This window comes from Diadema antillarum, unplaced genomic scaffold (genome assembly GCF_040938485.1).
Source record: "Diadema antillarum isolate AM-2024a unplaced genomic scaffold, OU_Dant_1.0 seq00000032_RagTag, whole genome shotgun sequence".
Classification (NCBI taxonomy): domain Eukaryota; kingdom Metazoa; phylum Echinodermata; class Echinoidea; order Diadematoida; family Diadematidae; genus Diadema; species Diadema antillarum.
Genome location: NW_027271148.1, coordinates 240,776 through 384,954, shown reverse-complemented (window position 1 = coordinate 384,954; position 144,179 = coordinate 240,776). Strand labels below are relative to the sequence as shown.

General features: G+C 38.2%; 4 protein-coding genes across 4 annotated transcripts; 3 read left to right on the top strand and 1 right to left on the bottom strand.

The window, feature by feature from the left end:
- Positions 1-38,006: 38,006 nt before the first annotated feature.
- Positions 38,007-43,032, top strand: LOC139725311 (monocarboxylate transporter 3-like). The gene is made up of 3 exons (XM_071636401.1): positions 38,007-38,181; positions 41,447-42,340; positions 42,899-43,032. The coding sequence occupies exons 1-3, from the start codon at positions 38,007-38,009 to the stop codon at positions 43,030-43,032; spliced, it is 1,203 nt and encodes a 400-aa protein (XP_071492502.1).
- An 8,744-nt stretch (positions 43,033-51,776) lies between these two features.
- LOC139725310 (uncharacterized) lies at positions 51,777-60,573 on the bottom strand. The gene is made up of 10 exons (XM_071636400.1): positions 60,249-60,573; positions 59,339-59,480; positions 58,728-58,846; positions 57,387-57,524; positions 56,367-56,641; positions 55,461-55,720; positions 54,430-54,634; positions 53,938-54,011; positions 53,421-53,537; positions 51,777-51,976 (listed from the first exon to the last, which is right to left on the bottom strand). Exons 1-10 carry the CDS (start codon positions 60,375-60,377, stop codon positions 51,777-51,779), a joined length of 1,659 nt encoding a protein of 552 aa, XP_071492501.1. The 5' UTR covers positions 60,378-60,573.
- A 5,102-nt stretch (positions 60,574-65,675) lies between these two features.
- LOC139725309 (uncharacterized) lies at positions 65,676-124,739 on the top strand. Its single transcript, XM_071636399.1, has 19 exons — positions 65,676-65,992; positions 72,083-72,212; positions 74,784-74,855; positions 76,320-76,392; positions 81,360-81,468; positions 83,084-83,339; positions 84,901-85,230; positions 85,661-85,724; positions 87,694-87,845; positions 89,123-89,274; positions 95,139-95,237; positions 99,741-99,843; positions 107,293-107,371; positions 113,264-113,859; positions 114,914-115,023; positions 118,368-118,505; positions 120,604-120,684; positions 121,735-121,868; positions 124,559-124,739. Exons 1-19 carry the CDS (start codon positions 65,840-65,842, stop codon positions 124,737-124,739), a joined length of 3,012 nt encoding a protein of 1,003 aa, XP_071492500.1. The 5' UTR covers positions 65,676-65,839.
- Positions 124,740-136,768: 12,029 nt separating this feature from the next.
- On the top strand, positions 136,769-141,716 carry LOC139725308 (dehydrogenase/reductase SDR family member 11-like). Its single transcript, XM_071636397.1, has 7 exons — positions 136,769-136,900; positions 138,307-138,510; positions 139,152-139,246; positions 139,796-139,928; positions 140,380-140,472; positions 141,004-141,069; positions 141,675-141,716. The coding sequence occupies exons 1-7, from the start codon at positions 136,769-136,771 to the stop codon at positions 141,714-141,716; spliced, it is 765 nt and encodes a 254-aa protein (XP_071492498.1).
- Positions 141,717-144,179: the final 2,463 nt, after the last annotated feature.

Below are 144,179 nucleotides of genomic sequence, written 5' to 3'. Positions count from 1 at the left end.
CTGAACTTGACTGCGCATGGAAATAAATCCTCATTGATGATGGTTTCCCCTCCTCTCATTTACCCTCTTGCAAACCATTGGTCCTTCTTATTGCGCATGCCCAGTAAACCAAATGCAAGGAAACGACCTTGTTCGATCGCCGTCGATGATCTATCACAGTGTAAGGTGCTGCAGTGAATTGCCGCTGCTTTTATACTCGCAAATAACAACGCATATGTTCCATGCGATAAGACCAATGTTATTTGCTTTACCTCAACCGGGCAACCCAAAGGATATTCCTCATCACGTGGCTAGCAATGCTGCTGGATCGCTTCAACAATTATTTTCTGAATGGACAGATGGTATGACGACATGTATGGTGAAGAGAAAACGAAAATGACAATCAACTAATGAGGGAAGGTGCTGGTAAAGATGGTGACTGCATAGTATTCACAACTTCAGAGTGATGGCGGTATGAGAATACCAGTGTCAGCCCCGTAATTTTTCTAGGAGAGGTTAAATATACAGAGTAAAATTAAAACCATGATATGGATATTGATATAAAATGTAAACAACAAAATACAGGAAATCAGGATGAAGTAGCTTTGATTGATGAATTGCCCTACATCGACGTAAATAAGCACTTAATTGATCAGTGTTTTAGTAATAGCCATGATACGTCTATAGGGCAATTTGTCAATCAGTCGCAATGGAAACATCTCGACGGAAGAATTTCATGAATTTGAAGATACTTATGCCGTGTATGTCATGTATTGTTTTCCGGTATGTACGATAGATTTACTAATACAGTTGAACCTCTCGTATCCGGACAAGTCGGGACCGGGGCTCATCCGGATAAGGGATTTGGCCGGATACGGGAGACTCAATGCTTTATACATGTACATATACATACACATGTACTGATATAGCCCATTGTAGTACCACATGTAGTAATGTGTATACGGCAACCTTTTCATTGTTACACTCACTAACAGACCCCAAAATAGAGGTTCGTGTTTGCAAGAATGAAATCATTTTCTTTTATAAATTCTTGGGATGATTTACCTAAATAATTATTAAGAAATGTATCAAGTATATGTAATTCACGTGTGTTTGTGCAGGAGTTCTCAAGGAGCTGGGAATTCCCCTTTCCTCCCGTAATTATTAAAAAACAATCACGGCGAGATTGCGTCCTTATAATAGAGAGATCCGGATAAAGGGAGGCCGGATAAGAGAGGTTCAACTGTATATTAAAGTCTGTGCCTTCAAAACGTTGTCATATATATTATGTATACAAATATCATATATACATATATTATATATATATATATATATATATATATATATATATATACTGAATCGTTATTGATTTGCACATCTAAGCAGGTATCTTAACTTCACTTTGATGGGACATCAGTTGGAAATACTGTCATAAAGTCATCTTTCAATGTTTGGAATTTTGGAATCGTTTTTGGACACATATCATTCATTCATTCATTCATTCATTCATTTATTTTTCATTTCCAACAAAAACATATAAATATATTACAAAAATTGAATACAGTGCATAAATTTCATCATACAAAGTAAAGGATAAATTTACAGAAAACTTGTAGGTATAGGAAAATGTTGGAAATGGGGAGGAATGCTAAAAAGCTGAGCTTGTAGGCTGCATTCCCCCCACACGTAATACAAGAAATTATATGATCGATAGACTGATAAGCATTGAAAATGGATGAAACAAAGAAACTAAGACAAAAAGACCTATAACCTAACTTATCCGAAACAAAAACCCTGAACAAATCCCTACACTACACTAAGTCGCTGTCATGCCGGAAAAGAGAGGAGAGAAACAAAATAGTATGTGTGTGTGTGTGTGTGTGTGTGTGTGTGTGTGTGTGTGTGTGTGTGTGAGTGTGTGTGTGTGTATGAGAGAGAGGGGGGGGGGGGGAGAAAGCAGCTTAATGCGTGGTGTGAAGATAAGAGACAAAAAAAAATAGGACACGAGAGGTAGTGGATGGATGGAGCCGCTTAGCTGTAATTCCAATAGAATATAAGGTTGGATTTTACACTTCTTTGCAACCAATAAAGAATCAACAATTCTTATAACTGTTCAAAATATTTTTCTTCAGATTACTCTTAAAGGAACTTAAACTTGGAGATGTCCTCAAACTGTTAGAAAGGTTGTTCCAATATTTAGGTCCAGCAAATGTAAATATAGATTGTGTAAACATTGTTCTAGTTAAAGGCAGATGGAATTCATCTGAGTGACGAGTTGGATATTTATGGAACGAGCGGTTTCTCGCAAACATGCTTGTGAAGACAGACGGCAACAAATTATTAGAAAGTTTATACATAAATTGGCCAAGACAATAATAATAAATATCAGTTATCTTTAAAATGTTGTTTTCAGAAAATAAAACATCGGTGTGGGCTCTCCAAGAAACATGACAAATTATTCGAAGAGCTTTTTTCTGGAGACGGGACAGTCTGTCGAGATATGATGGATGTGTGTTCCCCCAAGCTATGATGCCATAATTCAAATAAGGTAAAATCAAAGCTGAATATAACATTAAAAGGGTGGGAATAGAAAAATAATATTTAACTCTATTAATAACACCAATATTTCGAGATATTGTGTGACAAATACTATCAATATGTGACTTCCATGAAAGTTTATTGTCAATAACCAAACCTAAAAACTTCATTGATGCAACTTCATCTATAACTATATCATCTATTTTTATATTATTAGGAAGATTATTTAAAGTATTACTAATATCACACCATGGAAGCAAATATCACAAGCTTGTGTAAATTATCATACTATGTGTTATATAATCTTAGACGCATCAGGAAATACTTCGATGAAAATAGCATGAAAATGATACATCATAAGTGAGTTGGACTATTGCAACGGGTCACTACAATTATGGACTCCCTGATTCTCAAGTTGGGCGACTGCAGCGAGTCCAAATCGCCTGTATTATAGGCCGGTCTGTAACAAACCCACGCAGGTTCTCGTGGATCACTCCTCTTCTGAGAGAGCTAAGATGGCTTCAAGTTTGTCAACGAGCATCTTTTAAGATTTGCTGATTGTATACAAGACACTCAATGGTCAAGCCCACAGTTACATTACTGAACCGCTACTGCTTAAATCCCATACACACACTCATGATCATTCTGCGCAAGTTCTAAAGACAATCAAAATCCCAACATGCAAAAACAAAAATAACATTTGGAGACCAAGCGCAGCTCCCAAACTGTAGAATGACTTAATTATGACTCAAAACACATCTTTATTCCTTTAACCCGTTGAGGACGGGTAACACACATTTCGCATGGATGGACATTTACCCGAGTACAATGTATTATACTCGAGGGACTCATCCTCAACGGGTGAACTGTTGTACATTTTGTCAAGCGTATAAGAAGCTTTTGCAGCGAAAAAGAATATATTTACATTGGTTTTGTGCTTTACAAATTGATATTATTGTTAATGTTATTATTATTATTATTATTATCATTATTACTATTATTATCATTATTATTTTCAACCTCTTTATCAGCATGAAGGCCGAATGTATATGGAAAAGCCGCCATGCTGGTAATGATGATACCAAAATTGCAATGAATGCGTCAGTTATGATAGTGATTTCAGGCTGATTCTAATGATGGTAATGATGATATTAACTACAGTATACTGCTAGTGATAATCCTGATAATCAAGTCAGTGCATGATGATAATCACAACATTAAACATACGAATAATAATCATGATTCCTGTCTAAATCAATTAAAAATGAATAAACAATCCATCCACTCCTGCCATATCGAGTATTTCTTATAACGTACAGCATAAATCTGTATCATGTCTACAGCAGTTGTTGCTCAGTCAGACACAGTTAAGGAGACAGACACGAGCCTTGGAATCGATATTGTAATATTCTGAGTTCTTTTATGTTGCTTGTTTGACCCTGAAACCAAAGCAAAAGGTAAAATCAAATACATGGATCGACTGCATATGCATACACCGAATTCATCTGAAAATCATTCATTTTCCACTCTTTGATTCACGCACAAAGATAAAATGAAATGCAATAAAACTTTGATTGTACGAGAGAGTAAATTTGATGATGAACTTGAGCAAGCTATAGAGCCTCTGATGAAACTGATTAATCACAGTGTTTGGCCGGCTAGACAATCTACCGCACGAACCATCGAAACGAAGCGATATAAAGTAGTGCTACTGCAATTTGCAATAAAATGATTTTCAATCAAGTTAAGTCGAGCGTTCGCGGGGCTCACTTTCATCATGTTCAGTAAAACAAGTAATATGGAAACTAATAGCTCTGAGCGTTTTGTTTTCACTCTCTCGCATTATATATATATATATATATATATATATATATATATATATATATACTCTCTAAAAAATCAAGTGAAAATATTCACTCCTAAAAGAGTGACTACAAAAAAGAGTGAATTTTAGAGTGAAATTGGAGTGAATTTTTGAGTGAAAATGTTCATTTTCACTCGTTTTAGAGTGACCTCAGGGATCACTCCAAAATGAGTGAAAATGTTCATTTTCACTCAAAATTCACTCCAATTTCACTGTAAATTCACTCTTTTTTGTAGTCACTCTTTTAAGAGTGAATATTTTCACTCGATTTTTTTAAGAGAGTATTATATATATGAAGCGCTTTGTAAAGGAGCGGACAACTGCCATTTAAAGTATCTTTTCCAAAGGGGTTTCCTCTTTCGCGCGTAACGAGATATGATAATTTATGATTCCACCACTCATCAAAAAAAAAAATGTAAGGGTGTGTTGCTTTCAAGCGGAATGAAAATCAGGCCAGCAGCATCAACTTTAACGTAGAGAGAATTAAGTTTGCACAGCAATGAACTCATTTTGATGACTATAACCATGAATAGACAATGGCTTGAGCGGGTTACTGGATGCCACGTTTTTGTCAATAGTGCATTGAATTTTTACTTGTTGAAATCATAATGAAATCAATAAGTGCGAGATTTAATCTGCCCAGGTTGGCAATCTTGTTTATCATTAGTTTGTCTTTTGCTACGTTTCATCCATCTCTCGACACAGCACGATCCCAATATGGATATAGTCTGCATTCCCGTGGGAATGGGGGTGGAGGTAGAGGGGTGGGTGATGGGGGAGGCAGCCCCATTATGTTCTCAGGGAGAATAGAGACAATACAAAACATACAAATCAGCAGCAACAACAACAACAACAACAGGCCAATAAGAATCGGACTTTGACCGGGAAACGAACATGAAGTGTACAGCAGTTTTAATGTTCCTACCGAATATTTATATCACGTAGTTATACGAGAGAAACCAGCACTTTGTATATTGTCAAAGAATGAACTTTATGCTCACTATTTAGGCTGTAGTAAAACTTATCGCGTTGAAATACTCATGTAACTACCTCTGTTTTATTTTCTGTGGACCCGTGTGTGTCTTCATTTGTGGATTTATTACCTTGCGCGCGCGCTTGTGTGTGCATCTGTGTCTGTGTTTGTGTATGTATGTGCTTAAGAGTGTCAGTGGTCAATTTTTTTTTATTCATTTTTAGATATAAGCAATTGGAATGCGCATCTCTATAAGTGCAACTTGACCTTTTGTACATTTTGTACTGATTGTTATCAGCTTTCATGCAAGTGTCACTTGAATCCTTTCACAACGTATTGAGTTATTTTGCAAACAGACAAACCAAAATAGTGCGTTCACTGAGCAGCTCTCTTCACCTTGATTGCGTTGTCGTTCCTTTGTAGTTTTGGCGAACGAGTGTGAATATGTCTATCACTGATGTAAAGCGCTAACAGACATTAAAAATCCTGCAGAATATTACTGGCACTATACGTTATGATATTTTGACATTAAATACCAATGTGATGGCTGAAATTCATTGCATGGCCACTTTGAGAGCTATTTTTTTTGTCTGCTATGTGTAACGATAAAAGGATAAAATGTAGTTAGAAAGTAATTTGGTAAAATTTCAGTTTTAGGCCATGAAAGGCAATATTTTTGCTCAGAATGAGTTTCTTCGTAAACTGGTATTGTCATCTGGCTTTCCGAGATCTGCATGAAACTAATGAAAAATATAAATCAGAGCTGACGATTTTGTATCCACAAATCACCAGCAAAAAGAATGAAATATTATCATTGTCTTTCGTTTGTTTAAAATATTCATGAATCTTTTTTAAGTATGATTGCAATAGTCCAGTCAAAATAGGGTTTCACCCACCACTAATTGCAACAGTACGAATTCCACTGCAGTGCAACTTGTTATGGGCTCCTAAACACCATACTAAAAGTCCCAAGAAATCCATTGGGGTAAAGTGGCTAAATTTGCATAATATGCAAATTAGCTCCCATAATGATAAAAATACAGTGTTTCCATGAAAACTATGCTTCTAGGTTTCAGATTGGAAAACCGAAAGTGTTTTAACCTATGTTTACAATGTCAGCTAGTGCGATGCAAACATTTCCATGGACATGATCTGGGCCTCATTTGCATAATATGCAAATTCGCTCCCCATAATGATAAAAATACAGTGTTTCCATGAAAACTATACTTCTAGGTTTCAGATTGAAACACCGAAAGTGTTGAAACTTATGTTTTCAATGTCAGTTAGTGCGATGCAAACATGTCCATGTACATATTCTGGGCCTCATTTGCATAATATGCAAATTAGTTCCAATAATGATAAAAATGCGGTGTTTCCATGAAAACTATGCTTCTAGGTTTCAGATTGGAACACCCAAAGTGTTGAAACATATGTTTGCAATGTAAGTTAGTGCGATGCAAACATATCCATGTACACATTCTGGGCCTCATTTGCATAATATGCAAATTAGCTCCAATAATGATAAAAATACAGTGTTTCCATGAAAACTATGCTTCTAGGTTTCAGATTGGAACACCGAAAGTGTTGAAACATATGTTTGCAATGTCACTTAGTGCGATGCAAACTTATTCCATATACATAATCTGGGCCTCATTTGCATAATATGCAAAGGGTACCGAGACAACGGAATATTCAAATGCACCAAAGTGCCCGATATGAACATATCAAGAGTGTTCAAATGTGATATTTCAGTTTCTCTTCACCAAAAACAAACTTTTCAGCATTAGAAACCTAGCATGAATAATTTTAAGCGAATAATAGTTTGTTATCAGACAGATAATGATAGCTTATCCACTAATTACGTAGAATCAAAGTACGAATATAAACAACTGTCAACATCTATAACTTGTCCAATTTTGTAATTAGTGAACTCTATTTGGAGAGTTGCTTATTCGAATCTGGATGATTCAGCTCTTGCATCCTTGAGGGTTTTGAGATATTGAAGATAGCACAGTCAAAGGAAATTCTGTGGGTAGTGACCAAAGTTACCCCTATCGATCATATCCTCTCCACGGCCATTTGCAAGACATGCATCAACCAACGCGATTTCCGTTGTTCTAAGCGTACAAGATTTTTTTTTGAAGTCGTTTGGCCGTCTAGTAAAGACTATTTCCATGAAAGTATATCTTTAAAATGTGGTGCACATGAGTCAAAGCGACTCGGAGGGAGGTACCCGAATTTATCCCTAAACCCTCACAGCCCGGTACAGAACACAGTATATACACGTGAATACAGCTGTTTGAAGCGAAAAAAAAACAACCCTCTATAACGTCCTTTTCGTTTCATTTCCATTAAATTTCAGTGGAAGTTATAGAAGAATTATTGTTCTACAATATCTATAAGATGAAAAGGTGAAATCCTAAAGGCAATGAAAAACATGCAGTATATACAACAGCGAAAAAAAAAAATGTTCCATGGGTACATGCCTCTGAAAAGTTCTTCCGCCTGTCTAGCACATACACTTTTTTTTTCGTAAAATGCAATTCAGGTAATACAGGAGACGTTGCTTTACAATATCGATATTGTCAAAAAGTTGGACATTCAAACGCAAGCCCTTGGGAAGTGCCCAAATCACCCATACCTTGACCTTCGTGGTCCCAAAACAGGTTAAAAAAAACATGCATTTATCCATATGCCAAAGCAAATTCAGTTGTACATACACGTAGAAAGTCGTTTTGCCGGGTTGTAAATTAAAACACTTTACTTTTCATGATTTTTAAATGGTAGATACACTGCTTTACAATATTCATATAGTCAAAGGGGTGCACAATCAAAGGCCACCGAGTGGGATGTGTTCAAATCATCCAACCCCGAGGGCAATATAGGAAACATGCACTATATCATTTAGCACGAATATGTTCCAATTTTCCAACGGTTGTGCAGCAAGTGCCCTATTGTTTTCAAGAAATGCAATATAATTAAAAGAAGAAAAAATTGCTCTACCTTAACTTTATTGTCAAAAGGGTGAACATTTCAAAGCAATCCCATGGGAAGTGTCCAAAATTACACCTCCGCTCAAGCCCCGTAATTACAACACACGGATACTATGAACGCAAATACTGACGTTCTTTGGTGCATGGTCTCAGAAGTAGTTCCGGCAATACAGCTACACACTTTTATATCGATGAATGTCGTGGAAATGATAGAAGAAGCATTGCTTCACAGTATCTATTCAGTGAGAGGATGCACATTAAATTCCAATCCTGTGGGATGTGCCCCAAAGTACCCCACCCTCACGGCAATATAGAAAACATAGAATATCATTAACGCGAATATACTATATGTTCCAAACGTACATGTTTCAAACTTCGATCATGCCATGCAGCATGGGCACTTTTGTTTTCAAAAATACATTGTAGTTAATAGAGGAGACATCCCTTAGCGATATCCATGTATATTGTCAAAAGGGTGAACATTAAAGGACAATCCCTTGGGAATGGTCCAAAATTACACCTACGCTCACGCACCCTTAAGACAAAACACAGATATTAGCAACGCAAACACCGTTGTTCTAGCATGGATGGTTTTAAAAGTAGTCCCGGCAATACAGCAAATACACTATTCATCAATGAAAAGTCATGGAAATGATAGAAGAGGCTTAACTTTACAAGATCTATACAGTGAAGAGGATGCACATTAAATGGCAACCCTGTGGGATGTGCCAAAAATATTCAACCCTCACGGCAACTTAGAAAACATATAATATCATACAACGCGAATATATATATGTTCCAAACGTACATGTTTTCAAAATTCCATCGTGCTGAATAGCAAAGGCACTTTTGTTTCCAAGAAATGCAACTAATTAATAGAGGAGACATTGCTCTACAATAACTATATTGTCAAGAGGGTGAACATTCAAAAGTAATCCCTTGGGAAGTGTCCAAATTCACATCTACGCTCACGCCCCCTTATTACAAAACACAGATATTAGCAACGCAAATACCGTTGTCCTAGCGTGAATGGTTGTAAAAGTAGTTCCGGCAATACATCAAATACAATTTTCATCGATGACAAGTTATGAAAATGATAGAAGAAACTTAACTTTACAAGATCTATACACTTAAGAGGGTGCGCATCAAACGGCAACCCTGTGGGATGTGCCAAAAATACTCCACCCTCACGGCAATATAGAAAACATATAATATCATATAACGCGAATATATATATATGTTCCAAACGTACATGTTTTCGAAATTCCATCGTGCCGTATAGCAAAGGCACTTTTGTTTCCCCCAAAAATGCAACTAATTAGTAGAGGAAACATTGCTGTACAATAACTACATTGTCAAAAAGGTGGACATGCAAAGGTATCCCTGGGGAGGTGTCTAAATATACACCTACGCTCACGCCCTTTATGACAAGATACGGATATTAGCAACGCAAATGCAGTTGTTCTAGGGTGAATGGTTTTAAATGTAGGTCCAGCAATACAGCAAATACACTCTTATATAAATGAAAAGTCATGAATATGATAGAAGAAGATTTGCCTTACAAGATCTACACAATAAAGAGGGTGCTTATTGAAGGGCGACCCTGTGGCGTGTGCCCCCGAAATGCCCTTTATCCTCTTGGCAATATAGAAAACATATGATATCATATAACGCGAATATATATGTTCCAAAAGTACATACTCTCAAAATTCGATCGTGCCTTATAGCAAGGGTATTTTTGTTTTCAAGAAATGCAATGTAATCAATACAGGAGACATTGCTTTACAATACTTACATAGTAAAAAGTGGTGCACATTTAAAGCGGCCCCTTGGGAGGCGCCCAAAGTTACCCCCTCAACCCCGCGTCCCCATATGCAAAACGTGCATCATGCCAACGTGAGTACTGTTGTTATGAATGTACTCTTACAGTTACCGCTAATTTGCATTTTATATAAATTATTTTTGTACGACCAATTCGAAAAGGCATCTATCGTGTTCATTGACCTACAAAATATAAGTTTATACATTTAAATCTTTAAAATTGGATAACGGGAAGCTGAGATCTGTCAATTTCCTCTCATTTCAGGTGCTAATTTGCATATTATGCAAATTTTACTATTTTGCCCCGCTGGATTTTTTGGGACTTTTAGTATGGTGTTCAGGAGGCCTCAACGACTTGCTCTGCAGTGAAATTCCTACTGTTGCAATTAGTGGTGGGTTACCCCCTAAAAATCGCTAGATTGACTGGACTACAAGTGGGTCAAGCCTTTACAGGGGCGGATCAAGGAATTCCGTAAAGGAGAGGCGCCTTAACAAAATTGAAAGGGGCGCCACGCGCTACCCCCCCCCCCCCTCCATTTTTTTCTTTCTATTTCTTTTGTTTTGATCAAAAAAAAAATAAATAAAGAGGGGGCGTGCGCCCCGTGCGCCCCCTCCCCCACCCCCTGGATCCGCCACTGGTTTATAAGTCCTCATAAAGACCTATTCCCGCCACAATCTAAGTTTTTTTAAGGGTTTTGTGTTATCTACAGTTTGTCTGAAGTTGCTTGAATTGTAGGATTTTTCATGCACATTTTCATCATGTCTGCTTTCTGCATTCAGTCGTGGAAATAAAATGAATTATATGTGGCAAAAAAAAAATTGTTTTGGGAAATCATTTTCCTGAAATTCGATTGGTTAGGTCAGCAAGCACTTGGCAAGTGATTGTTCTCGCTACACTTCTTTTGGAGCTGTGGGATATGAGATTTTCTTTCATATAGCCGGTAAGAGTGCATGAGACATTTTTTCGCTTTGTTTTTACAGTTGATTATGCCCTTTCTCTGTTCTAGCTTCAAGACATTCTTTCTCCTCTGCATGAACGGAATTTGAAAAGATTATGGTGAATTGACCATAGTCGCTCAATGCTTACTTTAAAGGGATGGTACAATACTGGTGGAGATGAGAATTGGGCTTTTAACTTTTTGCGAGAAACCAAGAAAACACTTATGAAATAGTAGAGCATACCATTTTAAGAGGAATTCAAAGCTTATTTGATGAAAATCGGGTTTGGAATGACTGAAACATCCAAAAACAAAGTAAAACAAAGCGATTGTAATAAACGATGGGTCCCGCACTTTATTAGAATCGCTCTGTTTTGGATATCTCAGCCATTTCAAGACCAATTTTCATCAAATAAACTTTGAATTCCTCATAGAATTACATGCTCTTTCATATTTCAAAAGAGGTTTCTCATTATCTCACAAAATGTTAGAAACCTGAAATTAGATCTCAACCAAAACTATACGATCCCTTTAAAATATATACATTATGTTCGAAAAAAAATGTCTAAGCCACATGAATTGTCGCATGAATTGACAGGGTACATAAGAATACAGAACTTCAAGTACTGGACTGCAATACTCTATTCTATTCGTTTCACAATGATATTTTTGCTTGAATGTGAACCCCTGCCGAAGCCTGATGATTTTTCTACACATCGGCCTAATTCAAAGGAAAGCGCTGATGACAATGTTTAACAAGTTCGTAGAAAGTAAAGACAGAACAAGAGATTAAAAGGAAATTACAGATGGATTCCCACTAGAAACATTATCCAAAAGATTAATAGCAGACGATAAACAGACTTTTACTAATGCTCCATGCTGTAGCAACGTAGTTTCCTCTCAAACGTTGCGCTGTGAAAACGTAATACTAGTAGCTAAATATAGTATTACCCAATGTAGCAGGGTTTTTTTTTTCTCCGACAAGCCATGCGTTATTGCTCTTACTTTTTAACTGTGATCTGTGGTATTATTTCGGTTGATTCAGAGGCCTATCATTGTATTCTATCTTGAAATGTTGGTTCGAAGTTTCAACGCCTAATTCAGTACCGTTCAGCTATTTGCCACTACCTGAACTACTGCTACCACTCTTGCGATTAAAAAAACAAACAAACTCAACAGCCACTATACAAATCTTGCCTGTAAAGTAATTATTTCAGCACTGTAAAATATCACAGCTCTTCTTACCTACTCTTTCCTCATGACTTTCGCAACTTTGAATTTCACTGTGTATCATCCAATAGAGAAATATTAGACGTAACTGGTTGATGATATCGATGTTGTGTACAAAATCAGAAAGAAAGAAAAAATGCCAATGAAAAAGACACAAGAACTTTAATTATTTAAGATGTGTTGTCAATGACTAAAATAGCGCAAACTACCATAAAACACGCAAAGACACACACACACACACACACACACACACACACAGCACCAATTAACCTACATAAACGTGCTATCTGCATGGGGCTTGATGGGTCTTTTAATACGTCAACTCCCTTTATTTCTTCTACTTCTCCAACTTCGTCCAAAATGGCTTTTGTAGGGCATGAACTCTTTTTATGATTACAAAAAAAGATAACAACAGAAGCAACCACAACAAATCGTGTTATTTTCTTCAATCATTAGTGTATTATCAATTGCTGCCACCACAGCAATTTCCTCACCACGTGTACTGTCATTTTTCTACCCACCATTGCCACCACCGGTCATTACCTCTGTCATCAATTTTACAGATGTTATTGATGCTCTATCGCTAACTTTCAATCCACACACTTCTGAATTTCCTGGCAGGCACCACCGCAATCTTTTAATTTCAGAAGGTCTAAATTCCAAGCGGGCCGTATCTGCCGTCTTCGCTGAAGCCAGTTTCTTGGCATTCTTTTGAATGGTATTGCACTCACCAAATTCATCTCACTCCAATACATTTATAAAAATCTGATATGAATTGAGTTCAGGATTGATCTAGAGCATATCTACACTGTCCTTCAGGCGCTGTCCAAGGATATATTTTACACATTCTTCACAAAAGGCATTTCTCAGGTTTTCCTGTCTCTCCCCCCCCCCCCCCATCTAGTAAGGACGCGGTATAGGAAATTGACACCTGCAATCATATTTCCGCGAACACCTAGACCTCAATCTAAGTTAATGAACTTCTTTTCATACCACAACCGTGGAAACTTATTTTTCCCCACCAAAAATGATCAACAGCGAATCAGTTTCGTGTGGGTTGTTCTGTGTCTCTGACTATATGTGTGTTTCTGTGTGTCGTGTGGTGTCGTGTGGTGTGGTGTGTGTGTGTGTGTGTGTGTGTGTGTGTGCGTGCGCGCGCGTTTAGCAATTTCTTCTGCTTTCGCCAATTTCCAATCTGCAGACGACACAATTTGGATCGAGCTGGCGGGGCATTTAAAGTGCCCTGATATCTCTGCATTACACAATGATATTTCATTACTGCCAAGGACTCAAGATCAGTCCAATCAATTCTGAACAAATAGGAGGGACGATCAGTTATTTCCAAACTTATTTCATACCTTGTTTCGCTCCTAACGAGTTTCTTTCAACACTCTAGTTCAACGCCATCAGATTTAGAATTAGCATATAAAGACATGGCTCTAGTTTGATCACTCACGGGACTTTATTACTTTTCTATTCAGGTCACAAGCTGGGTAACAGTACTCTTCTCAGATGTTACCCTTACCACTACATTTCTATCATTTAGATAATATATATATGTATATATATATATATATATATATATATATATATATATTTGTATATATATATATATATATACATATATATATATTTGTATATATATATATATATATATATATATATTTGTATATATATATATATACAAATATATATGCCACTGACAAAAATGCTGAAGATTTGGAAACTTCCGAAATTACTGAGTTATCGAGAGAACATAAGATCATTCCGCCTGGACGGCCAATTGTTTCCAGTGTAGGTTCACTTACTGAACCGATGTCAGCTTTCATTGACAAGTATCTACAAGGGGTCTTACATAACGTCGAGAGCTATGTAAAAGATACCAATGATTTTCTTAATAGACTCGACAACATTCAGCTTCCTCCAAATTGCACTCTAGTCACTTTGGATGTCGTCAGTCTGTACACGAACATTCCTCACTCCGATGGGGTTAATGCATTGCGTAGATTTTTGACCAAACACGACCCTTCTTCTGACATGCCCATAGAAGACATTTGTCGTCTTGCCCAGTTCATCTTGAAACATAATTACTTCACATTTGATGATGAATGCTTTCTACAAACTCAGGGTACTGCCATGGGTACTAAATTTGCGCCAGCGTATGCCAGTATTTTTATGGCCGTACTCGAGGAAGAATTCCTCTCGAAAGAAACTCTAAAACCTAGCATGTTCGTCCGCTACATTGACGACATTTTTCTCATTTGGCCCCATTCTGACGAACAGCTGTCGGAGTTCCACTCCAAGCTCAACATGGTTCATCCCGACATCAAATTTACTATGGACAGCTCTAGGTCAGAAGTACACTTTCTTGATGTGACTATCCGCAAAGAAGGAGGGAAGCTGAACACGTCTGTTTACCACAAACCTACAGACAGACAGACGTATCTTAAGTACAACAGCTTCCATCCTAATCATATTAAGAGGTCAATTGTGTACAGTCAAATGCTCCGCTACAGACGAATCATTTCTGATCACAAGGAATTTCTGGATGCGTCTTTGAAGCTGGGGCAAAAATTCGTTGCAGCGGGGTACCCGTTAGACATTGTGCAAGCAGGTAGGGACCGCGCGATAGCAAAAAGACGCTCATCCTTACTACATCATGATAATCTGAAACCCAAAGACTCACACACACGCAAAGTCTTTGTAACAACATATCATCCCACATCACAACAGTTCATGAAGGAAGTGAGGAAAGAATGGCCTACTCTCAAACAAGTCCAATCGGTAGCTCCCGAGTTAACAGCACGTCCCTTACATGCACAACGACAGCCACGCAACCTGAAGAGTTTGCTTACACGATCTCGAGTCAACAGAACAATCAATCCTACTGGAAATCATAAATGTGGAAACAAACGATGTCAAATATGCGCTCACCTAATCACAGATACAGATATCACACTTGGCTTCGGCCACACCCTCCATCCGACGTCAGGGGACTGCAACAGCAAGAATGTAGTATACAGCCTTACATGCAAGCAATGTCCCCTGGCTGTCTACATCGGAGAAACAACAAATTTTAGACAACGTTTCAACAATCACAAAAGCACAATCATTAGAAGTCAAACACAACATCCAGTCGCACAACACTTCAACAAACCAAGTCACACACTAACAGATCTGCAATGTTGCATTTTATACAAGGACATGGAAGCATTTGAAGAAAGACACGTGAAAGAACTAAAAACAATCATCCGCACACGAAGCTTCCAGGGACAGGGCATGAACATAGATCTATCATGGCTCACGAACTACACTTTTTACAAGTAGGTGCGCCGCTTATTGTTGTATGTTCTCCCGTTTACCCCGCTGCAATAGATCTTATCATTATATTGCTTGAGTGATATAATGCTGACGCTCCTTTTAACCATTGGAACCAGTCTTTTTTCCACTCCGAGACGTATTGTGACGTATCTATTTAATCAAAAGAAGAAAAATATGATTTTTCACGTATTTCATATTCATGCTATAGTCTCAGATTATTTAAAGACTATCTACTCACCAGAATTTGGAAGTTAATGTATGTGTATGCTGAAGTTTGAAAGGAATGGTAAACTGCTTGCACATATTTTGCATAACCATCAGTGTGACGATTCAGTTTGATTTAAAAAAATCGAATGTTTATATTGATCATGATAATTTCAGATTATGTAAAGATTATCTATACACTAGAATTAAAGTTAATTTATGTGTATGTTGAATTTTGAAAGAAATAATGCACTGCTTTTACATTACCACCGCAGCTGCGTATTCAGAGGAATTACTTCTGTATCAGTCGTGCCAAGTTTTTTCATGTATGCTTTATACTCATTGTAATTTCATTATGACGTAACATTGTACTGTTGCCAGGATGCGCGCTGTGTGTTAGGATGCATAGCATGGATGCGTTAAAGCGCGCATCCTTAGTAACACGGTTGCAATATATTGTTATGGCTTAATTTTGTTATTGTTCTCTCAGTATCAACACTTGAGAAAGGGCGGCGAGACGCCCGAAAATTTGTGTGAAGAAATAAACCGTTGGTGAATACAGCATGAACTTTGTTGCAGCTTTGTTACTTATATATATATATATATATATATATATATATATATATATATATATAAGTAAACGAATCAGTAGAAAAAGAACGCCGTAAAAAATAAAAATAAATCCTAGATCTTGAAGATCTTAAAAACGGAGCATAGCTCTCAAATACTGAAAGGCAAGGTCACACTCTTCATCAGTGCCCATGGTGTGACAAAAGATCTTAATCAAACCCGTTTCTGAAACAGACATGAAAACACGTCTGATCATGGGCAGACGGATTTTGAAACTCACCTTTCAAAGAAGTCACTGCGCTAAACAGATGGAGGTAGCGCACAGTGTCCATAGTGACGCATCCAATGACGCGTAGTCATGACTGCAAGATGACATGGCAAATCTCCGGCTCCAATCTCCAATCTCCAATCTCCGGCCATGTCATCTTGCAGTCATGACTACGCGTCATTGGATGCGTCACTATGGACACTGTGCGCTACCTCCATCTGTTTAGCGCAGTGACTTCTTTGAAAGGTGAGTTTCAAAATCCGTCTGCCCATGATCAGACGTGTTTTCATGTCTGTTTCAGAAACGGGTTTGATTAAGATCTTTTGTCACACCATGGGCACTGATGAAGAGTGTGACCTTGCCTTTCAGTATTTGAGAGCTATGCTCCGTTTTTAAGATCTTCAAGATCTAGGATTTATTTTTATTTTTTACGGCGTTCTTTTTCTACTGATTCGTTTACTTATTATCATCAAGATGCCGAGCAGACCAATTTTCTTATTACGTTTCTGTACTGTATATATATATATATATATATATATATATATATATATATCATGTATGTTGTGAGATAAGAGAAAGGAAGGAGAAAACGGTGCGTAGCTTTGACATCATTATTCCTCTCACTGTTCCTCCTTTTCGGAAAAGTGCAAGAGCTATCACACTGTTAGTTATGTATATACATATATATACATATATATATATATATATATATATAACACAAAGAATCAAGAACTAGTAATGCATTTTTTTTGCCAATAAAGAATGAGTTTATTGAGTCCAATAAACTCATTCTTTATTGGCAAAAAAATGCATTACTAGTTCTTGATTCTTCGTTATATTTGAGCCAATAAGTAAATTCTCAACATGTTTATATATGTATATATATATATATATATATATGCATATATATAATATATACATATATGTATGCATATATATATATACATATATGCGTATATATGTACATGTATATATAAAACTTGAAAAATGATGAATTTCTGAGAGGAAAGTTTTGCAATTTTTTGTCCTGTCATGTACAAATTAACGAGTTGAGTTGACATCGTCAAGTTAGCTATTGCAGCATATGTGGGCGCACGAAATATTACCACCCAAATGAAAGCGTGTTCCTGCAGGTTAAAAAACTTTGAGGGTTTGCTAATAATGAAGGCAGAAAGAGACAATTAACTGTGGACTCTTGAGAAAGTCAAAGGGCAAAGTTCATATAGGGGTCATACAAACATCAAATAATACTAAGTCTAGCTCCCAATAACCCAACAACGGATGATCAGATTTTCACCAAATGTATCGATGCGTATGATAGATATGATATCTATACTAGTATATTTTGTGTTAAAGATATACTGCCTAAGATTTGGCGATATTTCAATCATAGCTGCTTGGCGGAGGTCTGCTCTCTCGGTGTTTTCCTCTGTTTTAATTTCCACGATTTTATGCGACCGATTTCGTTTCTTCAGTGAAGTGGAATTGCGCTACAAGCTACATTGTCATCACGCTGAAACGGCGCAAGTCATTCACTTCATGCAAGAAAGTTACGTCTGTGACGAACCCTGTGCCGTATTTCCTGTAGGTCACAAACTTATTAATTACGTTTCACCACGGAATTTTCCAAATATGAAAGCAAACTGATTTACTTTTCCCTCAAAGAGATTTATATGTTCCAACCGCGATGAGTCTCTATAGGCACAAATCGTTTACAATTGACATCAGAAATTGTCAGAAGATTGCATTTTATACTATAGAAATTGAACTTCTAGAATCACACTATACCCACGCGTGATTTGGGTATTCGTTCATTCACAGTGCAGCCATTCCCACATCCATTTATATAATAGTGCACGAATGTACTGTTAATTCAACACGGCTATATAATGTACGACAACGCTATTGCAGCAGATCTCCTCACTACGTTCATTAACATAATGGTAATGAGGACATAATTTCGTCAATACTTAACAACCGTTCATATCATTAGCCCTTTTAGGAAAATGAGAAAGTGTATGAAAAATAAAAGCTTAGAAAGATCATGGAAATACGTAGGAGATTGGATGTGTTTCTTGTTTCCTATCCGAGTAATTACACTTTGTTAAAGAAGATTAACTTCAACTGTGCACCTTTACGGGTGCAACTTTGCCCCTTTCAGACCAGAAAGGTGCAAAACTGCACGTCAAACTGTGCTCCCATTGTTGCACTGCACGTCTGAAAGGTAAAATGTTGAACCCATAAAGGTGCACATTTGAACCTATTTTTCTTAGATAGCTTGTAAGCTCTGCTTTTTTTTCTAGATTTTGTCTTGACATTCAAAGTCAGTTGTCGTGTTATTCTATTTTTTTACATGTATACACATGACGGGACCCACAACACACAAAAATGTATGATGAGTTGTGCATGCTTATATGTAAGTTACTCCAGCATAAATAGAACCTTGCATGCACCATTACTTAGTTTTACAAGAAACAAGGGAATTTTCGTCAATGCGCTGTTGTCAAACTAAATGTCTGTATCGAAAGACTATAAAATGTAGAGGACAGGAGGAAATGTCTATACTGTTACAAAAAAGGGGAAAAAATACTGCCAACTGTTTAATATCTGTCTTATTCAATCACTTTACAAGGAAGCCAAATTATTTCTTTTACTTCTGTCTGAAGTACACATTAGTATAACTTCCCACTATGGATACTCTTTGAACAACAAAAGTACATTGAATTCGACTAGTTGGCAGTGCAAATGACTTTTCAGCATAATTTATGAACGTGTGCACAGTTTTACTTTGTAATTTATTTTTATCGATCCGGGTTTCGCGCACGTGCCAAATTTTAATGAAAGTTGATCTGCGCAGAACGGCTTCAACGTCTATGTGATTGGTCAGGAAAAGGTAAGAGTTTCTGTCCTTTAGAACAGAATATATATATATATATATATATATATATATATATATATATATATATATATACATATATATGCATATAGTATTTGAGACTATGAAATTAAGAAAAATAGCTCGATCACACAATACAAAAATGAATAATTCTATTGCAAAAATGGCTGACACTTAGAAAGAGAGGGGTCTTGATCACACACGCTCCCACCTGGCATAACTGGGAATCAGCTAGTGAAGTTTATACATCGGAAAAAGTGTTGTTATGAGGAAGCATAGCAACCTAGTGAAAAAAAAAATACGATTCATTTGACTTTGTGTGCGCTTGTGCGCTTTGACGCACTTTGCTAATGAGTTCGATGATTCAGGTGCTCTATATGCATAATATATGAGAAGTACTAACTAACTGTGATGCTGTTTTTATGTGCATTGGCATTGTAACAGGAAAGAGAGGAAAGAGTAAGGCCACTATATAGACCACGTCATGAAATGTCGAACTCGTGGTTCGTTTTTACCAAGTGTCAAACTCATTGGCATTTTCTGCTTAGGGTTGAACTCGTGGGCCTTGTTTGCCTAGTGTCGAACTCGTGAACCTTTTTTTTTTTTTTGCCTTGTATAGTGTCGCACTCATGGGCCTTATCTGCCTTGTGTCGAACTCATGGGCAGCATAATTCGTGGGCTGTATATAACTCATGGACTTTTTTTTTTCAATGTCGAACTCATGGACCGTATGACTCGTTGGTATCGATCAACATGTAGGGGCCTACCCTTTGCATGAACGTTTACGTTTGTTTTTGTTGGCGTTGTTTTTTTTTTCTCGTTGATTTGTGTTCTAGATGAGTAGCTATGTTGCAATCTTAGCAACGGTCTTAGGCAATTTTTATAATGAAATTGACTTTAAAGAATGAAATACCTTGTGCTAATTAGTTAATTAGCATTTGTAGTAAAGACAATAACGGTTGTTGCGACACGGATTGTCGCCCCTACACGGATTGTCGCCTCCTGCTCGGGGCGACAATCCGTGACGGGCGTTGGCGGCACGGATTGTCGCCCCCTACACGGATTGTCGCCTGGCGACAATCCGTGTAGGGGGCTGGCGGCACGGATTGTCGCCCGCCCTCGAAGCACATTTTGCTGGGTAATATCGTTCTGGACATAATCATTGAAATACTAACACATAACTTACATGGCTACATCCATGCAAACATGCCATGTAAAAAGTCATGGTGAGGTTTCAAGGAAGTGTGTATGTGCGCGTGCACATGATAATTTAGTGTCCGTTTGTGCGTGTCTGTGTGTGTGTGTGTGTGTGATGGAAGAATGTGTTTATTATGTCAGTTTTTTGCGTATGTGTTCTTTAGCTGCGCGTGGGGAGGGATACCTAGTAAGCTGTTGCTGACATAAATGTTGATATTGATTTTATCAGCAGCTTTGAATTTGATGAGTTTGTTTGGCAGATTTGTATATGAATTCGGAGTGGAGCTTGCGTGCGGGCGGATGCTGCTTTTCTGCATACGGTCCATTATGTCTTATTTATCAACATTGGGAAATCGTTTCATCAGGAAGGATGTGGTATCGGTTCGGGTGTGCGTCGGTATGTGGGAAGGGGGTTACATTTCGTTATTGCAAAAGTTTGTTATTCTGAAGGCTCATTCGTCCGAAGGCTCATTCGTCCAAAGGGTCATTATTCCGAAGGTTCGTTATTCCGAATTTCATTTTTGGATCAACGAACCACCAGGTATAGGGAATTGTGTGTTTCGGATAAATGAAGCCTCGGAAAAAACGAAACTTCGAAATAACGAACCTTCGTGTGTGTGTCTGTGTGTGTGTGTGTGTGTGTGTGTGTGTGTGTATGTATGTATTTGGGTCGGTGAATGTGGGTGTGGGATGATTTAGGTTTTGTTTAATCAGGGGTTGGTGGGTTGGGGAGTGGATTTGAAGAAGGATAGTTATAAATGGTATAACGGATGTTGGTAGGATTTAATATTTAGGATAGATGTAGGCCCTAAATTTGTTTCGGTTGGGAGGGGAGGGGGTGGTGGGGTTTTTTATGACTGATTTCATTCTAGATTTGTGTAATATATTTGTGTTTTTTTATGTATATGCCCTTGTAAGTAAGAAGGTGTTACATGATCCAAACCAATATATTCAAGGAATATAGGTTTGGTAGGGCCCTATACATGTCAAAACTTTCTCGTGAAGAAATTATTAGTAGGGTTGGTCTATAATCGAGTTATCTATGTTGAAGTGAGATTATTTGTGGTATAAATTGACAAGTTTAATGGATTTGCTTTTGTTTCGAATTGCCATTTGCAACTTTTTTTTTGTTCATGTTGCACCCAGAATGAGTCGATTTATGAATGATTTGAATGAAATCAATAGATATCAAGGAAAAAAGTGTTGAGTTGGTTTGTTTGCATTATGAGGTTTGTTTGAGTGTTTGTTGGTGTTTGTTTGTATTACGTATGTATTAGCGGTGTGCAATGGCAGTTCGTTTGTGCTAAAATCAAGTAACGATTGACAATTTTTTACGGGGTGTGGAAATTATTCGCTCATGCATAAAGCATGCCAAACCTATTCTGGGACAAAGAATAGTGGTATGGACGTTCTAGTTTATAAGACTGCTGGAAGAAAATGACTGCAGGGAAAAATGAACAAAGACAAATAACATTTGGGGAGGGTACCTCCCTCGTGTGTATTTTCTCTCGGTCTCTCTCTCGCCTAGCCCGCCTCACCGCTGATATTTGGTTGACACACCCATACTATTTTTAGATCAACGCTGGTTTGAATTCTTTAAACACGTGCTCATACACTCTGAAGGCGTTTGTATTGCCACAGTAGCGCCACTATATTCCGCATACACACGTAAGCATACAGGCACACGTTTTCACACAGACAAACAAACCACTACCACTATGTAACCACCACACATGCACAGTTTCTACATATTGTATTATTATACTCCAAACACACACACAAACACACACACAAACACACACACACACAAACACACAACAAATCATACACATCACATATCATGCAGCTCACAATACACACACACACACACACACACACACACACACACACACACGCACACACACACATACGCATAACTTACCAGTCATACCCATCCCACCAAAGCTTAACACCGGAGGAACCACCCCGAGCCCGGGGCGACAATCCGTGACGGGGCGACAATCCGTGTCGCAACAAATTTTTTGCCAACACGGATTGTCGCCTTCGAGGTCAAAAACTGGGAACTGCACAAGCGTCACGGATTGTCGCCAGGCGACAATCCGTGACGGGGGCGACAATCCGTGCCGCCAGCGCCCGTCACGGATTGTCGCCCCGAGCAGAAGGCGACAATCCGTGTAGGGGCGACAATCCGTGTCGCAACAAACGGTCTTCGATGTCACTGCTTATCTGGTTACAGCTCGTTATTCCGAAGGTTCGTAATTCCGAAGGCTCTTCAGTCCGAAGATTCGTTATTCCGAAGGTTCGTTTTTCCGAATTTCATTTTCGGATGAACAAATCTGCGGAATAACGAACCTTCGGAATAACGCCACAAATGTTCGGATTAACGAATCCTTTTTCATTTTCGGATTAACGAACCTATAGGTATAGGGAATTTGTGTGTTTCGGATTAACGAACCTTCGGAATAACGAACAGCACCCGCTTATCTTGCAAGTCGACTATTCCGTGATAGCATTTACCTATTTTCCTCATAATTATGCAGCGACATGGATCCGTACAGTCCTTCATTCTTAGCTGCGCATACAAAGGGAGATCAATGACCTTTTGACTGTTTTGAATTCTGTAATTAGGCAATAATTTGCAGTGTTTGTAACTTGTATTATACCTATTTAGGAAAGAGTGGAAATAGAACTAGAGATTGTAATTTGTCATCACTGACAAATTAAGGTGATCCGATTTTTTTTTTAATCAATGATTCGAGGTCTGATCGCAATAGGCAACACCATACAGGTTTCATCTGTGTTTAGAGACATTGGCCGTGTGATGTTTGCATTCTCATTTAGCCAAGGGAGTCAAATCTGTCATCTTTGGTTCCAAATTCTGTATACACTAGATAACGAAGATACAGCAACAAATATATAATTTAGGCATGACCATACAGGTTTCATCTGTGTTTAGGGACATTCGCCGTGTGATATTCGGAATCTCATTTAGAAAAGCGAGTCAGATCTGCCATCTTTGGTACCATATTCCGTATAACACGTCATAATAAAGAGACAGAATGAAGTATATTTGACCACTGACCTCACTTTGCACAGCCAGGATGGCATCTAAGCAAAATGTGGTTATTTTGTAAAATGATTCTTGTAACATGGTCTTTGCGTGTGCAAAATATGGAAGAGACAGGACATGTATTCACTAAGATACAGAATGAAACATTTATGACCTTTGACCCTAATTTACATACCCAAGATGGTGTCTGATCAAGAAGTTGTTATTTTATGAAATAATGTACGTGACATGAACTAAACATGTGCAAAATTTGAGGGTGATAGACGCTGTTTTTCTTGAGTTATTGCAAAGAAAGTTGCAGACAGAAAAGAAACATCTCAATACATTGAAGATAAGCTTTAAATTCGACCACGTTTTTTAACGTGATCCCGACATCGTATGAAAAAAACGAAGGGTAAAATACAATAGCCCAAAGTCTCAGCTACAACATATTAAGATCTGGGAGAAATTCACCGAAGCATAAGTGAGCTATTGCTCGAAAAAGATTGTCATAGCTTCATTCGCAGAAAAACTGCACTCCCATAGAGATAACACGTCATAATGAAGATACAGAAAGAAGAATATATGACCTTTGACCCCATTTTGCACAGACATGATGGCATCTGAGCAAAAAGTGGTTATTTTGTGAAATGATTCTTGTAACATGGTCTTTGCGTGTGCAAAATATGGGAGAGATAGGACATGTATTCACCAAGATACAGGATAAAACATTTATGACCTTTGACCCTAATTTACATACCCAAGATGGTGTCCGATCAAGTAATTGTTATGTTATGAAATAATGTACGTGACATGAACAAAACATGTGCAAAATATGGGATTAATAGCCATTGTTGTTGTTCATCTATTGCACAGAAAGTAGTAGAAAGAAAGAAAAATAAAGAAAAAATTATGTTATTTTTATAGAAATTTGAAGGAGAAGCATGAAAAAAATCAGAAAAAGATAAAGTTAGGAAAGGAGATTAAGACTAACTAAAGAAAAAAAAAGGAAAAAAAGTGTTCAAAAAAAAAAAAACTGGCAGGGGTGAGCATCGAACCAGGGACCTTAGGATTACGAGTCGGATGCGCTATGCAATGACCTATTTCATGCTCCATAGGCCCTGTGTATTAAGCAAAATGACGCTGCATCGAAGCCACATGCAATTTTTCGATGTGTTACCAACGTTGTATGAAAAAATGGAGGTCACATTTACGATAGCCCAAAGTCTCAGCTACAACATACTAAAATCTGGGAAAATTCACCGAAGCATAAGTGAGCTAGTGCTCGAAAAAGAGAGTCATGTCAATTTTCACTGCCAGAAAAACTGCTCTCCCATAGAGATAACACGTAAACTGGTGAAATTTTACAAGGATACTTTCAATCCATTTTTACGAGGTGATGACGTTATCCAATCAAAATGTTGTTATCACATTGATGAAAGAACATTTCATAAGCTACAACATACTGAAATCTGGGTGAAAATTGGCGAAATTTAAGTGAGATACGCTCGAGTGAATTTGAAATTTGATGACGTCATTTGGAAAATTTACTTTGTTTACTTTATTAAGAAATTTGATATCTTTTAATCATTTTTTCAGTATCGCCAACCCATGAAATGACATGTACAACTCATCAGCTTTTAGAATATGTCAAGAAAATGGGGGGTCATCGTCCATCCTGACGAGTAAAATCCGATTTAAAATTGGCGGTTTTTTGGCATAGTTGCACAGTGTATCCCCATTGACGCACGCGCGGAATTTTGAATTTGACGGGCCCGTATGATGTCATATTGAGTCGGATCGACTTGAAACTTGATAGAAATATTCCTTGACATTGTGGACATCCGATCCGTGTGAAAAAACTGAAAATTTCTATTGCATATGAGCTGTGCGTGCGTATATGCGCGCGCGCGTACGCGTCCGTCCGATTTTTTTCAATTTTTCAAAAAATGCTCTAAATGGTCTGAAACGTGTGCAAAAAAAATTTGAGCTCGATTTGAGCATACAAATATTTCAACGCGCGCGTACGCGCACGTACCAAGAGAAAATGTGAATTTTGAGAATATGAGTAGAATGCGCATAACTTGAAATATATGTGACGTAAATTTCATTGAAAAACTTCATTCCATTAATGAGATATGATTGAGAATGTGTTTTCATATAATGACGTCATAGTGACGTCACGGTCGACTGATCACTTTGATTTTAGTTCGATTGCCGTCTTTGGGACACGATACATACATGGTATAAGTTTGAACTTGATAGGCATAGTACTTTCTGAGCTAACCTCTGCACAACTTTTGGGGAGAAATAAAGAAAGAAGAAGAAGAAGAAGAAGAAAGAATCCGTACAGATACAATAGGTGATCCGAGAGGATACTCGGATCACCTAATTAATAGCCTTGGAAACATCAAATTGAGACTTAACATCTCGCATCGTATTTTTCTCTTTAGTGATTTATTACACTTCCTCCATAAAGTGTTATTAGTGTTAATGTAAAGCATTATTCAGGTGCAAGTTTCTTCACTTTGTCTCCCTCTACAAATTAAATTTGTTAAGATCGCAACTGCTGATCTGTGAATTAACCAACATGTCGGTAAAAGGAACCAGTGGGACTCGAACCTGTCGAGTCCCACTGGTTCCTTTCTTTTTCCGACAAAGTGAAGAAACTTGCAGCTGAGCCTTCATCCCTCAGAATAATAATAATAATAATAATAATAATAATTGCATTTATATGGCGCTTCATACTGACGTTTCTAAGCGCACTTTGCTACTCATACAAATAGACTAGAAAACACAATAACATTAACAAAATTAACGTTAACAGTAACAAAAGAAGAAGAAAGAAAAGAAAAGAAAAATACATGTGATACAATGGTACAATAATTGATAACTGTGTGCGCCTCCAGAAAAAAAAAAAATATTACAGCTGATTAAACAGGTGAGTTTTAAGAAGAATTTTAAATGATTCGACAGATGAGGCATTCTGAATATAAAGAGGAAGTTTATTCCAAAGAGTGGGAGCAATGGAAGAGAAGGCTCGGTCACCATAACGGGTTTTTGTACGTGGGCCATGAAGTAATTGGAGAGAGGAAGATGAACGGAGGGGTCTGGCAGAAGAGGAGGAGCGGAGAGAGACTAGGTTTTGAAGATATATGGGTGCAAGATTACGTGTGATTTTGTACGTCAGAAGTAGGATCTTGAAAGTAATACGGGAATGTACTGGAAGCCAATGGAGTGAGCGGAGAACAGGAGATATATGGTCATGTCTCCTACTAAGGGAGACTAATCTAGCGGCTGAATTTTGGATACGTTGGAGAGGGGATATGTGAGAAAGAGGGAGGCCGGCAAGGAGGGAGTTGCAGTAGTCCAGATAGGAGGAGACGAAGGCATGGACGAGCCGCTCAGCTGATGATTGATCAAGCAGACGCCTGATCTTCCCTATTTTGAAAATACCCCATGATGCAGACTTACAAATGTTTGTGATATGGTGTTTAAGAGTTAAGTGTTTGTCCAAAGTAAAGCCAAGGTCTCTAACACAGTCAGAGACCTTAATAATCCCATCCCGAGTAGTTAGATCTGGTAGAGGAACTGTGCTCCTAAACTGTGAAGAGAAATGGATGAGTTCAGACTTGTCTTCGTTCAGACGGAGGCTGTTGGCAGTGGACCAGGTTTTGATGTCGTTGAGACATTCTCTCAGTGAATTAACAGCAGCAATCCTATCGCCAGGTGACATAGTTATGTAAATTTGAGTGTCGTCAGCATACATAGCGTAGTTGACTCCATGATGACAATTGATGATTCTGGTGAGTGGACCTGTATAGAGGAGAAAAAGAAGGGGGCCGGCAACGGATCCTTGCGGAATTCCGCAGCTGATAGGACTAGGACGTGACCAGGTCCCATTGATTATCACCCTCTGTCTGCGATCTTGAAGATATGACTTGATCCATTGGATGGCAGTGCCTGTGATGGAATAGTCATTACTAAGTCGTTGTAGTAGCAACGTGTGGTCGAGCGTGTCAAACGCAGCCGAATAGTCAAGAAGAAGAAGAGCAGCCTCATTGCCCTTGTCGACAGCAAGAAGGAGATCGTTGAGCACTTTCAACAAGGCAGTTTCTGTTGAGTGGAGGTTGCGGTATGCTGACTGGTTTGTAGGAAGCAGATGATTACTGTCAACATAAGACATTAACTGTGTAGACTCAATCCTTTCAAGAAGCTTACTCACAAATGGCAGATTGGCAATTGGTCGGTAATTGCTCAGGACATCGGGATCTAGGTTCGGTTTCTTCAACAGAGGGGAAACAAGAGATGTCTTGAAAGGTATTGGAACTATACCCGATGACAATGATGTGTTAATGATGTTTTTTAGAACCGGAAGCAGCTCATCAAGGCACTCTTTGAGCAGCCAAGTTGGAAGAGGGTCCAGACTGCAAGATTTTGGTGGAGATAGCATGATGAGACGTCGAAGCTGTTCATCAGTGACTGGATTAAACTCGCTCAGGTTGCAGTTCAAAGAGTTCTCAGGAGCCTGGACGGATAACTCCAAATGGTTCACGTCAGATACAAAGGAAGACACAATATCATCGATTTTCTTCATGAAGAATATACTGAACCTGTGCGCCAGTTCTGAGTCAGATGAGTGTTCAGGATAAATAGCAGAGTCAGAAGGGGTGGACAGTTTCTTCACGAAGTTGAATAGTCGTTTCGAGTCAGCATTGGCGATCTCTTTTCTCAGGTACTGGGACTTTGCATCAGTAATCAGACTGTAGTACAGCTCACATTCTTGACGATACAGGTCCATGTCAGTCTGCATGCCGGACTTCAACATGCGACGTTCAGCACGACGCCGACGCCTCCTGGCCTCCCTAACCTCATCAGAGAACCAAGGGGCATTGGGTCTAATTGTCACAGTCACGGTTTTAACAGGGGCATGCTTGTCCAACAGATTACTCAGCATGTCATTATACATTGAAATTGCTTCTGTAGGACAAGATGTACACTGGGAAGTCAACAAAGCCTGTTTAATATCCTGGCGGAAAGAGTTGGTGTCAATATTGCGAAGCTTTCTAAAGCTTACTTTCCTTCTAGGATTTGGTGGGCCTTTAAGATTAATGGCGGAAAGAATGGCGGAGTGATCAGATGGCAAAGATGGCAATACAGTGATATGGGAAATAATATCTTCAGATTTCCTACTAAAGACTAAATCAAGTGTGTGGCCTGCTTGGTGAGTGGCACCCTTAACATGTTGATGAAACCCAAAGGCTTCGACGGCATTGAGAAAAGACTGAGCGAAACTATCAGCAGAATCATCTACATGTATATTAAAGTCACCAAGAAGAATGGTTGGATGAGCATCAACAGCAGCACTCTCGAGGAGAGTTAAAAACTCATCAAGAAAGTCGTTGCTGGTAAAGGTGTGACGAGAGGAATGGGGTGAGCGATAAATGCAATAAACCCGAACAGTAGATGAAGAAGTGAGATGAATCGTGAAATCTAGCAGTTCAAAAGACATAAATTTGTGTGTGTCATTGACAACACAACGCGCAGCAGACCTATACAGGACGCAGATACCACCTCCTCTAGATGTCTTTCTGGGATGATTGATAATATTGAAATTTGGAAGGGATAATTTCAATTCAGCAAGGGTAGGCTCATCCCTCTGGTCACCTGAAAGCCATGACTCAGTGATGACTAACACATCAATATCATTATCTATGATCAGAGTTGACACTGCATCGACTTTATTCGTCAAGGATCTTGCGTTCCATAAACCAAATTGAGACCCACTGGAAGCATCACAAAGGGACTGTGACCTTGGAATCCTTCGCCTACGGCGTCCCCTGTGAGTACGCCGCTGCTGCGCAATCCCAAGATCACATACCCTTCTCCAAACAGTCAAAGGAAGTAGATGACTGGGCTTCCCATTAAACTGATGGAGGGCATGTACATCATATGTAATACGATTCGGTTTAAAACTACTGCAATACTCATTAGCATGTTGCATTACATCGACTTACATGGACCTGGGTTTGTTTGAATGTCACCGGACAGTAGGATGGCTAACTGAAAACATGCACATGTGTTGCTACAGTATGCAACAGGTTTACCACAGTGTCGGACAAGCCTGTGAACAGGAGAAAGTAGACTGTGATTACAGTTACAAGCATCAGTTGGCAGCATGAATACATGGTTCACGTTCAAGAGAGATACAATCAGAGGTATACAAAAGAAGAGATGCCAGAGACGCCAGATCTTAATCCCCTCCATTGCTGTGGAGGTGATGCTATTGACATACACATGTGAACGGTGTGACAACAAAAGGTGCTATTGAAAGTACAAAGCAAGTACACACACAAGATGCATGAAGCAAGTGTGCAACACTGAGCTGGACACTGAAAATGGCAATACAGAGTAGGCAACAGTATCAAGATACAAAATTCATCTGCTTAAATATACAGGTAACTTACCAACAAACTGACTGGAAATGGTCTAGCAAGATCCTTGACACAAACAGAATACAATATAAACAACCATACTGCAAAAATGCAGCAAAAACCAGGTAAAAGAGACAATATAATCAGAACCCTAAATGAGTGGGGCTACCTATGGAGGCGCACACCAAAAAAAAAAAAAAAATTTCTTTCTTTCTTTCATTTAAGCATTATTATTCGGGTTGTCCGTCCTTCCGTCGTCCTTTCGTCTTTTTGCCTTTCCGTCCGTGATAGATTTTATGGCAGACGTTACTAAGGAACTGTTTGAGATATGGAAGTGAAAATCGGCAGATCCATGCAAAAGTACGACTCAAGGATTTTTTTTTAATAATATGAAGAATATATCATATTCCTATATGGTTGAAAAATTGTTAATTTACGCGATATTTTCAGTTCAACGTGAAAAGATTATGATATTTGATACCTTATTAGAATGTTTGGTTTGTGTCCTTGCAAACATTTTAGATACATGATGGACAGAGGAAAAATCACTGACGCGGAAAACAACAGATATCGTTTGATGATTAAGTTCATCAAATATCCGGCGTTGCTCAATCTATAAAACATGCTAAAAGCGGCGAAAACATTTCATCAGATTGCTCACGCTCCACGCGCAATAGGATTGGTCTCCGAGTGCTGCCATGGAAACATAACATAGGATTCTATTGTCCCAAATCATAATGCCTGATTACCATTGCTTCTAGTCTGCACCTCGTTTACTTCTTTTTTTTTCAGGATAATGAAGCGACACGGTGACAGGACAAAAATGGCATGTTGTATTATTGTCTGTTGCTATTTTCTTTTATGCTGCCATTTCACTGTTTTTTATTTTATTCTAATGTACAACGCCCCCATTGGTGACTTAAAATGGACAGCCCTCAGATTCCTGGATGATCATATGTAAATAATTCAGTTACCATGGATACAAAATGTCCTTTGGCAAAGTCACAACATGTTGTCCTGTCAGGAATCACGCCATTCTATCTACACAGATTCAATACCGTTGCTCCTTTTTGTGTTTACATTAATGGAGAGGAATATCATGCTAATCACTTAAACTCATTTTTTTTTTCAACTTGGACGAGATGGCCAGAGTAATAATCTCAATCATCCCAGGGTGCTCATTATACTTTAACTCTTTGGCCCGAATTCACGAAGGTGGTACAAATGAAACCATGGTTTAAACCATGGACAGAAACCATGGAGCGCCAAGTTTCGCATGGAATATTTCGCTACCGAAATCAGTCATTTCGTCGATGAAATGATTATTTTGTAACGAAATGACAACATTTTGTAACTAAATGAACATTTCGTCCACGAAATGATTACTTCGTTGACGAAACGATAATTTTGTCGACGAAATGACCAATTTCGTAACAAAATATTCCATGCGACACTTGGCGCTCCATGGTTTATGTCTTTGATTGAAAACCATGGTTTCATTTGTACCACCTTGTGACCTTAGTGAATTCGGGCCATTATGTTCATGAAGACTTGCAAGTCGTTATACGTATACGGAAATGGCATCATAGCAGAGACATACGCAAGCTACTATAATGGGCCATTCGACTTGACGACATGCCGAGATACTTCACCTCGTCAAGTCGACTTGATATTCTTATCATGTTGACATTGAAAATATGTAACTCTCCATGTCGACTTAATGAACTTTGATAAATCGACGCGGTGACATACACGTCATCTCGTCAAGTTGACTTCCCAAGTAGTGTATATGGCCATGTCGACTTCCCAAGTAGTGCATGTGACCATGTCGACTGCCCAAGTAGTTTATATGGCTATGTCGACTTCCCAAGTAGTGCATGTAGCCATGTCGACTTCTCAAGTATAGTGCATGTGACCACGTGGACATACATTACCTCGCCATGTTGTCAGGTTGAATGACACTTTCTCAAAAGAAATCTTCCGCATGCTAGGCGCAACATGTCTCTTCCCACTGTACAGAAGAGCCTCCTGCAGAGAGAGAGAGAGTGAAAAAAAATGTGGTCTCTTATTGGGTACTAAACTCAGAGAAAGAAACAGGGGTCAGTCATTCTATTGGGATTTATTGTAAGCTTTGCGCTGCATTGTTGCTCTTGAAAATAGCTTCTGATTCTTGCATGGCTTCGGCGAGGAGCACAAAGGAGTCGTTTGAAATCTTCGCTCGCTTTCGTTTAGACGCCATGGTCGTAAAATTATTGGAGTTCATGAGGTTTAAGAGGTCGTTTTCCCCCAGAGAGGTGAATCCCGCTTGTAATAATTCGCAACGAATGTGTAACCGTGTAACCAATCGGACTTATGAGTTGCTTCTCCTCTGTAAAGACCAGTGACGGCCGTGGTTTAAAATCTCGAATACATATACTTGTGTTATGATTCATGTGTCTAAAATGGCTCCGACACAGACAGCTACAGTCGCTCCGTTACAAGATTCAAGCGATCCTTGGAGATTCGTCGTGCTGGTGAGCAAGTTTTGCGTTCTGTTCTTCGATGCCGGGCTGTCTAAATCCTTCGGGGTGCTGATAGCAGACATGGTCTCTCGCTTCGACAGTGACTACGAAACAATCGCCCTTATATGCAGCTTGCCTTCGGGTCTGCTAGTTCTTCTTAGTAAGTAATGTTTATTGATTTTTTTTTTTATCATTCTCGATGCCTTGTCAACCTGGTTCGACCATGTATATTGGTTTATTTCGTGAATCCATCTAAATTGTTGTAAGAAAATCGACGAAATAATTCGAAAAAATAAAGGAAAGACGTCCTTATGCCTCCCCCCCCCCCCCCCTCCTAACACTTATTTTGCCATGTCACTATACGCTAGCCTACAATTGTTACCTAATCTGTTCGGGTGCACGTTGTCCCCACCACTTGCCAAATGTGCATGTCTATACTATTATGCATTTTTTACGTAAGCTATACAGTGGTATAGGGGACAGCGGCGGATCCAGAGGGGGCGCACTGGGCGCCCCCCCCCCTCTTTATTAGTAGTTAAAACAAAATGAATAAAAAGAAAAAAATGAGATGAAACCAGGAAGTAGCTTCAGAAATATTGTTCCCCCCCCCCCCCTTTGGAATTCCTGGATCCACCCCTGGGGGAGTACAGAATGATATGGCAAAATTGATTGGAGGGGGGGGGGGGGCATAAGGAAGTCTTTCAGAAATAAGTATTATATCACAATCGTTATTGTCCCCCAGTTTCATAATGATGAGTTTTGTGTTGTTGCAGGGAAAAAAAAGACATGAAGAGAGGCGTACATATTGTATTATACCTTGTGTAGTGCAAAAAATAATTAGGCTTGCGTGCCACAACTGGTGTAGGCTTGCATCTACACTAAAATGCCCCTCTCTCGTCTATCTCATACTCATTCCATTTGGCTTGTTATTATTCACTTGGTTCCTGCATCATCAGTGTACATGCATATATACATGAACACGAGTACACATAATGGTGTTCGCTGGATTTACTCATGCATAAGAGTTTGGCTGTGTGTGATCATGGTGATATACGGCTGAAATCCTACAAGGTACAAGGTGACTACACCCATTTCAAATAGATACAGCCATGTTTGTACAGGCCTCACGGCGCATCCAGGCATTGTTACACATATAAGATGTAATGCGTTTTTTTTTTTTTGTGGCAATTACTGTACAGCAAATAAAGTTTTGATTTATATTTTGGATGGAATTGATGTTGACATATCAATTTGGGGGTTTTTCCAACCTTGTTTTACATTTATATTACAAAATTATACTGGAATGATATCGATGGGAAATTGATACTTGAATTACACATTCATTTGAACATACAAGTGCATGTACCGTGTGGAATTTCTTGGAGTAAAGAGTTAAAACATTTTAATCTCTTCCCATGTCACTTAATGGATCACAATTCAATCAAAAAAATACAGTGTAATAGATGATCTATACTACATACGGGACTCTAGAAAGATAGATGCAATATGCACCAAAAGCTTATATACGGAATGTTATATACATATATTTGTTGCAAAGTAATTTGGTCTCCAGTGTGTTAACAAATCGTATATTTTTGGTTGTTTTGTCGATTCAGGTTTTAACTTTTTGCGAGACAATTAGAAACCATTATAGAGCAAACAATCATAAGAGGAATTAAAAGTTTAGCTGGTGAAAATCGGTTCTGAAATGATTAAGATCTCAAAAGAGAGCAAAACAAAGTGGTCCTAATAAAAGGTGGAACTCCCTTTTGTTAGGACCACTTTGATTTACCTTGGATTTCGCATTTACCATTGACATTGGCACATTATAGGATCACGGATATCAAGAGAGCATCAATGTTTTTACAGCTTTCTTTTAAAAAAAGGCCCACATAGACTTGATATTTCGACTATCAAGAGGAAGAGAGTTTCAAAAATCGGGTCCAGTGCGTCTGATAGATTTCAGAGCCATCAACGTCTTAGGATTATGTCAATGAAATCTGTCAGATCGTCTTGTAGGAAGAGAGTGTATGTCTTCACGCAACTGAAATAATGAGAGAAAAAAAAGACAGCAACTGCAAAATGTTTATGCCATTTACCTTGAGTATTTCTTTTTAATTCTGCGAATAAAGGACACGAATGGTACTGATAACCTGAGCAAGTGCATATACATATAGAGTTTTGTAGTCGTAAAATACTGTTATTAAAACTTTTTTTTCCAATTTGCCCAGACAATGTTATGATTATGAGATGTACGATAATATCAAGGAGTTATAAAGCACAGATAAGAATATTCATGGGGACATAATATTTCAGCTTTTGAAGCATGCCATTATTAAGAGAAACTTTATCAGACATTATATTGCACAAGAGCGTTCTACTTCAAATTTTCGATGAAAAGAAAAAATCCAAGAAGTACAAGAAGCTTTACCAGAGATGATATTGTACACGGACACGAGCCAGAAATAACATTACACAGAAGACCGTATCCATAAGAATATAAATATCAGTGACAGCGTTAATAGTCAATATGATGAGGTGACCGCAATTCTTGATGATATATCGATTGTCGTGTTACAAAGATTTGCCTGCATAACATTGCATAGTTTATTCTTACGGATATTCTCGATATTTTTTCCAAAGATCAATATCAAAATCGTCTATCAACAATATACCTCTTTGTTTTCTGAATTAATCCCGGCCAAATATCAAAATCTTCAAGAAATGAAGAACTGTTTGCATGAGGGATTTGAATATTTCACAAAGTATCATATTATGTTTATGTCATTTCTTAAGAAATTGCGAGCATTGAATTGTGATGTACTTAAAGAGCGATCACAGCATACAGTGAAATTGGTAAGTTGGAATTGAACTTGCGACGTAGAAAATAATCGTGCCCCTGGACATTTCATGCGAGCATGAATTCATTTCATCGATATTAAACATAAGAACAACATATCGACCATGACGAGACTATCAAATTTTCCCCAAGCCGACAAGGAGAGAAAGCTGAATTTGATTTATCGAAGCACAGGCACTAGATCAAGTGCGACCATTGAACATGGCGTATTGTATGGCGACTTTTGTAACACACCTTATCTGTGACACTGCATTATCTCATGCGTCCTTGCGGTATAGTTTGTTTCAGAAGTGATTATTCTCCTCCTCGTTTTAAATAAAGCCATGGAAAAAAAATCATATTGAAAATTACCTAGATTGAGCTTGTTTATACTGTGAGATCTACATAATGTCAGAAAAGGAAACTGCACAAAAATTAATCAATTTAAAAGAGCGTGAAAGACAGAGAGACAGACAAAGAAGGAATGGGGTTGTATGTGTGAGTGGGGGAGATTTACAATCTTCTGAAATGTGTTGCCAATCTAATGATCCGTTGTATATAAACCGATTTAGAGCTTTTAGATAACTCTGCAAACAAACAGTGGTAAATAGCGACAATTTTTAGGGCTCAAATGAAAGTTTGAATATTTTTTTTTTATCAACACCTTACATGACAATTTCAATGAATATCAAAAATAATTGTATCAGAAGATACAACTTAAATGACAAAGGCGTGATTTTGGCCCTACGTGGTTTATGAGTGCCAAAACATCAAGTAAAGTGACTAAACAATGTGATGGGTTACTAAAAACACTTGGTATAGGTTCAGGTCCAGGTTAATTCATTTCCAGCAATGGTATACATATAAGTACAAGTAACATGCGATCAACTTGAAAATGCTGAGGCACATCTCTAGAAGCAAAAACAAAAAACGAAACAAAAAAAATTGAGAAAAGTGTTCCCTTAACATAAATGAATATGACAATCCATAATTTGTATAGTAAAAAGAAATACAAAACCGAGGTAAGGAGAAAGACAGAAACAGAGACAGACAAAACAGAAACATATACAGGGACATCCGGGCGCTGACATTGACAGGGACATCAACTTTGACTTACACAACTAAAATAATAGGGATATGGGACCCATCAAACGTGTGATACAGGACTGGTGATCATGTAGCTCTATCATACAGTAAATAGCCGTGTGTGCTGGGATGGAGCAATGGTTACGCATTAAAGACCCGGCGGCTCGCGGATCCACGAAGTGTGAATGTTAAACATGTTACATGGCCCGGTTCGGATATATTCGAGAAGCCCCGGAACAAATTGTGTGCAGCTTTATCGCTGATCTCTATGTTAGCACACACACAGCCTAAGATTCCCGACTGGAGTCGATTATTACTTTAAAAAAACAAAAACAATCAATCAATCATGTCGGAAAAATCAGACGTTTTTCCGATATGTTTGTTAATTCATAGATCAGCAGTTCCGAGCTTAGAATTGTCCTTTGCAGACGGAGACAATTTGAAGAAACTCACACCTGAACCTTAACCCCTCTGAATAATATCTTGTTTACATGCAGCGGCATCCACTTTGTTGTTGCAAGCAATCCTTGTCAGCTCAATAAGCTGACATCTGCTTTTTGTTTTTGACAGATAGCGATATTATTATCTGCCCTTGCTAAAACCCTCGAAGGTTAAAATAAAAAAATCAAATGGAACAACACCATTATAATGAATACGACACAAGCATGTTTCGTTCCGGGATGCTATAGATTGTGATGTCCACATAAGCAACAACACTATCATTACATGTATATAATGAAACATTGTTTACCACCAATCTTAATGGAAACCCAAGCCCAAATTTAATGTGGATTGAGTGAGAGCAGCAAAATCGGTAGAACACAACAGTTTTAGACTTCTTATCTAGAGACAATGGCATATGATTAATTAAGATAATCGAAAAAACAAACATAACTTTTGAATCGGTTTGAAACTGCTCACAGTTTCCCTGCTGTGTTTGGATAGTCGCGAGTATTTAATTGCTGCTTTCATTCAATCCACACTCATATTTATTTGGGCTCTGCTTTCTTCTAAGAATGAAGGCTGAGTAAATGTTCATTTTTTTTCTCTCTATAGTGTGTATTAGTTTTAAATAGATCATACTTCTGCTGCCGCTACTACTTCACTCTAAGAAAATAGGTTGAACTTTGCGCTCTCATCAGTGACACAATGGGAGCACCTTTAGGGGTGCAACTTTGCACCTTTCTGGTCTGAAAGATGCAAAGTTGCACCTATTTTTCTTAGAGTGATATTGGTTACCTTATAGGGCAAACCAATAATCGTTGCAAGGACAAAATATTTCATATTCAAATGTATTTCATCAATATGACACTGACGTTCGAGTTCCTGCTCTTCACAGGTCCGTTCGTGTATTCACTGATGAAGGTCCTGCCGAGAAGGTTTTTGGCCATCGCTGGTAGCTTCATGTGCGCCGTACCCTTGATGTGCGTTCCTCTGGTCGAGACCCCAATCTATCTTGGCTGCCTCTTCGCTATACTAGGTTAGTACCTTCCTTATTAAAGTGGTTGATATACCGATGAAATCATTTTTGACACTACTGTACGTCCCAAAAATTACAATAGGACTTTTCGCATTGATAAATTTCAAAATGATTTAACATTCTCAATGCTTATTCAGGATATCAAACTATTGTTTGCTACCTACATCTTGGAGAAACCCCCATTCAATTCGGTCCAGTAGTAACGGGGAAATGAGGATATTTGTAGAGCATGTCGTGGTTCCATTTTCCCAAGTTTAGGACTTGAATGATATTGACATCCATATCATGAATGAAAATATTTTGCTCACAACTGACAGGGCAACCAACAAGATGTAGATATGTCAATATGTGACTATTCAAGTTTGTAAATATGCAAAATATTCCTGTCATGATCATCTTGATAAAAAAAAAGGAAAGAGAAAAAGAAAACAGGAAACGGAAAGCCAAAAAGGAAGATGACATCAAGCCGATAATCAATGAGTTCATAATTTCATATTTTTCTGTAATCATTTATTTTCATATACCTTACTAATATCATGAGTGCAGGTGTATTTTCAAATCTGTAGGAATCCGCATCTTTTTTATACAATAAATCTTTCATTTCTTTAGTTGATAATGACAAAAAACATGCAATCTCTTTTTTTAAAGAGAGTTTTGTGAGAAGAATTGCTAATAACAACTTGATATTTGTAAGGCGTGAACACAACGGACAACGTGTCTCCCTATACAAAACTTGGAGGAAAGGGATTCCTGACATGCTTCACAACAATCCCTATTTCACTGTGACTACTGAAGCAAATTGACCTTTTTTCTGCAGAATGTAGGTAATAAGTTATAGTCTCATACCCTGAGATAAAATTTTGATTGATTTACACTTGTTAACACTTATTCATCCACACAAATATTTTTTGTGCCTTTCAAAACAAATCTATTTGTGACCGTTCATGCTCTGCGATTGAGACTAAAATCTGTTGAATCCTCCTAGCAAAGTTATTCCACACGACTGCACTCAGGCACTTGACTATAAGCGATTACACTTAGATACTGTAAAGACGTTCTTTAACCATCACTTGTTCTATTGCAGTAGCTATCTTTTTTTTTAAATTTCTATTCTTGTGAACTTTAATTGAATTTATGATATATTTTCAATAATGGTACGTTTATGTTGTTTATATATGCTTTGCCATAGCTGTGTTAGAGCTCTTACAACTTGTGACGAAAACGCGTTTCATTGACACCGTTCGGCTCCGTTCCGAGTTTGTGAAACCACTAAAGAATTAGCAGAGAGTCTCAAAAGGTTTCCTTTTCATAGACGAGCAGTTCAATGACTTTAGAATGTAACGCTTTGTGTGCTCTGGAGGCCGCTTGTGAAGCATGAAATGTCGCGCCGTAGCGTTGTACATGCTATCCCTCATCGACACAAAAACTGTAAGGGATTTCGCTTGGCAGGAAAGCAGCATTATTGTGTCGAAAGGCCCATTATTATGCCGACTATGACGGGTGTGTCTGAAATTACATCAGCTTTAAATTTACTGTTTCCCTTTGGGAGAAGTGATTTAAGTAAAATGTTCGAAAAGTCATTTGATGCATATGTGTATGTCAGTCGTATCACAAAACAACCTACCACATAGCGTGGCGGCTGAACAAAAAGAAAAGAAAAAAATATTTGCTTTACTGGGCTAAATCAATATGTCCTTCGGCAGACTAAAAAGAAGAAGAAAAAAAGCTTCGATTTCCAATAGCACTAGAAAATTTGAATTATGTCATTGGTAAGAGTTATATGAAAAATATATTACCACGCTTTAAAAAAAAAAAGTCTATTACTGAATAGTTTATTCCAGCACTATTCTCTTAGATAATTGGAGATTCCTCTCCTTCTCATTAACACCTCCCTGACTTAAACATATTAGACTCTTAGAGTTTATAGTTTTAAGGCCGTGTCACACATTTCCGGGCAAGCTACGCGGCCTTGTTGCGAGTAGGGATTTTTCAGCACGCAGGAGAATTTTCTGCCGGCGGACAAGAATGTTTGCGAGTTTCGCACTTGTGTCTCACCTGATAGACGCGTGCTTCTTACCTTCTACTTGCGTCATTCCGTGTGACCTGCTTGAGAGCTTCGAAACCGATCCATTTCTGTTACGAGCGACTTACGGGTACTGCGAAGTACCTGCGTTGGAGCTGCCTGCGAGGTGCTGAAGGTAAGGGTCTCCTCCTACTGGTGTTCTTCGTGTACCTCTTCGGGCGAACCCCCACGACTCACTCGGAACATTTTTGAGCATGCTCAAGGCCTTGTCACTGTATCAGGGGAAGTTTTGCGGGTTGACTTGCGGGGGGAAAAATTTGCTACTCGGATCTCTCCGCAGTTGGTCCGCACCTGACAGTATCTAGCGCGTATCTCGCCCGTAGTCGCCCGGATGTACGCACGCAAGTCCGATTTACTCGCAACCAAGTTTTGGGCATGACCAAAACTTTTTCCGGGGGTGTAGCGGGGATTGCCCAAAGAAGTCCACGCAGAACGCCAGTAGGAGGCCCTTAGGCAACTCCCACGCAGGCACTTCGCAGTCCCCGTATGCTGCCAAGATAACGACATTCTGTTGGACCTCTGCCATTCCTTCCGAGGAATTCCGTCACTGAATTGTCAGCCCCCACGCACCTTGCACGCAGGTCACACAGAATATCCGCAAGTAGAAGTTAAGTAGAACACGTCCAGCAAGTAAGACACATGCAAAACTCACCAAAGTCCTTGTCCGCCCTCAGAAATTGTCCGGTATGCTGGAAAATCCCCACAGGCAACAAGCCAATTAACATGCCCGGAAAGGTGTGACAGGGCCTAATCATGGTTGCGGGTAAAAAGGATGTGCGTGCGCACCTCCGGGCCATTACGGGTGAGATATGTGCTAGGTACTGTCATGTGCGGGTCATCTGCGGGGACCTCCGCGTACGTTAATTGTTCTTCACAAGTTGCACGCAAGTCTTACCCGGAAGGGTGTGACACGGCCTTTATGAATGTGGCATTTCTGTGAAAACAGTTAAAGATACAGCGGTTAGAACGTACTATGTAGAAAATGATGATTAAAACAAAATAGAACAAAACAAAAAAGTTGGTGGCAAACCATCTTTTGAGCCATCAACAAACTAGGTATCTTTACTCGCACAATGGTTTTCCTAATGATTGCATGCATTTTATGCTTCATTCTTATGTGCTTGGTAGGTCCTATAACCAGTTAATTTTCATATATCGTGTGTCCATGTCTTTGCCAAACAGGATTCGGAATGTCCATTGTGTATCTCATCAACTTAGTAACGCTCAACGACTACTTCCCGAAATCGTTCATCTTTTTCAACACGTTCAGCACCCTTGGACTAACTCTAGGGGCGTTTTGTCTTCCAGTCGTGGCAGAGAAGTCGTTGAGAGCGTACGGATACAGTGGTGCGTTTCTCATTTTGGGAGGATTGTGCTTGAATGGCGTTCCCTGTGCCATGACAATCCGACCACCGAGAGATAGGGACGAGCTTCATGTGCAGCCTGCAACTGAACCGGAAAGAGAATGCATTACGGAGGGCGACGAGGACTCTTCGAAGCCACTGCTTGACTGTGACGGACCGTCGACTGAAAACAGGAGCACGCCACGGACTGGTTCTGGTTTCGGAGCCGATGAGGCTTTACAGCCTTCGTCGCTTTTCTCTAAATTAAAATCATGTGTCTGTTTCACAGAGCCTCTCTATGCCTTGGTTATTCCGAGTTTCACCCTGTTCAACTTCTGTATGTACGGCTGGATTCTCTTCCTCGTACCCGGGGCGGAGTCCGTAGGCATTGAAAGTTCACGAGCCGTTTACCTTGCGAGCATCGCTGCCTTTGGGGGTGTACTCGGAAAACTTTCTCTGTTAGTCGCAATGCTTGTAAAGTTGGACTTGATGGTTGTGTATCTAATCAGCTGCTCAGTTTTCGATGTCACCATCTTCATCACTTCAGCGAGCGACGCCTATTTCTACCTAGCGATAATGGCGTTTATTCAAGGATTTGCCGTCTTCATGCTAGATTCTCTGGGAAGCGTATTGACCAAGTTAACCATTGAGGATGAAGAAAATGTACCTATTGCTCTCACTGTGACGTCATTTCTAAGTGGCATCGGTAGTCTAATAGGCGGTGCTTTATCAGGTACGTATGTTTTTGTATGAATCGAAATGTTGCACATCATCACGTTACCCTGATAGAGTCACGCACGTTTACAAAAATTATGATTTTGCCTTTAATGTTTTATGTAACAAAAATGATATTCCACTTTCTTAGATACCTCTTGACCAGGTTTGAAAATTTAAGTAACGTTGAAATCGACTTTTCTTTTTCTTTTTTTTTTTACATGGAGTATATGTGACATTGCGTTTTGTGTTTACCCATGTACATGGGCACAATATGTCTGAAATGCCGAATAAAATAATAATAATAATAATAATAATAATAATCATAATCATAATCATAATCATAAAAATAAAAATAACCATATTACTATAGTGTTGTACGTTTCTACACATCACAAACTTCCGATGTCTCATGTTTCGACGTGTTGCTACTCGAAATACGTCCTTAGAATAAAACCTTAGCTAAAATATTTGTACAGTGTCACATTGGACTTCCTTAACCCAGTGTTCTAAGCAAACAATGGATAAACGCTAAATACGTTTCGTGTCTTTTGTTTTTTCTTTGCTTACTATCAAGGCCGTATCTACGACATCACGCACTCGTATAAAGCAGTCTTCAATACATTGGGTTTTGTCCTGTTCTCCATGATCGTCAACCTTGTCGTTGTCTTCGTGATCATTCGCCGTCGAGCTAAAAATGAAGCAACCTGACATGGTTTCTTCAGAGCAGATATCGGAAATGATGAAATTTGACGTCAGCCGGCAATGAAGGGCGTTGCAACATTCCTATAACCGAGTGGCGTTGAGGGGTGTTTCTTACATGGCCACGTAATATCAGTCTCAGCTACCTTGGTCAATCCTAGACCCTTGTTATCAAATGTTCATAGATCCATTTTGCAAACTTCATGAAATTTTGCATGGTTGAAGACTAATGTTTTCCCAAAACGGGTATGGAATCTTTGGAAATTTACCTCAGAGTTAAAAAGTCCCCTTTGTATCCAGAATAGCGGTTAGGATTGGATAGTTTCTAGTTTCATTATTTTGAGAAAAGGTCTGAATTACCTAGCTGTGCAATATAAAAGCTTGTGAAAGAAATAATTGTACTTTTCAGGGTTGCAAAAGGAACTCAATATATATATATATATATATATATATATATATATATATAATTCTTTCAAAGAATTACAGTGTTTCAAAATTTGACTGCTAATCAGCTATCAAAATGAACAAAATCGGGCAAGAAATAAGGATATTCCAGCTTGTTTGAAAAATAGGCCGTCATTACTAGACGGTTGTGATCATATTAGGTGACAAGTTTTGATCAACTCTCCGATTGTTGTTCTATTTCGATCTTTCCATTTTCTTCTGTCAAAATCAATAATTTTTCAAGAAGGATACATTTCTTAACCTGAGAGATAGATGTATTATATAGACATTATACGAGAAGAACAAACATATAAAAATAAAATTCATATCGATGAAAATTAGCATGTTATCGTAGACAACAGACTATCAACACATTTCGTTGTCCAGTGTGATGGTTACAACAAAGCCCGATTTTGCTCAGATCTTTAGCAAGTCACAACTATTGTCTCGAGGATGAGAAGTATAATGTTCATGTTTATTAGATTTATTCAATCAGCACAACGGATATCGTACCACTGTGACTCAAATTGACAGCTTAATCCAATTCAGAAAGAGAATGACAGAGTAATGGACGTAGTAGCCTACAACTGCAAGCATTACGATCACTGCGTTGTTAGATCACCATTACAATGATGATACACTGAAATGTTAACATAATGTTAACATATTTGACTTATTAAGTAACTTTCTGAATGATAATGATATTGAGGAAATAACTGTTCAATGAAAATTCGTGCATGTGCGTTTCAATGATAAGATAAGCCTATCATTATTGATATGATGATATGTTAAAGGGATTGTATAGTTTTGGTTGAGACCTAATTTCAGGTTTCTAACATTTTTTGATGAAATAATGAGAAACTTCTTATGAAATATGAAGGAGCATGTAATTCTGTGAGGAATTCAACGTTTATTTGATGAAAATTGGTTTTGAAATGGCTGAGATATCAAAAAAGAGCGATTTTAATGAAGTGTGGGACCCACACTTTATTACCATCACTTTGTTTTACTTTGTTTTTGGATGTTTCAGTCATTCCAAACCCGATTTATATCAAATAAACTTTGAATTCCTCTTAAAATGATATGCTCTGTACTATATCATAAGTGTTTTCTTGGTATCTCGCAAAAAGTTAAAAGCCCAATTCTCATCTTCACTATATAATACTGTACCATCCCTTTAATATTGAACTATCTTCCGTTTGAAAATTCAGAATTTAAGTATCCACTTATGTTTTCAGGTGAATCTGATTCATATTTCATTTACACATAACATACAAGATAGTAAATCGTAGTATAAGTATGCTGTTACAGAATTTCAAAATGAACTTCCTTAATGCCTGATGATGATACATAATAGATATGTTGCTTGTATTAAAAAAAACAGAAAAATCAGAGAAGTCACGGAAGCAGATCACTTAAAGTTTGGATTAAAAAAAAAAACAGACACAGACACAAACATTTAGTGGGGGCGCTGTGGCATAGTGGATAAGACTCACGACTCCCGATCGGAGGACCCGAGTTCGAGTCCCGCCCAGTGCTTGCGTCCTTGGACAAGATGCTTTACCCACCACGTCCCTCTCGACCCAGGAGTATAAATGGGTACCTTTAAAAATTTGTTCATTTCTTATATTTCCAAATTCCGAATTTACTTATCTGCTTCTTCCGTTATCGTACAAAGCAAGAAAGTAGGATAGAATTTCCTTTCAAAGTTCTATGTGAAATGAGAAGACATTCTAATCCTAATGGGATGAAAATTACTTTATAATTTAAAGAAACTTACTTTTAGATTGAAGAACTTCTCATAAATTCCTTTATCACTGGGGATTTCCATCTTTGAAAGACGTCTATTTACTTCAATGTTTTATCGTTATCAATTTTGCTTGATGAATTTAATATATCACAATTTTTATTCAGTATATTTATATCCCGGCAAATGGTAAACCCGGTTTCGTGTGTTTTAGCGTATCGACCCTTGAACTCTTCCTCCTTTGCCCCTTTCCCTGTCCTCTGCTTCCTGTCCATTTTGGCCTCCTGTTAATCATTTCAATGCGTATGTAAGAGAGCTGCTTTGTTACTGTCTGCGATTTTGTATGATTATTATGATTATTATGATTTGTATGTGTACGTATGATCGGTCTTATGTTTCTCCTGCATCTCGGGCAATGTCGTATCGTTTCGTGTTGCCTATTACTATTAATCAGTGGCAGATCCGGGGGGAGGGAGGGAGCGCACCGTGCTTGCGCCCCCACCCTTTAATTTTGTAAAGGCGCCCCCTCTTTACGAAATTCCTGGATCCGCCCCTGATTAACTACTGCTCATGAGGGGACTGCATTCTACAATACAAACTAAATGCTTTTTAACAGTACCCTCCATTTCCGACAACTTTTCCTGGACTCGGTTTAGTTACAGCTTACTTATGCATTTCCTTAAATTATGTTGTGTTTTATTGTAAAGAAAAATGAGCTGCATTGATTTCGTTTGTATATGCAAATGTCATAATTGCACTTTATACTTTTGCTGGAAAATGAAATGAAATGCAATGAAATGAAATGAAGTGAAATTAAATTAATAAACGAAAGAAGAATTCCATTTTTTGTCCACATAAAAGTTATTTTCATTTGATTTTTGCTCTTGTTTTTTTTTTTGACCAGAGAATTCAGGAGAGGATAATTCATTATTATTTTTTTTTCTCACATTGTTCTAGAGCTGTGACAATGTGGCAATGGTAACCTCGTAAAGAAAGTGATTGCTTGTGGCTTTAAGAACGACTTAACGATCATCACTGTGTACAATGAATGGGTGAGTTTTGAGGCAATGAGGTCATCGAATTGCTCGAGTTGCCATTTTGGATTTTGACCAGTATTACTTACTCTTCGGCAAACGCTCGATACTCCCCTGAAATTTCATACCTTTCTTTTACCAGTCCGATTTTGAAGAATGCACCACCTATGGAAGATCACGAATTGAATATATTCAATTGTTTTTTGATGTATCATGTCTTCTATTTAACTATCATATTACACACACACATACACACATACACACACACACACACACACTATATATATATATATATATATATATATATATATATATATATATATATATATATATATATATAATATACATACATATATATATACATAGATGACGGAGTAGGGAAGTAATGCATTTTAGTCCATCAGTGTTATTTATTCAATAGCACCGTTGGACTAAAATGCATTACTACCCTACTTCGTCATCTTTTCTGTACTGGTACCAACACGCGGACTCAAACATCGTTTGGTACGTAGGCATACGGGTATATGAATGAACTGTCAAATACATGCGGTTGACTGGGAAAGAACAAAATATAAAAGTCGTACGTAATTAACCGTTAACTGTTGTCGTTAACCGTTGTTAAGCAGAGTTTGGCTCGATGTTTCGAACTCTGTTTTCATCTAATTGTAATTTGTTTTGTTTGTTTGTTTGTTTGTTTTAAATTATCCCGCAGACGAATTAACTCGTCACCTACACCACAGTGCACAATGACGGAGTGCTCGTTGTCGAATTGTCGGTCACAACTAATACTGGTGTGTGTGTGTGGGGGGGGGGGTGGTGTTTCACAAAGAATTAAAGCTAAGATCTTGAATTCTAAGATCAACTTAAGATTATGATAGGCTGTGTGTGACTTCAATGATATTCTAAATTTCATAATTTCATAAGAGTGAACATTTTTGACTTTTTTTTCATACAGCATTACATAACAAAATAAAGTAAGGGGCAAAACAGTTTTTCTGTATACATGTATTTTGATAGCACTTTGAAGTGGCTTCTGAAAACATTAGATAAAACTGGAATGAGAAACCAACGGCCTACCAACATTTTCTTAACGTTTAAGTTCGACTTATTAATTCTTTGTGAAACACTCCCCACGTATGATACTGGAAGACCGATTGACATCATCCCCTTATCCAATTTCTACACTATGCACTACAGTTTGGTTGCTGCGACATCATTAGGAGAGCTTTGCTCAAAGTAACGCGTTGCTGGCTTTTCGGTCAAGGATGTCTACTCGTTTGCAATTTTCCTAATATGTAATTGATAGTCGTTTAATGCAACAAGTGAAGGCTGTATATACGTCACACGAAGAAAAAACAGCGAACCTCAAACATTGTCAAAGGATCGTGCGTACGTGCGTATCAAAGCAATCTGTGTGAGTATGTGTATCTGTGCAGGTTGAAGAAATAAATGTGCGCTAACTATAGACATCCTGTTTTCGAGCTTTTGGCATGTTTTTGTCAAGAGGATCTATATACATCATTATGAGCATGATAATGGTAGACGGTTTGCTACAACATGAGCAACGTGTGCTTAATACATACATTGGAAAGTACAAGTAGACCTATTTCTCTTCCTATTTCATACATAAGATATATATATATATATATATATATATATATATATATATATATATATATTTCTCACATATTTCTCACCATGAATGAAAATGAGATGTATAGCATCAGATGACAGGTATATATATATGTATATATATATATATATATATATATATATATATATATATATGTGTGTATATGTATATATATATATATGTATATATATGTATATATATATATGTATATATATATATATATATATATATATATATATATACCTGTCATCTGATGCTATACATCTCATTTTCATTCATGGTGAGAAATATGCAAGTATGCGAACATGTTTAAGATACAACCGAGTATGTTGCCGAACATTCTTATGAAACATTCTATGCGAGTTTAAACATACACATAATTACATGGCGATTGCTTATAGTTGTACATGGCATGAAGAAATACGTACCAGGTAATTAAAGGCATAATTTACCCTTTGCAGATGAAACAAAAAAACCCAGCATTAGTGCTTTAAAATAGTTCCAAAATGTGAGTTTTGGATAGAAACAACCACAATTTGAGTCCCTATAAACAATGTCAAGTATTGTTAAATAGACAAAATGTGAACAATAGTTATGATGAAAATATTGCCAGAATAAGCCGTCTACAGCTATGGTTTGATGAGAAAAATACTGATATCTCCTTATATTTTAGGCTTTATAGCAAAAATTTTATATACTAGGATGTTTTGTGAAACAACAGACCTACACATATGCACCAAATGTGATATTTTTAACATTTGTAAAATTACTGTTCCCAAAGGTAAACAAGACCTTTAAGCAAAAAAAAAAAAAAAAAAAAACGCTTAAAAAAAAGAAAAGCCTTACTATTCCACTTGAAGTTCAGAATCTGTGAGGATTGTCTCCGCTATGAAAAAAAAGGAAAGATGTTAACTATTCTATTCTATATACAGAAATTTGTCATCACGTACAAAATGGGTTTTGTGACACATCGTCACCATGGCAACGCCTGCAATAAAGCTACTCCCTCTGCGGTTCCAGCGGCTCATCAGTCAATTTTATCAGTTTAACTAATCAATTTGTATCAAATATTAAACACGCATATCATGATATGCACGCAATGTTCCCCGATTCAGCGTAAAGCCAAAATAATTACCAAAATGATGCACTCGTACGTGCTGCTGTCTTGGCGGTGGCACTCTAAATCGAGAAACATCGTTGCACGCAACAACCAACCCGGGCTTAAAAGAATTTTTTTAAAAAAAGTCCTCTTAGAGTGCAAGACGAACCATGCAATTTTTCCCTACAACATACTCGGTATTTGTAATGAAAATCACAATAATGGCAGACATCCAACTAAACCGGCCTTACAATAAAATGCTTTTAAACAAGTGACAAGTGAAAGATGAAGCTTAGACACAGAAACAGGCATTTCATAGCTTTTTTGTTATTGAATAAAAATGGATCTCGTTGTTTATACTGTATAATAGTAGTTCTAGTCATTTATTGTCCATATTTCAGCATCTCAATTTCGTTATATTTACTACGTGTAGTATACTTCTGACATAATTGTAATTACCTTCATTTATATCTTCAAATGAATTGATCTCCAACCCTTTTTTAAGAGAAGGAAATACAATTGGCTCCGCAAACACTCACACACACACACACACACACACACACACACACTCACTCGATAAAAACCACTTAATGCAAACAATATCGGAATTCGACGTACTGCACATGCCAATGCTTGTTGCATATTTGTTTTGAGAGGAAAGAATTGATGAAAACCATCAGTCAGGATATCACAGCCTACAAGCAGATGGACAGAAATAATAATTAATTTCATCGCAAAATTAGTTGTAATGCCATCCTTGTTAATAGCTAAAAACGGTAAAGACAAATAAAAAGAAATAAAAGGAAAGTATTCAACATATATAACTTCAAGAATATTTCTTGTTCAGCAACAATTAAAGTATTATAAGAAATGACAGGAAAGGTTCTACTTTGTTCTTATGGGGGGGGGGGGCATTTCATCAAGCGTTATATCAGATATTTGACAAACTGTTTTAAGCTAGTGGAATCCTTGCATCTGATTGTCTAGGAGCAAATTTGTCAAATCTATAAAAAAATATATGACAAAACGCTTGATGAAATGTCTCCCTGATGTTCGCCTTACTCTAAAATGTTCAGAAAGGGCGCTTGCCCCCTTTTCCGATCAAACTCTTCATAAAGGAAAATAGAAAGAGATTGGTAGATATAGTGCCATATGAAAGGGAATGACAAAGTAATAAATTATACAGAAAGATAAGAGAGATGGAAGGATAGATGAGATGGCTAACTCGTAATTAGAAGCCGAAAATAATGAGCCATATATCCCGCAGTCAAGCCAAAGATAGATTTACTGACCGTGTTGACTTTTAATTTGCTGAACGTTACACGCTCGAGTAAAGTTCAATCAATGATATTGACTAGTTTTCCTTGACCCTCAACGCTCATTAAAGATAGATTCCATCCTTGAAAAAAGTAGGTATAAGGGAAAAAACTAACCCGTTCTTTAATATTATGTACTGCATATTCCTAGTTATGGAAATGGGAGCATCTGTCATGGCACAAAATTTACCCAAGTAATCCTTATAACTAAAAGCAGCCACACAAGCAAAATCTACAAATCAAGATTCAAACTTTTTTTCATTTCTTCAGCAAAATTCATATTATTGAAATGCAAAAGTTTAATTGATAAAAAAATATGCCTATCAAGCTGGTAAATATTTGAGCTAAGATGAACAGAAAAGTGGATTTTCCTAATCCATTGAATATTACTAACCTTTGCTAATTTCAACACTTACATTACCTGCAGTAACGAGTGACTCTCTGGCATTTGAATGTGATGTAACAATTACATTATGATTCTTCCTTAATCAGTTCGCCACATTGTGATGTCACTTTGATTGCGTGTAATCTCACTGTAGCAAAAGATGTATGAAGATTATTATTCTTTCCCATGTACAATGCCGGCCAAAAAATATGAAGCTGAATGTATAACTCCATGAATATTCGCAAAATGTGTTGCTGTTTCCATCATGCAAGATAAAAACAAAATGTGATAAAAAGAGATTAATGTGAAGAAGAGGAAGAAGAAGAAGAAGACGAAGAAGAAGAAGAAGAAGGAGATGATGATGATGATGATGAAAAAGAAGAAGGATACGGTATATAGTGGGAAGTTTATAGAGGTACAGGGATACCATAAAAATAAGTTCCAGCCGGTTCTTTTAAAAAAAATAAAAAGATAAAATGATGCTACAAATCAGTAGGAATATTGATAAGAGTAACACACACATAAGATTATGTAAATGAGACAAAATAATTATGACTATGATATAATAAAGGTATTATCAATGAAGTAGCATGTTTATATACATAAAGTACGTTACATGTAAATAAAAGAGAGTCATAAAAAAGACAACTATAAACGAAGTGTATACATAGCTGGTCTCTTTAATAGCACATGTGTAATAAATCTGCATATCATATTATCTATTCTACATCATATATCTTTGAGCTATGTCTACAAATGCCAACGTTCGAATGGGGGTTCTTCGGTGATTTCCGGAATGCAAGAAATGGTTGAACAAAATTAGTATATGTCATTTAAAAAATGTGGCCATAAGTGAAGTAATAAGCGATACAATATGACAGCTACATTAACAAGAAAAACACCGATAATAGATCGCTTCTTTAATACGTAAGCGTCAATATGGAGAGAAAGTCATAAAATCTGTTTTGCTTTCTGAGAAGTATAGATGCTTCACCGTTCAGACAATGTTCCAGACGAGTAACAATTTCACTTATACAAAAGGAGATGAATGTAATTATCATGCATGGTTTATTGCATTCATGCAAGGCAAGTGTATTAGTTATAAGGATCAAAGTACGCTATGTTATGGACGAACTGGAGAGAGGTCAGTTGGGAGAAAGTGACATCTCCGGTTTCCAAGGCAACGGTTGCTATGATGTTGGCCATAGAATCCGCCACGCGAAACACGTAAAATAGGATGCCGTCACTTTGGTCGATGTTGACAACTGCACCTCCGTAATAAGGGGCGAACATACCTGCAAAAAAAGGGGGAACAATTATGCTAATGAAAGTCGCAACGCAACCATTTCCAATTTTCATCAAGAATGATACCCTCTGTTACACATCATAAACAGCAGGCTGCAAATAGAATAGCAGGTTTTGACATTTATACTCTCTGAAAAAAAGCATATCACAATCTGCTTTGCATTTCCTTTCCGTTTGTTGTAATGATAATAAAGTAAATTGCTCACTCAACCTTTTCGAAAGCAAGCAATTTGCGCGGGGCTGGGGGTGGAGGGGTGTTGACTGTTCGAACGATTAATCAGCCATGCGCTAATTACGATTAGCTTGCTTTGCCTATCAACCTTATATGAATTAAGCGAGACCTGTACTGCGGAAAATATCTATACAAATTTTGTATGCCTCCGTTATCATTACCTAAACACCAGACATAGTGTGATTTTGCTGAAGTGAGATTATTGTGAGGTTGCAAACATCGAATTTCTTAATTCAGGCGGAAAGATTTTTTGGTGTTCTGTGTGGGGTTATTATGGTGCATGTACAATATCAACAGCAGAGATACATAACTCGAGTTGGTTTTTGCTGTAACAGCATGAAATTAATGGCGTATTTTGTAGGTGAATTGATGCACTTAATGATATTGAATGGCGTCACAGTTCATGTCGTGCTAGGGCAAGGTCGAGTGGCAGTAGGAATTGCATTCATAGATACTAGTAGTTGAAGAGTTTATTCGCAAAACGATTTAAGCGCCATCTTTAAACATTTGAAAACAATTCCATCATCATCAATGGAGCGAAACAAAACTTTTCCTGTGATATACGTCACTGATTTGTCACATAACAATATTCTTGAAGTTGTATGAAAATATCTCAAATATTTTTATTTTGATGTTGTCTTCCTTAATCACAAAATATCTCAAACTAACAAGAATGGAATTAAGTCAATTTGAGATCAGACTCTTGAATTAAATATGAACGCCCGAGTATAAAATAAAAAGGCAACCAATAATGACCTGTGCAGAGGCTTGTGTGTGAATTTTTGTGCACTGAATTCAACTCATTGGTGCAGAAAGGGTTAGGGATAGTGATCATAAGACTGATCATAACAGATAATAACAATAATGATCATCATCATCATAATAGAAATAATGATGATTACTATAATGATGATAACGATGCTTTGGGGTGATAACTACATTTATGATAAGACGACTAAAAATGGTAACAAACAAGATGAATGACATTTCTGTTATTCTTTAGTTTATTATCTGCACGTAAAAGTGATCCTGTAATCAATATCTGGAAAGCAGATGTGTTTTAATAGATGTAATCTTAATAGGTATGAACCTTTTTCCATTTCTCCTGATTTAATGCAAATCTTGAGCCACATTAATCTTCGAAAGACACATTACATCGAGAAAAGAACAAGTGAAGATCAACTCCTTTCTGGGGACCTTACCTGAGGGCGCTATTTGCATGACGGGACTGACATCACCAGTGTTTGGATCGACAGTGACCAAATACCACGGTGGGTATTGTTGCGGGAACAGTCCGGGCGAAACGGCCAGTAATTGTCCTTCCGAAAGAGAGCAGATGAGATGAAAGATAATGACAAAAAAAAAACCAAAAAAAAAAAATCACCAACCAATAACAACAACAACAACAACAACAACAACAACAACAATAATTGCGGCAACAAACAAGAGATATCAACGAAACAACAACACCAGCAGTTGTTCTAAACCTTTTGGTTGACACCATGTGAGGAAGTATTATGAAAGTAAACAGTTACACTAACTTACTAATTATAATGGATCACACGGAAAAACAATGGAATCCGACACAAAAATTAAATCCGAGTCATTCTTTAAAGTCGTTACAAGACGTTTTGACGGTGTATCTTATAACAAATCATTTCAAGCCAATTCAGAGCTTAATAACATCAAGAGGAATGCCATAAGGGAAGCATTATTTACCTGTTTTCTCGTAAACATGGATTGCGTTGACGGTGTACTTTGACACGTCGACTTCCACTATCTTCGTAACATTGCTGCCAAGGTAGAAAGGAAAAAGAACTTTGAACGAATCTCTACAAATTAATGAACTGCGTATTTACCCAGTGGCATACATAGTTGTGGGCATACATAGTTGTGAAAGTGTGGGACTAAGATGTGAGATGTTATGGCAGATGTCTCAGTCCATAATAACTCAAATTCTTCTCTAATGTCACTACAGAAGGTTCAACAACTCTTTATAATTATACTCTATAAAGATATCTTCAAACGAGTTCATTGCATAATAGTTACATGATAACATGATTTCTTTAAACTAAACGATTGGCATTAAAAGCAACCATTTAGTAGTGCCTTGTTAACTCTTAGTTTGTTAAATTCGCAAATAAAGGCCATACATGCACCAAATAATAGACATACAGTCCATAAATATCTGTAACATCAATGCATCGTTACTTTGAAGTAATGTTGTACGAGTGGATGCGTGCATTCAGCTTGACTGGCGCGTTCTCGTCCCCTAGCAACACGTAATACATCTGCCGCTTCAAGTCCTCCGTAGCATAGAGGAAGTTCACGTAGAGGTCATCGGTCTTGGGTTCGGTGAAGTGGTTGACGTAATTCCCCATGTAATCCAACGTGCCGAACAAAAACGTGAAGTTACCTGGAACAAAAACAATTAATGACAACGATATAACATAATAGAAATCGGCAAGGTAGACTGACACAAGCAACAACAAAAAAGAAAAAGAAAAAAGAAAATGAAAACACTACTACTGGAAAATAGCATAAAAGAAACGATTGTCAAAAAATGAAGTATAGAATATGACAGTTGAAATATTCAAAAGGCAACGATGTAAAATTTATCGGCCGACACCCATGAGTGGAAATGGTACAGTACAATCACGTGTGTTTCTGTGTTACACCAAGACAAGGAAATGTTTGTTTCTTATTTGTTTTGAGTATATTATGACCTATATTTATGGTCACAAGTTCATAGCAGTTGCTTTATAATGATATTTTGTTGCAACGTCAATTAAGTGTCATAACCATGATGACGTGTTAAAATGTTGCTTTAATTTTGCTGTTTTTGTTCTATAGTGAGAAAGTAAACTAACTAATTCACTTATTTTGTGTGGGGGTCATAATTTTTACAACAAAAAAAAAGATAATGACTACTGCAATATCATTGGCCGGATAATGGTACAAAATCACACAAGCATATCATCAGTCTTTGCTTTTATTGAATAGCTGTGAATGTAAGTTAACATTGTAATGCTTCGTGTTAATGTACATTGTGATTATTTATATCAATTTTTATGTTTCAAGTTTCCAAGTCCGGTTTGAGTGATGTCTTTTGCGTAAGATAGAATGTATCTTATATATTTTGTTGTATATCCAATGTGGGACCAGGGTCCGATTTCATCAAAAAGTTCGTATGATAGTATGATAACATAATTGTATGAAATGGGGCTCAGAAGATTCTCTACCGGGATTGTTAGGAGTCGGCTGCATAGCAAACGTCAGGAATGTTGTCCGCTGGTAGCTATTCAGAGCGGTGATGTGTGCATCGTCCGCGAGGCCTTCTACCTCGTACTCTCCGGCAATGTCGTACGCCTGCATGTCGATCCAGACGATCTTGTTGGGGCGAGCGTCCAGGTCACCGTTGCGATGCTCGAGGAGGAAAACGTAGGGGATTTCCCGCGAGTAGCACGTGATCGCATCCATGATGTATTTCTGTGAGAGGGCGCTGTTTAAAAAAAAAATACAGTCATCTAAACATGGAATCGCACCCCCCCCCCCCCAAAAAAAAAAAAAAAAAAAAAATATATATATATATATATATGTACAACATTTCAGTTTTAAGATGTCAATGATATATCTACTTCAACCGGTTGAGGACGGGCTGATTTTGCTACATCACGCATTTCCCATATTCTCGGACACTTGCCAGATTATACTCGGGACTCGTCCTTAACGGGTTAATTTGACACTACTCCCTCTCGTTTTGGAGTTTCGAGCACAGTTTGAGTTCAGGGTGCTGTATAAATATTTCCCTCCAACTGAAGCCAATGTTAGCTCTAACCTCTGTCATGTATAGAAAAAGTTGACAAGTCTTTCACTGCCACAATAGAAATACTCATTAACACAAACATTAACCGACACTAAAAAGACACTTTCAGCCCTTTCAAATTTCAATACACTTAAAAATATTGTAGTTTGTGTAAAAATTAATTGAAAAACATAAACTCCTTTGAGTTGAGATAGTCTTAACACTGAAGGCGTAACCAAAGCAGTCTAGAAGTTAGGATTATTCAGTAAGTAAGTGTAAGTAAATGTTGGTATATAGTCATTCAAAACAACACCGTGATCTCATGAATCGATGGTGTGGTTACCTTGGTGACGGCGTCCCATATTGAATGTTCGGGCCAACCCCGAAATAGAGGGCCAACTTCGGTTCGATGGCTCCAGTCTTTTCATCAATAGTGATCAGGTGACTTCCCCTCTCTTGTAACGGGTTCCACGAGATGCCGTACAGGGACGGGTAGCTCAATTTCGTGTCCGATCGTCTGCCGTTTCCACGTCGGGACTCTAACGCAGTGCGACGAGTTAATGCCATGGCCTTTGTCAAGCTGTTGGGAAGGTTTCTTCGGTCATCTTTCGTGAGGGTCTTTATACAGAAATAGGAAGAAAAATCGGCGCATTTGAGTAAACACGCAAAGACGGAGTAATATCATATTTTCTCAGACATAAACTACCTGTGTTTATCGCAAAATGATTCGACGGAAGAATTTCATGAATTTAAACAGGCTTATACCTACATGTATACCTATGCCTATATGCTTAGTTCAACTTCGTCCTTAGTATAAAGTAGGAAGGCACTAGAATTTAATAATCTTTATTCATCAGTGTGTTGAGAGGCAAACATTATTGCCAATCTAGCATCGTTGTCAGATACGTTAGACGTTTTGTGCTGTTATGATTATGTCTTTGTTAATAAAAATCTGCATCCTACCGATACGCATTATTGTGCTTCTGTTCAGCTATGATATGAAAAACAAATCGCAGTAATTTTCAGTGCCTTAAAAGTATCTGAAAGTTTTCATTGAATGTTTGATTCTCTCCTAGAAAGCTTAATTTCACCCAAAACTTGGTCTTATGGTTGCATTTTCGGTTTTATATTGTAGAATTGAAAAGTTGCAGAAAGGAATTGAAATTAAAAATGGAAATTGAAAATGGAAATTAAAATGAAAATGGAACGCTGAAGAAGTCGAAAGTGCAGACACCGTCATAATTAGGGCAACTGCATAATATCAAGATTCCGAGATTTTCAATATATTGCTGAAACTGTAAAACGTAATTTACTGGAATTGTCATACTTGATCTCAAATGGATCAAAGAAAACTTTGACTCACCTCATTGTAATCATAATGATTTGTCTGATTGGATTTTATGGCAATATCAGAACACTGGTAGAAAATTTCCTCTCCTTCCTTATGGCTGACGTAGCGCATGCGCAGGACGCAATGATCGCAAGTGACATTTGGCATGACCTGTAAATGAACACAAAAATAACGACAAACTGTGGTCAGCGTTACTAGAATCATAGGTCCATGCTAGAACACACCAATGCATTTATTTTTGATTAAATCGTACTGCGTTCACTTCGAAGTCATCTATCAAAATGGGATAGTTATGAGGGCGCTGTGGCATAGTGGAAGACTCCCTACTCCCATCTGGAGGACCCGAGTTCGAATTCCGCCTATCAAATGCTTACGTCCTCGGACAAGACGTTCTCACCCACCACGTCCCTCTCGATCCAGGTGTACAAATGGGTACATGGTGACACTATTTATAGGGCAATAATAATGGCAGGACCCTCTGGTAGAACAGTGACAACACTAAAGAGGCTACCCTGGATAAACAAGGCCTTACCATCATCATTATCATCATCATTATGTAGTTTAGGTTTCCTTTCTGAAATAATAACTCTCTCGTTTTTCTCTGATCAAAGTAGGCGCATAATGTGGTGAACAGCTAATTGAGTTTTTTTCTCTTTTTTTCTTACATTCTGTAACGGACGAAGATTTATATGTTATATTATTATATTATAAACGCAAACAGAAAAACTGACCAGAAATGAATATTATTTATTAGTGGAAAATTGAGCAAAATAAAGAATGGGATTCCATCGGGATTCGAACTTTATAATTGATATACATTTCTGGTCAGTTTTTCTGTTTGCGTTTGTTACATGCTCAATAAGCTGCATCACATGATCGGTGATCCCTCGCATTTATCCCCAAGTTGAATTATCCTTCGGGTTTATGCCAGGTTTAAGTGTGTACGTGTGTGACAAACACAAACACACTGCTATAGCTTCTGACCATTCGAGCATTGAGAATTTAGGGTTTCTGGGACGGCTATAGCTCAGTCGATAGGGCAACGGGCTAGCAATCCGGAGGTCTCGGGTTAGAATCCCGATGGAATCCCATTTTCTTTGCTCAATTTCCCACTAATTATTAGATTACCAATTACAGTTATATATCCACTGTTGTCAGTTTCAATAAAGTTAATTATTTTATGTATTCGTGCGCAATAACACTATTGTTTTGTTTGTAGTTGTATATTTATTCCATGGTAACTATTAATACTTTGCGTGGCACTGGTTCGTATTCATTCTCTTTGGTTAGATGATTGGTGAATGTACTTCCGCTCAACTACAGAAAATGACAACTTCCTCAGGTCACACTTACCACGGCAACAGTGTAATTACGCTGGTTCCACTGGGCATATTCGTATGTGTCACCAAGAGCGGCGAGTGTGCGAAAATCTGTGGACGTTGTGTTCGCAGACAGGGAAATGTCCATGTATCCTGAAAAGATTTTTTTTTTTTTAAATGAAACATACAATGTATTTAGGTCAGCGACTGTAGGGTGACATTTTTTTTTCACTTCGCATCAATGTATTAGGTGCCCCCAAACTTTGTGGAAGCAAAATGTTCTTTTGGAAAGTGTTAATCTATACTTGCCATAGTACACGTACAGTGGAAAGTGCATAATTTCTAGAAACATAATTATATTTAAACATAAATAAACACATAATGAGAAGATGAGTTTGTATCATGTGTTTCTATCTCTTTGTTTGTTACATTATATTATCTATTCATTTTTAATCATTTTTATTCAGCCAGCTCGTTAAAGCCAATTTATATCTTCGGTCATTTTATAGCTACATTCGGTTTATTTGTTTATTCATTCATTAACCCATTCATTCATTCATTCATTCATTCATTCATTCATTCATTTAATTCATTTAATGGTCGGAATTGCAAGGTTTTTTTTTTATTTTCTCAAAGTGTCCTTACCTGGCAGTCCGACTTCATAGTGGTTAAGATTCTGCTGGAAGCGGATGAGAGCCGTTTGTCCCGCCACATACGTTACCCGGGGCTGCTCCGGGGACTGGCCACCACATGGGGCTTCGTGCCGCACGCAGGTTTTGCTCCCTGGCTGTTCATTGTAATATGAGAGAGATTTATACTACAGTTGATAGGTTCCAGTTTTTTATTTGTTTGTTTGTTTGATTTTCTATTCCTGTCGCGACACTATCATAGAACACCTAGTTATTATTATTATTATCATTATTATCATTATCATTATTATTATCATTATTATCATTATCATTATTATTATCATTATTATTATTATCATTATTACCATCATTATCATTGTCATTATTATCATTATTATTATTACTATTATTATTATTATTATTATTATTATTATTATTATTATTATTTTGGTCACTGAATCGTTTATAATATCCCCTCTTTTGGTGGGATGTCATGCTTTATACTCAATAACGTTATTCTTGAAATGAAAAGTCTGCTAATTATCACTTTTGCAATTGGAGACATGCCAGTTTCAAATAGAATTCTTTTATAATTTTTGTCATTTCATCTTAATCAAAACAGTTTTTGCAAATTACTTCATAATACTTATCAAACCATGCGATGCTTTTCTCCTTTTTTTTATTCTAGAAATGAATATCATTGATATAAGAACGTATTTTAATGATAATTAACGAAATTCGCGATGCTTTACTATGTTAATATTCTATGGTGAAATCTAGCGCAAGCATTTTGTTTTTTAACCCCGGTAAGTTAAATCATCTGGACGTAGTGAAAGGAAACTGGAAGATAATTATTAAGTTATGATGTCTGTTAGTGGACACAAAATGTTGCTTTCTCTTAGTGATGACGTCAATAATGAGTTTACCTGTGAGATGTCGAAGTCCCCGCGTTGTCGAGGGGTGATGATGCAGATGTGTGCGCGGGAACCCTCGGGCAGAAATCCAATCAACAGACCGAGTAGTGTCGCGAGCAGGACCAGATTTGATGATGCCATATTGCTTTTGACAACAAATGAGGCGATCTATTCTAAGGATCTTTGCGTTGACTACAGGATACCTAAATTTGAGTTGTATGCTTCTTGAAGATCACATAGTCGGAACAGTAATCTCGGAATTGCTTTTAGCTCCAAATATCCAATTGTGCTTTTTATTATAACATGGCAGATGCACCACACAGGATGAACCTAAAAAATAGCACACTTTTATGATACGTCCAACCACAGTGCGCAAGCAGCCGCTATTGACGAGTAATGATTGCAAACACAATACTCGTGATCGCTACGGCAAATATACAAAAATAATCTTTTTACAATCGGACGAACTTTGGTCCGTCACAATCTGAGAGGGATTTGCTATTTTCACTACATGGGAATACAATAATCTGCCACTCGGGTCTACATACATACTTCGACATGACAAACCCATATGCATGGAGTTCTTTAAGTTTTATGGGAAATAACGAACACTGATTCTTGTAACCAATGTAACATTCCTGTCGGACACGTCTACCCGAGCATGGTAGCTGTACCCTGTGACCAATAGCGCCCTCTGTAGGGAAACTAAAACCTAACTTACTCAGTGACTGATTGAAAAGTCAGTGCAACGAAAACAAACGATTCGTTCCCTGTTTGATTGCCTTCTTGTGTTTGTTGGTTTGCCGTGTACACATGCCTTTTGCTTTATTACCTCGTGTCTTTTTTTTTAAATCATATACTAAGCTTCGTACCATAACAACCAGAGGAGTGAAATATTTCCACCTCCCTAAATTGATAAAAAAGGTTTGCCTTCACGCCACTTATAGATAGGCTATATAGGGGAGTGAACAAACTCAGAACTTTATGGGTTCTTATATCTATTCGTCGTTTTAAGACACGTTCATGATACGATTTACATCATTCTTACCAGTTCTAAAGAATATGACATGCTCTCTGTCACTCCCCACCCCACCCCCACACCTACACACACACTGACACACACGCCACTGACATTTAACATCATCTATTTTTTTTATTCTTTCAAAACTTGTCCGTGGGCACTTCCATTCCCTTCAAACAACACCAAAAATAAAATAAAATAAATGAATAATGATAAAGTATAGGCACATCACCTCCCTCCACTGTCAACACCCCACGATAATAAAGTGCATCCAAAATAGCACGAATGAACTATATATTAAATGTCAACCTGGACGTCGTCCACTGCGGATCAACGGGATAAAAGCGGGTCAATAGTAACTCTCAGAGCTATAGATACGTCGTTATCAGGTCATTACACGCCACTGAAGAATAGTTCCCTTTGAACGAGACACACCCCCTCGCAGAGGATTAAAGCATGCGCGACGGGTAAAGAAGATCAATGTCGTATACTAGTAGTTTTAACTTACCCTTGTTCCAGACCTTTATAGTTTTTTTTTTCATATCTTCTCCATAAGACTGCAATGGGAGGGAATATGCGCATCAATGCACGAGACGATGTTCATGATGTCCGGTCTTCAGATGAAATTTGAGAGGCACACAATGTATTGTGATAAAGAGAATAGTCATAACAACAATGCTTGTATTCTTCAAATTACTTAATAACGGCTAGACGTCAGACTACATTTGGTAAAATGCGCGCGAGACATGTATAGTGAGCTGTGCACCTGTCCAGCAAGCACTGGTTGTCATTACCATCTCGACCGTTTCTCATCGTAAGTCCAGATGAGAACTCAGATCGTTGTAAACGCGTACCCACTAGCATGAAGAATAAGTCTACCCCCCCCCCCCCCATAAAAAGCAACGAAATTAAACTGGGCTAATTCATTAACACTTCGCTTAGCATGATTATCAAAACAGCTGAAGTCTCTTTTATCGATGCCGTTTAAGCGGAGGCCCTATAACAGTTTGGCAAAATAGTGTATTGTGTGTTTTTATAAGGAAGTATGTAGATCATCAAAAATTATGCAATAGGTGTGTGTGTGTGTGTGTGTTTTTTTTTTTTTCTGAAACAATAAAATACTATTTTTCATGGGATCTCATGACTCTTATGCGTTGCCCAAGAACAGTGTCATCTATTGGGGCATTTCATGAAGCATTTTGTCCGACAACTTTGCTCCCAACCAATCAGATGCAAGGATTTAAGTAGCTTGTAACACTTTTTTAGAAAAATATCCGACCAAACTGCTTCATTAAATCCCCCCCCCCCCCAGCAGTTGTTAAAGAGAATCTTGAAAAACTGGCTATTTGAGGTACCTGGTAAGGTCTACATTTTTGTTACTGTCATCATTATTATTACCACTTTCAGAAAGAAATAGAGAATGAAAGAGTTAACGTATAGGCTATGTTGCTGGCACTGATGACGACAATTATTATGAACGACTCGCAGCCCGTAACATTGGTTGCTATATGCGCACCAATATCAAAATCTTATCGTGATAATAACAGTAATTATTATGTGCTGATTACATAAGCTTTGGGGGGGGGGGGGGGACATGCAGCCTAAGAAAAGTAGATTCAACTTTGACCCTTTGAGTGTCACATTGTGAGCACCTTTAGGGTGTAATTTTGCACGCTTTTGAGACCAGTTAGCACTTTAAACCCTGTAAAGCCCAAGCTATTTTGACCCTTCCCAGGCCCAAGGAGGGGGGGGGGGGGGGCATATTGTGTCCCCTTTAACTTTGTTATTGTTTGATGTATCATCGTCAAATTTGGCACATGAGTAGAGCAACTCATACTCTATATGACTGCACATTTGAAATTTTTCAAGATCACACATAGAGGGCCCTATTTACCAAAAAAAGAGATATACATAGGAAATATGCTAAAACATGATTTTTCTATATAATTTCTTTATCCCCATTATACATATGTCTTACAACAGATCAATCATTTTCATATTTGCCACAGGTGTGATGTGCAAGTCCAATCTCCTTATTTGTTATAAGTGAAATTTCTCAAGGTCACAACATGGGGGGCGCTATTCATAACAACATAAAGAAATTTATTATGAGACCTGTGACGTATTGTCTGGGATAGGTACATGATTAGTTATCACATTTCATATTTCCATTATTTTGGAATTTTAAGTTTACAGATTGATAATATGATAAACAAATGACATTACAGGCTTAACTTGGGTGAAGGAATCAAAATGACACAAAATAGAAGGGCAATCTTTGGAAAATACTGTTGTTTTTTATTATCTCTATTATATCAATTGTTTTAGGCTTTTGTCACATAAAAACAAAGGGAATAATAATAATTTCAGGGCCATAATTACTTCACACATTGCTACTTCAGCACATTTCATCCAAGAAACATGCTTTTCATACACAATAATGTTAATTGAAATTGGAACAGAAAAATACGCAAAATCTGACTGACATGGCTGTCTGGTTATGGCTGTCATGGCAACCAGCAATATCAAATATAGCTAAATTATAATATATCAAAATGTTCACAATAAGATTTTAGGAAAAGTCGCCAAATTTTCTTGAAATTGGATTAAGCGCGAAGAAATGGCAAATGAAAAAATCTAGTACAGAGGGGCACAATGTGCCCCCCCCCCCCTTGGGCTTTATAGGGTTAATTAAAGGTCCAACTTTCCAATGTGACAAAGGTGCAAACTTGAACCTATATTCTTCTTAGAGTGTAGGGGGCTGCAGTTCCCCTCTCCTTCCACCAACACATAATAACACAGGCCTATCAGATGCTTTTGATTACAAGGGGAAATGATGTTGGATTCTAAACACATAAGAAATCTGAAGCAAACACTAACAATCAATGATTTTGACCGGAATCAGTTTCCAGATCCCGTGATATACCCCTCACGACTAGCCACCTCCCCAGCCCCCCCCCCCCCCCACTCTTTGGGCCTGACAAGGCAGTCGTCCACAGAGTAAAAACAAACAACCAAACATATTTAAAAAAATCAGAAAAAACAAACAAACAAACAATCACGATTTTTTGGCCCCTGTTACTTTAATTGATTCGATTTGATTTGTTTTGATTTCTGAATTTCTTTTTCGTACAATAATAAATGAAATAACAAAGTCAATTGAACGAACTAATTGAGAACAGTATAATTTGCTGACGGTTAAAACAGATAGATTTAATGATTAATTCAAATATCCAACATTCATTTTTTCTATCACTTGCATCATGATGAAGTTTGATCGAAATTGGATGAAATTTAGGGAAGCTATATGAAATCTTGAAGTTTTGGTAATTGTCACAAAACAGTTATGAATAGTCATTATGAATATGCAAATAGTAAATTGATGATGCCACCCCCTCACATTATTTTCCATAGGCCTATCATACAGTATGAATATGCTAGAGCCCTAATCATGAAAGTTCCAGTTTTTATCACACGCAATATGCCCCAGCCTCAAATCCTATGTCTGACTGATCATCATTTTGAAGTTATTGTCAGTCATACAGGAAAAATATTATGTTTTACTCTTTTCAACAAAAAAAAAAAAAATGTGAGTTTGTTTTTGTTTGGGTATGGATGATGAATTGAAATAATGGTAATTATTGTGAAGTGATAACATCACTATCTCGGTCATTTTCATAATATTCAACTATAAGGGAACTGTTTCACAGAAATTTGAAGAACTTCACAATGTCATAACTTCCTTCTTTTTCATCTGATTTTGGTCAAACTTTTAAGACTGTGCATGCTTGTAAGATTTTACTCTTTCTCCCGTCAGACAAAATGTTAGCTTCATAAAAGATGTGAGGATGGCAACTCTTGCTGGAATGGTAACTTCCAATAGCAACAGCCAATCAGGAAGCTGGATTCTTGTCGTTACTGTGACAATTGCCATTCCAGCAGGAGTTGCTATCATATATCAACTTTTTATGAAATGGGGCCATGGTCCCCATTTCTTAAAAGATGTTAGGATAGCAATTCTTGCTGGAATGGCAACTTCCCATGGCAACGACCAATCAGAAAGCTGGATTCTTGTCGTTGTCATGACAATTGCCATTCCAGCAAGAGTTGATATCATTATCAACTTTTTTTTAATGAAATGGGGCCCTGCGTGGAGTTCCTCTTTGACGTTTATCCATCCATAAGAGTAGAAAGAAGGAGTAAACAATCTGAAGCCTTTTTTACAGATTCGTTCATCGGTCTAGAGCACAGTGAGTTCTTTGGTCTAGAGGTGCAGCCATTTTAGGGAGACATCTCACTTTATCCATCTGGGCATTGTGTGATGGGAATGCAAAAATTAATCTCGGCTTTTCCGGTGCTGTGATGTGTATCGATTGTGCCAATGACTCATCCGGGTCATCGATTCTCCCTGTGACGTCACGAACAATATGGCTGCCATCAGCGAAGCGAAAGGATTGAATAGAAGGGTGTGATAAACCATCATTCGGTGTGATTTTGTCCTCTTAAGCTATTAATTAGGTAGAATTTATTCAAGTTTTTGTAATACGGCACCATTGTGCGTGCTTCATCATCGAAACCGACCATGGAAGGGAAATTTCTAACTCCCGAAGAGCAGCTGTATTACACCGAGCTCTTCAGCAAGTCGGACACCGAAGGTTGTGGGCGAGTTGCGGCCCAGCGTGCGATGAAGCTGTTCCAGTTGTCGCCTCAGCTTTCCAACGATGTTATTCAGAAGGTTTGTAAAAAGTCTACCTGTGTGAGTAGCCCTATAGAAACAATTTTACGGTTGCAACTTGTGATGGGTGAGGTAAATTTGTATGGAAGGCAAATGTGAGCAAATGATGTAAATTTAATCAAGTCAGCCAGCCAGGAGCTGTTCTCTCAAGTCTAAGACTCAAGACTCAAGTCTCAGAGTCTCGACTCTCAGCTTGCATTAAAAGTAAGTTCGCCCAGTAAATTCATATATCAAACATAGCCCGACCAGACGCCATGTTTATACAGCGACTGGGCTGTGTATAGTTATATCAAACACTGACTTTGCTGACTGAGCTGAGCTGGCTCCAAAAGGTGATTGGATTTGATGTTTGAATTTGATCATGGAGCAGGCATGATCAATTCATGACATGTTGCTTGTAGTTTGTAGTTGTACACTTCCATTGTTATGAAACTTGATAGCAGACACTATTTGACAGTCCTAAGTCAAAAGGCAATCCAGGCCCACCAGGGGTTTTAGAGGCCACACACTGTTTTGACATGACTACATGTCACTTCACATATTGATTTTTTAAGATTAATTTACTTACAGAAATGTATTCTGACATGTCATGTCACTAAGTACATGTAGTGTCGTCACTATTAAATTGTCAACAATGCCATTTATTACAAGCAAAATTTGACAATCAGTAATGCAATTATTGCCATAGATCATGCCTACAGAATTGTACTTATAATATATCTATACTATATCTGTAGAAATTGCATAACTCCAGACGGTCCCCCCACTGTGCATGTAGTTACCAATTTGGCACTTACAGCTCACTATTTTTGATATGCATACAGATAAATTACATAGCATAGCCGTACAATGTACGCACATCGTCATTATCTGCTGAAGTTATGTAGCCTATATGATGGAACGCTTACACTATCTACAAGTGTATGGTACGTGCAGATCTAATGCTAGACCCAGTTGAGAGAAACTTTAAAAATCAAACGCAAGTCCCCCAAATCGTACTCAACTGTGCGTTCAAATGCAATTTCATTGCCGAAAGGACTTTAGATTTCGCGCAACTTTGATGAATCAAAATCAACATTGTGTTTGATTCTGACCAAATATAAAGTTTCAGGCAATACTTGTGTGTGATGTTATTAGTTCCATTGCAGATCTAGTTGATAGCAATGGGGCCATGCCCGGCAGCCCAATACTGTAAACGTTACAGAAGCCAGCGTACCCTGATGTGATGACCAACAGTTAACGTTGCTGGCTAATTTCAGTAGAATGAGCACCTCTGCTAGACATTTTGAGCGCGTATGCATGTATGTACAAAGAGTAGCGAGCGAGTCGTAAACTCACCAGTTGGTATTCATTATTTCTGAGTGCACTCAGCAATGGTTAAATTGCAATGATTTTAATCACTTACTGTAAGGCCTAATTTGCATCGAAATGAGAGATCGTAGAGAAGCTGAAACAGGAAAATATAATGAGCCTAAACCAAAATATCCTTATCAGTTAGAGTTGTTTTATGGTCAAAACATTACATGTCCCCTACACAGTGGGATTGCCATTTGAAATCTGCAAAGCGAGGTCTTAAACATGTAATTTGGTTTTTGTTTCATTATTGAATAAGTATTCATGTGCGAAATTTGTAATCTATTTATTTCTTTGTTACAAGTTAAACAGTTGACCTTAAAACTAGACTGGTAAATCTTCCATTGGTACACTACCGTAATAGTATGGATGAATTGGTACAGTGAGTAGATCTGCTTGGGGCTAATATCTTCTTTAAAGTTAGCATTGCTGTGCTTTTTAAATTTGATAAGCACATCACAAATGTTTTGTGTGAAGAATTTAAATAAAATCACTATGTTAGGTTGCTCTTTACCAAATTAACCCTCGGAGAAGAACTATGTCTTTATCCCCCCTCCTAAAAAAGAAAGAAGTAAGATACTGACGTTTTCCAGGAGAGGGAAGTGAGCTCTATAACATGTTGTGAGTGATACTGGTGATGTGGAATGGGGGCTGTTTATAAAGGGATCTTAGATTTGTAGTGTGCTACTGTAATTTTGTGTGCATTTTAATGTTGCAAATTTTCTGAGAGCCAAGAATTGCCAAATTAAAATGCAAACAAATGTTCTTGTTTTACACCATATCCATTGAATACTAGTGACGATCCGCAAAAATGTCATGCAGCAATAAAGGTTTGCGGCTCCAATTGGCGAAAGTTTCATGCCGCAAATATTAATTGCTGTACATTTTACTGGTGATGTCTTGGTCTCTTGCACTATTATCAAACCACACTGCATGACCCCCACCCTCACCCCTACCCCCTAGCTTGTGCACCTTTATGTATAAAAATGTGCAGATTTTTATGAGGAATTTTTACCTCGAACCAACCGTCAATCAATGACTACTGTACAAATAATCGTAAAACATAATTTGCAAGACCTAATGTGATACAAAATGTATCTTGTTAAACATTGTGTGGTTTTCAAACCCATTTTTAGAGTTTAAAACCTGTGGAGAATGGACTGATTTTGCTTCAAACACACATTTCCCATCTAGACACGTGCCCGAGTATACTCGGGACTCGTCATCAACGGGTTTAATCAAGGAAACCCAAACCCAAAGAGCAATGTGGATTGAGTAAAAGCAGCAATATTACTAGAACATAAATATATCAGTGAAAGTTTTTGAAGAAAATTGGACAATCGATGCAAAAGTTATGAATTTTTAAAGTTTTGGAATCGCTGGATTAGGAGACTACTAGAGGTTATGACGTACAATTATGTACATGTGTGGACAATAAGACAAAGAAAATATGAAGGGAATTCCACTAAAATTCATTTTTCATGAAAATTACACTTCCATCAACTTGATACTGACATGTTAAGGGTAGCAATTATTCCCCATGCTTTCTGAAAGTGATTAGTCAAATACTCTTTCATTATGCTAGAAAAGTGAATTTTTGTGGAATTTTCTTTGTATTTTCTTTATATCGTTGTCCACACATACATCATAACCTCTAGTAGTCTTCTCATCCAACGGTTCCAACACGAAAACTTTAAAAATTCATAACTTTTGCTTCAATTATCCGATTTTCCTCAAACTTTCACTGATGTGTTCTGCTAGTGCTGCTACTTTCACTCAATCCACATTACTCTCGGGGTTTGGGTTCCCTTTATGGACCTCATCATCTACACTGTATTCTATACTGTAAGCTCTATAAAGTATGAATTAAGATCTCATACAATTGTACGTTTGAAATTATGCTAGATTAAACCTTGTAATGCTAACAACAAAATACAGTGTGTGTAGAAAGTTATTTTAGTTTTAATAGACAGACCACATTGCATCTGGTTTTCTCATCAAAGTTCTAGATTGAATATCGACCACTTCCTGGCGAATCTCCCACCGAGGCACTTCTTAGACGGAACCACAAACAATGTCGTCAGTCAGAACCACAGACAATGTAGTTCAAATATGCCGATGTCAAAAGTTTCCTTCTTTGTTTAATTAGAACTTCCATTGAAATTGCCTATCATGATGTTGCAATACAGTGTACTTACGTTGTACACTGTGTGTAATTTAAATGTTTCTAAATGTTTGACTGTAATCATTACAATGTATTTCCAGCTGTGGCATATTTTTTCCCAACCTTTGCACAGCAACAATTATCCGCAAAATGCAATGATCACCCACAGTAAAGGGTGTAATAATCAACAAATATTTGGTAACTGACCAGTATGGTGTACATGTTCAGGAATATATTTGGATGTAGTGACATGCCCATTCTTTAAATTCATTTTTCAGGTAAAACAGTACTCTCACAGTATATTAATGTCAGTGAATTCTAAAAATAATGCCCAAAATCATTTGTAAACATACAGTGTAAGTATGAAAATTGTACATTGTACAGTGTAGTTATTGTTACTGCAGGTGAAAAGCAATTATTTCATACTGAATGTACTGTAAACTGTGCAGTGGCAAAGGTACCCTATATTGCCAAAAATGGTATGGTTGGTGTACACCTGTTTAGGCTGTATTACATACTCTTGCGCAGTATATACATTGTAGTACTGTACATGATGTATGTCCCAAGAAAAATTACAATCAGATTTTCGAATTGATAACACCCAATATGATGATTGACCTGTCTGAGTGCTACTTCAGGGTCTTGAAATATAACATCTTAGCTCTATTTTGCAGAAAAACCCATTCAATTTGGTTAAGCGGTCACAGAGAAATGTAGGTTGTTGTAAAGCATGTCATGAGTCTGATTCTTCCAATATTAGCACTTCAGTGCTCTTGTGTGTGAATACAATAGACAGAACTTGGAGGGAAGAGTTTCCTGACATCCTCTACAAAATTCCTCATTTCTCTTTGACCACTGAAGCAAATCTAATGGGGTTTTCTGTCAGATGTGGGCAATGAGTTATAATTTCATACCCTGAATTTGTATTCAGATTGATTTACTATTTTTAAAGATATCATTGCGGAGGGTCCCGTCGTATTTTTTTTTTTGACATACGGTACTTCTTTGATGATCCTTTTATGATGAGTCTTCTAACTGATTCTTTCATCAGCCTAGAGGTGTAGCAATTAACATCACCTTATCCTTTTATTTTTAGGATAGAATTGATGAAACTGTCATACCCCTATGCCAGGGCTCGACACTAACGGTGGCCCGGTGGCCCAGGGCCACCAAAATTGAAAGTCGGGCCACCAAATTTCAAAAAAGGGCAAATTTGGTGGCCCGCCTCGGGCCACCAAATTTTTTTTGAAAAGTACGTCAATTAATTCGTAACTTTTTGCGCCGGAAATTAACAGTTATATTTGTTTAAAGGATGGATGAAAAGGACTGAATGAGTGTCTGAGAGTGAGTGTTGCGAGTTTGTTGAGGTTTATTTATGAGTAGATGTATGTCCAACTTCCAATTCTTACTATGACTGGATAAAACTTAGATATTTGACTCATTTAAAAAAATAGGACTTTCAATGTTTTTTATTGTTTTTTTTTTTTCGGGGCGACCAAATTTTTCTCTCGGGCCACCAAAAATTTGAAATTGAGGATTTTGGTGGCCCCATCGGGCCACCAAACAAAAAAGTTAGTGTCGAGCCCTGCCTATGCCAAAGTACTTTCTATATCATTTTACATGCCAAGATGGGAAAGATTGCTTTGACTGATTTTGATCCAATTTTCACTGTTGTGCTTCCAAGATAAAACTCTTTCTTCTATTGAAAGACTAACTTATAGCTGGCCTGGAATTTCCCTTTAACTGTTTATCCGTAGTCTACATTAACCAATAAAGAATAGAAGGAAGAGATTACAATACTGTGTAATTGATTTGCAATCTAAAGCCTTTAATGGAGGCTACTGGAAAGTCAGCTAGACATTAGGCTTAATATTAATAATTATGGGGGACTTGTTTGCTCTGCAATGTTGATAGCTCTGTGAGTAATGCTTTGTTTGTAGAGAAACAACCTGGGCCCTACTCTACTTTACTGCAATAAGCTGTTATTTTCGCATACAGATATTTTTTTCGCGAATGGGGAAGTCATGGACATTTTCGCAAGATTATTTTTTTGTATGGTGACATTTTTGTGTGTTGTTAGATTCATTGTTTAGTGGCGACTCACAAAATTTGTGAAAATTAAACTCACAAAAATAACAGCTTTAATAGACAGTATACTAAAAATGTCTGCACAGAAAATATTAGAATGAAGTTCTGATAAAAGAAAAGAAAAGGGTGTGATATTCTAGGGATGCAGTACACTGTAGGCCCATGTATTTCGAAATGTGCAACTACAGAGTTGTAGTTTGATTAAATTCAAACTTTGCTTTGTATGTGTATGTGTATTACATTATATGTGATTGAAAATACAAGTACTGTACCATATACTGTACAGTATGTGCATCAAGGAATAATCACAGTGTCTCAGCAACACGCAGGTACAATGTACTGTATGAGTGGATCATCATCATTCATCTTTGTCTTTGTTCCAGGTGGGTGTACACAGTGTGTGACCTTTAACCCTACTGTGGCAGCCAGAGGACATGACACTGATTTATCACTGTTCTTCTCCACCCCACCCCCCCCCCTTCCAGATTAACCAGGTCTGTGGAGCAGAGAGGTTAGGATACTATGGACGGAGCCAGTTTTACTGCGCATTAAAGATGATAGCTATGGTGCAAAACGGTCTTCCTCTTCCAAAGTCGGTGGAATTTGTCATGCAAGGTATGTCAATGAATGCACACTGGCTCACCGGTTTACTGGTTTATAAATAACACATGTTTGTGAGTGCAATGGACAGAATATTTCAGGAGGTGAAAGATGAAATGATCGGGCCTCGTTGAATGGATCAAAGATTTCATCTTTCATTGAATTCATTTTTTGTCATCAATGGGATCATTGACTGCAATATCTAGAAGCTCCAAGCATTCTGATCCTGTAAACAGTACATGTACTTGCAGTCGAGGGAAATTTCACACTTTCCTTCATCAGCAGTATGACTACAAGGTGTATGATGTACGGTTGTATAGTATGTGGTTGTTACAGGAAGCTGTTGATGGCATAATGACAAATTGCATATATTTGAGTGTCTGTTTGGCACCGAGTTGAATTAGTTCAGGAAATCACCACATGCCCTGGACAGTCACATGGGTTTATTATGAAAGGAACATACATGTAGTATACAAAGTGTAGTGTTGGCTTAATTGAAAAAAAAAAATAGATAAAAATAAAAAGACAGCATATTTACAAGACTTGTAGCCCTGTGTGATATTTTACATGTATACAATTGTGCATCTTATTTATAACATTAGCAGCAACACACTCCAAAAGATTTGAAAACCATGCTGTCTGTATCGAGGTTGTTTCTCACATGACTAGACGCTTTGCTGATGAACCATTTCCTGGACATATTTAGAATAAAAACAATTGTTGTTTTTCATTGATGTAGATTTAGCCTTAAATGGTATTACTGACAGGTTTTCACTTTCTTGAATTCATTAGTGTTTGTTTTCAAACACACTATTTTTTTTTTCTTTTTGGCACAGCTCATGAGGAATGCCACTCAAACTATGTACCACATTTTCCTACACATTTATATATTTTACATGTACATCATATTACGATACTCGGTATGATGTACACGTAGTATACCTGAGTACTGTCAGCTGCAGACACTATGAAAACATAAAACACTATTAAACATACAAGCAAACATAGAAATATTATTATTTTGATTCATACTCTGTTATGGGACAGACCGCAGATTTTTTCTTCCAATTTATTTTAATTGATGATATGAATTATTCATTGTCCGTGTCGTTGTTACCATGAAAAAAAAAGTGCTCTGCTTCTTCTGCTATGTGTACAACATATGTATGTAGTGATTTAATTACATGATAATGATAAAAATTTGATAATTTTGAAAATCATGATGATCTCATAGTTATTGCATCTCGAGTATCGTCTGTGATACTGCCAACATTGCATTATGAATGTGACATCGTTGTGCAATTTATCCTCAATACTAGAAATGCTACATTTTCTTTACAGCCCCAACTTTGTCAGTTACATTTACTGTAGAAGATTATGAGACTGCATGATATTTTGCTCCTATTTTTGAAGAAGGAATTTCAGAAACATTATTTTTTTATCTACTCTTGACAAGTGTACCGTGAGGTGCCATTAGTATAGAGATGATACCAAATATGTCATTATTAATAGATAACTTGGGAGATGTGTTGTTGCTGTTGTTTGGACTGCCAACTGCTGGTTTTAATCTGATGCACACACATTCATATTGTACTCTGTACAACCGTAGATGAACGTAAAACAAATTGAAGTCAAATCACTGATTGTTTCTACACGTATCTGCCATTCTCATTTCACTTCGTCTGTGTAACTTTTTTTTTTTCAAATACTTAAAGTTAAGTTAAAAGTACAGTGCTTCATAGGGTAAGATACATTATAAGAGGTTGCTTCCCTTGCAGAAAATCTGTCTGAGCGTGATGTGTCAAAAGTGGATTAAGTACCAGGAGTAGGCATGCTAGGACTGTTGGACTAAGAGTGAAGCCTGGATGAACTTGCAATCGGGATGGGAGATGTGGCAGTTTGAAATTTTGTATAAAATCATGAACTCTGGCTGTGAGTGTAGGAACTTGGAGATCATAAATCCAGGCATAGTGCTGCACAGAGTACAGTGTACATACTGTCATGCAATATTGTGAATGTTTTACAAGTACATTGATTATTCAGGCTTACATTGAATAGTAGTTTTTGCACGGGTCAAATCTGTGTATCGTGATGGCATGCACACGTTTCATAGCCGTTCATTAAAGATTTGAACAATAATATGAATTTATCGCGTCACTATTTACATTAAACAGTTCTTTGTTAATTTTTTTTTAGACTTTCCAAAATTATATGAATGCAGGTCAAATAAATGGAGCACTTTATTTCTGCAGTATAATAGAATATTTTGAATCCTCTTCAAAATCTGTCATACTTTGACTCAAACACTTTTTTTTGTTGTTGAAAGCAGTCATCATGAAAAACATTTTTTTTTTTTTTGGTGCCATTTCCTGAACTTGACATATTTAAGCTGCAATATATATCATCCTGCTTGATCAGAGTCACATTGTACTTGCAGTTAAAACAAGAATTATGTTGTACAACACAGGTGCTAGCCTCCTTTATAACTCACTTCTCAAATGATTCAACCTCCTGGCATACACATGCACATAACTGTACACCACGTGTAATGACTTCATTACCCTTTTCTGTTTAACCCCCTTGCAGCTGGGATTGAGGTTCCCCTGCCTGAGTTTGGACAAGAAGTGGTGCCAACCCAAAGACCTCATGCCGATTCAGGTAGGGATTTTAGAAAAAGTTCATCTTTCATATTCTTTCATTTTTCTCTCCGTCAGTCGTTCTCTCCATCTTTCTATTCTTCCTGGTCTTGTTCATTCTTCCGAAGAATCCTTTCTTGGATAGCGCTGCTTGTTTTGATGCGATGCAAGTGCATGTCTGTCAACTGTCCCCATTTTGTAGTTTAATAGTCTGAACATTTGTATTTCTTAGATAAGTAGAAAGATTCCTTCTAACTTGTGTTCCTGTTTTTTGGCAACACCAGCTGTTAATAGTGATGTGTTTATAGGTGATAGATAAAAATATCCATAATTTTTGCTTTATTTTCTCCCAGATATTCCTCTTTCCTGGATTTTCCTATTTTCCCTTCATTTTTAGTTTAGAATGTTTGTTTTCACTCACTTTTGAAGGTACTTAGTAAATATGATTCTTATTTTTAAACTTGTATGCTGTATGTTCAACAAAAAGCTGATTTTCTGATTTTATTGTCAAAATAAGTACCGGTATGTCACAAGTTGGGCACCTTGTTTATGGAATTACTCACATGTGCACTGGCAGTGCAAATGTTGAGAATATACCCACTGTTTGTTTTGGCCGTTGTATACCCAGCATGCTATTATTAGCGTATACATGTTTTCATGCACTGGGCTTCCAGATGCACAAGTGGTCATTTCTCCAGTAAGAGCCATTACCCAAGCAGTCTTTCCATGTTGACAAGCATTCCCAGCAAAGGGCAAGGCCACTGTGTGCAGTACTGGACATTGCATTTGTGCTGTATAAACTGTTATAGTCTGATCAATAAAACACTGTGGAGAGGATATATTTTTTAAGACAGTTTGTTCTATGTTGCAATGACCATGTCAGTTGTGGTTTCATAATCAAAATCATGTTGTTTACTCACATACTAGGAAAAGGCTGTAAATAAATCTTTTGTTTGAAATGCACAACTTTTGTCCTTGTACTGCTTGTCAATTTCTTCTTCTTCTTTTCTTTTTTTTTAAATTTAATGATGTTTTGCCGTACCTGTACAAATGTGCTGCAGTAGGCACAAAATTCACTTGTGATACCTTCTATGAATTGCAAATATAGTACAATCTATAAAATACATTTGTTCAGTTCTTACTGCGCAACGAGGAAGTACAATTTTGTACCCTGGCACAGTAGCTAAACTGTACTATCTGTGGGCCATGTACAAATGCTCAAATGACTATTTGAAATGATAAATACATAGTTTCTATGCATCAGTTTCACTTTATTTTTGACTTACTGCTTGCCACAGATGTATAGTGTGTATTGTACCATCAAGCACAAAACAGAGTTAATGGTACACAAATTGTACATTTTTGTCTGCTATTTGTGGAGTAGAGCTCTAGATTTAGGTCTTTTGGACCTTTATTTTTCATTTTCTTTATTATCTAAAGCATTAATTATTCATTTCCTGTGCTGTTTGTCTTGTAAACAATGCAGATGCAAGTGGTCAGATGGAGTTTGTTAATCCGGCATTCAACATTACAGATACAGAGTTTACCTTGGGGGAAAGGTGAGTGCAATGTAAATTGTGTTTCTTCTTCATTTTAACAGTGGTGCCAGTTCAGTGTTGTGTGACTGTAGAGTAGGTCATACATGTACATACAATGTGCTATTCACCTAGTAGGATACAGTTGCAGTCAAATCTGTCTATAGCAGCATATCTGCTGCCCAAGGGAGACAAAAAAACAGTGCCCGTTATAGACAGGTGGCCATTGTAGACAGGTTCTTTAACATGCTTTTTCTCTCGGAGGGAATTGTTTATAATGGTTGTATATACAGTACGTGGCCACTATAGAAAGGTGGTCACTATGACAGTTTTGACTGTATAAAGTGAAATTGAATGGAGGGGGTGTGGAAGTAATGTTGGAAGTTCATCTGATCCAAATCTGCCTCATATGATGTTATGCATACAGTAAGTTGTATGTACCTTCATGGGCAGAGAAACATTCATACTCATAACAACATAATCTATTCCATGGTATCACAGTGATTATTTGAATTACTGTCTTATTGGGGGGGGGGGGGGGAGGGTGGGCATTTCATCAAGTATTTTGCCAGATTTTTTTTTTTTTCTGACAAACTGTGCAAAACTACTGAAATCCTTGCATCTGATTGGCTGACAGCAAATTTGAATTCTATCAAAAAGAAAAAAAATCTGACGATATGCTTGATGATGAAATGCCCAACCGCTGCCAAGTCTTTCTGATTTGTAGGATACTTTTTTTTTTTTGGTCATTTAATGTTGTGGCAAGAGAAAATACAAGTCTCCTTTAATAATTTGAGTATTATTTTTGCCCATTGATATGCATACACACCCTGTCTTCATGATTGCCTTTTGGAATCTTCCTTATTATGGGATTGTTGGCAGCCCTCCATTATGCTTGTGGGTATATGTCCAGAGTTAATAAAAGAATATTTATAAGCAGAAAAAAAAAACCCAAAACAGATAGAACTTTTTTGAAATATCATACAGTGTACACTGCGGACATGTGATATTTGCCTCTGGGCAATGCAATGTGATGAAGAATCTTCCAAAATGCATTGTACAGTGCCTTCTTGCACTTGTTAGATAGTGTAGCTGGCATACCAAATGCAATGCGCTAATTTTGGAGATCACAATTAGCGCTATTGCTAAAATTACTGCTCAGGAGGAGGCGGGTGGGGGAAGGGTTGCGCATTTATGGGATTCAATCCCCACTAGGCGTTTTCACATCAGCCCGATAAAAATCCAAGCTCGAGATATTTTTCGCAATTGCGAAGTAGCGCGCTATTCCATTTCTTATTCACATCAGCCCGAAGAGAATTAGCCCGAATTTTTTTCGAGCTAATTCGACAGCTGAGTACGTGCAAACAGCATCAGTAATGTGTGTGTCCTCTCAAAAATTCCTCATGATTTGTGTGCAGTATGCCTCGATCGATCGGGTCACACACGCTAGGCATGATGGGATGCATCGCGCTAATTTCTCGAGTCGTTTTCACATTATCAAATAGCGCGCTACTATCCCGCTATTTCAGAAATTTCCCGAGTTGGACTCAAGAAATTTTCTCGATCAGAGCGATACAATAGGCGCGCTAATTTGTGTTCACCAGGGTTCGAAATTGGCGCTGGTCCGCTGGCCATTGGCCACCCAAAATCACATCGGACTAGCTAAAAATCATAAAATTCTGAAGTTACTAGTCCGTCTGGCTAGCCAAAATATTGCTTCAGTGTCAAAATTGATTCTAAGTAGTCCGCCTGGCTAGTCAAAAAAAAAGTTAAGTGCGACCCCTGTTCACATTATCAAGTAGCGCGCTATTTCGCTATCGGGATAATTTCCCAAGTCGGAAAATAGCGCGCTATTTCGAAACATCGGGCTGATGTGAAAACGCCTAGTGACAAAAGATGAAAATAGTCATGCAGATTCCTGGGAGCATTCATAATGGAAGTAAAAATACAAAGACAATTTTATGCAATGAGCAGGTGAATTTTGTTGCTGGCAAGCAGTGGTGGTAATGAAATTTGATATCTTGTTTACTTGAAGTCAACAGTTTCATCACAGGCAGTAGTGAGTAGCTTTCTAAATGCCAGATGTGCAATGTCTCAAGCGACTGTGTGATCTGGCTGGCAGCAAGTCAGAAAAAAATGAATTTGTCAAGGGCCGTAATAATTTATGCATTCACTTGTAACTCATGGAAGTACATACACTGTACACGTGTACATGTACATTGTAACTACATTGTACATTATTTATTTCCCTAAGTGAAACTGAAAGAGCCTATTTCATTTTTGTCCCGGGATTGTGATACCAGGGAGGTGAAACGATTTTTCTTCTCACCTCCCTGGATATTCACATGTAGGGCCTACATTGTACATAGTTTTAATACTGTAAAAGTGGTTTCTTTCGCGGTGGTTATATTTTCGCACTTTGAAGTTGAACCGCGAATTTAATATCACGCGAATTTAATATCGTGCGAAAATGTTTCGAAAAGTCACGCGAAATTAACCACGCAAGGAAATGTTTTGAACTCGCCGCTTGTTACAACGCGTACATGTGCACATGCACACACGAAGATTCCGCACATTGAGTGTATTGATGGTCAACACACACACAGCGATACCGCGCAATGTACAGTTGTAGGTACAAGCATGTTATAAAGTACTCAAAAGACAGGATTTGAGGTAAGCCTGCATTTAATTTTAATTTCTATTTGATAAATAAAAGAATAATTGGATTATAGTTTGGGTTTTCATGTGCAAAATAACAGTTTTGCCGACTGTGAATTCACAGATTTTGCCAACCGCGAATTTAAACACACGCGAAAAAGTTGGCACCGATGGAAACCGCGAAAGTATCTGTACGAGAAAGAAACCACTTTTACAGTATTCATTTGTAGCCTTCCAGTGCATTTTGAAGGCCACAATCTGTGAAATTGCATGCACATTTAATTATGCAGTGATAGACTGAAAACTACCCTATTAATATTTCAATCATTCACCATAGTACACTGTATGTGTAGATTTATTGTTTAGATGATAACAAATGCATTATAAATGCCCATGTTGAAGCTACAGTATATTCACTGATGGTAGTAAGTTCAATTATTTCATTGTTTATAATTTCCAAAGGGTATGAAGTACATTGTAAAACACTTCAAATGGTACAAATATATAAACTGCTGTATTCATTTCCACTATTAGTTTTGAGCTTACCTAACCTGCATTTTCAGTTTAATACTGGATTAGTCGTCTCTTCATAAGGCGTAGCTATTTAATCAATATTTTGTTACTCATTTTGATGATAAAAAAGATGTATTTAGACACACACACACATGGTACACTGTAGTTGATTTTTGTAATTCATTTTCTGATCACCAAATTAATATATAAAATAATATTGTTCTATCCATTTTGAATTATAGAATTTTATTGAAATGGAGGAAAAGTTTCTAAATCAGTGTCAAAACTGCCCTTTTTGCAAGTCTACATTGTAATTCATTGGTAGATACATGGATATCTGGTGCAGAATCAAAATACATTATTCAATTCTGTTTTAAAAAGAACTGGGCAGTGCTGTTTGGTAGACATTGTTGCCTTGCCCCAAAAGTTGCACTTGAATGAGAACATCATACCCATTTTAAACTCTCTCAGTAAATGTCTATACATATTGGAGGGATATAACCTCTTATTCATTTTCTGTGCCCCATCCCCATACAATACCACTTGCCAGATAGACAGGTCACAAGGTTCTCTATGTTGTGCTGTTTGATATGCAAATCATATTGCAAAATCAGAGTAAATCAGTTATCTCTACATTGTAGTCAAGCTCCATGTTTCATAATTCTTCATCTCAGAATTGTAGTGGGATTTTTAAAGCTACTTTAAATAGTGTATTTCAGAGGACTAATTCGCCATTCACTTGTAGTATGCACATTTTATATGATCACACACACAAGTTGTACTTGGATCTCGATAATTGTTGGAGAACTGCAGGTAGTCAGCTGTCTTTAAATAGCGTTTTGCTTACAAATTTCAAACCACCGTACATTGTACTCTGTATTAACTTTTGAGAAAATTGTAAAGTGTAAAGGACCTTAAACATGCTCATCATTATTATCACTGATGTTATGATATTCTGTAATTGGTAGTTATGTTGTTAAAATCATAATAATTACTGCTGCTTTAAATCATTATTATTGTTAATATTGTTATCATACATATAGTTGTAGTCATCATCTGTTCCGACAAAACTATATTTTATTTCAAGAAATGATTTGTTAATCTATCAATAACTGCAGTGATCATTTGACAAAAGAGCTAATTTAGAATGTCGCATATCATACAACATACGATGTATGTGACCCGCTGCAACAAAAGGATCTGAAAGTCGGGGGAGGTCGATTTTCTGAAAATGGCATGACATTCCTCCTTTACTCATCTGCTTTAATTTCATTAAAACCGCCTTCAGAGTTTTCCTTCTGATGCAAGTCTGGAGGTACAGTAAGACAATTTTCACTTCTTGACAATAGAAGGTATGCTCTTAGCAACCACTTCGATGTTCATTCAAGCTTAGCACCAGCAGTCTACTCACGACCAATCAGTAGCCAGGATGCCACGCACTGACCAATAAAACCACTCCCTCATTGCTAGGGGTGGAATCTACCTGCGGCGCTAAGTCCAAATCTTCGGACTCGTTCCTGTTCTGTTGAAAGTCAGAAAATCATGGCGCAGAAAATGCTCATTTCTTGCCTTTCCCTTGATCATTTATCTTCGAAATTTAATTGAGCAGATGATAGATGAAACATTAGACTACAAAATTATGCCAACAACGGAAATTTGATGGTTTTGACCAATTTTGATGGTCTGACTTCAAACTTGATTTTCTCGCCTCAGCTGTCAGCGACTTTCGGATCCTTTTGACATGGCGGTCACATATGCTTGCATTTAATATATTGGTGGAATAAACGTATGTGTGTCATTTTCTATTTGTCATTCTTCAGGAAGGGAAGCACAATATCCAGTGTTCCTCCACTCAAGCCGACACGACCCGCTAACAGCAATGTGTTCATATCACCCCGTGCAGCTCACTCCCCGACCCATATAGCACAGGTAGCGTGTAGAGCACAACAGCAATGTATCCAGTGTGAAAAGGTCACCTAACCTTTATTCTAATTGATCTAGCAAATGCAATGTGCCCGTATTGCACAGACTAATAATGTGTTAGTTTGTTTGTGAGCGTGTGTGTTTGCGTGCAGATCATAGGTCCCTTTCATACTAAAAATAAAAAATGAAATAACTCTAGTCTGCTTTACTTTATAATCTATTAATAAACAATACATATTGTATTTGGAGTCAGTTGACCCGCCAGGTAGAAAAATGTAGTGTGTGTGTGTGTCAACACACCTACACGTGTATGCCAGACCCTGGAATTTTGGAACACTGCCCATCTGATAGCATCGTTCACATTTGTACTTTATTTTTTATATCCAGAATCATGATGTTGCCAAACTTTTCGCAGGAAGAGTTTTTTGTTTTTTTTTTTCTAAAGAGATTTTAGGTGGAATGATACTTTTTCAAAAGCTGGCACCCAGTAAAACTTTAGGTGAAATTAGATAATTATTAAGCAAATAAGCAAGTCAAGTTTGAGTGTTAATAAGATTCAGCTATGTTGGGACAGCTCCAAATTCCTGCTGTGTTCACATACATAACTGTAACTAGGATCCTGCATGATGCTCCTTACGTGTGTCAAGTATGACTATTAACAGATATCTTTTCCAATGCTTCTTTGATGCAAGATCAAGGAAACCAGTATCTCTATGAAAACTCAAGGAAAAGTCACACTTTACAAACTGTAAATGTCTTTATACCAAGCAGAGGAGGAATTATGATGTGAGAGACATCATAGTCAAGTGATAACGAAGATGAATGTCCTGAGTGATGATTTGGACACTGAACCTCATGTTTCACGGACATTCAATCAATTATAATTTCCTAAGCATTTTGCATACTTTGACGAGATTGTCCCCAGGTCTGTGCATTGGGTGACTTGAGTCATTCCAGACATCTCTCCCCCTCTTTTTTTTTTGTTTTTTTTTCGGGGGGGGGGGGGGGGGGGGGGGTATTTCTCTTTTTCAGGCCACAGTCCATCTTTGCCGCCATAGCAACAACCCTGCTCAATCTTTCAAAGACAGTGAGAGTACATGTAGATGCGGAAAAGGAGAGCACTGCTCAGGGGAATAATGTTCATGAATGCAATTTGAGCAGGATTGAGATCACAGTTTTCAAAAAATTGATCAGCCCTCAACAAAGCAAATTTGCTATTTAAAGAGGTTTTGTCAAGGAAATGGATAGAGTGAAGGGAATATTGCGGAGTTTTGGAATTCACATTTGAAGTAACTGTATTTGTTGTTGTTGTTGCTGCTATTCAGCTACTCATTTTTGTTCATTTATCCAATTATTCATCCACCTTTTAACATTCAATAATTCATCTAAATAGTAACTGACTTACATGTACCTTAAATTCTTGTTTTATTGTTATTTATTTCTTAACCCATTGAGGACGGGCTGATTTTGCTACAACACACATTTCCAATGGACACTTGCGCGAGTATACTCAGGACTCGTCCTCAACGGGTTAATCAATTTCACATTGTGTGTTTATTATTGTATCACTTGATGTGTTGATTATGCCATTTGTTTGCAATGTGTTTTTGATGTCTTCCAGCCCCCGTCATCCCCTCCCATCTCGCCAAGCCAAAGCCCGCCAGCGTTCCTGCCGCAGCCCGCCGGCACCTCTCCGGCCAGGAAATCGGGCAGTCTGGAGCGAAACCAGAGCCTTCCGGCCAGCGTCATGCTGGACACCACCCAGGCCATGGACCCGTCCATGTGCCGGCTCGAAAAGCAGACTAGTGCCCCTCCTGCCCCGGCGCTGTCGAGGACGGAGGAGGGATGGGCGTCCTTTGAGAAGACAACGGAAGAAGGTCAGTCTGTAACAGCCAGTTTGCTTGGTTTCACTGGTTTGACCCATCAAGTTCTAAGAGACGATTTTGTTGCAGAAATTTATCATATTGTTGGTGTTAAATTGGCAACCCTGAACTTTACTGCAAACTGTATGCCATATACTGTAAAAGTGGTTTCTTTCGCGGTGGTTTTATTTTCGCGCTTTTCGCGCTTTGAGGTTGAACTGCGAATTTAACATCATGTGAAAATGTTTTGAACTCGTCGCTTGTACAACGCTATCATTACCAACCGCGCATTTATACACACGCGAAAAAGTCAGCACCGATGGAAACCGCGAAAGTTTCTGTACGCGAAAGAAACCACTTTTACAGTATATATTTTGATAAGCAAGTCTAATTTTTCACAAATCAGAGCTTCCTGATAATGATAATAACCTCGCAGAGGTGTAATTGGCATTTACAGTATCATATTATGGAGAAGGATAAGATAGAACTGGGCTCTTTTCATAAAAGTTTTCAGATCAATAGTAAATCAGAAAATCAAACGTAAGTTTGAGAATACATAATTCTGATAGGTTGATTTTCTTGCTAATACAGTATATGACTGCATCTTTTCATGCAATAGGGCCCTGGTTATATTCATTACAAAGATAGTGAATGGACTATCACTTCGAGAAAAAAAATAACATCATACATGTACCATTATCTTGAATCTTCAGTAATTGCCAATATAACTTATAGATAAGTGACTTTATAAAGGCTTTTGATAATTGTATAGATAAGTGACTTTATAAAGGTTTTTGATAATTATGGATAAAGTGACTTTACAAACACTTTGGGTAATTCTCCTCCCGAAATAAACAGTTGTAATGTACATTATGAAATATATAAACAAAAAAGGCTCAAATGACGGATTCTTTTGTTTTAAAAATCTTCGTTGAGAAACACTTGCAATGAATGATAAAGATGATAAAAAACCGATAATGACCAAATGCCAGTACTGTGGCTCTTGGGACTTGATAGTTTAAGCCTTAAGAGTTTATGTTAAAGGAGAGAGAGAATGAAATTGTGCACTGATTGTGTTTATTTTCATGTCACCGTGCTTTCATCTATAGTGTAGATTTGCTGATCTCTCTGTTTAGATGTGAGGTTTAAGGCGCCTGCTTTTGTATTTTTTGTATGGAGCCTCATGAAATTTGGTGTTTTTTTTTTTTTTTTTGGGGGGGGGAGATTGTTAATGAAGCATCCATAAAATGGTTTAACCCTTTCTGTTTAGAAAGTTGTGACAGCGTGTACAAAGCTGTGAGCTTTTCTGACCAGTTGGCACTACAAAGCACACAAAGAGTTGAATAGTTTTGATTTTCACAATGTCTGTCACTGGCAAAAGGGATGCAGCGATCACCTGGTGAGCAAATCAGAAGAACAATGTTCATTTCAAGAATCTGCCGTCCAGTAATGAATGGCTTTAGCCAGGAGCTGCTGTCATAAATCAGACAGAGTAAGACTTCCTGTTACTACAAGCTTTCAGTGTTTTGTTGAAAGACATTCCTGTCTCATGACTTTGACCTTCTTTGGGCTGCAGAGGAGCAATCGGAGGACACGTCTTGGGCCAGGTTTCCCCAGGCGACCAGCCCCACGTCCAGCTGCTCCTCCGCCTCCGCCCCCACGTCCTCCCACCACACCTCGGAGTCGCCCATCGACAGCCGGAGCGGGGTGGCCGATAGCCAGGAGGGGGACGCGGAGGAAGAAGAGGAGGACGATGAGGACGATGACGACGTTGATGAGGAGGAGGAGGAAGAGGAGGAGAAGGAGGAGGATGAGGAGGATGTGTGGCAGATAAATAGCGAGCAGAGGGAATATTACAACAACCAATTCAAGATGCTGCAGCCAGATCCTGATGGTCTTCTTCCAGGTGAGGTGGTCTTTGACTTCTTAAAGGAAAACTTCACCCTTATTTACAAGTTGATTTCATCAGAGCTGTTTATTCATTGAAAAAAAAAGCTCTGTTACTGTTTGTGAAAGAATAATAAAGTAATAGAATTTTAAATTGCATTTCTTCAAAATAGTCAAATCGCTCAAAATTACGTGTGAAAACTAGATTAAATGTCCATATGTCATCATGCAAGCTGATGGTCTGATATTCGAATGACTCAGACATGTTAAATTTTGTCAATTTTTTTATGATCTTGTGCATATATTTCACATGTAAGCTTCAATGCATAGTCTGTATTTGCTCTTTCCAAAATGTAGCATAGAACATTATGCATTTACAACTAAGTAAAGAGATCTTCAAGCTTCTCCACCAAACTAATATTTTAAATCATTCCCATGATTCTCTGCAGGTGGCGAGGCGAAAGGGTTTTTCGAAAAGTCCAAGCTTCCAACAGAAGAGCTGTCGAAAATATGGTAAGTGTAATAGTAGACCTAACTGAACCCATTGGTTCCCATATTTTGCATGAGGGAAAGACCCAGGCATCTTCAAAGTGTCGATCTGCAGGTGTGCATTGGTGGTGTCAGTAGCTCTCTCTTACCAGCCTTAACCCCATTTCCACCAAAAGTCAGTTTAGAAGATTTCTCGCAGTATTTCGAAGAGAGTGTGGCCAAATGTATCACAAACTACGATGTGTTAATACTGACTAAAATGTACTCCGCACTTCTTTTAAAGGTTCCCTGTGTTAATTTTTTTCTTTGTTGTTGCCTTCTTATATCATAATAGACCATTGGCAGTAGAGTTGCTAACAGGGGGACATTCCTCCAGTTTTCTAAATACTTGTTTATGTTTGGTTCTTCAGGGTGTGTACTGCCCTACTTTGGCAAAAGGAAGCAAGTGACAAAAGTGACATTTCTCGTAAAAGAGCAAAATGTGTCTGTCATTTACATGTACACTGACGTCAATGGACTGTCATGATGTCTTATCTAACATGTCTCTTAGTAGGATAAGTGTTTCTGCATGAAATTTGGCGTGGAAGAAGAGCTCATTATGTGAATTATGAAAACATCAATTACTCAAATTCGGATGGTATGTCACTTGCTTCCTTTTGCCAAAGTAGGACAGTATACAAATACATAATAGAAAAAAACAGTCCTTTAGAAGCACCTCTAATCACATTTATGAAGTGACTGCCTGCTCAGACAACTTTTCAGGAAGAAAGAGGAAAGAAATATAATGAAAGTGAGAAGAATAGAAGACAAGAGGTGAAAGTGATGGGATTAGAATGTTTCATATGGATATCATTCTGTGAACGAATGGGGTATTCGGAATTGCAGAGTCATTTTGTCTTCCGCCACATCAACGTGCATTGCAAAAGTGTGACAGGTTCAAGTAAATGACAACATTTTTCTACAGGAACCTGGTACTGTAAAAGTGGAAATTTTCGCGGTGTTGAAAGTTTTGCGCATTACGCGTAACCAGAAACTAGCGCGAAAATAAAAGCACTCAAATATTTTTACTTCCCATATGTCCCTGTGCGTGATGTCTTGATTCCACGGAATTAACAACACGCGAAACTCTTCTTACCCGGCCAAGAGAGGAAAATTAGTCGCGCGAAAATATCCACTTTTACAGTGTACCAGGTTCCCAAAATATAGATCAAGAATGTCTACTTTCATAAGTCTGAAGTCATGATTGTTTATTTGTGTTATGCTGATCAGAAAATAGATTTGATTGAAAGATTAGAGTTTCTTCTATCAATATCTGTTCTTTTCCTGTATCAAAACTGCATTTTTTTGGTGTAATTTACCTTTTTCCAATGTACATTTAGTTGTGCACTTGTTTGGCTATAAAATTCACATGAAGATGTATCCGGTTGCCATCAAGGCTAAGCTCACTAGATTTTGACTTTCGCAGACCCCAGTCGGGTGCCCTTATAATGTGTATTAAAAGAGTTAATGAGCCCATCAGCGCAGGCTCTATTCATATCTCAGATCAGATCCGTATTTTGCATTGTTTAATTGCAAATGCAATTGATCGTGGAAAGGGGAATCATGTACTGCTTGACTGCTTTCGCAGATAGGCGGATTACCAACCTGTCTGTTCTTTGTCGATGGGCAAAAAGGATCTCGTTTAAGGGCATTGAAGACTTTTGGAGAATTGCGGGAGGAATGGGTAAAATGCTGCTGATATGTACAAAGGTTGTACATGACTACGTGGCATCAGCCAAGTAGGTGTGTTCAAATGTTCTTTCTCAAATAGGCAACTGTCGATATGGATATGGAAATTTTCATTCTTCCTCAAATTAACAAATATCTGTATGAATGTACAAAAATATCTTCCCTAGCCGTGCATACCATTACTCCATTGATGCCTTTGTTGTTTAATTGGAAACTGCACATGGATAGATGAACATATCCTTATTTTGTTTTCTTCCTCAAATAGGCAACTCTCGGATGTCAACAAAGATGGCACCCTATCACTTGAGGAGTTCTGCACAGCCATGCATCTCGTCGTCCTCAGGAAACACAACATTCCGCTGCCCGAGAGGCTGCCGGCATGCCTCATCCCAAAGATGCCGACGTTTAATGGAAACGGTAAGGGATCCCACATACCTTGAACGTTGGCAGATGATGTCAGCTGCAGTAAGAAATTTAGAGAAGATGGTGAAAGAATATTCATTTCATTCTTGATTGCCAAGTTTCACAAATGCAGCATGTAGAAGATGATCAGTCCCACGTAGAAAATTGCACGATGGATGATGCTGTTGTGATATACAAAAGTTTAAGGGATGATGAACAACTTCATACCTGATGAAATTTGTAGAATCTAGACCTAATCTTTTATTACAACACTCGAGGACTGGATTTAAGCTCAAGCCATACACAATATATTTTGACTCCTAGAACTACATGTAGAACACTAAATGGTAATCCAACAAGTTTCACGAATATGACTTTTAAGGGGGGAGGGGTCAAGTCGTTAAGAGATCCCTCCATAGCAGAGTTGCTTACTTGTGACCAGCTACAACAAAAGGATCCTAAAGTCGCTGATGGCTGAGACGAGAAAATCGAGTTCGAAGTCACATCAAAATTGGTCCAAACAATCGGATTTCTGGTTTTAGCATAATTTGTTAGTCTAATCTTTTGTCTATCATCTGCCAAAATTTTGAAACTAAATGATCAAAGGAAAGGCAAGAAATCAGCATTTTTCTGGGCCATGATTTTCTGACTTTCAAAGTAACAGAAACGTGTCCGGAGATTTGGATTTAGCGCCGCAGCTAGACTCTGCCCCTAGCAACGAGGGAATGATCTTATTGGTCAGTGCGTGACATCCTGGTTACTGATTGGTCATGCGTAGACCGCTGGCGCTAAGCTTGAATGAACATCACGGAGGTTGCTAGGAGCAGACCTTCTATTGTCCAGCGGTGAAAACTGTCTCGCCTCCCCTTGATCATGATAGCGTCGGAAGGAAAACTTTGAAGGCGTTTTCTGGAAACTCTGATTTCCTCAACCATTTGACATGTGCTTATAAAATTATCGATATCTCCCCAACCGAGTACTTTTATGAGTTGTGCTATATATGAAATGAATGTAGAAGAGTAAGGGAATAATGTCATGCCATTTTCAGAAAATTGTCCTCCCCCGACTTTCGGATCCTTTTGTCGTAGCGGATCACATTTATTATGGTGATTAGTAATACCAGCTATGATACAGGCAGTCACAATATGATAATGATGATGATATGGGAATACTTCATGAGATCATCCAGTGATATTCATACCAATAAAGGCAGGATACCCATGGACCACCTAGGAGCTTTGTCGAAATCAGTACTGTTAGCATCAGTTCATTCCATACTATGCATTGCACAGGACCTGCTCCTGCGGTGCAGACAGCTCCCGTGCCTGCTCCTAGCAGCCAGCCCATCACCACGACAACCATTCATCCCATTCAGCCTCACGCCCACACGGGACGCAGCGTGACTCCGCCCAGTTCGGGATCAGAGATGAAGAACACGGACGATGTAAGTACACATGCAAACAAGAAGCACAATTTTAGGAGACCGGTGGAACACAGTGGGTATTATTTTCATAGACCCGGAGTTGGATTTCGGTAGTACACTATACTCTACATACTGTCCCTGAGTTGACAAGACCTCCTATCTCAAAATCATGAATTTCAGGAGACAACAACATAAAAATTAATTTTTGCAATTTTTTCGCAATTTGTGTTATTCTAAAATCTTCATCAGGAGGATTTTTGATATTAGTATGCCAGTTGAGGTACATACATTGTACAAGTACTTGTCACCTCAAGGAAAATATTACTTGTATGTGTCCTCAAAAGTATGCCAAATCACATGACTTGATGTAGCCAATCAGTGATGAATACACAAAGCTGAACCCGTCAGGTAGAGAGAGCAAAATAATCCTTGCCCTCATTCTGATATTTGAATGTAGTCATGGTCGGACCCGAGTACTGGTAAAGTAGGATTATATGCCACAAATACCAGCACTCAGCCCTGATTGACAAGTGGGACATCACTGGTGAGATGGTAAAGAGGGGAGTTCCCACATGCCAGTGGCAATTGATATTCACTGGAGGAACAACAAGTAGCACTTACGTGGTACCATTGAGGGTACAATGTGGCATATGGCAGATTTATCACATTCTGCCTAATGCATGTCAGCCTTCACCTACACTGTGTACAAATCAGCTCTAAAGTGCTCACTGGAGTCTTGCTGTAGGGATACCTCACTGAAGAATCTGATATCTGGGCTATTTTTTTTTTCTTCTTCTTCTTCTTCTCAAGTTTGATGGGCGAAGGTTCTTTATCTATTTTGATTGGTTTATACTTGTGGGAGATATTTTACCCCGTCGAGGATGGGCTCATTTCGCTATAACACACATTTTTCATAGACAGCTGCCCGGGTATTCTCGGGACTCATCTTCATTGGGTTGATCATGTATTCATTCCAAACTGATGGAAACTAGAGATTCACTCCTCATCTTCTTCTTGATCTCATGGATTGTTTCTTTTTCTTGATTCACTACCCATTACAGTGAAGGAAAAAACATGTAGTTTTGGGATTTGTATATCTCACATTCAGTCCTTTGTCCAGCCATTGAGGCAGACATGTGCCCTTTTTATAACACACATTTTCCATAGAACGTTGCATCTCATCTACGTCCCTTGGCTGTTTTAAAAAGATGGTTGCCAGGTGTGTACAATACCTGCTGTGTGCACTTAAGAGCCAGAAGGACACTATGTACTGCACACGATATGTGAAGTACAGTAAAGCCTTTCTGCTACTATTGATGGCATCACAGTGTACATTACAGTACTTGGCTATTATGAGTGCATAACTTCTTAATCAACTTCTTTCTTTGGGATAACACCATGCATATTGTGTAGACGTGTGTACAGACCTACACAAGATGTAACCATGACTATAATTGTAGAAAGTTCCATTGTGAATATATTCTTCTCCTTTTTTTTTTGTTTCCTTCTTGCATTAAAGTCAATTTCTGTAAATTTACAGATAGTTATGCAGATGAGAGTACATTCGTATACAAACTCCCCACGCAGGGGTCGCACTTCACTTTTTTTAAAACTAGCCAGGCAGACTACTTAGAATCAATTTTGACACTGAAGCAATATTTTGGCTAGCCAGACGGACTAGTAACTTTAGAATTTTACGATTTTTAGCTAGTCTGACGTGATTTCGGGTGGCCAATGGCCAGTGGACCATCGCCAATTTTGAACCCTGCCATGCATTCCGTAGCTGGTACTTTCTTGCTGGTTCAGTGAAGTGTGATATGAGCTCAAACTTCCACGGAGAGAAAATACGCCATTTTTACTGTAGTTTCCTCATGACCACATCCAAATGAATACGGATATACAGAATGGAGCTTTACCTGGAGCATAACTATTATGAGCCAATGATATTTATAGTATTCAGCGCCAGTTGTGTGCTTGCGATTGATCTTTACTCAAGATGTTTCTACGGAAAGGCCTTCCTCGATTAGCTGTGGTAATTCAGTCTTTGCAGCAAATTGAGTAAATTCTGTGCATGTGAGATGGTTGTACAAGCTGTATGAACACTTCTCTGGCAGCCCATCACAGCTGCATCTTTTTTTTATCATTTTCATTGAAAACTAGAAAATTTCTGTACAGATAGTGGCATCTTTAGTCTCTTTTTCTCTCCTCCTTCCCTTTTTGTATGCATGTTGTATATTGTTGTGATTTCAGTGCCATTGTGAATTGTCCAGGGATCCTTTGAAGTTCGTATTTGATCCATTTTGCAAATGTCATAAAATTTTGCGTGGTTGAAGAAAAATGTCTCCCAACATCGTGTATGAATTTTTATGGTAATACCCCTCAGAGTTTTTAAAAAAGGAAACAAAAAGAAAGAGAAAGGAAAAACCAACCCTACATCACTCGAGAATGTGCTCCCCTTTTGTGTTGAGAAAAACTTACCTTTTTTTTGGGGGGGGGGGGGTCCAAATGAATTCAGTGGAAATCTGTAGTATTGTTTCACCCTCCATCATTGAAAAAAAAAAAGTTTCCAGCTTTATTATTCTGAGGAAAGGTCTGAATTACCTAGTACATGTACGTCTACAAAATACTGTACCAGCTTCTGAAGGGATCTAATTTTCAGGGTTGCAAAAGGGACATACAAACTTTAAAGGATATTGTTTTGCTTCCCCGTTAGTGTGCCTGTTAGTCTGTTGTTGCTTTTTCTTTCTTGTTTTTATTGTAATTTTTGCAAATTTGCTTGATTGCCTGTTGTGAGATTTTTTTTTTTTTTTTGGTAATTATAAAGATAAAGAGATACATGTAGATAGATGGAGAGAGAGAGAGAGAGTAAAAAATCTGCAAAAAGAAAATAGAGTAAACGACCTTTCGGCAGAGGTTTGGTTTTTTTTTTTTTTCGGTGTATGTGTGGGTATGTTATGTACTTGTTGAGAGTGATTAGAGAGGTTCTTGCCCTGAGGTTGTAAAGGTCCCATTTTCGGACACAAATGAGTCTTTCTTGACTTTTACGAAGTACTGCAACTTTTGCAACATGCTGCTACCTGTACATCATACTCTACAAACTGACTTTGCGGAATATCCGTGTAGCCCAGCACTTTGCTTGAACAGCTCAACGCCATTGACACCTACCAGTTGGTTGTAACACATCATCGATGTCATCAAAGATGTACGAGTAAATGACGTGAATGTCTCGTGTCGTCGAATGACTCAAATGTGTGAGCACGGCATCCACATATACATGTACATGAACACATTGTTAATCATTCTCCACATGCACGTAAAAGCACGGCAAATCTCAGCACATGTACAGAGTATAAGCACAGGATGCAGCTACTTAAAGTTGCTGCTTTCCCAGAAACCCAAGTAAGGCGATGCTCTACTACTTGTCTGCAATTAAAACAAACCAAACAGAGACAAAATGAAGACTTTATGATAAGACGACTTGACTGTCTGTGTAGAAATGCGTGTGACCTGTTGCATTGCACCTTGGTCTGTTCCAGTTTTTGATTTAAATGTGAGCATTTGTACATTGTATACATTGTGTTTTGCACTTAAATCCAGCTGCCAAAGTTGCATCAGGTTTTTAAGGTTGGATCACGCATTCATGTAGTGTATTAATGCACAGATCACATGCACTGTTTTTAGAGTGTGCTCATCACTATCATAAGTTGTATATGTATGTGTTGTGGAAAACGATTCCAAAGATACACACTCGTAGGAGGTGCTGGATAACACACTGAACCATCCTATTGGGGATAGCACTGTTACATGCTGGATGACATGATCACATGTACAATGTACATGATGTACTTGCTGTATTATACCGTACAGTAGCATTGCACAGTTTATACTGCACTCTTCTGCATTATTTCAAGAAAATAACCAGTTTTAAACAAAATGGCACAATAAGATCAGCCACCTACAATGTATGAATATGTGTGTATATATAAACCACTCTCAGGGTATACATTTGTGTGTTCTATGAATTTCTGTTAGGTCGCATTGGACATGTACGTACTTGTATCATACAATCGTATACAGTGTATGTGCAGTAGTCACTATAACATCAATAGGATACCATTTACACAGTTTGACTTCCAATTACTGCCTGAATCAAACCATGACACTGTAGTCCCATGTGCCTGTGCCTGTGTAGGTAAATATGTGCATGGTACATGTGTAAGTCTAATGTGCTTTGCCGAACATTGTATGTTTGTATCACAAAATCTGCCAGTAGCCATGGACTTTTGACAAGGGACTTCCTTTGAATAGATGATTGGGTAGCTGGTAACACACACTGTGTGTTCATACATCATGTTTTCAAAGCTGGGGATAACAAATTTCTTGCTAGACTTTGTATGTACCAGAGTACATGGAAATTACAGTGTATCAGTTTTCTGCACACCACAATGGGTTTGACTATATCTGCATGACCTCTATGGCTTTCCTAATCCCATGGATACTCAATAATGCTGATGAAACTCAGGAAATATTAATGAAGCACTGGCTGGATATGTTGTAATCATTCATTTCTGTAATAAACCAAGCAAGGACAGTATACAGTGTAGATTTGTTCAGAGATTTCCTCCCCCCTTTTTTTTTTTCAACTGACCGGCAACAAAATCTCCTGAATAGATGATAAAATTGCAAAGCTGAAACTCTTTAGGCAATATTTGAAGAGTTTGTTTGCAAAAACCGATAAGTCCATTTTTGAAGATTTTGAAGTACGGTCTCTGTCATAAAGTACAAAATAATACCTTTCAAATGATATATTGGTCACTACATATAAAGGTATATTTTGAAGTTATGGTCAAAAGAAGCAAAAATTTTCTTATTATTCTCTTTATTTTTCTTGACCTTTAATCGCAAATATCTTCATTTGACAAATATGGACTTATCGGTTTTTGCAAACAAACTCTTCAAGTTGACACATCAGGACAGGATTCTGTAAAGATTGTTCCAAACCCTTGATACATTTTGCTTCCCACACACATATACTATTAAATGTACAATGTGTACGTTCCCGTCCGTCTTTATTTGCTGTATTTATGAGCACTTCATAGAAAATTGGCATCCCAATAATCCTGTGCTCTACTGTGCCCCAACCAGGGGCGCATCCAGGAATTCCATAAGGGGGGGGGGGGGGGGGGGGGGCACATGCTCACCCCATTTTTTTCTTTTTATTTCTTTGGTTTAGATAAAAATTAAAGGGGGGCGCAACCAGTGTGCTCCCCCCTGAATCTGCCACTGCTAATTTTAGTATCTGTACTTGTATGTGGGCATTTACTCAAGTTTTTTGTCAGGGTTAATTGAGCAGATACTGTTGTTGACTAATGTTCAAAAGGCTTTAATTTGTGATTACATGCGGTGCAAATTGATGCATTCGTGAATGTTTTTTTTTTTGTGTGTGTGTGTGTGTTTGTTTGTTTTTGTATCATTGCTCTATAAGAAAATGAAACAAACAAACAAACAAAAATTTCTTCCCTTCCTTTCGCCTATTCTGTACCAGAAGAGCTCAGGCAATATTCAGCGATAGGCATTTCACTGGTTACATTGTGGGCAGGTGTTATTTTGCAAGTGGATGCACAAAGATCACATCCAAGGGGGTCCCCACACAAATTTCTATAAACCAAACTTGCAAAGCATTTTACAAATTGTGTTTTTTGATAATTTTGCAATATGGTTTCAATCACCGCTTAAACTGCATGCCTCAATCATTAAGTCTGGATATTCTTCTTCTTTGTTTTTGGCTCTGTTTTATAGTTTCTTTAAGTCTTTATAAGAATAAACAGATTCAAAGCTAAGAGAGACGAATTTTGCACCCACCCTTTTCTGTGCCGTTCCTCCAGAATTGGGCCACATTCGTCGACTCGCCTTTCCCCGGGCCGCCGTCCCCTACCTCACAGCCTCCGGTCAGCTTTGACTTTGCCTCCATCTCACCTGACCCAGTAAGTCACATGATCACCAGCACCTGACCCTTTCCCACAAGATCACCTGACCACGAATTAATACACCCCAGAAAAGTCACACTGCCCCCATCAGTCACCTGACCCAGCTAATCACATAATAATAATGATTCTAGTTGCTAACTAAAAGTCACACTACTTCAATGATCACCTTTTGATATTTAGCATTATCACTTCATAAAAACACCTAATTACTGCTTTTATACACAGAAATCAACATTTCATGTACCAACCACATAATCAAATATTAAAGTGACATGATCATCTTTTATTCTCTGATCATTTGACTGTCAGTAAACCAGCACACCAGCCTTCACACTTTCCAAAGCGATCAACTGATGTCATTGCTTTACAAGTGCTACCCTAATCACCTGACCAAATATAAAGTCACATGATCATGATCACCTGACCCTTCTTGTATTTCTGTTTGCCTGTGGACTGGTAATGTAAAAGAGCATGGTAAAAGCTGATCACCTGACTGTCATGGCTTTGAACCACCCCTCCCTCTCTTCTCTCGCGGAATGCTGGTCTCGTGTTTAGACCGCTTGCGCGGCAAACTCTTCTCTCGCGCATGCACGGCATGACCATCCTGCACGCATCATTTGAATAACGCCATCACGCAGATTGTACATTGTATTGCACCGCTAACGTACTCATTTTGTTCTACTGATGCAGTCAGCATGCCTGCCATATTGCCTTGCCAATAACTATCATGTATAATTGTACAGTTGTATCATAACTTTTATTCATCCACAACATTTAGACCGTGTGAAATTAATGCAGTTACGTGTTCTATCAGAGTGATGTGACTGATGTCAGTGTCTGTTCGGCCTTCACATTTTCCAAGTCTGCTCGCAACAAGGTGCATTATTTATGTGCCATGGTTTAAGAAAGACTGTATGTGCATCTGTTCTACAGATACACACATTCATCTACATATCTGTTAATCATGTACGATAGAATGGAATAAATCACTCGCAATGAACATTTTAAACATTCCTCTTTAAAGCAAAACTTTACTCATCTGCAGAGTTGTTGTCAAATATGATTTTTTTTAATATTGAAATAGAAAAAATTGTGTAGGGATTATTGAAGTAGCTCCCATGATATTCATAATTTTTTTTTCAGCAAATATAATTCGTATTCTGTACGTCACCCATATAAAATAAAAGAAAACAAAGAGAATAATAGAATAAGGTGCAATCACATAAGCCAGCACATACGTAGAAATAAGAACAACAAAAAATAGAAGATAGCATTGCATTTATTTTCTTTTAATACACTGTACACTTGTACTTCTCAGTATTTCCTTTCAACATGCCTCCTTGAAATGACTGTGATACAGTTGTACGGGATTGTCATTTTGTTTGTTTGTCTGTTTGCATGTTTGTTGTTTGTCTTTTATGCATGCCCTAAACTCCCTGCTGCACCATGACTTTGAATACATTGTGTGGAGACTTTGCAGTGAGAGTGGAATTCATATGATATAATCCCCTAACTCTGAACACTGCCCTCTATGGTCAAACTTGTTTCCATAATCTGCTGTATGATTGGATAGTTTGGTTCAAACTGGAGAGCATCATTAAATAGGAGATGCCCTTTGACCTCACTTTCTCTCTCTTGTTTTCTTTCTCTATGTGACCCACTACAATAAAAGGATCCGAAAGTCGTGGGAGGTCGATTTTCTGAAAATGACATGACATTATCCCCTCACTCTTCCGCTTTTATTTTGTATGCACGACTCGTAAAAGTACTTGGTTGCGGAGGTATTGATGATTTTATGAGACCATGTCGAGTGGTCTAGGAAATCAGCATTTCGAATAAACCGCCTGCAAAGTGTTCTTTCTGACGCAATCGTGATCAAGGGGAGGTAAGACCGTTTTCGCCTCTTGACAATAGAAGGTATGCTCATAGCAACCTCCGCGATGTTCATTCAAGCTTAGCGCCACCGGTCTACGCAGGACCAATCAGAAATCAGGATGCCACGCCACTGACCAATAAGATCACTCCTCGGTTGCTAGGGGCGGAGTCTAGCTGCGGCGCTAAATCCAAATCTTCGTACACGTTTCTGTTACATTGAAAGTCGGAAAATCATGGCCCAGAAAAACGCTGATTTCTTGTCTTTCGTTTGATTATATAGCTTCGAAATTTCGGCAGATGATAGACAAAGCATTAGAGTGCAGAATTATGCTAAAAACAGAAATCTGATTGTTTTGTCCAATTTTGATGATGTGACTTCAAACTCGATTTTCTCGGCTCAGCCGTCAGCGACTTTAGGATCCTTTTGTTGTAGCGGGTCACATATAATTATGCAACTGTATGTACAAGTATTTCTCTCCCTCTCTTCCATTCTCTCTCCATCCATAATCTATCTTTTCTTCTTTTTCTCCCTTCTCTCTCTCCCTTTCAAATTCATCTTATGAAATCTGGTTTAAAATCTCTATCAATGGCAACATCTTCCTGGCTTGCTTAATACCATGACTTCTATTTCATCATATTCATGTATCCAGCATGAGTATCATGACATATAGCACAAATGGTGCTCCAGAGCTGGGAGTACCACGTAGGGGGGGGGGGGGGGGGGGGGGGGGCTAAACTGTACCTGTACACTGGATACATCAAACTGGTTTACTAATTAAAGGGATCGTATAGTTTTGATAGAGACCTAACCTCAGATTTCTAACAATTTTTTTGTGAGATTTAATGAGAAACCTTATGTGAAAGAGCATGCATGTAATTCCACGAGGAATTCAATGTTTATTTGATGAGAATTGGTTTTGAAATAGTCGAGATCCAAACAGAGCAATCCTAATAAAAGTTGGGACCCACCTTTTATTACCATTGCTTTGTTTTACTTTGTGTTTGGATGTCTCAGCCATTCCAAATCTGATTTTCATGTAATAAACTTTGAATTCCTCTTAGAATGGTATGCTCCATACTATTTCATATTATGTGGTTTCTTGGTATCTCACAAGAAGGTAAAAGCCCAATCCTCATCTCTACCAATACTATACCATCCCTTTAATGTATTCAAATCTATGGGCAGTTTTCTTTTGAAGAGCTGGTTCATACATGATATCGTACATTGTACTCAGTGACCTACATTATAATGTATACACTGTAGTTGGAATCCAGTCTGCACCGGTAACTTTGTGCTAGGTGAGGCAAGCCTTGGGGCGTACACAACTGCTATGTGGTATTCAGTTATAACCTTTGTTTGAAGTTTTACATAGAAATTTAATAGGTGAGTACCAAAGTGTGATGTCATAGTCATTCATTGCCATGGAAACTGGTTCTAAACAACCTAACCTGGCCAGAGTGTTTGTGATTGCTCCTGGTTCCGACCCAAGCTATTACAAAAGAATGTAACATCATCACTTCAATACTCTATACCACGAGAGAGTGGTCTGTCGTTTTTATAGCGTGTGCAGAATTCAAATTCTGTGCGCTTGAGCACATCTGAAATTAATCAATCAGTCTTTAATCTTTTTCCATACGCACTCATATAACTTTCTCTCCTCATATGATCAGGAGTCTTATCTTTCATCTTTTCCTCTTCAGAAGTCTTTCTTGCATTTAATAATCAAAATGTCACTTCCTGAAGAATCATAATAATATTTTCTTGTTTGTTTTTTTCCTGTGAACATCATGACCATTAAATTGTTCCTTTCGCAATCAAATATTCCATCAGAGCGCATACAGAGGGAATACATGTCATTTGCCTTGGCCAGGTGTTTAAACTGTAAAATATAATATGACAGCCACGGCTACACATACATTGTATTGCAAGAAGTTTGAGAATATTTCATACTTTTTGTCTCCATAAATAAGGTAAGATCCATAGCCATGATTCAGTATTAGAACATGTGGTCTATTATCAAGTATTCAAAGTTTAGGAGATCAAACATACAATGTATTCGTCTGAGGTCAACTTCTTCTCAAGTGATGTTCTTTTGAATACTGGATACTTGCTTTGGGCAAAGCAGTTTTCAGAAATGTAAGATCCAGAAAGCATAAAAAGAGTTGAGCCTACATATATCATCTCATTTTTCCCTTTTCACTCGTCTTCGTGAATGGAATGATGGCAGTCTGGAAGTATTGCAAAAATTGAATGAACAATACTGTTACAAGCAGGAAAGTGAGTTACCAGCTAATACGAATGAGATTTTCTCATAACAACACAGAAGCGTTATAAACTATACATCTCGTCGAAGCAGATGAGGATTAAATTCTCTGATTTGCCGTCATCAGCGGTTCTTACCTATTGATGCGTACAATTATCTCATGTACAATGTATTTTGTCCACACTATCAAAAAGCTGTTGTTTTAACTGTTATTAATTGAGTTATTGTTTGTTTATTTATTATTTATTTATTTATTTATTTATTTGTTTGTTTATCTATCCATCTATCTATCTATCTATCTATCTATCTATCTATCTATCTATCTTTCTTTCTATATTCTGTCTTTTTTTTGGCCAATCAGGATGCCAAAATCTTTCAGCCAATCGCTCTTCACCTGTCGCCGGACGGCAAACCGGTCCAACCAGACTCAGAGGCCAGCGAATTGAGACCCAGGACGTTTTCAGGTAAGATCAGGAGGAGGAGGGAAGGGGGGGAGGGGGTAGGAGGAGAAGGCGGAGAAGGGCGAGGAGGGGGGCTCAATTCACCCCTCTCAGGTTCTCAATACAGCATCTTTATTAAAGAGACAGTTACAACGTTCCTTGTCCAAATCAACATTTAATGATGTTCATGTGACAGTGTTGAAAGTTAAACATACTTTCATTAGACTGGAGCGAGTACAACCTATGTATGTAAAGCCAACAGAAGTGATGGTCTGTTTTGATATTTTATCTACAATGTGTAGTACTTAAACCAGTGTAAAGCTTTATTGAAGCAATTGTCATTTTTAATTATGAGAAAGTACATTTGCCAGTATAGGTATGTACAGTACATGTAGTGGACCATAAATCTGCCACCGGTACTGTTGTTGTAGGTTTAGTTCTACATAAGGTAATATTCTTTTTCTTACAATAATAATGTCATGTACATGTACAATTTGTATCTTCATTTCATTGATAATGTGAACTCAGTGGGAAGAGAAAGCTGGGGATGATTTCATACAATGTATCTGTATTTTGCAAGTAAGTTTTTTTAGACTTTGTACATCATCTAGACCACAAACCAATTCAGAGCAACATCCACTCAGAGCGACATCTGAAGCTATAGATATACATAGGAGGAACTACTAGTATCTGATCGTGTATTTTGCTCATAATTGTAATAGGAGAATTTCATAGAATAATGTGAAATGGTGACAATAAAGTATATCATTGTTAACAGTTTTATACATGTGTCCTTCCCACAGGAGGTGAGTTCATTAAGATACTTTTATTAGAACTATATACATTGTAGATCTCTTTCTCTTTCTTTATCTCTCTTTCTTGTCTCACAATGTTTATTAAAGCTCTCTTCTATTCTTCTCTTTGTCAGACATTGTAGTAGAATCACTGCTAAATCTCACTTGGTTTTTAACTTGGTGGATGCTTGTTCTATTCACTTTGAGTGGAAAGTAGAATAAAGTATATCTTGGCTCATTTGCATACAATGTAGGTGACCTAGATATTCATGAGGGTTTCTGCTCTGTTCATGTTATTCTCCTTTGGATGGGTGAAACACTTCGGTCAATGTTTTCTATCAAATAGCAAGCACTAAGATTCAAATGTACATGAATTGTAGTCATACTTCCTTCATTTTGCCTGCTGTACAGTGCCACTGGATTTGGGAAAACTGTATTTTCCTCTCTGAAATAAACCCTTCACCAAACACACTGATTGATGCCTTTTATAATTGCACCTCTTGGGTGCATTTTAGAATTGCACGGCTTATTGCCGTTTGAACCTCATAACAGGCCTGTTCTGTGTATACCAAAGAGTAAGATTTTGACCCCGACACAAATGTCCATGTTTGAACAAATATTCAAACGTGATTAAAATCTTGCTGAAATGTGAGTTTGGGGGGGGGGGGGGGGGAGAGAGGAGGGCACATCTATACCAGCTGACAAATGTAATTGTGTACAAACATTTATGATCTTGGTGTTAAAGGGGATGGCTAGTAACCGATCAGTGGGAATCAGTGGGAATGTGCAGATTAATGCCCCGTCACTGACCAGGCACGCTGACCTGGAAACATTAAACTGCACATTACTTGAATATGAGACCATTCTGAAGCAAATAATTTTCACACAACAGTAGATATATAATGTACTCTTAAAATTAATCCCACAAGGATTGGAACAACCATCCTCCAGCATTCCTACTGATTCCCACTGATCAGTTACTAGCCATTCCCTTTTACCCAATAATGCTCTTTCCTGCTCAATCATAATAAATTTACCTGGGTAGGGGTGTGTATATGCTATTAAAAGTGGGATATGATGGAATTAAAAACTATAATGCCTTGACTCTATTGTGTTCACACATTAAAACTCACTCTGAATTATCACAATCTAAAACGAAAAACTTGTATTTTTATTGAGCTTTTTTTTTCTGTCATGTGTGAACAAGTAATTGTATGTAGATTGCAATCCAAGCGTTGCTTATTAAATCATCGTCCAAACTTCACAGTTTTCCATGTGTGTGTGAACAAGCCTGACGTGCTTGCCTGCACATTGTCATTGTAGCTGAGGGTCATGTCCTGAGATGTCATGTTGTGGTTTTTTGTGAAGAGCCAAACTTGTGTGCTTTAAAAAGTTACAAAACATCTGAAGCAACCTTGTGGTAACTCAAAATTTTGTGTTTGCGACACATGCAGTGCCGTGCAATTCGTCTGTTCTGTTCACATGGGCTACTGTACAAAAGAACAGGTCTTATCCGTCAGTTTATCAGTCTCTACGAAAATAAATGCATCTATCATCAACTGCACTGTTCTCACTCTTAGACGGGATCATTTGGCACCCCACTGTGGACCGACTCATCCATATTTTCTTTCTTGGTTGATGAGTCTTTCGTGTTGTATCCATAGAAACGGCAGCCATTTGTGCATCGTTACCTTGTCTCTCTCACCCCACCAACTCGTCTCCACTAGATCCCGTCCATCAAGAAACGGTGGAGGAAAGCCACATTGTAGCCCCCACGCCCATCAAACCCCGCGCCATGACGATAAGTACCAACAACTCCGACCACACCCCCGCCAAAATAGCCCCGCCTCCCGAGTGGGGTAAGGCCCGCCCCAAATTTGGTTCAGGTATTTTCCCTCCTTGGTGGCATATATTGATTTGTATGTTTGTGCGTAGTGAATGATATAGGCGACAAACACTTGCATATTCATACACGAGTGTACTTATATCATTATATACTCGCATTTGTCCAGCAAAACCAAAGACAACTTGTAGTCCTGGCAATACCAGCATGCATGAATTTTGAAATTCAATATTACCCCCATTACTCACATTTTGTTTAAATCCTACACAAGGTAGTGATAAGTGCTCCATGCTACAGCCTAGCACACCTTTGTCCTGCTTTCCAGAAACCCAGTTACCCCCCCCCCTCTCCCCCCCCCCCCACACACACACATTTGGTCTGCTTACAGTCTACCCTACCCCCCACCCCTTTGCTGAAACCATGCAGTGTGTTGCTTCTTTTGCATTTATTTTTCCTGCAACTGCTATACTGCCACCAATGAGCCATGTCAAATATCCATGAATATACACGTATGTAACCCTGCATCACAAAACCAACAAAAAGTCTCCAAGCATGGAATTTTAGTTAAGAGCAGATTCTTAAAGAGCACACTTTAAGCTTTAAAATTATGTCATAACTCAATTCAAATGGACTCTCCTAACCTATCTAAATACTGGAAAGAAAGCCCACACTTTTGAAAAGTGTGAACTGAGAAAAGAGGCTCTGAAGCCCAGGGTCTATTCAGGCGCTTAATCTTTACCAAGCTGTGCTAGCTGCTGTGGGATGAATGGGACAAAAAACAGGATGTTAACCACTGGGGCAACAACAATGAAGGGATTATCGGATTAAGCCGAAATTGAGCATGCTCTATTAACACATTCTGTCCATGATTACTGCCAACTTTCAAAGCAGTAGCATCATCCTTTCTGAAGTTATTAGAGTTGAAAATGAAGAGTGTGTATGTAAAGGGTTTTTAAGAAATGAAAAGGGAACTCTATAAGACACACCTAATCACACTATTCTCCGAAAAAAGTGTTTGAGAAAACCTGTTAAAAACACAATTTCCTGTTCGTTTTATGATCCCAAACTTAAGCATAATGTAGAAGAAGATTTGCATTTTCAGTATTATATGTAAAAAACTCAAGATTGGCTAGGTTGACCCATATTACGTATTTCCAATCCTCACACAAAATCAGTGTGTGTGACTCTTTGTTGGTTTTGTGATGCACGGTCACATATATTACTGGAAAAAAAAAATGAAATGAGAAAACAGTATCCAATGAAGACTTGTTGAATTTCAGTGAGATTTGAGATTTATTGTCTTCTGTGGAGTTAATTGGCTGAAATAAAAAAGCTCTGCTCAATGTGACCCAAATTGATGTAAATGAATACCAATATTTTTTTTTTGTTTTACATGATTGTATAATAGTTTGACAACTTTTTTTTCTGTATCTATCTGTTCATCTATGTTTTTGATGGGCAGGGGTTTTGGATTCTCAACATTATAATTTTACTGGAACATTTTGAGCGAGTACAGTACACCAAAATCAATATTACACTGCATGTCTTGGCAGTAGACTGTGAATATTGTCCACTGCAGGTGGCTATGCAGTTTGTTGGCACCCGCTGTTCCAGTGGAATGCGGATGTCAATATTATAGTTTTTCATGCATTCCTTTACCAGAGGATATAATTTCCTTCTGTTATAGATCCCTTTCCCTCCCTTGCCCCGCCCCTTCCCCTTACCCCCCTCCCCACCGTGCATCACCTGTCCCTTGTTCATCAACCCTGTAAATTTTACCAACAGTAATGAAAAAAAAAACCTACGTACCACAAACCCTGCCACCAAAGTTGGTTCATACCCTGTTCAAATTTGCTTTGAATGTCAATGTACGTCCTTTTTGTTCTGTTGCATGTTACATGTAGTAGTATGTCTTAGGTGCATGTCATTTATGGTTCGATGACATTTGCTCCTGCGACAATAGCTCCCATGAAATATCTGCATGCTAAGACAAACATAAATTCTACCCTCAAACATAGCCTTAACCCTAATCCTTATCCTCACATCAAACTACTGTAAGAACCCTATCACATCCCTAACCGTAACCCTATCATCCTTGGAGAAAATGAGACCGGCATGATTATCGCAGGAGCAAATTAATGTCATGTCACCATTACGCACTATGTAGCGTTTCTCCATGTGCTTTTTTATTTCCAGTCATCGTCCATAGATTGTTGTGTTGCTTTGAGGTACAAGTGAATTGTATCTGTGATTCTACAAAATACTTAAATGAGTCAAAATGTTTTCACTCTTTCTTTCTTTTTTTTTTAGTTGGTTAGTTCTTCTGACAAAGCTAGAGACTCCCGATTATTCAGCACACTTTACAGCTTCCAGTTCTTCCGCTTACAATGCACATACTTAATTTTTGTCATATTTCATGTTTTTTAAACATCCAGGCATGCTTCTGCCGTATCCTTGCCACCCATTTACATGCATGTGTTTAGAGAGAGACTAACTGCCATAAAGCGGCATCAAATTTTATCAGTCTTCTCTGGTTTGATTGACCTGTCCATCCTGGCCAGAGTTTCATGGGATTCTTGCTATAGATAACACTCTCATTGATACTGTCTGTCTTATTCCTGCACAATATCTATGGTAACTATGAGGGGACCATGCGGACGTGGCTACTTATAATCTGCTCTTTATGTGCATGTATCAAGCTTGCTGGCATCATCTATTCTAACCAATTCTATTCCATCCTGTTTTACGATTTCATCCTGTCTTGCCATTATGTACATTATATCTATATACATGTTTATAAAATTGTTCTGTCATTGTCTCCATGTTTTCTGTTTTTGTTTTTGTTTTTTGTTTTTTCTTTGTGTGTCTTTTTTGTTTTTGTTTGTGTGTATATTCACCCTGTATCTTCATTGTGTCATACATATGTAGTACACAGTGTACAATGTATCTGCAGTGTCACCATCTTTGTATTAGAATGTGTATGTGTAACTGTGTAATATGACAAAATGGATAAATGAATGAACATGTAGACAAAATGCACTGCCTCATACAATTGTAGGTTGCCTTGTTGTTGAGAACATACCACAAGGCTATTGACTCTACTCAGTGTTTTGCAAAGAACCAACTAATGTGGGTAATGTTTTCAATCTATACATGTATATAATATGTATGAATACTTTATGTTTATATAATCAAATACTATGTTATAATACATAATGTATGCAAATTTCAGGAGATTGACATACTATTGTATGAGATTTTTGTACTAATTTCACATTATCAAGAGTTGGGGCTAAAGACAACCCCACAGTTGTACATACATGTGTATGTATTTTTGCGTGAATGATGTACTGCCACTTGCAATATCACCACATACATTGTACCATGCTGTCATATGTGATATTTACGTACAATGAAATATGTCAAGTATTTTTATGCAGAAGAAGGAAATATTCTTCCTGTTTGCATGATATTCACCAGATGAGTATTACCTGACACCAGGGTGAATTTTTTTGTTATCTTTTTTTTTCATCCAACACCACATTCTTTGCTTAAAGGGACTGTACAGTAGTGGTTGAGGTGGGGATTCATGTTTTGAACATTCCTAAGTGAGATAATGAGAAACCTATAATGAAATATGAAAGAGCATGTGATTTTAAGAAGGATTTAACGTTTATTTGATGAAAATTGGATTTCAAATGGCTGAGATATCCCCAAAAGTGATAGTAATAAAAGGCGACATGCCCCACCTTTATTAGGATCTCTTTGTTTCACATTGTTTTTGGATATCTCAGACATTTCAAAACTGATTTCCATCAAATAAACTTTTGATACCCCTTAGAATTGCATGGTCTTTGACATCTCATAGAGTGGTTTCTGTATATATTGCAAAACGTTAAAAGCTAAATCCTCACCCCGACCAGAACTGTACACACCCTTTAAGCCAAAATACTGCACTGTACATGTACAAAATGTATGTTTAAAGCAAGGAGCCACCAACCAGCTTGGATATTTAGAAGCAAAATATATTGTGCATGGGAATGTTATGTTATATCATATGAGTGAAAGTGCTTGGTGGTCATTCACTACTGCAACAACAGTATGTGTGGTTTGATGCGGTATCAGTCAAAATCTGAGCTGGACAAATACATGTACTGCATTGTAGACTGTGTGTTTGAGTCGCATAAAGCATTCTAGCTGATTCTATTTACTATTGGAGACTTCCTGGAAATTGTAGTCTCATATCCAGACTGGAGAAAAAAAAATGGTTCTCCTGATCTGTAATTCTTGACTGTTGAGATGTGTTTGACAAATGGGGATTTCCCTGAATGTGATGAAGATGAAGGTGTATATATCTAATTGTATGAATATTGGCAGCCCTGATTATTTAATATCATTGCATTGCCTTTTATAAGGACAGATATTTTTAGCAATTTCTGTTGTACTGTTGTCTGAGAGATGTAGAGAATGGGAAACAACTCAGATAAAAACATTATGTATGTCATGGAATGACATATTTGCCATTTCCTCTTTACATTACTTATCTATTGTATGGTGTCATATAGTCCAAGAAAAGAAAAAAACATTGACAGTCAATGTATGTTTGAGGTTTCATCAGTAATATTCTTCAGAGTCTTACATGTCACCTCTGAAACTGTGTACAGAGTTTGGCTAGTTTGTTGGTTAATTTCATGACTTTCCATGTTTTACAAGTCTTTCAGGATGTATTGAATTGTGTATGAATGTTTGAGCAGGATAATGTCATGAGAGTTCTCTCTTTTCTGCACTGCATTCTTTACATTCTTCGCATTCTTTTCCCCCTGGTAGATTCCTTAGCTGCCCCACCCTGCCAAACCGTGGGGGAAGTGGTGGAGAAGATACCGCCCCACCCCCGAATCCCCCGAAACCGTTCCAGGTAAAACCATCGGTTTGCTTCGAAAAGCCATCACAAGCAAAGACTAACCTTTTGAAATTACCATTCGGTATACCCGTCACCGAGTTTGATACTAATCCATTTATACATTCCCTAGAGTATCACATTATGGCTGAAAGTAGCGGAGAGTGTATAACTTTCAAAGCTCCTTGCCAATTGAATGAATCATCAGTACTATCCAGGGAGTTGGGAAAAAGATTGAGGTAGTAATTGTGGCCAAATCTTTTACTATATGCTTGAGAAATTTCAAGCACAAGACCAATCTGCAAAGAGCCCTTCTCTTTGTAGTCTTGTTTTAAGCGCCAACGTACTCCTTTTTTTAAGTGCCATGTCCAGACCAGACCTACGGTTGAGACTTGACTATAGAATGTTGCTTTTCTTTCTTGTGCTCCCCCCTTTGCAAATATGGAAATAAACAAACACAGTCTGTTAATTCCTTTATTATTTTTCCATGGCCATTGTAGGCCTGATTCCATGGACTAGTTTAGTTCCCAACTCTCCACAACATTATGACTTTAACTCTTATGATTTTATGTGTTCTTCATGCATGTGTTCTGAAATATTTTGCAAAATATTTGTTTTGCTTCTACATACCTCTCTATGATTTGAGCAGAGTTTTTCAAGTTTGTCGTTTTCATCTCTTTCCATTTTACCCCCGGTATTATGCTGTAGTCAACCAGAGGATAACGCTGGGTATGCTACTCATGATTTATCTTGTTTGTTTGAGTTTTTTTTCAGTTTCCTCATTTTTTATAGCACCATCACAACTTTATTCTCTGCTGATGTGTAACCTAATGCATGGTGAATAGTGACTATATTGTAATGCATACTGTTATCATATTTAAAATCACATGACTGACAAAGTTTCTGCTATTTGTTCTGTCTTCAAAAGGTTCAAGAATTATTATTTAAATTTTTTGTTTTCTTCACAAGACTGGAGGATAAGCTTACATTAGTATAACCCTGTCCAAGAAAGTTTTCAAGACAGTGTATTCTGAAGCACACAGCATTCAAGTTTAAAATCATCACTTGAATTTTCAATGTCTAATAGTTGAGTGTTGTGTTGACATCTTTAAAATCACACTATGACCAAAAAAAAAAAAAAAAATAGGATGATACTAGCATGGTCGATTGTGCAATGCCGGGCATTGACTTATTGAACTTTAAAATGGCTAAGATATTAATTCAGAACCGTTGTATCTTTCCATTTCATGAGTGAACATTTTATTAAAGATGTTGAAGATGTGGCCAATCACTACAAAAGCCTGATAAAAGTGGCCAAACTTTGATATTCTGATTTTTAGAATTTTCCATTTTTCCTGGCGGGAAGTTTTCCATTTATAGTCCCACTTCATTTAAAAAAATAAAAAATAGAAAAAATAACAAATGGAAATTGAAGAGAGGCATGCTGCGTGCAAAAGACACAGCATTGAATTCTGCGATGCAGTCCAGCATGTAATGAATTAGACATTTAAACACAATTACTTGATTCAAGGCAGCATAATAGTATACATTGTGAAAACCTGCAATTTTTCAGATTTGTATAACCTTCCTCAACTTAGAAATTTCTACGTGAGTTTATAGTTCAAATGTCAAAGTTCTTACTTCTGGAACAAAGGTCAAATTTGTTCTCCCCCTTCAGTTGAATCTTTGAACTTTTGAGTTTTCTCAATGTTGATGAGCGTGGCTTTGTCAGGGTATTGTGATGAGGGGTTACTCCTGCTAATATGAATATTTTTCATGGAGTATTGTGTATTTTTTCATCGTTTTTTTGCGTGTTTTTGGAAGGTTCTACTAATGTGCATTTCACTTACTAACATGGCATGAGTAGGCGTGACAGATAATGCGCCACTGAAGAGATCTTTTTTTTTAGTATCATATTCAGTCATTATCAACAGACAGTGATTAATTATTCGTTGATTGTAATGGCACATACTTTAAGTAATTTAAATCAATTTAATTTCAAGTATTTTAACACTTTCACCTTGTGTAACTAATGACACATGTAGGATGTTATGGTGTATGATTATTAATTTGATGCATTCCTTATCATAAATGCACATATGTAGATTTTATGTCGTTGAGATGTTAATTGAGAGCACGGTGCAAACTCTTACATATATAAATGCAAAAATAACGATAGTATGATTTGCCCAACCTGTATTGAGTTTAGTACAAATGAGACCCTGTCATTCATGCACTGCTTGTATATATATTAAAGTCAGTTCACATTTGACAATGGTCTGTAGTGACATTGGTACCAGAGACTTTTGAAAATATGGTATTAAAGCGAAGAGCATAGCATTTGGTTTTTCTGTTGTTTAAGTGGACACTTACAATGTAGGAGATGTTCTAGTTTGCAAGAGATCTTCGTAGTTGTCTTCAATCTTTACTGAATCAAATAATCCTTAATTTTAGATTTGGTTTTCTGGTATGAGGTGGGTAACTAACATCTGACTCATTGAATATCCAGCACTTTCATCGTTTTAGTTTTGTTTTTTGTTTTTTAATCTTTACTCCAGTGTACTGTGTTTTGATAATCTATCTGTCATGCTAGAGGTAAAAGGGTGCAGTGTTAATTTTGCTGTGTTTATTCCGTGTGTTAGAAAGGCATAAATGTCTTATAAGCCCTTTTACACCTGACAGGATGAGACTGACGGTCTCCACAACAACTCTCACTTGATTTCCTTGCATCCCCAATATGTGACCATGCATCACGAAACCAACAAAAAGTCGCACTCCTTGATTTTACATCAGGACTCAAAAAAGGTGAAAGAGATCAACCAAGTCAATTTTGAGTTTTTCACATTTTCTGAGAAAGCTACATGTGTATTCTATATTCTTGAGTTTGAAATCCTAAAATGAATGGAAAAGTGGATTTTCTGCAGTTTTTCTACAACCCTTTTTTTGGTAGAATAGTTTGATCAGGTACAGGTATGTCTTTTATATTTTCATTTCTTGAAAAATCCTATGCAAGCTCTCCACTTACAACTCTACTAACTCTTGAAAGAGTAATGCTACCTCTTTGAAAGTTGGCTGTAATCATGGACAGAGTGTGTTAATAGAGCATGCTCAATTTCAGCGTAATCTGATAATCCCTTCATTGTTGTTGTGATTTACATCCTGTTTTTTGTCCCATTCACCAAACAAGTACACCTAGCACCACTTACTAAAGATTAAGCACTTGAATAGACCCTGTACTTCAGAGCCTCTTTCCTCAGTTCACACTTTTCCAGAGTGTGTGCTTTCTTTCAAATACTTAGATAGGTTAGGAGAGTCCATTTGAATTGAGTTATACATCATTTTAAAGCTCAGAGTCTGCTCTATCAGAATCTGCCCTCAACTGAAAATCCATGTCTGGCGACTTTTTGTTGGTTTTGTGGTGCAGGGTCACATATAGAAAGTAAAACTGGTGATTATGGAAATTACCAGCCCTAATTAGCATATACTAATGGCAGTCTTGAAAAAAAAAAAGCAAAGAAGATAAATCATTGCAGCTCAATATGGGTATATACATTGATTTAATTCCTGAGCAAGCTACTATATTTGCATTTGAGTTCTTAACCTTTTAATGCCATTATTATTATTATTTTTTTTTTTTGGTAGGGTTGCAAAGCAACATAATGATTCCATAGACCATTTCTAATCATTATGGTTTGCTGTTCAGCTGCCAGATACACCTAATTCCAAAGTTGCGTCTTTGTTTTAAGATAACTCTTGGATATCTTAAGGAGAGAGTGTTCTTTAGAAATAAAGTTTGTTGTTCAGTTGATATTTTCAGTTGATATTATCACTGCAACAAAATAAGATACGCTTGCATTAACAGGCAGATTTTCAGTTGAACAACACTTCTGGCTGTTTCAAATGTAGCTATTGTCAATTGCCAATCACTCTGTAGATTTTTAGTTGACCTGAGCCGAAGGCTCAAGTGAGCTATTGCGATCGCTCTTCGTCCGGCGTCCGGCGTCCCTCGTGCGTCGTGCGTAAACTTTTTACATTTTCATCTTCTTCTTGAAAACCCCAAGACCGATTTTCACCAAACTTGGCAGGTAGCATCCTAAGGGGGTTAGGATCTCAATTTGTTAAAATGGGCACCATGCCCCACCCAGGGGGGCCCCACACCCCCCCCCCCCCCCAAATTTAGGAATCTTTAAAAATCTTCTTATCTAGAACCAGAAGTGATAGCGCTAAGTTAATACTATGAGTTAGTACCTTAATGACTGTAGTTTCAAGTTTGTTCATGGCAGATCCAGGGGTGCCCCCCTTAGGGCGCGGGGGGGGGGGGGGGGGGGGGTCCAAATGATGGATTTTTACCAAACTTGGTAGATAGCATTCCTAGCGGGTTAGGATCTCAATTTGTTAAATGGGCACCATGCCCCATCCAGGGGGGCCCCAGGGGGCCCCAAACCCCCCCCCAAAAAAAAAAAAAAAAAAAAATTAAGGTATCTTTAAAGATCTTCTGGTGTGAGTTTCTTCAGTTTGTCTCCCTCTACAAATTCAATTTGTTAAGATCACAACTGCTGATCTGTAAATTAACAAACATGTCGGAAAAAAGGAACCAGTGGGACTCGAACCTGTCATCTACTGCTTTCCGGGCAGTGACACTGCCACCAGGCTGTCCCGAAATTCCGACATAACAATGTCGGAATTTCGGATGTTCATCATGTCACTGCCGGCAACCAGGGACAGCCTGGTGGTAGTGTCGCTGCTCGGAAAGCAGTAGATGACAGGTTCGAGTCCCACTGGTTCCTTTTTTCCGACATGTTTGTTAATTTACAGATCAGCAGTTGCGATCTCAACAAATTTCATTTGTAGAGGGAGACAAACTGAAGAAACTCACACCTGAACCTTCATCCCTCTAAAGGATATCTTTCTTTCATTTAAAAATCTTCTTCTCTAGAACCAGAAGTGATAGAGCTAAGTTAATACTATGAGATAGTACATTGATGACTGTAGCTTCAAATTTGTTCATGGTGGAATCAGGGGTGCTCCCCTTGGGACCCAGGGGAGGGGGATGGGGAGGGGTCCTAATTGGGGCCCAAATTGTACATTTTTATCTCCTTCGTGAGAACCCCATCACCCATTTTCACCAAACTTGGCAGGTAGCATCCCTAGGGGTGCAGGATCTTAATTTGTTCAAATGGGCACCATGTCCCACCTGGAGGGCCCCAAGGGACCCAAATCTCCCAAAATTAAGGAATCTTTAAAAATCTCCTCTAGAATCAGAAGTGATAGAGCTAAGTTAATACTATGAGTTAGTACATTCAATGACTGTAGTTTCAAGTTTGTTTGATAGCAGATCCAGGGGTGCCCCCCTTGTGGGCAGGGGGGAGGGGTGGGGAGGTCCGAATTTGGGACCTAATTGTACATGTTCATCTTCTTCTTGAGAATGTTTGGTCAAATTTTGGTAGAGCTGTGGGTAATTTAGATTAAGTAGTGACTGCGTGAAAAGTGAACTTGTGATACTCAGGTGAGCGCTGGACCCGCGGGTCTCTAGTTCAACTTAGTCTAACTCCCACAGACCTTATGTGCTACAAAGTTGCACTCACTACAAGCAACACATTTGAATTACAGTATGCCCTTTATCATTATATTGTATGCAATTGTAAATGCTAGAAGTTTCGGCAAATTTTTGGATATGTCCATAGACATGCTATGGGTAATTCAAGAGATTTAGAAAATATCTTAGAATTATGATTTTATTTTTAGTCAATATTTGTTTTCTTATTATCAGTGATATATTGTTTGTAGCCCCATAGTGTAGGGACATGAAGTACTGAACACTAATTTTGAGAAATGGCACCAGCGTTGTTCAATTCTATTGAAGACGTTGAAGAGTTGGGTTGATGTTGCAAGGTGCGTTTATCGGTACAGGTCTCATTCAGGTGTGACGAGCAGGACACAGCGAGTTGAACGTCTGGCCATTAGTCGTCAGCAGAAGGCGCGGGCGGAGAATGTGACAGTGGCAGAGCGGGCGGCCACCCTACCCCGCCCACAGCCCAAGAAACAGGGCGGGGCCAAGCAGTTCCACCACATCGTCCACGATGCCGTACCGCAGAACTCCTCACTGCAGGGGAGCAACGGTGTGGCCCTTCCCTCCGATTCCCTGCGCCTCGCCCTCCCCCAGGTGACGACTGAGGAGGGCAGGGCATCCTTGGTGCAAACTTCGGCGGAGTCTTCCCAAGCCGTCCTCCCTGCCCTCTTGTCGGCCAGAGACATGAAGAAGCTGGAAGGACAGAACCAGCCCCGCCCCAATGCAACAGACTCCCAGGGTGGGGTGCCATTCTCAGGTGCCTCCCTGCCCCGCCCTAGGCCGTCGGAGTCACTGAATGCAACCCTGGCGGCGGAGGGGTCTCTACCCCTCCCCAAACCAGAAGGGACTGCTCTGCCGGCCCCTCCCCCACCCCCTCGAAAGCAGCGCAATCATTCACGGTCTAGCTCCCTCGATCTGAATCTTGTGTTCCAAGGTGGTAAGCCTAATAGAATCCCTCTCCCTTATTACTATGCTGAGCTGTGATCAGGCATGCTCAACTATGAATGATATCTATAAACCATGTTTGAAAACTAGAAGGTCATGTTCATTCATTTATCCATACACTGTACTTGTGCGCTCAATGTATTGATATTGTTAAGTGTGCCATTCCCAGCATGCCTCTGGTAAACGGAGTACAGCATTCCTACTCTGTATGATTGCATGTGTGTGTGTGTGTCAAGCAAGATAAATCTGCAAACTTGCGATTCACACTGTTGCAATGGCCAAATTGAAGTCAGTCACCATTCACCATAGTTACCACTCACCATTCATGCAGTATCACCCGTAGAGCAGAGTGGGACTGGCAGATGTAATCAAAAGAGGAAGTTATGCTTCCAAAAGTTACCTCTGATACCAAAGCTTGTATAGATGTATTGGTATATATAGCTGATGACACAAAACATATATGCGCATAACTCAGTTTGACAGGGTACAGGTTTCAAGTTCTGAGTATTTGAATATGTTGCATGCAAATGGTCCTGTCTTCGTTGATACATGAGAGTAAAGGGGGTAGTACGTAAATGTTTTCGTGGCTCAAAATTCAAGCGTAAGAAAAAGTGATTGCATTTATATTCTTTGTCAGAACCAAGATATCTCTTTGTCATTGTGCTGAGATGAAATGTTGCTGTGTTTTTGCCGCATCTCCTTCTTGTTGTAACACAGTGTATTGTCAAACCTGTCAAATCAATCATCAAATCCGTGTTAGCTGTGATCCATTGCTCTGTGTGCCCGCATTCATGCCCCCTGCTCGATGGACCGAAGCCTTCTCTTTAAATTTGATTGCTAAGTTCAGATGGCTTGCTTCTGATTGGGTAGAGACTGATTTTAATGCCTTCCTTCACGTTCCTGTTTCTGCTAATTGTGCCTGCAATCACCAGCAATTCTCTCTAAATTTCTTGATCTTCATGCAGTTATGACCAAGGAAAAATATGTTCCTTTATGGGTTTCTGTCAACAGTGTTCGTATCATTTCTCTTGTATTCATGACTTGCTAACTGTTTTTGAACAAAAATGAAACTGTCTTTCGATATTTAGAAAAGTCGGGCAGCACCTCATCGCCAAGGCCTGTCATACCTCCAAGACCGACGGCACAACAAGTTCAGGTAAATTATAGTACAGTCCGAGTCTTGACCCAGGGTAGCCCCTTTCCCACTACCCCCCCCCCCCCCCATTTTTTGTTCTCTTTTTTTTTTGTATGTACAGCTTTCACCAGAAACGGTCGACTGGTAAAAGCAGTACATACACATACAAAAAAAAAAAAAAAATCAGCATTTTCACATATCAGTTTATATACAGCTCGATAAAGAGAGACAATGTTGATGTATTAACTGCCTTGCTGATGGATGTAGGCACCATGCTGGATTTGAACTCGCGACTATGAGTTTTGAAAGTTTCCTTTTAAGAGCATTATCCACTCTACCGCAGTGCCTCCAAAGTGAAACTGGATTCTACAGCCTGGCAGGTGGAGGTACGTTACCTGCAGATTGAGTGTCAGAAGGTTATCAAGGATCAGTAGAGCTTGGGATATACAGATCCTATGCAAACATTTTTCAGTCTCACTGTAGTCATGTTATAAAGGATTAGATTTTTTTTTTTTTCCAAGCAATATCTTCCTCAGTAGTATGTATCGTGTACATGTTTATTGTACATTTATGAGTGCAAAAAGGTAATTGGGTACTCCAACAGAAATGTCTAAAAAATGAATGGGTGCAAAAACTGGGCATCATTTTGGGGTATCTTATACTTTAGTACTGTAGTTTGAAACGTGGTGTGCCTTTGATGAAAAAAAAAGCAAAAAGAAAGAAGTAGAGACAATGGTAGTACATGTATGTCATGTTAGACACAAATGGCCTTACAGAAATTATAGTAGCACAAAAAAAAAGCTGCTTAAAACTGCTTATCCAATAGTGGCGAGCCAGTGCAGTAAAATGGAGTCAAAAGGGGCCTGAGCTTTCGATCCAAGCAGAATCTTTGTCAGAGGCAAAATGACATTGTTGCCTCTTACAAAGATTCTGCTAGGATCGAAAGCTCAGGCCCCTTTTGACTAGAAATTATAGTAACTACAATGTAATTAGAACTCCCACACACAACACTTAGCCTGGAGTCTATGGCCAATGTAGACATGTGAGATATTGACCAGGAAAGACCACGTTTAGTTGCTGCTGGCCACATTTGACATTTGGCCACTGTATGGAGTGTCCTTTACCCATACAGTAGCTTCTCTTTGGGGGTAATTTGTACTGCGGCATATCATGCAGCAAATGGCCACTGTGCACATGTACAATGTAGATAGGATGGCTACTACATAAAAGATGGGTTTGACTGTATATCAGTAAACATTCTTGATGTTCTTATGGTGTGTTCAGTACATTGTGTGTATTAATCACCAAAACAACGTTGCCAACAAGGCCAAAAAGGAAATAAAATGTACATGTAAAGCACAGACAATCAAAACTGCACTCAAGTGTAGCTTGCCTGGAATCAGTGGAAACTTAGGAAGTGAAAGCTGCAACTGTAGCATCCAGCTTTATTCAATTTTCTCTTCACGCTGAGTTACGACACAGTGTCATAAATCTCCAAAGATGATTTGACATCTCTTGAGTTTCGCCCACTCTGAAAGTGAAAATACATTTGTAGTGTAATCATGTTCCCTTTGTCCGCTGTCAGTCTCCGTTCTTTTAGTCAGTGCGAGATACGTCTCTCGGCATGTCGTGGTATATGACCCAGCAGATCGTTTTGTGCCAGATACCTCCACAGTGTCTGCTGTCCCTACTGCTGGCCGTTGAGATGGCATATTTTTGTGCACATATTTTGACTGAATGGCTACAGTTGTAGCTCTGATATAGTTTGCTGTGTGAGACAATCTTCAAGCGATCAAGGTGGAAGTGGCAGTCAAACTCGCGGTAGTTTCTATCGGACAGGAAATAGTTTGCGGGAGCCAATTAGGAAATCCTTGGCATTAATTTGACGAGTGGCCGGCATCAGCGATATTGGATAATTATGTCGCGTCCTGTGTCAGATAGCGAGAATATTGGGAGTGGTTTGACCAATTGGACAAAAATGGATCACATACTGAGGGTAGAAGTGACTTTCGCTTTATTTTTGTAGAAGTAGATACTATCGCAGGAAAAGTAGTTTCCAGCGTCAAGTTTCATTCTGATCGAAGCCAGTTTTCCATGCATGTATTCTTTAGGTGTTGCAGTTTCCTTTTATAGATGGAGAGACTTCTCACAGTGTTGATTGCATAATGATATGTATGTCACTCAGATCCCAAGATCTCAAATCCTGGACTGTTTAAAAAACAGTAAACCCACTTATTTCATTTAGCTTGCAACTCTCAGTAATTTCATGAGTATACAATGTTCTACAATTATACCGTTATGTTATGTGGTTTCCATTTCAGTTGTTACTTTCTATGGACATTTGTGGATATAAAGGCGCTTTTAGAACCTACTTTTGAGTTGAATTGCGCTGTATAAAAACATATTTTTATCCATGATACCTTTTCTCTTCTTTTTGTTCTTGTTTTTTACTATTTGGTATCAATATAGATTTTGATTCATCCAGGTGGTATGGTAAAAGTGTGCATATAAATCTGTTCAACTGTACTTGTGTAAATCAGAGCAAGAACAGTTTTGTGACTCATTCAAGTCACTTCTTCAGCTCTGTCTGGCTGGCATTCAACCATGATGGATGAATGGGCGATGTTACTGCCTCTGGTATCATTATCATTATTGCTGTTATAAAAGGAGATGATGACAATGATGATGCCACTGTAGATACCACTGCCATCGGTGTCATCATCCTCATCACGATCGATGACATTTTTTTACTGCGTTATCGTTTAGGGTTGTATTCATATTATACCGTCTGGAAGTTAGGAGGTGTAACATCCATGGTTACGCTTTGCCAACTTTGGGTTGAAATGTACAAGACAGTGAGTGAAATGATCAGCTTCAGTGTGTTGATTTCACTGCACAAAGCCAATTGTGATAGACCTTTTTGATACTGAAAAAGATATACCTTTCATTCTCTCTCTCTCTCCTCTATCTGCCTGTGTGGTATCTGTCTATCTTTCCAAAATAAATGTATCTATCTTTTTAAATGTACATCTATTTTTCTGAAATGTATATCTATCTATCTATCTGTGTGTCTATCTATCTATTTATCTATCTATCTATCTATCTGTCTATCTATCTATCTATCTGTCTATCTATCTATCTATCTATCTATCTGTCTATCTATCTATCTATCTATCTGTCTATCTATCTATCTATCTATCTGTCTATCTATCTATCTATCTATCTGTCTATCTATCTATCTATCTATCTGTCTATCTGTCTATCTATCTGTCTATCTATCTATCTATCTATCTATCTATCTATCTATCTTTCTTTATCTTTATCCATCTTCATGTATCTATCTATTTTCATCTTTTGTTGTGCAGCAAAGCAAAGCTGTGAGCATGGATGTGTCGATGGAGCCAGGCTTTGCCGACTTCAGCAAGTTTGAGGCGATGAAGACGAAATCCTCGAGTCTGAAAGCCGACAGACGTGGCGTGTCACTCGATTGCAACAACAAGGTGGTGAGTTCTTCTGCTGACAGTCTCTCCTGCGGGAATTGCTGAAATCACGAGAAAGCCGCCCTCTCCTGGCGGCTTGCGTGTTGTCGTTTGGAGAAAGTTTCTTGCTTTACGCCTGTGTAGCATCGAAATGGCATGAAGGAATCAAGCGTGATGTAAAATGAAATTGTCTCCCGCTGGTACACTGTAAAACCAGAGATGTTTGCGTGCATTTTAACCCTAACTAGGCCGGGCTATGTAGGTAGTTGATAGAGCCGGGGGGGGCCTCCCAGGCCCCCCTCCAGATCTCGGCTGTCGACTGCGCGATCGCGACGAAAATTGGCACACACATTGCCTATAATGTAATCTAAAATATCTTGAAGTTAATTGTTCAAAAAATTATCATTTATGCTAAGTTATGCTAATTTATGCATAATGATGCATGAAATCAGACTATTTTGTATAAATCACAAAATAAAGCTCAAAACAGGCACTTTTTTTGTGTAAATATTCTTTTTAGTGTCCTTAGCAAATGTAATAAAAAAGATTGTGATATCAGAAAAAATTCTTAAGTATTTTATTGTTCTTTTGAATTTCTTATGTATTTCTTTGTTTTTTCGATGAAATTTGTCCGCGACATAGCTCCGAACATGAAAATATGTTATTCATTGATTTTAATCAATAAAACACCAAAATAATCATGCTTTTATAAAATTTGCTTGTAAGCACAGTTTGCATTGAAATTGTACACGAATTCACGTTTTTGAGCAATTTTTGGTCTGCCATGCATGTACATATTTATGCGCGCCCGGGCGTTGCAAATTTGGTGTCAAAAGATGCGCGAGATTCGAAAGAAAAAAATCATGAAATGTCGCGGCGATAGCTTTTTGCGATTGCGATACATCGCGCGGAACGTCGAGGGGGGGGGGCCTCGGAGGCCCCCCCGGCCTAGTTAGGGTTAATGTTTTCGCGACTTTCGTGAGAGCAAGAATTCGCAAAATTGAAATGCATGCAAAAGTTCTTGTCTGCACTATATGAATTGAATGCCAGTGGTAATTTGAGAAAATTTCATGGGGCGAAGGCCATCGACTCCTAGTCACAAAAATTTCATGTCGCAAAAATATCTTGCTTTACAGTGTGTCAGTTCAAGTGATTTAGTCATTTTATCTGATATATTGATTTTTCTGCATGCTCAAGGCATCTCTAAGTGATATTTTTGAAGAAGATGCTAGATTTTATCTGCAACTGCTACATAATGCCATGGATATGACATTGCTGATTCCAGGAGTAATGTGTATATTAATCATTACTTCCATGGACAATGAGTTTTTGCTTGATGGACAAGTAGAATTAGAATCAAGTCCTTTGCAAACAGTGGACATCTCCAGTGGGTTAAGATTGGGTGATATTTCGTTTCAGGCTGTTGACTGTGTCTTTGCAGACAACACAGCAACACACCTTTGCCTTTATACATGTATTTCATAAAGACATTTGCAGTTATTGTGCAGTAGAATACCCGTAGCTGTCATAGTGATAACTAAACCATGTAATTAATACTTGTCATTGGGTATGGTCAGGTTACTGCCATGGTAACTGCATTTCAAAGCAAAGGGAGAAGAAATCAGATTGTTCTCTACAACATGCAATTAAAAGTGTGCACTGCGAAATTTTTGTTCAAAGTTTTTAGAGAATGGAGTTAATGTCACAGTAAGATGCAAAGTAAAGAAACAGTACAAGATTTTACAAGAATAGAATGTTGCAGTATACAATGTTTGCAATCATTTATAAAGACAGTGACGTATATCTACAAATCTGTGTACACTAAAATGAGCACTAACTGGACTTTTAACCTGTTGAAGACAAGGCCCAAGTATACTCGGGCCTCTCGGGAAAGTGTCTATGGGAAATGCGTGTTGTAGCAAAATCAGCCTGTCCTCAACGGGTTAACACTGTCGATGTTGTACTTCCTGAACCCGTTGCCCACAGTAATCTAATGAGTCCTGCACGAAGTGAATTGGAATTTCAGAATTTGGGAAGTAATGGGTTAAATGTTTGACCAGTGTAATGCTCTGCCACATTGTGAGACTCAAACCTTGAAGAGTTTTCAACCATCTCTGCTCAGCCACAGGACCAGACATTCCCTCCTGTCCCGCCCCCACGGCCGTCAGCCAGCGAAGAGAACTTAATAGAAGGCAGTGAACAGGTGAGATACACCAGTATCAAATATATTTTCTGTGGTCTAGGGCAATTACCCCCTAGGCAATTACCCCTGACCCTTCCCCTGGCCCTAATCTTAATCCTAATCCTGAACCTAATCCTAACCCTAGCCCAAACTCTAACCCTAACCCTAACTCTAACCCTAATCCTTACTCTAATCTTACCACTACCCAGTAATAATGGAGAGGATTAGCAATCTGCTGATTCCCTCACACTGCTGGGAGTCTAAACAGAGAACTGTAAGAAGAGGGAGAAGTGGGGTCATTGACATCCGTGTACTAAAGAACAACACAGGCCTTGATAACAATAGTGAACTGAGTACCTCCATAGACAAGTACGGAGGTGCAACTACACGTATGTGCACAATGTTCATGTGTATGATGATGGAACCCGAGATGGCATAGGCTGAAGTCAGTGCATGCCCTAGAATAAGTAGTCAGCATCAGCAAGTACTTGTAGTGTAGTAGTTACACATACAAATTTTTTTGTAGTTAGTACTGTTTCAGTAACATGAGTTTTAGTTTTATTCCAGATGAATTGTATAAATCCGCAGTCAAAGAAATTATATGGGCCGTGACACGAGAAAAGGACCCTTAGGGCATTAAATACCGAAAATGAGTTTTCACCTCCACATTGTGGAAGGAACTCTGACGTATTTAGATATGCAAACCTTTTTCTGAAATTCCAATCCTAAATGACCCCATTACGACATTCAAAAAAGCATGTTTTGTCCAAATCCTCTCACTTTATGATGAGTCTATGCATGTGCGCACAGTTAGCTAGTTGATCTTTTTTGCGCGTATTGCTTTGTCAAACTTCCGCGCCGTTTTCTGGCGTTTGCGCGCAGCGGAGCTAAGGGCCCTTTTCTCGCGTCACGGCCCATATGTATATGCATGTTAGACACACTAAAGCACATGTACTACTTTTATTCATAACATCACTTTACTAGACGCTGTAAATGTGTCAACATTTCACCACTGCTGCAAATGTATTGATGCAAAATCGCTCACCATACGGCCGTATTTTTCTTGCACAGTTGTCACCAGACAGCTTGAGCAACAAGGGGCGGCACGCCTCGGGCGACCCAGATGCCGCGGAGAGGAAACGAGAGCAGTTCTCCAAGGAGAGGACGAGGCATATGTCGGCTCCAGTTCCCCTTGGTGTAGCAGAGTGAGTAACCTCTCCCTTTCTTTCTCCAGGAACCTACAGTGCTGCTCGTGACAGTGATGTTTTGTGTGTTTGGATTAATTTTACGTGACCACTGTTCAAGGCATTATTTACCATTTGCAGATGAAACAAAAACCCAGCTGTAGTGCTTCAAAATAGTTCTAAAATGTGAGTTAGTGATAGAAACAACCAAGGTAAAAATTTGAATCAGTATAATCAGTGTTAAGTATTGTTTCATATATATACAAAGTGTAAACAATAGTTATAATAAGAATGTTTCTAGACTAAACCATCTACCTTTATGGTTTATTGAGGAAAACAGTGATATGTCATTATATTTTGGGCTTTATTGCAAAATTGATGTGATGATGACGAAGGTGATGATGGTATGATGAAGATGATGGTGATAATGAAGGTGATGTCGTGATGATGATGGTAGCGATGGTGATGATGATGATGATGGTGATCGTGATGATGATGGTGATGGTGATGATGATGGTGATGATGATAGAGATGATGATGGTGATGGTGATGGTGATGGTGACACATGTAATGATGGGGATGATGATGGTGATGATGGTGATGATGGTGATAATGGTGATGATGGTGATGATGGTGATGAAGATGATGATTGTAATGATGAAGGTGATGATGATGTTACTGCTTGTGATGATGGAGAATATCAGATGATGATGACATTGATGATGAAGATGAAGATGATTGTGATGATGATGGTGATGGTGATAGGGATGATAATGATGATGATGATGATGGTGATAATGATGATGATGGAGATGATAATGGTGGTGAAGATGATGGTAATGATGGTGATGGTGATGATGAAGATGATGATTGTAATGATGAAGGTGATGATGATGTTACTGCTTGTGATGATGGAGAATATCAGATGATGATGACATTGATGATGAAGATGAAGATGATTGTGATGATGATGGTGATGGTGATAGGGATGATAATGATGATGATGATGATGGTGATAATGATGATGGAGATGATAATGGTGGTGAAGATGATGGTAATGATGATGATGATGATGGCAATGGAACGATAGTAGTGATGATACAATACCTTGTTACTAGTATACCAACTGAAAACTCAATAGACCTCTAGAATAGAGACCAATGATCAGTGCAAAGAGGATGATAGAGGGAAGTGGAGTAAATCGGGAGGATGAAGTTGGACAAAAAAGAAAAAGAAAAAGAGTAAATAGAGCTATAAAAGGAAATAGATAAAGAAGATAACAAGGAGCAGAAGGAGAAGAAAGCAGAGAATGGAGAGGGAGAGTGTAGATCTCACATTGTACACTGTATATGAAAGCAGACTCCCTGCCACGTCAAAGTATGGCATGCAAGCGGAGAATAAAGTACTTTCATTATGTACAGTGTAGTAGTACAGGAAGGTAACATTAATCACGTTTGGGTACAATGAAGGTGCCATTACTTGAAGAATGTGTCCATGTTTTTATGGCTCATTGCCATTGTCACGTGGTTACTCTCACGCGACTGGTCTCTTTATGGTCTTCAGCAGTAGATTTCTCTTTGCATGAGAGTATACCAAAAGTAAGGTCTTATTATTCATCTTGTTTATCAGTGAAAGAAATGACCAATAGATACTTCTCTCATACTGCCTTTGTGAGGGGCCAGACTGGGGCATTGGCTCTAAACTGGCTCTGATCTGGCTCTGATTAAGCCCCTGCTCTAGATTAGGGTCAGGCTTGCAATGTGTTCATAGTGAGAGAACAAGATCTGATGTCACCAGAGTCTGTTCAAATTCCATCTGGAGATGAAATCAATTGAATCTTTCTTTCTCATTCAAGCCTGCATAAAAAGGGAAGAATGAATGAGATGTACATGTATATATGTGAAACCAATATGTACTAACTGTGGCTACAGATACAATGTGTGATGTATGAATAGATCAATAAATTGTAGATAAACTGAATACATAACAAAATAACTTCTTTGCTTTGCCTGCTTTGTAATATTTTGCCAGAGGGGGGAAAAGTGTCACATTCCTATAAGATATAACCAGATTCCTTGAGAGTTGAATCAAGATATTGAAAAGCAAAAATGGTAGGCATTCTTTGCTTTAAGTTATTTCAAGTGAATTGTGCCTGAGAAATAAAAAGCAAACAAAATAAACTTAGTATGAATTTTGAAAGTGGTGCGGGATTAGAATGGATAACACTTAGATACTCACTGTGATCAAAGCCAAAAGAGAGGATTTACTTCCCAAAACTCCACTCTGGTTTTTCCATCCACTGTGCCAACCTGTGTCACTTCTGCCAAGATATCAAAACATTTATGATTTTAATGAATTTTTTATAATGGATTATTATCTGCTCGTATTGCGAGAGAACTCTCGTCACCACAAAGGTCGGCTTTCCTAAAACTGCACATCATTTTTAATAGCAACTTTAAAGATCTCCTCTACTAACTGTATTTATTCCTCTCCCCCTAAGGATACCGGGGGCATTATTGAAGATTGTGGAGTATGATTATCAAGGCTGATACTTAATTAATGTTTCCTCCTCCCAAGATTTAAAGTAGTAATGAGGGAAAGGACACTAATGTATGCTGCCTACTCTAAACTTTGCCCTGGTTATGCATTGCAAACAGCTCACCTCCACCTCTTTTGTCCCCCCCCCCCCCCCCCCCCCCCCACCCATCCAGGCTGCGGACGGGAAACAAGAAGTCTGTGCAGGCGCGGATTCGCCAGGAGAAGGAGGAGAACACGAAGCTCTCCCGACACAACGGCGAGATGCAGCAGGAGCTGCGAGCGCTGACCGACCAACGTCTTGCCCTGGAGATACAGCTGGAGAGGTTACGACCCTTCTCCAACACGGCCAGCTAGCTGGTCCCTCCCCCTCCGCCCTGTCTCCGAAACCCCCCCCCCCCCCCTTCCAAGCCCCCACCCGGAGCTCCCCCACAAGCCTGACTACTGGAGATAGCTGAAACTCACTCTCAAGGGGCTGCTATGTCATGGCTGGACTGTGTCAACGCTGGGTAATCCCGTAGATGCATGAGCACAGTGTCTGAGGATCTGTACAGTTGTACATGGAGAACCACAGGCATTAACAGCTGTGACTAACTCAAGAATGGTCTCTTTCACTGAGGAAACAAATCTGTACTTTTTTGTCATCATGGGTGCATCCATGGAAGGCCAGTAACCACACTCTTGCAGCGACAAGTAGCATCATGTAGTTGCTGGATGTTGCTGTGCATTATACCTACGTACGTACCCTGAGCCGTAACATAAAGCCCTCTCTTTATAACATTTGCTCATTTGTAGAAGTCGCTTTATTGTAATGAAATAATTATCTAAATTACACGTAACTGTGATGCTAAAAAGAGACTAAATACCGACCTGTCATACATGGGATATTTGCTTCTTCTTGTTCAAAATTCGCTTTGTTAATAGTGAAATTTTGTTGTGGAGACATGCATTCAAGTGTACACATTCTGCTGAATATTACAGTTGTACACAGGCTTTCTTTACGAAATTGTAAAAATGCATAGTTTGCATGCTTTGGTAATGTGCTTTCCACAATTTGAGCTTTCCCCATTTTGGTTGTAGTATGGGACACGGGATGGTGGATGGTTTTGGGTCAGAATTATCGAAGGTCAGTGGGAAAAAGGGGTCGATAACTTATTTCATGGTATATTAGTAGGTGATACTTGCTCTCGTTGGTTTGCTCTTCACTGTAACGATCAGATCATTCTCGTGTGTGTTTATTTGTGCAGCAGTCAGCTTTGGACGTTGATCACTTTGCCTTTCTGTGGGTGTGGATGTGTATGTGTGTGGGTGTGTGTGTGTGTGTGGGAGTGTGTGTGTTTGTTTGTTTGTTTGTGTACTGAGGCTTTGTATCGTTTTCTGGCAAAGGTTCACCAATTTCCTTTCACAGCTCAAACGTTGAACCATAAACTGTGATATTTTTATGGCAGGACACAGAAATCTGTGGAATCCAAGCAAGGTCTAGGGTGTTCTGCTGAATATGAAAGGTGTACGCATGTTTTACAACCTTTGCAAAATTGTTGATGCAAAGTTGCATGCTTTGTTTAAAAGTTCTTTCCACAGCTCAAGCTTTCCTCGTTCAGTTGCAGAAGGGTCAACTCTCAAGCCCGCCGCACACTATACGACTCACGACTATACGACCTTATATCGCATATAAGACCATGAGACCAGGTCGTACGGCCTGGCAATGCACACTATACGACCTGACCTTACAACTAGTCTTATGACCGTTCTGGCTTCAGTAGGTCACCAATGAGTATACAAGCGCACACAGTGCGCATTGCATGCACTTCTATACTTTTTGCATAATACTGTATCATGATTGGCTTAAAGCCCACATCCGGTTGTGGAAATTCAGCATGTCAAATCTGTACGACTGGCGCTAAGACCCAGTCGCACGACTGGAAACTGGCTAGGCTGGTGACGTCACACTTCCGGTCTTGAGGTCGTACGACCTGTTGGATCGTATAATGTGCAGCGGGCTTTAGTGACTGATTCAAAATTAGTTTGAAGCTACAAGAAATGTTTCCATTAGGCTTTGCCAGCTCTGCTGAGTTAGGTCTTCTCCTTTAAGCATTCCTTATTGTGCCCTGTGTACTATTTTGACATCAAGCACCACAAGCATGCATTATGCATACACAAAGAACCAGATAGTCTGTTTAAATGTCCAGTACAACTCAGCAACAACAGTTATTTAATAATTAATTTTTCATGAATTTCCCGACAATTCTGCGAGTGGTGACAATTCTGCGAGTGGTTGAATTCGTGATCATGGAGAACAGTAATGTATAGAGTAGTTCATGTGTGCTCGTCGCTTTCACATTGGTAGCAGAGTTGGTACTTTCATGTGTTTTTAAATTCCTGAATAGCACCCTACTCGCAAAATTTGCAAAAATAAAACCCTCACAAACGTATGGCGTGTACAGTATTAGAGCGCACATCTTAATACTCCACACTAAATATGACTTTGACAGCCAGAGAAGTATATGTGCCTCTAAAAGTGAATATTCAATTTAAATCCACGAGAAAGACATACTAACTGTGCAACAGGATAAAGCAATATTTCTACATATTCTCCTCTTCACTCCCTCCCTCTGAAATACAACACATACACAATATACAATATACATGAGTGACTTATGAAAATACTCGAAATATCATCCACCCCTAAACATCCAACTGCTCGTACTGCATGGTTACAAGATTCTCGCATGCAGCAGAAAACGAGCCATTTTTAGCAGACACATGTCGTTGTGAACAATTTTGTACGATTGTATGTAATTGACAATTTGTCTGCCTTGATTTTCAAACTGACACAAGAAGGTGCGGGCAAGGAACTTGACTCGTATGCAGCACACTTCTTTTAATATTAGTTTTCTGTCCTCCTTTTTTTTCTCTTTTTCTCTTTCTCCCTTTTGTTTTTGTTGTTTGTATTTATCATTGGTTTCACATCTATGTCTGCGAACCAAAATTTGTAGATTTCTGTCACTGCTTTTTCCCCTTCAAATTTTCTTGGAAATTTTGATGCCAACTCTGGCGAGCTGTACCATACCAACAGGACATCAGGATTGTGTTTACTGATTCTATGACTGTATGCCCCACATTATTAACTTTTATGTTGTGTGATAACTATGTGAAAAACAGATAAAACAATGTACATGCAACCTACATGACAGACTATATATAATTCATGTGCCTGTACAACAAGTGTAGGTGTTGCAGTAGACGATATTATATCAGTCATGAATAAAACACAATATCGCATGATAACTGATACGATAAATACTTGTACCCATGAAACTGAATCATATTAAGTTATATTGATATTTTGTGCTAGCAATGAATCTGCATTACAACAACCAAAATGACAATTCAAGACTGTTTGTCATATAGTAACTTTCTCTTCTCATCATGATTATTTTTTGTCTCATTATGTGAGAACCCTTGTGGAATTATTCTGTGAAAATAAAGAATTCTGAGGAGACGATGTGCGTAGAATATGTAAAATCATTGTTATACAGTCATAATTGGCATAAACCACCATGCCGCTCAGTTTATCAGCTCACATTTAACGACAACAACAACAGCAACAAGGATATAATGTATCTATGAACAAGTCACAGTACTTTTGTTTTGGTTTGTACTTCAGGCATATAATTCTAGCCATGAATAATTCCTTCATATTAAAGCAGATAAGGCAATTTGGGCAGTGGCCTCACATATAGGGCCCCCCTTTCCACTTGTAAGCAGTAAGAGGTGATCTGACCTTTGCCCTTTCAGTAGAGGTGAAAGCACTTTTATAGAATGTGAAATGCACTGTGCAATCTCCACTCATAACTTTTGGACAATGAGAGAGAGGCTGGTATGTATGTAAGTTTTATCTTTTGTTTGTTCGGGTATTTGTTTGTTTGATTTCTTTCTTTCTTTTTGTCTCAGAAGTATGAGCAAGAGTCAGCAGTGTTAAAGAGAAGTATTAAGAATACAATGTAACAAATATGTCCAAGGCATGAAGTGTATTATCTGTTTTATAGTGTTACGTGTATATTCATTTGTGTTGAATGTGATGTGTTGTTCATCCAAAGGCCATTAAGTTTTACAGCCCTCCTCCACCTGTTTTGTTGTTATCATTGTTGTGTTTTCTTTTCCTGTACCTACTGCTTATTAATTTAATTGCATGGATAATTTTCTAGACATAGCGAGATAAAGACGTAGTGCTAGTATACATGTTCCATCGCTGTCCGTTCTAGTCCTTTTTTAAATTGCAAACACTGCTGGTGCTTAAGCTTATGTACATGTATTCCAAGTATACACTGGAAATGAATCCTGAACTAGGTAAATGCAACAGTCCAAAAGACATATGAATGTTCTATCAACACACAGTAGACTCCCATTATAACGAAGTCCTCGGGAATGGCAGTCTTCTTTCGTTATATTGATATTTTATTTTAACCGAACAAATAAACAATAAAAATACATAGAGTGGATAATGTTGCGGCCTGAATATTTTTTGATACTTCGTTGTAACCAGAATTTCATTATAACTATGTTCATTATAACAGGAATACACTATACCTATGTCCTGTAACAAGATGGTTCATTTGAAAACAACAACAACAAATGCTTTTCATGGGCTGTTTTCGTTTTAAACTTAATGTTAGGGAGAGATTGTAGGTACACAACCAGTACACAACAAGCTAAGTTTTCTGATGTGTGACTCTGTTCTCCTTTACACCCCTTACATCCCCACCCTTTTTACCATCCCCCCCCCCCTTCATGGCCATGTCATACATACGTACATGTATATCACTCTCAAAGCTATTTTGTGTCATAATTGTAGCACCCGTTGTAGGTACCACATTGTATAGAGGTTGTATACAACGTATGATAGGCTATGGGTGGGTCCACTGGGCAGGGCAAAGAATACTGACTAGCAATTATCATTGATCATGAAAATAAGAAGGTTGATTTTCATGATGAGAGGCATGGCAAAGAATTAAATTAACAATATAGATAGAAAAGGGGAAGGAAAAAGAGAGACAGACAGAAAAAATGTGCAGCTTTGTGTATCAAAAAAGTAATGTTGAATCTCAAATATTATATTTACTGTACTTGATTGTTTTTTCTCCATTTACCATCCTTATGATTGTTATCAGTTATTATTTAGTCATGTTATCAACTTGGAGATAGATTTACTGAATGGCGATGCCTTCTTGGATACAGTAAATGTATTTGTATTTTGTTTCCATCAGATTACAATGTAGAGTTCATATGTCCTTAAATATCACAAGGTATGTCACTGAATTATGCATGATACGTATACACTGTAGGATATTCTCGTGATTATTTCCTGCATTTTAGACTGGCCTGCTTTGATAGGACCTGTACACAGAGGCATTCAAGAGGGGTTGGACATTGGTTTGGCTGCAATTTTGACTTTAATAGCAAAATGTAGAAATCATGGCTTTGTTTTCCAACGGTTCTATGGCTCCAGGGATATTCTGATGGACTTAGAGGCATTATTCTGACACCTTTTCCTTTTAAATTCTTTTTTTTTTTGGTTGCATAAAGTCATCTCCCCGTATCTCATGAATGTGTAACACCTTTTACAAACTGTTGCTTAGCTTTAACTCCGTCATAACAAAGGAGTCTTCTTCCTGACAAATCAGCCTGCTGTCTTTGTGTAATTTCTTTGGGAGCCTGCTCTTCTCAAGAAAAAAAATGTAGTTACTGTTGTACATCGCAGTTGGGGCAACAAAACCTCATATCTCAACAATGCCACATATTCAGGAGAGCAAAAAACAGACAAACAAACAAACATGGCAGCTAGAGCACTGTAACAAATGGGATGGCCTTTCCTTTGACATGCTGTGGTAACTTCTTTTGGGGGCAGCTAAGACATCTAGGATTTGGACAAGACATCACATATCTGATGATCTAACAGTAAATCCCCAAAAGTGATTTTCACCAAAATTTGAGATATACGGTCCTTGTCACCCCAGCGATGATGACATACGTCTTTGCCCGCATACGTGCAGTGCAGTTGGTTCAATCTGTAGGCCGTCTCGTTTCCAGTATGATGTAGAATCTAGAATGTAGGCAAAGTTCAGTTTGCACAGATTCAGATTGAAAGTATCTTGTGTTGGCAACAAAGTAGAGGCCTACTCAAAGATTTCCTGCTTACTCTTATGTTAATGAAATGTTCGAGATTATTTCCTCATTCAAATTTCCTGTTAGCCAATATTCCTTGTTCCATTTACGTGCAATTTGTTCTTATATTGTTATGTCTGGGTCAATGACTGGATCTGTTTCGGTGATTTAATGCATTCAAGAATTGGGGTATCTCTCATATATCCTCAACAATGTTAATGGCTATTGTATGACTCTAATGAGGAAGTGTCATTGATAAGAAATTATGTGTATGTTAAGCCTATGGTATATAATTGAAAGCAACTAGAATGTTGTTGTTTCCTTTGCCATAAAGGCACACATTCAGTAAGTTGGTGCGCAAACTATCAAAAGAATTACATTTTATTCTTTGTGTCTCCAATGCAATGCACTTTTTAAAATCTTTATTTTATTGCCATTGTTGTGCACCACGTTGCCTTCATTGAGTTGTATGTTTGCGCCTGTGTATGTATGCGTGTGTGTATGTGTGTGTGTGTGTGTGGGTGTGGGTGAGTGTGTGTGTGGGTGTGTGTGGATGGTTGTTTGGGTATGCTTGAAGGGGCTACCTGCTACGGAATGTTCAGTTCATTCTCAGCCAATTTGTTAGCCATGGTTGAACTTAATATCTACAGCAAACTTGTGTATTTAAACTGCTCTCTCTCTCTCTCTCCGCATTATTCACTGTGGTTGATGGCAAACTCTCCCGCAAGTGTGAGCCTTAGGGCGCATTTACACAGAGCACGGGAACAGCAACGGTCTGGTTTTTTGCTATGGTGCACCAGAAGGAACCAAGTATGATTCTATTATTTTTTTTAAAAAAATCAGTAATTTGGTACAAAATCACCCAAAATGTTATTCTTATATCAATATCAAGAGCAACAAAATTACCAATGGGAGATTAATTTTGTATCAAAATTATTAGCGGGGAAGTGATATTTCAATAGAAGCAGACTTGGTTCCTTTTGGTGCACCATTGGTAGCAAAAAAATGGACCATTGCCATTACCGTGCTTGGTGTAAATGGGCCTTAAGAGTCATAGCTACCGCGTATGTACATGTATGTACCTTGTCTCCTAGATTCCACAGGAGGCTTTCCAAACATTTTTGTACATGTATTTCGTGTCCTGGAGAGAGAATAGCAGTGTCCCTTGTTTGGGAATTACATTTGCAGATTGAGATGTATGTATCACACAGGTACACTGTATCTTTCTGATTGCTCTGTAGAATCTCCCTGATTTCAATGTGTAGAGGTGGCAGCCTGACATACAGCTGTATACATGTACAATTGTAAGCACGGCAGGTAATAGTGCATCAACTTCTTACATCTCTTATGTAGACATCCAATACTTACAGAACTTTATGACTCCAACAGCAATATGACAGATATTGGATATGCCCCCACTGTCATGGACTTTGTCAAGCACATTTTTCAGTGCGAATATTTGCTTATGATATTTCCCCAATTTGTATCCAGTTTGTTCCCAATGCTAGTAGCATTTGTGTAATGAGGGAAACATTGATGGGTTTAAAGTGGAATAACTTTGTTATACTGTTCAAAGAACCTGTCCAGTGCCCTGAAATATATGTGGTATTTCATGATGTTTACTCTTTTCCTTTTTTGTTGTGGTTCTTCCTTCCCCGCCCCGCCCCGCTGTAAAGTGTTGTTGATTTGATTTGTTACAAATTATGTGCTATGAAATGGCCCCAGATGTCCACCTGTGTTGCCGTGGTGACCGAGCATTTTTTCAAGACGACTTGTTTCATATCAATGTGACATTGTTCCATCTATATTGTATACAAATTAAGCGGAACAAAACTGTGTAAAGTACACTTTGACACTGTAAATTCATGTAGCTCTATTTATAATCATTACAATTACTATCATATTATGTTGATGTACAATGTATGTTCACCCCCATGTTATGCATATCTCCTATGTGGAAGAAGAATAAATCTGAAAACAAATTCAAAGACAAACATGGATTTCTTCTGTGCCATCTTTCAAAAGTTGTAAGATTATTATACAATGTTGCAGTTTACGTGATATTCAGGTTGAGCGATTTCATTGTAAATCAAAATGAAAATTTAAGTGAGGATGAGTGGAATTGACTATTATGTATGACATTCATGTACTGTATACGCCGTTTTCGCGAGGGTTTTATTTTCACGAATTTCGCGAGCTGTGGGCTGATTGCAAAATTAAAGACACACGAAAATATTACCCCATCCGTCATAATATGTACAAATTGATGACAAGCGCTGGCCAGACCACTAGTGCGCACGGCTGTTACACCGGCCAGTACGTCCAAAACTGAGTACTGCAACTGCTAGGACATACTACTAGTAGTACGCTACGGTGCGACCAATTCTGGAAGTGAAGTACGATGATAAACGTCAGTCATGCATTAAAATATGCAATCTCCGTGCTACGTTACCCTACGCGAAAGAACACTGGCTCGACGTGGTTGGGTGCGTGAGGCCTAGTTTAGGGCCCAGGGATGCATGTAAAACTTTTGCTAGTGCTAGCGCAGCTCTGAATCTTTGTAGTCTACATCTATTTGTTGCAACATTTGGTAGGTACTTGTGAATGCTGTATGTGATTGTCTCACTGTAAGTTCCCATTTTATAAATCTTCTAAGTGTGTGTCTTTTCTATTGTCATGTTTGGGAAGTCACAATGCAAATGGAAAAACGTTAGAAGTACAATGTACGTTGGCAAGTATTTGAATGTGTTTCTCGGGCTCGGCAGAAGACCCGACTACTACCAGTATCAATCGCGAATTGAACAACAGGCGAAAATGCCACTGATACCGTGATTCGCGAAAATATCTGTACACGAAAATATTGGCATATACAGTATCTGACATACCATCAGGGGCAGGTTTCCCCCTCTTGTTGGTTTATTTTATTTTTATTTTATTTTGTTGGTATGTTTAATCCCCTTAAAGGAAACCCAAACCCGAAGAGAAATGTGGATTGAGTGAAAGCAGCAACATTAGTAGAACGTATCAGTGAAAGTTTGAGGAAAATCGGACAATCGATGCGAAAGTTATGAATTTTAAAAGTTTTGGTGTTGGAACCATTGGATGAGGAGACTACTAGAGGTTATGATGTATGGATGGACAACAATATAAAGAAAATATAAAGGGATTTCCACAAAAAAAAAAAAATCATTTTCATGAAATTTACACATTCCATCAACTTGATACTGACATATGTTAAGGGTAGCAATTATTCCCCCTGCTTTCTGAAAGCGGTTAGTCAAGTGCTCTTTCATTATGCTAGAAAAGTGAATTTTTGTGGAATTTTCTTTATATTTTCTTCATATTGTTGTCCACACATACGTCACAACCTCTAGTAATGGGTTAAAGAGTCTAAAGATGGCGCTTGACCCATTTTGCGATTAAACTCTTCCAACATTGTTGCATATAAATCCTTTCCACTGTCTCATGACAGGGAGGTGGATATTCCACCTGACCCCTGGTTCTGATCGCTCCTGAAAAAAAAGAAAAAAAGATGTGTTCATTACCACCCTCAACAGCAGATAAAGTCAAGATAGGCAGTTCGAAGGTCACATTGAGACACGAAAAGGGCAATGTTCACTGAGAGAACAGAAAATGTCAACGGTCACAACGTAAATAAATGGACATCATGCATGTAGGGTTTCAGTTATAACAAATAAAGCTACTAAATGCTGTATACATTTCTTTCAGCATACAATTACTGTACTTTGTCCTGTGAATCAGGCATTCTACTTGGTGAAATACTATATGTCATTATACTAATGATGCACAGGATAGAGTGTGTTAGTGAAGGTGCGGCGCGCTCGAGAGTATTGACAATGGTGCGACACGCACGAGGCGCAGCCGAGTGCATGTTTGCAACCGTTGTCAATACTCGAGAGTGAGCCGCACCTTCACTAACGCCACGAAATAATCCTGTGCGTCATTAGTTTTATAAAATGGGTCGAAAACTAACAGCATTATTCACGTACCTTTGTGGGTCAATACCAGTCAGCTACATGTAGCACTCGCTCAAAAGTCAAGATGTCCGAAGATGTTCGTCCCAAACATTTACGCACGTCGCACTCGGAAATCCCGCACACTCACCTAGTACTGTAAGTACGTATAAGAGTATACGTACTGTTATGCACAAGAAAGGCCGCCGGCTGTTGTGGCAGCCCGCGGCCCGAACTAGAAGTTGTTTACAGGATTGACAGCGCGTATAGTAGCGCGTGACGCACTTGTAACAACTGATTGAGTGCGCACTGCTAGTGTAAAACATTGTGACGTACGTCAGGCCAGGGAGGACTGGTGGAAGAGAGACTCTTCTTAGTGCTTACCTGAAGAAAATAATGCACGCACACGTGACTCATTTCAGCGCTTCCAATTGGCTACATTCTTGAACCCATTTTATAAACTCTATTAGCCAAGTGTGCTGTGCATGATTTGATGTGCTACTACCGCTGCACTCAGTTAAAACAACTTCAGATATCTGTCTTCCTCAACAGCAAGAGACCAATAACTTCTGTACAGTCACGGTATGTCTCGTTAGTATTCTGTGTTATACAGTAGATTACCAGTAATGTTATAGGGGCTTGCATTAATTATGTGCAGTATTAGTGAGAACTTAAAAGTGGCAGTGGTAGTGGTGGTGGCAGTGGTAATATAGAAGTAGTAGTACTCTGGTCAAAGTAGTAGCAGTAGTAGTAGTGGTAGTAATAATAATAATTAGTAGTAGTAGTAGTAGTAGTATAGTAGTAGTAGTAGTAGTAGTAGTAGTAGTAGTAATAATAATAATAATTAGTAGTAGTAGTAGTAGTAGTATAGTAGCAGTAGGTTAGTGGTAGTATTGTAGTAGTAGTAGTAGTAAAGTATTATAGTGGTGATGGTGGTGGTAGTAGTAGTAGTAGTAGTAGTAGTAGAAAGTGGAGTAGTAGCAGTGGTTGATCCAGGGGGTGCACTGGGTGTATGCCCCCCTTTTTTTTGTAAAAAAAACAGAAACAAAAAAGGGCACATACGCCCCTTTATTATTTTTTTTGCGTTCCCCCCCCCCCTTCCAGAATTCCTGGATCTGCCCCCTGAGTAGAGTAGCCAAAGTAATTGCATCAGTGGAAGTAGTAGTGTTAGTAGTAGGAGTAGTAGTACAGTGGAGTAGTAGTATAGCAGCAGAAGTAAGTTGTGTTTCAAGTAACAAAGTTATAAATTATTGAAGTTTTAATAGCCGCAATGAACGCTATGTTAGTATAGCTGAAGTAGAATCAATGATAATACCACATACTGGTCGTAATAGGAAGTAGTAATTATAGTTAGCAGCAAAAGGTTAGCTTAGGGATCATGCAGGTATTCGCACGGATATGTAGAGGTGATAATGATAAAATGTTCACCATGTCATGCTGTGTGACATTGCATTAACGCAACCATTATAAAATCATAAAATGGCTAATATTACAGTGAACTTTGAGGCAATTGCGATTATCCTGACTGTATGCGGGCTTGGTAATCTTCTTCGATACTCAAAAGCCTAGAGACATCCATATCATTAGTTATTTAATATGATTATCTAATTCTTATATGTGACTCTCAATCACAAAACCACCATAAAGTTGTCAAACATGGATAAATAGTTAAGGGCAGATTCTGAAAGTACAGCCTCTAAGCTTAGCAATCACGTGGTTCAATACAAATGGAGACTCCTAACCCACCTTAATATTGGAATGAAAGTTGTACACACTCTGGTAAAGTGCTTTATGAGAAAAGAGGTTTTGAAGTTTAGGGTCACGCAAATAATGTTCTAGAAAAAAAAACCGTTAAAAAACATAACTTCCCATTTGGTCTGTGATCCCAAATGTTGGAATTATGTAGAAGAAGTACTGCTCTAACATAAAATATGAAAAACTAACAATTGTTTTGATTGATCAGCCCAGTGCTGTTTTACATATTTTGAATCCTCACGTGAAATCAGCGTGTGCGACTTTTTGTTGGTTTTGTAATTCACGCAATTACGTAACAAAGAAGGAAAAAGTTGTCGCGGGAAATTATTCCAAGTCTTGGCAAAATGACTGTATCATACAATGGCTTTGTTCTCACCGCCTATATTTAGTTATTTTGTTTGTTTATTCATTGTTGATAATACAATTAAATCAGCCCATTTCAGGAGCGATTACTTCAATAGCTCTCCACCTCTGCAATACAGCTGAAGTGCCATGGATCGATGGGAGGGAAGAGTTGCCTTGGTAACCGGCGCTTCGGCCGGTATAGGTGCTGCGGTTGTCCGGCTGCTCGTCAAACACGGCATGAAAGTGGTTGGATGCGCAAGAAACGTGGACAAAATGAAGGTATATAAGATTTTTTTTTTTAAAGGATATCAAATTTCGCAAAGCAAAATGATATTGATAGAGAATATGCACTGCATTCCTCGCCATGTTATTTCTGCATGGTTCCCGTTAATAATGATAATAATAATAATAATAATAATAATAATGATAATAATAGTAATAGTAATAATAAGTGTGTAATTCGATACTTGTGTCAATTAATCGACTTTCAAGTTATCTACTCTCACACGCGTCTTTGCTAAAAACATTAATTCGCTTTTTACAGTAGACGCTTGTAACTTAGAAACGATATAAAGATAGCTATGGCCTACATTTATTAGAGGAAACAGAGAAGAAGAAGAAGAAAGAAAGAACAGAACATGGAGATGTCGTAATTTGAGTCTTTGAGATTTATGTTTCTTGCTTTGCCTAAATATTTCCTCTGCCAAACCTCACTTTCAGTTTGTACTTATCATTAAATCAGCTTTTCGTTATGTATAGTGTTAAGTCTTCGTATAGCTTTATCGTACTTTATACAACTATAGAGCACTTGATAGTTGATACCAACTAATAGACCAGAAGGAAACCAACCAACACACAGCTAAACGAGTGACTCGCTAATTCTATACTGTAAATTATTATATCAAACAACAGGAGTAAACTATCCTACCCCAAGCAGCAAACAAGGAACCAAAGTATTTACTCTCTAAAAAAATCGAGTGAAAATTTTCACTCTAAAAAGAGTGAATACAAAAAAGAGTGAATTTCGAGTGAAATTGGAATGAATTTTGAGTGAAAATGCTCATTTTCACTCATTTTGGAGTGACGTCAGGGATCACTCGAAGATTTTGGAGTGATCCCTGACGTCACTCGAAAATGAGTGAAAATGAACATTTTCACTCAAAATTCACTCCAATTTCACTCGAAATTCACTCTTTTTTGTATTCACTCTTTTAAGAGTGAATATTTTCACTCGATTTTTTTAGAGAGCTCGTCTTGTCTTTGGTGTTGCTTTTAAAGTGAGATGGATTGTGAGTTTGGCAATGTCTTTACCAAAACGCCATATAGCAGCCACACCTATACAGAAGCCAATATTTTCAGTGCACGCAACATAATGGAATAATTCACTCATGTCACTTGGTACCTGATTACTGTAAGAAATCTTATAGTAAAAAAAACCCCAAACACACACACACACAAACAAACAAACAAACAGACCAAAAAAAAGAAGAAAAAGAAGTCCTCTCAGGCTAAAAGAATAAGGACAAGTAGCCTACCCTGATTGACGATCTATAAGGGGCAACTCAAAGCAACCAATCACCGGACAAACTAAGTGTCATCGTACCATCAAACGAGTAAGGAACGCTCCCATTGGGCAGCCTCTTGACTTTTAACCAATCATCATTCGTTTTTCAAAATCTACACAGGCGCTCGCCAATGAGGTCAATAGCGGGAAGGGGTCCTTCCATCCAATCCAGTGCGACCTCTCGAAGCGGGAACAGATACCTACCATGTTTGAGACCATTAGGACGGAGCATGGCGGAGTGGACGTGTGCATCAACAACGCCGGGCTCTCCTTTAGATCGCCGCTCCTTGAAGCACCCCCTGAAGAAATGGAACATTCCCTGAATGTAATTAGTATTCACAATGAATACTTCTATTGATTGAACAAGAAGGAGTTCTATAGGCTGGCTAAGCAGTAATGTTTCAAATTCTAAAAGAGCGATTCAGACGTCACATTCAAGCAAGAATGAATGAAGGCGGTATTTACAAATGCAGCGACCATTATAAAGTTGAAAAAAACTCTCTATAGCCAGTGAAAGTAGCGAATACAATGTCAGTGCGATCGACTCATTGTTTTGCCACATATAATTGGAAATTGAAAATATAATATAATTGAAATTGCTGCCGCTGAATATTCCCTTTGAAAATCACTTCAAAATATGTGAGTACTTTCCCACTTATCTTTATAGCTTCAGACATAATTCCCTTCTTTTGAAAGATTTACTGATATTTTGAATACAATGATGATTTTATTGTTATTATTATTATACTTCACTCGAACTTAAAATTTTCATGTCGGTTTCACCAAGCTCCTTATAGATTCACGGCGTCAATCAAAATCTACCTATGAAAGGAACTTGATCCCTAGTTAGTTAAATTCTGTTTTCCCCTAATTTCTCTCGCTTGATTAAGCCTACATAATATGCGTGGAACGAATGTTTGTGTATGCATAATAATCATGCAACGTCTTTCCCATGTACTGGTACAGGTCAACGTTCTTGCTTTGTGTATGTGCACCAATGAATCGATCAAACAGATGAGAGAAAGGGGCGTGGACGACGGACACATTATCATGCTCAACAGGTGAGAATTTGAAACGATGGTAAAATATGGCTGTCCTTTTAGATAGAACTTCAGATATCCATTTTTGTGTGTGTGTGTGTGTGTGTGTGTGTGTGTGTGTGTGTGTGATGATAAGAAACCTCCTATGAAACATGTAAAAAAGCCATTTAATTCTAGGAGGAATTCAAAGTTTGATGAAAATTGGTTTTGAAATGGCTGAGATATCGACAAAGAGGTTCTAATGAAGGTGAGAACCACCTTTCATTAGGACCACTTTGTTTTACTTTGTTTTTGGATATTTTGTGTACTATACAGTATGTGATTTGCTTATCATAGAAATAGGTCTTTAAAACCCAGTATATAGGACTACATAACACTCCACGCACTATGAAGTGTTACCAAAGAGGTACGATAATAGGTGAGCCTTTCGCCTTCTTGGTGTTGCCGATTTCGACAGCAATGCTACCTGATAGCATTCATGATCATTGCTATTAAATTTTCATATTTAATTTTGTGTGTGTGTGCGTGTGTGTGTGTGTGTGTGTGTGTGTGTTTTATTCATCTTATCAGTTTAGCCGGACATCGTGTGATCGTCGGGGTGAACAGTCTCCACTTCTACTCGGGTACCAAGCACATGGTGACCGCCCTCACCGAAGGGTACCGGGATGAGCTTCGGCAGCTAAACTCTCGGATTCGAGTCACGGTATTATACGTGCATCTATTATTGGTTCTTATATTGCAACGTCTTAACCGTGACCCTTTGTATTCGAAACATCTCACAGACAATTTACTGTCTGACACTAAATGTTCATAAAAATGTCCACGAGTAAAGTATACCCTGGATTCAACCATTTTGTTTAATATTGATTGTCCTTTTTAAGACGAACTTATATGCCTATACAAAAATTAACCTTCACATCAGCAATCAGCAGTATAGATGAGCAAATTATTTCAAAAAAATTGGAGTTATCACCGTTTATTATGCTTCTGTCTTCATGATAATTTTGAATTTGTCTCCATTGCAAACTCCTAAGTTTTTCTAAGTACATATCAAATAATTGCAAATATGCTCAAGAAAATAGGGAAATGTACTGACTAACTGGTTACATCCGAACACTTTTTTAGTTGTGTGACTTTTTTATTTTCCTACCCAGGCAATTTCGCCCGGTCTCGTCGAGACCGAGTTTTCGATTCGCCAAAATGCACACGACCCGGAAAAGGGGAAAAATCTTTATAACGAACTGCCGGTGAGTAAGCACATTTATAGGAAATTCACTAGTTTTTATATCAAAGTAGTTCCTTTCTTGCTGACAATTACATACTCTGTGCATTGAAGATAATATTTTCACTTCCGGTACAAGACAGCCCCCCCCCCCCCCCCCCCCCCCCCCCCGCTGAACTCGTATACCTATTGCTACACCCGCTTCTCCTTCCCTGGAACCCGCTTTTGGTGCCACTCGAAAAAGGGATTTTTTTTTTTCATATAATCATGTATAAAGTTCATACTTTAGATGATAAGGCTTTTCGAGTATATTCATGGTTTTTTTTTTCTTCTTTATCCCCCTTCAAAGATATTCCGTATAACACTGGCAAGTTCAATGATCCCAAATCAGCCGCTGCCATTTTGTGGCAACCACACAGTTTTTAAGAGTTAGGTAATTAATACAATTATATGACACACGTTACACAATCGTATGACACGTGGGTCTATAAATTATAATCATTATGTTCACTTCTGATGTGACAGTTTCCTCTTTTTTTTTTGACATAAAATGCAGTGTCTAAAGGCGGAGGACATTGCAGAATTAGTGGCCGTGGTACTTCAACAACCAGCGCATGTACAGGTGCGTGTGATAAACATTATACTTTTTCCTACGGTAATTATGACTGCCCTTGTAATATCATGTAATATTCTATGTAAGTATGACAATGTATATATATAACATCAGATGATAAGATAAAAACCGAGGAACGTTAGTTTCAAAATGTTCCAATTGAAGTTTAAGTTAGCAATTTCTTGTGAAATACTCGTACATTTCGATGCTGTTTTATCTTATTCTTTTGATTTTGTATGTATGGGAACAAGTCAACGACAGGCACCAACACACACGTTTTCACAAGTACAGTGTAATAGATATCCCTTTACCATAATTGGCATTGCTCTTTTCATTACTTTTGTTTATATTTTATCGTTATTATTGTTGTTAACATCATCATAATCACATATTTATTGCTTTATTGCCGCGCTGGGATTATCGTGTCACATGAGTGACGGTCCTTCGTGTTTCACTACGATTTGTGCATTTCATTTTATGTCGGCCTATTTCTTTTCCCGGCTCTTTCTGTCGTGATATACGCCACGTTGTATCATACGTTATTCTGCATGTGCGTTGTAACTCTCAATTTAATGTCTTCTCTTGCCTAATTCCTTTCTATCAATTCATGACAGATCCATGACTTGCTCGTGCGGGACACAGATCAAAAGTATTGACGACAAGGACATCGTGCCTTCCCGGCATGCAGTATATTTTTTAAAATAGACCGATCGGTTCACGGTATATACCTCTTTTAAGTAAAAAAAAACCCCAACAACAAACAAACATGGCGGAAGTGATGACTAAAACGATTTTGAACATTTCAGTGAAACTATGACGCGCGGCATGGACATTCGAATCTGCTGTATCAACCCCAACTAATCCTCAAGACAACTTGAATGTGGCGAAATCATTCCTTTTATAGTCATGTGCAAAATAGTTTTTTAAGCTCTCATCAGGGAGGTGTCCAGAACAACTCCGTGCTCCCATTTTTATCCTATGTCATGATCAATTTTGAAAGTATAGTGCATTGGCCCTCTGCATGCCCACGCAGTTTGTCCTTTGCTTTGTTGTTGATCATTTTGGAGTGGATAGGAAAGCGGAATGTGTGATAAGAGTTTAGAAAAGTTTAGCGAAAGGAAATGAGATACAGTGTAATTACATTTTAACTCTATAATTTTGATCATGCTTCGAACTGAGTATGTCATCTAACGCAATGTCTGTGAATTCTCGGTTAGTTTAAAATACATTATGCACTTTGTGGTTGTTATGTTAGGCGCTTTTTTCTTTGTCTTCGTTGCTCACTTTTGAATTTATGATTTGAATGTGCGGACGAAATACATGTAATATTAAAGACAAGAAGGGAAAAAAAAACCCCGCGCAAGTTTAGCTAAGGATTCTGAAATAGCATTGTCAAAATTTGACGTTTTATTTTCATTATTCTCTAGCCTTTGATAGGCTTATAAGCCTGTCTATTAGCTAGCTATCCCCTCCCTTGTGTAAGGTATTTCTGTGTGTTTATTCTATATCGCAGCTTCAATCATAATTTTGTGATGCCCTCGTGAGCAACACATAGAATAAAACTTCTTTAGTATTCAACTCTGATCGCAGGCCATCAACGTGGGAAGCGGTACATCATTACGTGCCATGTGATTTTAGATGTTGACGCAAATGAAACAGCGCCCCCATCACCTTCCTGACACAACGGATACCACAGAGATCAATGCTTATAGAGTCCTTCTTTTCCGTGTTATGTAATCGTTTAACCTTGAATTAGTATTGCCGCGTACAATTCTGGTATAGTGTGCGAATCATAGGACACCATAAAATAATCACTGTAAAGATGCAGAAGATTAAAGAATAATTCATCATTTGGAAATTCCTCTTCTGTAGCAGAAGATGACAGTCTTTCCTTCTTTTTTTTTCTTCAAAAGATACATCGGTGTATTTGCTGCATGTTTATTTTTGTGTGTGTATGGGCGCGTACGTTTGTGTTCTTGTTTAGTGGTGTGTGTGTTTTGTGTTATTGTTTTGTTTTACAGTTGATAAACGAAACCTTGATCTGCGCGGAACATCGTGGTAATATTTCCTAGTCAGATGACGCTCTTCTGAAGCATGATCATCACTATTTATATCAATAAAGAACGTGAATATGTCTTGTTATGCTCTAAAGAAAGGGGAAATAATACATTAACAAAAGTATGGACTCATACAACTGTCCAACAAAACCGATTACAAAGCAAAATATCTTATGAACATGCTTCGAAAATATCAACTTTTTGTGATATAAAGGTTTCCGAAAACAAATTGAGATGATATTCACGTATGTCAGGGCATGGGAACCGCGGAGTCTGGAAAATTTTGTATTAACGAGTCCCAAGATCGGAAAACCACCATATTTCCAACAATGACCACTACCAACATCTCCAACAATAACTGCTACCACCATCTCCAATGATAACCACTACCACAATTTCCAACAATAACCGCTACCACCATATTTTCAACAATAACTACTACCACCATCTCTATCGATAACCACAACCATTCCAACAATACATTACAATTTCCAACACTATCCACCACCACCGTCTCAAACATTAATGGGATGCTCCTGGTTGAGGTAAGAATCGGGCTTTTTATTTTTTTTTTGTGAGATACCAAGAAACTACTTCTAGAAAAAAAAAATAGTACAGAGCATACTATTCTAAGGGGAATTCAAAGTTTATTCAATACTGATGAAAATCGGGTTTGGAATGGCTGACACAGCCAAACACAAAGTAAAACAAAGCCATCATAATTTTAATGTGGGTCCCAACTTTTATTCGGATCGCTCTGTTTTGTGTATCTCAACCTTTACAGAACTGATTTTGATCAAATAAAATTTGGATTCCTCTTTGAATTACAGGCTCTTTCATGTTAAATGAGGTATCTCAATACCTAAAAAAAAAAAAAAAAAAAAAAAAAAAAAAACCATGTTAGAAACCTGAAGTTAGGTCTCAACCAAAAGTATAAAATCACTAGCTACCACCATTTCCAACAATAACCACTACCACCATTTTCAACGATAACCGCTACCACCATTTTCAGCAATACTACCACCATTTCCAACAATTACCACTACCACTATCTCCAACAAT

What these genes read in the sequence shown, in the direction of transcription:
- LOC139725311 (XM_071636401.1), top strand. Translation starts at nt 38,007, where the DNA reads ATGACACTGACGTTCGAGTTCCTGCTCTTCACAGGTCCGTTCGTGTAT. An exon ending in CTGCCTCTTCGCTATACTAG is followed by an intron (nt 38,182 to 41,446) that starts GTTAGTACCTTC and finishes TTTGCCAAACAG; the next exon opens with GATTCGGAATGTCCATTGTG. An exon ending in AATAGGCGGTGCTTTATCAG is followed by an intron (nt 42,341 to 42,898) that starts GTACGTATGTTT and finishes CTTACTATCAAG; the next exon opens with GCCGTATCTACGACATCACG.
- LOC139725308 (XM_071636397.1), top strand. Translation starts at nt 136,769, where the DNA reads ATGGATCGATGGGAGGGAAGAGTTGCCTTGGTAACCGGCGCTTCGGCC. An exon ending in GAAACGTGGACAAAATGAAG is followed by an intron (nt 136,901 to 138,306) that starts GTATATAAGATT and finishes AAATCTACACAG; the next exon opens with GCGCTCGCCAATGAGGTCAA. An exon ending in ACTCTCGGATTCGAGTCACG is followed by an intron (nt 139,929 to 140,379) that starts GTATTATACGTG and finishes TTTCCTACCCAG; the next exon opens with GCAATTTCGCCCGGTCTCGT.
- LOC139725310 (XM_071636400.1), bottom strand. Translation starts at nt 60,377, where the DNA reads ATGGCATCATCAAATCTGGTCCTGCTCGCGACACTACTCGGTCTGTTG. An exon ending in CCATGTTTACGAGAAAACAG is followed by an intron (nt 53,538 to 53,937) that starts GTAAATAATGCT and finishes CTCTTTCGGAAG; the next exon opens with GACAATTACTGGCCGTTTCG. An exon ending in CATGCAAATAGCGCCCTCAG is followed by an intron (nt 51,977 to 53,420) that starts GTAAGGTCCCCA and finishes CTTTTTTTGCAG; the next exon opens with GTATGTTCGCCCCTTATTAC.
- LOC139725309 (XM_071636399.1), top strand. Translation starts at nt 65,840, where the DNA reads ATGGAAGGGAAATTTCTAACTCCCGAAGAGCAGCTGTATTACACCGAG. An exon ending in GAAGAGCTGTCGAAAATATG is followed by an intron (nt 85,725 to 87,693) that starts GTAAGTGTAATA and finishes TTCCTCAAATAG; the next exon opens with GCAACTCTCGGATGTCAACA. An exon ending in ATCCCCCGAAACCGTTCCAG is followed by an intron (nt 107,372 to 113,263) that starts GTAAAACCATCG and finishes TTATCGGTACAG; the next exon opens with GTCTCATTCAGGTGTGACGA.